General features: G+C 45.1%; 2 protein-coding genes and 1 non-coding gene across 7 annotated transcripts; 1 reads left to right on the forward strand and 2 right to left on the reverse strand.

The window, feature by feature from the left end:
• Window positions 1-21,481: 21,481 nt before the first annotated feature.
• On the reverse strand, window positions 21,482-26,603 carry Ephx3 (epoxide hydrolase 3). The gene is made up of 7 exons (XM_006991271.4): window positions 26,160-26,603; window positions 25,918-26,003; window positions 25,405-25,562; window positions 25,132-25,260; window positions 22,420-22,523; window positions 22,189-22,325; window positions 21,482-22,088 (listed from the first exon to the last, which is right to left on the reverse strand). The coding sequence occupies exons 1-7, from the start codon at window positions 26,571-26,573 to the stop codon at window positions 21,863-21,865; spliced, it is 1,254 nt and encodes a 417-aa protein (XP_006991333.4). The 5' UTR covers window positions 26,574-26,603; the 3' UTR covers window positions 21,482-21,862.
• A 6,340-nt stretch (window positions 26,604-32,943) lies between these two features.
• Brd4 (bromodomain containing 4) lies at window positions 32,944-113,515 on the reverse strand. Of its 5 annotated transcripts, none has more exons than XM_076558706.1 (19): window positions 113,320-113,515; window positions 66,369-66,687; window positions 64,029-64,166; window positions 62,628-62,763; window positions 60,377-60,669; window positions 59,663-60,025; window positions 58,689-58,817; window positions 52,398-52,607; window positions 51,515-51,714; window positions 50,797-51,092; window positions 49,635-49,745; window positions 40,470-40,522; window positions 39,947-40,340; window positions 38,787-39,377; window positions 35,660-36,034; window positions 35,416-35,546; window positions 35,083-35,288; window positions 34,748-35,000; window positions 32,944-34,478 (listed from the first exon to the last, which is right to left on the reverse strand). In XM_076558706.1, the coding sequence occupies exons 2-19, from the start codon at window positions 66,651-66,653 to the stop codon at window positions 34,410-34,412; spliced, it is 4,233 nt and encodes a 1,410-aa protein (XP_076414821.1). In that variant the 5' UTR covers window positions 66,654-66,687; window positions 113,320-113,515; the 3' UTR covers window positions 32,944-34,409. The 5 variants fall into 5 exon arrangements, with proteins under 5 accessions (XP_076414821.1, XP_042123253.2, XP_076414822.1 ...); XM_042267319.2 differs by lacking the exon at window positions 113,320-113,515 and adding an exon at window positions 112,867-112,949; XM_076558707.1 differs by lacking the exon at window positions 113,320-113,515 and adding an exon at window positions 112,664-112,844.
• LOC121825226 (U6 spliceosomal RNA) lies at window positions 94,121-94,225 on the forward strand. Its single transcript, XR_006067355.1, has one exon. It is a non-coding gene; the product is annotated as a U6 spliceosomal RNA (small nuclear RNA).
• Window positions 113,516-137,339: the final 23,824 nt, after the last annotated feature.

Below are 137,339 nucleotides of genomic sequence, written 5' to 3' on the forward strand. Positions count from 1 at the left end.
TTAAGTGAATGCTGGGATCTGATCCTCATGATGATGCAGCAAGCTCTGGTAACAGTTGAACCATCTTTCAGGACCACTTTGTTGTTGTCCTGCTTTTCCCACGTCTCCTTTTTGGGCAGAGTCTCATGCAGCTCAGACTGGCCTTGAACTTACTGTGTGACCAAAATGACCTGAAGTCCTGCTCTTTCTGTCTCTGTCTCCCCAGTGCTGGGATTACAGGTGTGTGTGTCCATGCTTAGTCTATGGGATGCTGGGGATGGGACCCAGGGTTTCCAGTGTACTAGGTGGGCACTCTACCACCTAACCACATCCCCAGCCCTCACCCAAAGTTTATATTAAAAGTTCTCTGGTTGTTCCCAGTAACATCCCTTATAGCTTCCTCGCTCATCCAGGATTGGATCCCAGATCTTTACTAAAGTAATTTCTCTGACTTTGTGTTTCGTGGTTGCTGTTTTCAGGAAGTTGAGGTCAGTGGTTTGAAAGGATGCCTCTCAGATGTGTGGCCTCCAAGACCCTCAGGACTAACTGTGCATCTTTGGTAGGACCCCTGGATTCACCTATTAGCAAGGTACCTATCCTCTGTCCCCAAAATTGGTGGCATTAAACTTTGATGGCTTACCTGGTAGTAGTTCTGCACCCCATTTTTTAAAATTATTTATTATGTACACAGAAGAGGGTACCAGATCTTATTACAGATGGTTGTGAGCCACCATGTGGGTGCTGGGAATTGAACTCAGGACCTCTGGAAGAATAGTCAGTGCTCTTAACCTCTGAGCCATCTCTCCAGCCCAGTTCTGCACCCCTTTTATTCCAGCACTCAGGAGGCAGAGGCAGGTGGACCTGTGTGAGTGTGAAGCCAACCTGGTCCACAGAGCTAGTTTGTAGGACAGCCAAGGGCTACACAGAGAAACCCTGTCTCTAAAAACCCTTCCAAACAAACAAACACACACACACACACACACACACACACACACACACACACAAAAAAAAGCCAACTTTGATGGCTTAAGCAAAGTTGGCCAAAGTTGTCTTCTTCTTATTGCAATATTTAATTTGTTTATTAATCTATTTTGCAATGCTGAGGTGGCGCCTTGAACATGCTGACCAAATGCTCTACCACTGAGCTGCATCCCCCAGGCCTTGGTGTTTTGAGATAGGGTCTTTCTATACAGCTCAGGCTATCCTTGAACTCACAGTGTAGCCAAGGCTGACCTTGAACTTTTGAATCTGCCTCCTACTACTTAGTGCTGAGATTGTAGGCCTGTGCCACCAAGCATGGTATCTTCCACAATAACAGTTATTTTATAAGGAGATACTCTGAATCTATAAATATTCTAGTGCCTATTAAACTTTTGCCCACTGAATTTTTGCATTTATTAGTGATTTCCATTGATTTTTTTGTTGTTGGTGGTGGTGGTTATGTTGATGCTTTTTGTAGTTTTGCTTTGTTTTGTTTTGTTTTGAGACAGGGTTTCTCTGTGTAGCCCTGGCTCTCCTGGAACTCTTCTATAGACCAGGCTGGCCTTGAACTCACAAAGATCTCCCTGCCTCTGCTTCCCAAGTGCTGGGATTAAAGGCATGCACCACCACACCTGATTCTTGATATTTTTTTAAAGTTGAGGTATAATTTACATTACGTAAATTTACCTATTTGCCATTTTGATGTTTACTATTCAGTGTCACTTAATATCTTCACAGTTTTGAGTGAATTTTCACCTCTCTGGCTCCGCGGCATTCCATTGTCCTGGAGAAAGGATCTTGTTCCTAATCGCAGCCCCTCCTCCTCTCCCTGCCGCCAGCTCCTGACAACTGTCCATCTGCTGTCTTTACCGCTGGCTCTGCTTGCTCTGGATACTCATTTTCTATAATTTTATCTTATTTATCAAACACAGGTCATCAGCTTTGGCTCTGAGCCACCTCTCTTGGCCCCCAGTTATCCATATAAATATAATCCTGAACTTTCTGGCCAGCTTTTCTTTTTTCTTTTCTCTTTTTGAGGGTGTGAAATGAGACAAGGTCTTGATACGTACCCCTGAGTACCCTGGAACTCACTGTGTAGGCCAGCTGACCTAGAACTCATAGAGAGCTGCTGCCTTTTGCTTCCTCCCTGCTGGGATTAAAGGCATGCATCATCACACCGCACCATGGCTTTTCTTTTTTACTTAAAATTTGGAAGTGCCGGGGGAATCTATCAAAAGACCTTATATTTGCCAGACAAGTGCCCTTCCACTGAGCTACATCCTCAACTATATTTTTTAGTGTGTGTGTGTGTGTGTGTGTGCATGCTGATTTTGTCCTGAGATGGGGAGAAGGACTTACTACATTGCCAGGCTGGACTTGAGTTGCTGCGCTTAAATGCTCCTCCAAGGCCAGGAACGCAGCTTAACCGGAGCAGCGCTCGCTTATTGTGCACAGAGCCCTCAGCTGGATCCCCAACACCACAGTTTTAAAACAAAGAAGTCCCAGTAGCACATGCCTGTAATCACAGCACATTAGAGGTGCCAGTGGGGGACCAGACATTCAAGGTCATCAGCAGCTATGGAGGAAGTCCCAGGCCAGCTTAGGCTCCCTGAGTTGCTGTCTCAAAAAAAAAAAAAACAAAAAACAAAACAAAAAAAAGTGGCCTAGTAGAATGGCTTGTCAGGTACAGGTACCTGTTTCCAGATCTGAGTACCTGAATTGGATCACTGGGAGCCACATTGGTGGAAGGGGACTGACTCCCATAAACTGTCCTCTACAGATGCACCGATGCAAATACACACCTGCGTGCCCTGTCTCAGTTAGAGTTACGGTTGCTGTGAAGGGACACCATGGTCACAGTAACTCTTGTTAAAAACATTGAATTGGGGCTTGCCTGCAGTTTCCGTCCTCAGAACCCACACAAAGGAAGGGGAGAACCTATGGCAAGCTGTCCTTGGACTCCACAGAGAGGTTTAGTCCATTACAATCATGACAGGAAGCATGGCAGCATGCAGGCAGACATGGTGCTGGAGAAGGAGCTGAGAGCTCTACATCTTGACCTGTAGGCAACAGGTGTGAACTGTGTGTCCCACACTGGGCATAGCTTGAGCATAGGAGACCTCAAAACCCATCCCTTAGTGACTCACTTCCTCCAACAAGGCCACACCTTCTAATAGTGTCACTCCCTGAGCCAAGCATTCAAACACATGAGTCTATGAGGGCCATACCTATTCCAACCACCACATACCTATATGAATACACACACACACACACAAACATCAAACGTTAAAAATATTTTTTAAGATTGAATGATCTTCCTGCTTCAGTTTCCCATGAGCACACAGCCCAGATCCCCTTAGATAAGGTTTACTTTTTGATCTATTTGCTAGGGATTCAACTCAAGGCCGCACATGAGCTAGGCAAGAGCTTTACTATACAGCTTGCTTCAGCCCCCTTTAGACGACTTTCAAAGACTGCAATAGGAGGAGGTGAGGGAGACTGAGAGAGAAGGTTAGTGAGAAAGGAAAGCATTCAGAGCTGGTGTCAGAGCTGAGCTCCAGGATGCTTCCATGCCCCCTCACGGGTGTATCCCTTGTGAGGGAGAAGAGCTACCTGCCTGGCTTATGGGTGAAGCAGAGTAACTTTGACAACAACCATGACTTCATGGATATTCCATAGAAGAGCCGAGTTTGTTGTTGTTTTGATAGTGTGTGTGTGTGTGTGTGTGTCCATGTATTCCACGGCTTGAGTGTGGAGTCGGAGGACAGCTCAGTGCCATGGGTTCTCCCCTTCCTGTGTGTGGGTTCTGAGGATGGAAATCGTGTCACCAGTTTGCCTGGCAAGTGCCTTTACCCACTGAGCCGTCCCACCAGCCCTGGTTTGCTCTTCCATTAGGTTTTTGTTCGCTAGGTTTTGGTTTTTGAGACTGGGTTTCTCTGTGTAGTCCTGGCTGTCCTGGAACTTACCTCTGTAGACCAGGCTGGCCTCGAACTCACAGACACATCTGCCTCTGCCTCCCGGAGTGCTGGGATTAAAGGTGTGCGCCACCATGCCTGTCTTGTCATTAATTTTTGTTTTGCAGATGGACCCCAGGACCTGGTGCATACCAGGCAACCAGTTGTACCAATGAGCTACACCCCCAGAACTAAGAGCTCAGCTCTGAACTGAGGTTTAAGGGACCCCAGACCATGTGGATTGGAGGGGAAGGGCAAGGAAGGCGTAAAGGTTGTACAAAGAAAGAGAATGTTGCATAAGAAGGAGGGCAGGCTGATTCTCTGCAGGGTGCTGAGTAAGCTGTCAGTCAGCTGACTCAGCTTTCCACTGTTCCCTGCCTGGGCAGGTGCAGCTCCAGTTCCTCTCTTGAGCCCAGAAGGAAATCCCAGCCCTGCCCCCCATCCTGTTGTTCATTCCTCTCTCGAAGGCCCTCCCCGATTTAAAACAATTTTTGTTACATCTCATTGGCACTAGAGAGATGGTTCAGGGGTTAAGAGCACTACTGTTCTTGTGGAGGACCTGAGTTGGGTTCTCAGAACCTGTGTTGGACTGCTCACAACTGCCTGTAACTCTAACTCCAGGGGATTCGACTCCTTTTGCCTCTAAAGACAATTGCAGTCACGTCCATAAATCTGTACACAGAAACACACAAGATCAACAGTAATAAAAAAATAAATCTTAAAATGCATTTTTTTTTTTTGAGAGGGTTTTCTCTGTTACACAGTTACACAGCCCTGGTTGTCCTGGAACTCATTCTGTAGACCAGACTGGCCTCGAACTCACAGAGATCAGCTGCCTCTGCCTCCCGAGTGCTGGGACTAAAGGCATATGCCACCAGGGCCTGGCTTGCATTTTATTTATTTTGTGTATGTGAAATGTGGTGCACATGCATTTGCCGTGTGTGTGTGTGTGTGTGTGTGTGTGTGTGTGTGTGTGTGTGTGTGTGTGAAAGAACAACCTGCAAGTCAATTCTCTCTCTACTATGTGAGTTCTGGGTGTCAAACTCAGGTCACTAGGTCTGGCACTAATCCATAACTCTTAAAAATCTTTTCAAAGTCTTTCTTCAACGAGCAGACCTGTACTTTTCTGGCCCTGACTCAGACTTTTCTCTCTGTCAGGGATGGGGGGCCCCTTTGGCTTCCTCCCCAAGCAGGACTGACAACAATTTTTTAAAAAATTTTCCCCAACATAATATTTTTATTAATTATTTGGGAATTTTGTACATTATGGTCCATATACTCATTGGAGCGTGGTCAAACTCCCAGTGGCCAGCCCCTTAAAGAAAACTCAGCGATGGCTCAGAGGTTAAGAGCACTGGCTGTTCTTCCAGAGGTCCTGAGTTCAATTCCCAGCAACCACATGGTGGCTCACAACCATCTGTAATGAGATCTGGTGCCCTCTTCTGACCTGCATGCTGTATACATAATAAATAAATAAGTAAGTAAGTAAGTAAGTAAATAAATAAATAAATCTTTTTAAAATTAATTAATTTAAAGAAAGAAAGAAATCTGAGTCCTTCCCCACACCCCTGCCAGAAGCCATCAACTCTGAAGGGCTACACTTCAGAATCTTCCTCACGACTTTTGAGGGCTCTCTTCAGTAGCTTCCTGCCTGGACTGTTTCTTTCTTTTTGGAGATGGGGAGGCTGTCACAGAAGCCCCATGTTTCACCGACACCACCGCAACGGAAACTCCCTGGCAGCAGCACAGACCGTGAACACCATGGCTGCTGGCCACATGGAACGAAGCTCACCAGGTACAGGAATGGAGAAAAGGAAGAAATGTCAGAGAGGGTCCGCCATGGGCAGAGGTGCCTATGTGGGAAATAACAAATCATTCCTGACAATCATGAAATGTGAAGCTGGAGAAAGCGCTCGCTCAGCAGTTACGAGCAATGACTGCTCTGCCAGAGGACCCAGGTTTGAATCCCAGCACCCACATGGTAGTTCACACTCATCTGTAACTTCAGTACCAGAGAATCCAAATGCCCTCTTCTGGCCTCTGTGGGCATCACATACATGGCATAGGCACACACACAGGCAAGACATTCATATGCATAAAATAAAAATAAACAAAATCTCAAAAAATTAATTTAAAAAACATTAAAAACTAAGTGTATGGTGTTGACCCCTGTAATCCTAGCACTCAGGAGGTGGAAGCAGGCAGAAAGAAGTTTAGGGTTAAAAAAAAAAAAGCAGGGTGGTGGTGGTCCATGCCTTTAGTCCCAGAACTTGGGAGGCAGAGGCAGGCCAGTCTTTGTGAGTTCAAGGCCAACCTGGTCTACAGAGTGAGATCCTGGACATCCAGAGCTACACAGAGAAACATTCTCAAAACCACTCATCCTAAAAATAAATAAGTAGATAGATAAATAAATAAATAAATAAATAAATAAATAAATAAATAAATAAATAAAAAGTTCATGGTCATCCTCAGCTACATAAGGAACTGGAAAACAGCCTGAGCTACATGAAACTGTCTCAAAAAAAAATGAGTTTTAGAGCTGGCGGTGGTGCAGATCAGTGGTAGGGTATCTGCCTAGCATGCATCCCTAGCAATTATGTGTGTGTATACAAACATATATATATACATATACGTGTGTGTGTGTGTGTGTGTGTGTGTGTGTGTGTGTGTAGAGCACCTCTGTAATTGTCATACATGATTTGTTATTTCCCACACATGCCACCCTAAGCCCATGTTGGACCCTCTCTGACATTGCTCACTCTTCTCAGTGGTTAAGAGCACTGATTGCAGCTGGGCAGTGCAGGCACCTTTAATCCCAGCACTCAGGAGGCAGAGGCAGGAGGATCTCTGTAAGTTCGAGGCCAGCCTGGGCTACAGAGTGAGTTCCAGGACAGGCACCAAAACTGCACAGAAAACCCTGTCTCAAAAACCAAAACAAACAAACAAAAAAAGAGTACTGATTGCTCTTACAGAGGACCTGGTTCAATTCCCAGAATCCACATGGCAGCTCACAACCATCTGGAACTCCAGTTCTAGAGGTTCTGACACCTTCTTCTGGCTTCTTGAAGGTGTCAGCCAGGCACAAGATGCACAGACATACATGCAGTCAAAACACCACCCATATACATAAAATAAAATAATAATTAAAAAAATGAACCCCATGGGCTGGAGAGATGGTTCAACAGTTAAGAGCACTAGCTTCTCTTCCAAAGGTCATGAGTTCAATTCACAGCAACCACATGGTAGCTCCCAACTATCTATAATAGGATCTGATGGTCTCTTCTGGCCTGCAGGTATGCATGCAGAACACTTGCACATAAAACATAAATAAATTAATTTTAAAAATCCCATCCTGGTGCCAGAAATGTAACTCAGGGGTAGAGTGCTTGTCTAGCACACACAAGGCCCTGGGTCGAACCCCTGCTACATAAAGTAGGTATGGTGGTATTGCCTGTAATCTCAGCTCAATCTCAGAAAGTGGAGGCAGGGTGATCCGGAAGTTCAAGGTCATCCTCAGCTAGGTAGCAAGTTCAGCCTGGGGTGCATGAGACATGTCTCAACCCTATCCCCACCTCCAATTGAAACAGGGCGAGAGACGGCTCAGTGGGTAAAATCACTTGCCACCAAATTTGGCAACGAGAATTGTCCCCCAGGGACCGCGTGATAAAGGAGAAAACAGACCGGTTTCTACATCATAAAGTGACTCATGCGTGCACACACAAATAAATAAATACGTTTAGTTTAAAAAGAAATCGAAGCTGGGCATGGTGGCACACGCCTTTCATCCCAGCACTTGGGAGGCAGAAGTAGATGGATCTCTGTGAGTTTGAGCACAGCCTGGTTAGTGTACATATCAAGTTCCTGGCCAGCCCAAGGCTGAAATTGAAATGAATAAATAAATGACTAGAGAGACAGCTGAGTGCGGAACAAGGCGCTCTACACCAAGCCCGCTAACCTGAGTTCAGGGACCCACGTGCTAGGAAAAAGCTGACTCCAGGAAGTGATTCTCTGACCTCCAAACTCATGCCTCTCTCCCTACATGATGAACACACATTTTATTTTATTTTTTTTCCCAAAAGATAAAAAAAGAAATTAAAAAGAAAAGAATCCCTCTCCAGGAAGCCCTTCCTCGAGCTAAGGTCTTCTCCCCACCCCTGGGCTGTCCCCATGATTCAGCCTTCTTCACAAGAGGCTGGAGGTGTCTCTATCTCCCTCTGTGGTGACAGCCTTCCCACAGGAAACGGAGGCTTTCTTGAGGTTCACATGAAAGATGAGTGTCCCAAGAGCTCCCGGCAGGGAATGAGTACAGAGGCGGGTCATAGGGCAGGGTAACCCAGGAAGCGACCAGAGGGGTTAGGATGCCTGTAAAAGTCGTCATGACGGTCCGAACCACCCTCTTCAGATCCGTTCAGGTACTCATGGGGTCCCGAGAAAGGTCTGTGGCTAGGCAGAACAAAACTAGAGCCCTGGGGTCGGCCATGTTCTCTCCTGAGCCATCGGAATGGAAACTTCCTCTCAGAATGGATGCTCTAAAGGAATCTGTTGATCCAACAGCGAAGATGACATGGGGGAGTGGAGACTAAAGGAAGACACGCCTACAAAACAGGAACTGGGTCTTCATCCGCTTCAAATCCCTGCTGCCCTTCTCCAGCTATGGTGGAAGCATTGCCCAAGGTTCCAAGGTCTCAAGGACACAGGACTGGCGCTGTGGCCGTTCCCACAGCTTTGCAGCCTTTGGCTGCTCAGACCTGTGTGGTGTGGATGGGCAAGCGCCTCCTCCCTTGACCCTGCTGGCTGCCTTGGCTAAGGGACTACATTTCTCCTCCATGAGCTCAGTCCCTGGGGACCTGGGACCTGGGACCGGGCCAAGACGCAGCTGTAGGCACGCTAACTAGGAACCTGAGAACATGCCCTTAGCTTCTCCTCCCAGGACCGCCCTCTGTGTAGAATCTGCGGCTCTGTCCTCACACTCCGGAAGGGGACCATAAGAGCCCAGTGTGATGTAGAGAGGTAAGGGCTCCCTGGATATATGTGGCGAGGCTTAAAGCTCCAGGACATGAGGGCTGGGGACCCAGCTAGACCTGCTGACACAGCCTCCCTGGATCCTCTGATGCCTGAACTACCAAATTGCCTAGAGTGGCATGGTCACTCTTCTTAGCAACTTCTACTCCCTGCCTCTCAGCCTTCTGAGCCTTTCACAGGCCGTTTCCAGGGCCAGAAACACCAGGCTCACGCCCAGGACAGCTCTTCACCCGGCGGCTCATCCCAACGCTCCTTTTCTTCATTCGTTCACTAAACTATTTGTTTACTTACTTGTCTATGTTTTCTTAGAAATTATACTTAAATTTTTTACTTTTATTTTTTTCTATTTATCACACGTTTTGCCTACATGTATGTCTGTGCAACACTTGCATGCCACGTGCCTCCAGGAGCCACAAAAGAACCAGGGATCCTGAGCCAGGCGGTGGTGGCGCACTCCTTTAATCCCAGCACTCGGGAGGCAGAGGCAGGCGGATCTTTGTGAGTTCGAGGCCACCCTGGTCTACAGAGCGAGATCCAGGAAAGGGGCAACGCTACACAGAGAAACCCTGTCAAAAAACCAAAAAAAAAAGAAAAGAAAAAAGAAAAGGACCAGGGATCCCCTGGAACTGGAGCCAGTGAGATGCCACAGGAGTGCTGGGAATTGAACCTGGGTCCTCTAGAAGAGCAGCCAGTGCTCTACTGAACCATCTCTTTGGCCTCCCTACTTACATTGTAAAGCTTTGTTTATTGATGTGTATGTGTGTGTACACGCCTGTGCAGCATGTGTGCCATGTGTTTGTGGAAGTCAAAGGACACCTTGTACAAACTGGTTCTCTCCTGACATGTAGCTCTAAGGACAGACCCAGCTACTAGGGCTGGTGGCAAGCACATCTACCTCTTGAGCAATCCTACCAGCCTTATTTATTTATTTATTTATTTATTTATTTATTTATTTATTTATTTATTTATTTATTTATTTATTTTTGAGGCAGGTTCTCAAGTATTCTAGGCTGGCCTTGAAGTTATTCACTAACTCACTGTATATATAGCCAAAGATGACCTTGCTTTCCTGATCCTCCTGCCTCTACCTCCCAAGTGTTGGGATTATAGTTATAGTTATAGCTTGGATTTGTTGAGGATCAAATCCAAGGCTTTGTATATGCTAAGCAAACACTGTATCAACTGAGCTACACAGCAAGCCCTGTTTTGTTTGTTTTTGGTTTAGTTTTTAGAGACAAGGTTTCTCTGTGTAACAACTCTGGCTGTCCTGGAACTCACTCTATAACCCAGGCTGGCCTCTGCTTACAAAGATTTGCCTGCCTCTGCCTTGGGAATGCTAGCATTAAAGATGTGTGCCACCACTGACAGGCCTGCCCTCTGTTTTTTGATACAAAGTCTTGATAGGTAACCTAAACTGAACTTGAACACTAAGTCCTCCTTCCCTCAGCCTTCCAAGTAGTAGGATAAGAAGTAACACACCCAGTCTGACAAATACCTACTTGTTGTCAGGCCCTATTGTAGATGGAGGTGGCCCAAGTCAGAGCCAGTTCTCTGATGAAAGATGATAGACAGAAGGAAAAAAACAACTAGGCATAGTGGTGGATGCAGCACTCAGGTGAGGCAGGAGGATTGTGAATTCAAGAGCAGCCTGGCCTCCAGGGTGACACCCTGTCTCAAAAACAACAACAGAAATCCTATCTCAATTTGCTTTCTATTGATGTGATAAAATACTGGAGAGATGGCTCAGAGGTTAAGAGCACCGACTGCTCTTCCAGAGGTCCTGAGTTCAATTCCCAGCAACCACATGGTGGCTCACAACCATCTGTAATGAGATCTGGCGCCCTCCTCTGTATACATAATAAATAAATCTTAAAAAAAAAAAAATACCAAAACCAAAAGCAACTTGAAAGGAAAAGGTTTATTTCATCTCACAGCGCAGTCCATCAATCAAGGAAGCCAGGGCAGGAACTCCAGGCAGGAACCCGGAGGCAGGAACTGAAGCAGAATCCATGGAGGAGTGCGGCTTACTGCCTTGCTCCTCAGGGCTTGCTCAGCCTGCTTTCTGATACAACTCAAGACCGCCTGCCCAGGGATGGCATCTCCCACAGTGGGCTGAGCCCTCCCATCCCATGTCAATCATTAACCAAGAAAATGCCTCACAGACTTGCTCATAGGTCAATCTGATGGAGGCATTTTCTCAATTGCAGTTCCCCCTTCCAAGATAAACCCTAGTTGTATAAAGTCGACAACTAACCCAGACTACCACGCAAACAAACCAACAGCTAGAAATGTGGTGCAGTGGTATAGCGTTGCCTGGCATGATGTGGCCTTGGGTTTGATCCCCAAAATATAAACATAAACAAAAAAGGAGCCTCACATGATGGTGCATACCTTTAGTCCCAGCACTTGGGAGGCAGAAGCAGGCCGATCTCTGTGAGTTCAAGGCCGTCCTGGTCTACGTAGAGTTCCAGGACAGCTAAGTGAAATCCTAACTCAAAAAAAAAAAAAAAAAAAAAAAAAAAAAAAAAAAAAAAAAAAAGGCAGAAAGAGCCTGGGAAAAATGGCTCAGCAGTTAATAGCACATGCTACTCTTGCAGAGAACCTGAGTTCACATAGCTCACATCTGCCTATAACTCCAGTTCCAGAGGACCTATCATCATCGGAGGGCACCTACATGCATGTAGTGCCCATACAGACAGGCAGGCAAAACACATGCATAACAATTTAAAATAATTAAAAATAAATAAGCCAGGTGGTGATACACATCTTTAATCCCATCACAAAGGAGGCAGAGGCAGGCAGATCTTGGTGAATTCAAAGCCAGCCTGATCTACAGAGTGAGTTCCTGGACAGCCAGGGCTACAGAGAGAACCCCTGTCTTGGGAAAAAGGAAAAGTAAATAAATAAATAAATAAATAAATAAATAAATAAATAAATAAATAAATAAATAAAATGAGACATTAAAAGCTATTGGAGCCAGACGTAGTGATGCATCCCTGAAATCCCAGCATTGGGAAAGCTCACCTGGACAGCCAAATAAGGCCCTGTTTCAAAATTACAAGGTCTGGGCATACAGCTCAGTAGTAGAAGATCTGCCTGGCATGTGTGAGGCCTTAGGTTCAATTCCTAGTGCCTAGAGGGAAAAAGAAACAACAAAGCAAAACCCTTTTGAGATGTGATGGTTAAATGTGGCCATGATGTGAAGAGGAGCCAGGAAGGGACTAGCTGAAGAGGGAGACTTACAGGAAATTTGTAATGAGCAAGTGACCTGAGGAGGCCACCGCCTGGGGAAGGCTGTCCCAGGCAGAGGGGACAGTAAGTAGGCATTCCAGGTGGAAGGAGGAGGCAGGGGCTCTGGGCAGGGGACTCAGCAGGGGAACCAGAGGGCTGAGTTCCGGGAGGTCAAGGGTCTGGGATTCTACACAAAGTGCAGTGGAAGCCACTGGAGAATTCTGTGGAGAGGCTGATCTGATGACACTGTGAACAGATCGTTCTGAAAAAATCCCATCTTCTTGTCTCTTGGGGGACCCCCATGCCCTTGCTGTCCCAGCCTTCTCCATCAGAACTCCAGATCTTCCATGGGATCCTGCATGGCTCCTCCATCAGACCTCGGGCTCTGTGAGTTCCCTGCCTTGCTCAGTGCTGAAGCCCTGCTGGTCACCATGCGGCCTGGGGCACAGGAGGTAAAATAACTGTCTTATTTAGTGGGGTATTGGAGCTAGAACCTAGGGCTGCACATATACTTGGCAAGTGCTCTGCCACTAGCTAACTGCTCCCCCCCCAGTCCTAATAAGCTGTCAGTTGAACCAATCAGAAGGTGGAACTTGAAATGTGTACACCCCCAGGACCAGCCCACTCCCTGTGGTGGTTTGAAAGAAAATGGCCCCCAAAGGGAGTGGCACTATTAGTAGGTGTGGCCTTGTGGGAGGAAGTGTGTCCCTGTGGGAGTCGGCTTTGAGGTCTCCTAAGCTCAAGCTATTGCCAGTGTCAAGACCACTTCCTGTTGCCTGCAAGATGTAGGACTCTCAGCGACTTCTTCAGCACCATGTCTGCCTGCCTGCCTCCATGTCCCGCCATGATGATAATGGACTGAACCTTTGAAACTGTAAACCAGCCCCAATTAAATGTTTTCCTTTGTAAGAGTTGCCATGGTCATGGTGTCTCTCTCAGCAATAGACACCCTAACTAAGGCACTCCCTCGTAGTCCCATGTCTGGATTCAGACACTCCAGTTGCCCTCAGCTCAGAGGAAGAAACTGTGGCTGATGGGGCTTTTGGAGGGAAGAGGTGCGATGGGAAGTGAGTGGAGAGGAGGGGACTCACATCACTTGAGCTAACCTCCTGCTGTAGCAGCTTTGGTGAGGGCAAAGATGGACTGTCACCCCTAATGCTTCCAAGCACCTGTGACCTTCCACCCTTTGTCCCTGCTTCAGAAAAGGGAGGTTGCTTCTCTGAGCAGAGGTGTATGTAGTGGCTCAGAGGTAGAGTGCTTGCCTGTGTGGCTCTTGATTCGATTCCTATCATTATAAAAAGTTTAAAAGGAGCCGGCTAGCGGTGGCACACGCCTTTAATCCCAGCACTCGGGAGGCAGAGGCAGACAGATCTCTGTGAGTTCGAGGCCAGCCTGGTCTCCAAAGTGAGTTCCAGGAAAAGGCGCAAAGCTACACAGAGAAACCCTGTCTCGAAAAACTGAAAGAAAAAAAACATTAAAAGAAACAAACAAGCTTAAAAGGTACATCTAAAATATTTATTTTATTTTTAATTATGTATGTGTGTGTGTGTATGCACGTATGAGCATGTATGTGGTTTTGCATGCATGTGTCTGCAGGTGCCCACAGAAAATAGAAGAGGGTGTCAGATTCTCTGGAGCTGGAGTTAGAAGTAGTTTGGGAGGCCCCTGATGTGGGTGCTAGGAATTGAACCCAGGTCCTCTGCAAGAGCAACACATGCTCTTAATCACTGAGCCATCCCTCCAGCCACTAGAGGATACAAGTTTTGTTTTGTTTTTTGTTGTTTGCTTGCTTTTTGAGACGGGGTTTCTCTGTGTGGCCCTGGCTGTGGACCAGGCTGGCCTCAAACTCAGAGGTATGGTATGTATGCTCGTGATCCCTAAGTTTGGGAAGTTGAGGCTGTGAGTTTGAGGCCAGGCTAAGCTACATAGAAAAATCAAGAGTACTCTGAACTAGCTACATAGAAACAAACACACAAACAAACAAATAAATAAATAAAAAGTAAAGGACTGGCAAGATGGCGGCTCAGCAGTAAAGATGCTTCCTGCACAAGCCTGACTGACTGTATGGGTTCAATGCCCAGAGCTCACATAAAGGTGGACAGAGGGAACTCATTTTACAAAGCTGTCCACTGACCTTCATATCCACATCATGGCACATTCGTGAACATACACATGCTTGCATGCACACACACACACACACACACACACACACACACACACACACACACCACATAATGAAAATAAAATGGACAGAAAAAGGCTATAGAATAAACGACTCCCTCCTCCTTAGGCACCGGGCTGAATCTCCTTTTTACAGCCCATGCTCATCTCTCAACTCCCAGACCTGCCCGTCTCCACCTATCACATCTCCTTTCTTCCCTTGTCTATCCCACCCTTTCCACAGGGTTGGACAAATGCAGGCACCGACCAAAGATGATTTTGGAAGAGAGAAAGACACTAGTTCTTGGGTTCTTTCCAATGGGGGTCACTTCAGCTGGCTGTGACCCTTAACCAAAGAGCCTGGTGTACAAAAATGCCTGTCTCTGGGCTCTGCTGGTATCTTTTCTTTCCCATGCCTAGTCAGAGGCTCCAATGTTTTCCCCCTCCTCTGCCCACCCAATAGGTGCAGGAAGGTCCCTAGGCCTCTGGCCAGCCCCTGCTTAGCCTCTCTCGGGGTATCCAGCTCTGTCCAGCTTTCCTCATTCTCAGTTTCGGTGGAAACAGCTCTCTGGGATCCACAGGAATCTGCATGCTTGGTCCTCACCCTCAACTGCTCGGCATCTTTTGTAACTAGTCTATCCCAGACTTCCTTTGACACTTTTGCCCCATTTTCGCAGCTGGGGGGCACGACACATATACTAGCTCGATTGGCTTCTTTCTCTCTCCCTAGATACTGGGGCCCTCTTTGCTCTGGGGAGATGTCCCAGCTTCAGTATTTCACCCCTTCATCCTGTCCCCCAGTGCATGCAAAGGCTATCTCTGTCCTTGATCCCGTGTTTCTAGATCCCTGTCCTAAGAATCCAGACCTCTTAGATTAGACGTGCCTCTAACCTACTTCAGTGTCTTCCCTGCACATCCGTGTCTCCCCCACCCTCTCTCTGTCTCCACCTCTGCTCTGTTTGACCCCCTCACCCACCCCCAAATAAGGTTCCACACACAGATTTATCCGGGCTCCTCCCTTGCTGGTATTTTGAAATCCTTTTACAACCCCATGTCATTTTAGCCCACTGGCCTCCAGTGTAGAGGAAATGATAAATCAGCGTGGGTAAGGGCTTCCCTGGGGTGGAGAACATTTTTTTCCCCAAGGTGCAACTCTGAGACGGCCTCTTCCAGGCAGCCTTCCTTCCCTTCCTCCTACCAGGTCACTGCCCCTGCCCGGTTCCTTACTCCACTGGGGCCTGACCACATTCTTGCTGCGTCTCTGTTCCTGTCCGGCTTTGTCTCCTCTGTCCTTTCTCTTGAGCAGGACTCACGGTGTTTTATCAGTGGCATGAGAACGAAGGAACCAACGAATGAATGAATGAATAAATGAATGAATGGGCGAGTAAGTGGGTGAATGAATGAGTGAATGAATGATGGAAAGGGGGTTGAAGGCAAGGGCTTAGAGAACCTGGTTTGGAACCCAGCCCTCCGCCCCACCCAAAGTGATGCTTATGCTAGGTCCCCAGGTCAGAAGGAAATGACTCCCTGATTGATTGGCTCAGGCTGGGAAAGCCAGCCTTGGTCAGAGGACTCTGCCCAATGGATGTGACCCCTCCTTTAGAAGACCCTTCCTCCGCTGGCTCCCACTCCCTCTCTGTAATTGCGCGGGGTGGGGGTGAGGTGGGATCGGGTGGGGGTGGGGAGACTGACTGGGATGGACTGATGGAAGGCAGAGCCTTCTAGTTACCCTGGCAACCGTCCCAGCAACTGTCCAAGGCCTCCGGTCAGCCTTTGTCTGGGGCCTCTCTAGTCACCCAGACAACCGCTACCTCGTTCTGGTCAACCATCAACGCTTCTCCCGTCACCCTGGCAACCATCAGTGGACCCACCACCTAGGTGTCAATCCTCATCCCGGCTACAGATTTTCCAGACCTCCACTCTAGGCTCTGAGAACCCCTCCTCCTGACCTGCAGGAAGGCAGGCCTTGGTTCCGCCCTATAGTGCGAGTAGGCCGGGCCCTAGGGGTCCCCGATCTGCAGTCTGAGAAAGTCCTTTCCTGCCTCCCTGCACGCATTCTTGCATGAACTGTCCAGCCGCCACAGGCAGCTCTTCAAAATGCAAGCCGTGTCTCTCCTCTGCTTAAAAAAAAAAAAAAAAAAAAAAAAAAAAAAAAAAAAAAATCTCCCCGGATCGCTTTGACAGCCAGTCTGCTTGCAGCCCTGATGGTCTGGGAGCGGTGACTAGACTCCAGGATCCCTTTGACAGCCAGTCTGCTTGCAGCCCTGATGGTCGGGAGCAGTGACTAGACTCCAGGATCCCTTTGACAGCCAGTCTGCTTGCAGCCCCTGATGGTCGGGAGCGGTGACTAGACTCCAGGATCGCTTTGACAGCCAGTCTGCTTGCAGCCCTGATGGTCGGGAGCAGTGACTAGACTCCAGGATCCCTTTGACAGTCAGTCTGCTTGCAGCCCTGATGGTCGGGAGCAGTGACTAGACTCCCGTTATCCCAATGCCCAGAGCTCACTCCCTCGACCTTCCCAGTAGCTGTGCCCCATTCCTGGGAGAAGCGCGTCCCGGCCCTCGAGGACTGTGGTTCCTCGGGAAGCTGAGTTCTGTCACTTACTGGCAGAGTCTCCCATTCCCTCCCTGTCTGTGAACTCAGAATTCTAAGATGGCCCCGACTCACATTCCGTCCCCAGAACTTAAACAATGGCGGTTGAGGAAAGCAATGGTATGATGAGTCAAAAGCGTCTCTTCAGGGTAAAGCCGGGGAGGCACACGAGGGGCTCTGGTTAGGCATTTCCAAAACAGAAAGCCTGGTTCAGGGTTCCCAAGCCCTCACGCTCCAGGTGATATTGTTTCCAGAGGGTGAGCAAGGCCAGGGCAGCGGGAGCCAGCAGGATGGCTCATCTGGACCGTGCTGCCCAGCCTGATGGCCTGACTTTGATCCCCGCCGGGACCCACATAGTAGAAGGAGAGGAGGAACTTCTGCAAGCTGACTTCTGACATACAATACAACAAGCATTGTAGCACTAGGCACACACACAATGAATAAGTAAAAACTAAATAAATGTAATAATAATTTTTAAAAAGAGGGTAGGTGAGATGATTCAGGGGGTAAAGATGCCTGTCACCAAGCCTGATGATCTGCGTTCTGATCCCAGGACCCACACAGTGGACAGAAAGACCAACTCCTTCAAGATGTCCTCTGACATCTCGTATGTGCATATCCCCCTACACACACACACACACACACACACACACACACACACACAATGTGCATGAAATAAATTAATTAAATGTGATTTTAAAAAAGAGAGAGGGAGTCAGACAGTGGTGGCACACTTTGATCCCTGCACTCAGGAGGGAGACAGACAGATCTCGGAGTTCCAGGCCAGCCCGGTCTACAGAGTGAGTTCCAGGATAGCCAGGGCTACATAGAGAAACCCCGTCTTGAAAATAAACAAAAGGGGGGGGGGAGATGAAATGGCTCAGTGGGTAAAGGTGCTCCGTGCCAAAATTGGCAACCTGAGTTCAATCCCCAAGACCCACAGAGTGGGCAGAGTGGAAAGATTAAAAAAAAAAAAAAGTAAAATAGAAAAGAACACCAAGTCAATAGAAGTGCACACCTGTAAACCCAGCACTTAGGAGGCTGCGGCAGGAGGATCACGCATTCTAGCAAGACTGCCTACAAGAAGGAGGAGGAGGAGGAAAAGGAGGAGGAGGAGGAAAGCAGAAAGGGAGGCTAGAGAGAGGCTGGGAGTTAGGAGGCGTGTAAGAGCACCTGTCCCTCCTGCAGAGAACCTAAAGCCCCAGCACCCACAGAGGCTCACGACCTTCTGTAACTCCAGGTCCCCGGCATCCGATATCCTCTTCTGCTCCATGGGCACCAGGTATGCATGCGTACAGGCAACCACTCATACACACTAAAAAAAAATAATAGGCTGCCAGGCAGGGGTGGCGCATCGTCTTTAATCCCAGCACTAGGGAGGCAGAGGCAGGGGGATCTCTGTGAGTTCAAGGCCAGCCTGATCTACAGAGTGAGTTCCAGGATAGCCAGGACTACACACAAAGAGAAACCCTGTCTCAAAAAAACAAAAACAAAAAATAACAACAATAGTAATAATGATAATAATAATAATAATAATAATAATAATAGTTGGGCATGATGGCTCATTTCTTTAATCCCAGCACTTAGGAGGCAGTGACAGGTGGATCTCTGTGAGTTTTAGGTCAGCCAGGGCTACATGGTGAGATCCTGTCTCAAAATAAATAAATAAAAATTAAAAACAACGGCAACATAATAGACAGTTAGACTCGGTAATGTATGCCTTTAGTCCTAGTCCTGGTGAACCAAGTTAGCCTGGTCTGCTCAGCAAATTCTAGGCTGTACAATGAGACTCTGTCTCAAAGTAAATAAATAATCGGTTAATTAATTAATTGTAAAAGACTAGGCAATAGAAATAATATTATGATTGTTATGACCAGTCTGGAGCTGGGCCACCGCACACTTGTTTCACAATTGTTTTATTTTCCTAAGACTGCATTTTGCTCTGTAGCCTAAGCTCATTTCACTCTCACTCTGTAGCTCAAGCTGGTCTCGAACCTGTGATCATTTTCCACAGCCTCCGCTGTACTGAGCTTACAAGCTTTCACCACCTACCATGGCCAGCTTTCACCCTCCATTTGTAACCTCATCATTTGGCGGCTGGTTCTACAGGCCTGTAGACACTCAGCAGAATTTTGGCCAAGTCAGATATGGTAGTGCATGCCTGTAACCCCAGTACCCGGGAGGCTTTGGCAAGAAGATCTCCAGTTCAACACAGGCTTCGGCTGCTACGAACAAAACAATGGTAATTTAGAGCAGAAGATTATTATAAGAGCTGGAGGCCTCACATCCCAAACGGTGGCCATTTATTCCACATGCAGTGTATGTGTGTATGCGTGTGTGCATGCACATGTGTCATTGTGTACATGTGGAGGTCAGAGGACACGTTGTGAGAGTCGGATCTCACCTTCTGTCATATGAGCCTCAAGGATTGAAGTCATCAGGTTTCAGGCTTAGTGGCAAGCGCCTTTACCTGCTGGGCCATCTTGTCTGCTCCCAGATATCTGCTCGGGGAGCTGGTCCCTTCTTGTGCTGAGTCTAGCATCCCAGGCTTCCTAACAGAGCCCAGAGCTCTTTCCCTGGGGATCTGAGACAGGCTGAGAAGAGATAATTTAAGCTGACTTGGATTCGGTCATGATGGAGAGGGGGATCATGGGATCCACCTGGGGAGGGGTGGGCACACTCACCTGTTTTCCTGTGAAGATCTGTTCTTGGTTAGGTGATTAGACACTGGCAAGGAAGCAGGTCACTCTTTGTTGTGCTTATTTGTTTGTTTATTTATTTATTTATTGGTTTTTTGAGACAGGGTCTCTCTGTGTAGCTTTGCACCTTTCCTGGAACTCGCTTTGGAGACCAGGCTGGCCTTGAACTCACAGAGATCTGCCTGCCTCTGCCTCCTGAGTGCTGGGATTAAAGGCATGTGCCACCACCGCCACCTGGCTTTGTTTATTTATTTTTGAGAAAATGAGCTGAAACTTTTATGCGTTCATTTCTTGCATTTGAGGTACTCTTCGTTGACATCCTCGGCCTGAGATCTTTGCCATAGTCCTTACCCACTGCCCAACCGCAGCCAACCACTCCACCAGGCTTCATAGTCCTTACCCACTGCCCAACCGCAGCCAACCACTCCACCAGGCTTCATAGTCCTTACCCACTACCCAACCGCAGCCAACCACTCCACCAGGCTTCATAGTCCTTACCCACTACCCAACTGCAGCCAACCACTCCGCCAGGCTTCATAGTCCTTACCCACTACCCAACCGCAGCCAACCACTTCACCAGGCTTCCCCTCTCCTACCATTCCCCTAATTTCTTGCTGTCATCAACCTTAATTAGGTTGATTTGGCGCTCAGCACAAAGTGCCTCCACCGACTTGACGTCCATAGGCTCATCACAGCTGGATGCAAGCACACAGAGACGGGCTTGGCGCTTGTCTAAGGCTTTGCCAGCTTCGTGGATGCCAAGTGATAGGCCACTGTGGATGAGGGCGGTCTTCAGCACCTCTTGAACTCAGCAATATTCCCACCTCAGCTCTTCAAGTGTTGAGATTGCAGGGGTGCACCACTGTGTCCAGCAAGCCCCCCTTTCTTTTTAAAAGTTGAAAAGTTGATTTATTTATTTTGTATGTTTGTGGTTGTGTGCACGTTCAACTGAACTCAGGCTGTCAGGCTTGGTAGCAGGTATCCTCACCTGCGGAGCCATGGGTTTGTTTGTTTGTTTGTTTGTTTTTGGTTTTTTTTATTTTTAGACAGGATTTCTCTGTGTAGCCTTGACTGTCCTGGATCTCGCTCTGTACACCAGGCTGGCCTCGCATTCACAGAGATCCGCTGCCTCTGCCTCCCCAGTGCTGGGATTAAAGGTGTGCACCACCACCCGCCAAACCATCTTTCTTAAGCTGGTTAGATCATCTTTGAAAGAGTTTGATACAACTTTCTATAGTTATGTGATTTAGCAGTTAAAACACAGCTATTGTGACAAAGGCACTGTATTTAAAAAAAATATACATGTATTTCTTGCTGGGCAGTGGTGGCACACGCCTTTAATCCCAGCACTGAGGAGGCAGAGGCAGGTCAGCCTGGTCTTCAGAGTAAGTTCTATGACAGCCAAAGCTTCACAGAGAAACCCTGTCTTGAAAAAAATTTTTATTGAATTTTTTATGTGTAGGAGTATTTTGATTGCATGTATGTATGTATGTATGTATGTGCACTATGTGCAGGCCTGTTGCTCAGGGATGCCAGAAGAGGGTGTCAGATCCCCTGGACATGGAGTTACAGATGGCTGTGAAACTCCATGAGTGCTGAGAATTGAACATGTCCTCTACAAGAGCAACAAATGCTCTTCACCACTAAGCCACCTTCCCAGCTCCAGGGGGAAATTTCATTTTAGCTAATTAACATGTTAATTGAACTATCCTTGTGGGTTAGAAATAAATTGGATGCAGCTGGTGATGGTGGCGCACGCCTTTAATCCCAGTACTCTGGAGGCAGAGCCAGGCGGATCTCTGTGAGTTTGAGGCTAGCCTGGTCTACAGAGTGAGTTCCAGGAGAGTCAGGGCTACACAGAGAAACAAAAAACAAAAAGGAAATATATTGCTCACAACATTGGGGAAGACCTAAGCTGCAGACTGGAGGTAGAGAACAAGACAGAAAGGTTAGAATTTGTAGATTATGTAGCCACTGGGGCAGGGATGCTTTGGAAAAGAGAGGTAAGACAGTCTCATCTTCTAACTCCACAAGGGAGAAGCATTCTTGGCTACCAGAGTCAAACAGCCATGCTATGTGTGGGGCAGGGCACCCACAGGTGCTTTTGTGTGCAACAGCGGGGTCATGTGCTGTGGGGGAGCTGGGAGTCCATCCTGTGTGCACACACTGCACGGACTCTCAGGTCCACAAGGACAGAAGGTGTGTGTGCACATTATGTACCTGTTGGCTGGCGAGCAGGGGCCACTAGTCCAGTAGGTCTTGCAAGAAGGCCCACATGTACTGATGCATCTCCTGAGGATGGGTCTGTGGAATCCAGTGCCCACTGCCTGGCAGGATGTGGCTTTCCAGCCGACCCGGCACAAAACGACTCCCAATGGCTCCCACAAGCCCCTGCTGTAAGGTGTGGTCTTTCTCCCCCCACAGCAGCAGCGTGGGTGTGGACAGTTCTTGGGGCTCCAGCGGGAAGTTCCTACGGCCAAGACAGACAGTTAGAAGAATGGCTACCTTCAATTTGGGGAGGGGGGGGGGGCTGGCACACTCCTGAGCTTCTCTCCTAGGTGTAGCCTTACCTGAACAGGTTTCGATAGTAGTTGATGGGCCCCGTGAGGCCTCCAGGTTGCGAGAAGTGATACAAGAAAGCTTCAAGTTCACAAGGGGTCAGACGTGGGATGCCCGTCTTGTGGTGGGTGAGCACGGCTTTCAGAATCTGGGTGTACACAGTAGAGCGCTGGTTTCAGTGGCCAGCCTGCCCAGCCCCAATCTGCCATTCCCCTCTTCCTGGACCTCAGCCCTCACTGCACCTGGAAGTCCGACAAAGACAAGAGCGTCTCTGGCAGCCAGGGAAGCTGGAACAGGAACATGTAGTTTGATCGGAATAACTGGCCAATGTGGCGGGTTGAGTATTCTAGGAAGAGGGTATAAAGGATGTGAACAGTCTGGGCTTGAGATGGCCCTGTGCTCCTATATCCCTGCACACCCAGCTCAGGCACGCGGGCCTCTAGAACACCGCTACTGCTGGCCTGTCTGTGAAGACACTGACCGCACTGTGGCTGAGCACTGCCCTGCCAAACTGTCTTTAGAGCTGCAGAACTGGCGAAGCTAGAGAGATGGCTCAGTGTTTACAAGTGCTCGCTGCTTTCCTGCGGGCCGAAGTTTGCTTCCTAGTACTCATATTGGGTGGCATACAGTGGCCTGTAACTCTAGCTCCATGGGATCTAATGCCCTCTTTTGGCCTCCATGGCAGTCATGTACACACACACACACACACAGAGAGAGAGAGAGAGAGAGACAGAGAGAGAGAGAGAGAGAGAGAGAGAGAGAGAGAGAGAGAGAGAGAGAGAGAGAGAGAGAGAGAGACATATAACAAAAATAACTCTTTTAAAAAAAAAAAAAGAATGGGCTGGGTGATGGTGGTGCCCACCTTTAATCCCAGCACTCAGGAGGCAGAGCCAGGTGTATCTTTGTGAGTTCGAGTCCAGCCTGGTCTACAGAGCAAGATCCAGGACAGCTAGGGCTCCACAGAGAAATCCTGTCTCTAAAAAACAATCAAACAAACAGGAGAATGGGGGTGCCTTCCTCTGTAGCTCCTGAGTGCCCCCAGAGATACCCTCAGGCTTCTTCTGCTTAGGCCTGGACATAGTTCCCCTGCTTCTCGCAATAAACATTTATTGAGCACCTACTGTGTACCAGGGTCCTGCAGAAAGGAGTAGAAGAAGACAGATACCAAACAGTAAAGATGCAGTGCTATTCAGGGAAGACTGGGGTGTAGTTCGGTGCCGAGTATGTGATTAGCAATCTTGAGGCTCTAGATTCTATTATCTCCCCCTCTACCCCCACACTAACTAACCAATAAATGGGGGTCAATGACAAAAGACATTAGGTGACCAGAGAGGGCATCTGATTCTATTGTGGTGCAGTTGGCCAGTTGTCTGTGTCTTCCACTGTCAAAAGAAAGACATCAGTGCTGGGGGTAGAGGCCCACGCCTTTGATCCCAGCATTCAGGAGGTGGAGGCAGATGTAGCTCCAGGAGTGGAAGGCCAGCCTGGGAGATGTAGCAAGCTCCAGGCCCAGAAAGAAAGAAAGAGACAACATTGTTTCCTTTGCCTCAGTTTCCCTTAGCTGGAACATAAAGCTAACGACACTTTCGTAAAACCCAAGAGCTTTGTAAAGTGAAGCTATGCAAGTTTACCACAGGCAACTGGCAGGCCGAGGTTCACCACCATCCTAAAAAATTTTTTTTTTTTTTTTTTTTTTTTTGGTTTTTTGAAACTGGGTATTTTTGTATAGTCTTGAAACTAGCTCTTTAGACCTGGCCTCTAACTCAGAGATCTTCGCACCTCTGCCTCCCGAGTGCTGGAATTAAAAGCATGTGAGACCACACCTTGATGAAACTTTTCAGTGTTATTATGGTACTACATGTGGGAAATTCCACAGCTGACCTCTGATGGTTCAATGTACACTCTGTGTGTGTGTGTATGTGTGTGTGTGTGTGTGTGTGTGTGTGTGTGTGTGTGTGTGTGTGTTATGGTATGTCATGTTTGTTACAAATAGGATCTTGTTGTATAGCCCAGGCTGGCCTCTAACTCATGACCCTCCTGACTCAATTTCCCAAGTACTGATTTTTCTTTTAGACTTATTTTTGTTCTGTTTTGAATCAGTTTTGTTTTTTTTTTGTTTTTTGTTTGTTTGCTTGTTTTTTTGTTTTTTGTTTTGAGACAGGATCTCACTGTGCAGCTCTGGCTGTCCTGGAACTAACTATGTAGAGCAGGTTATCCTCAAATTCACAGAAATCTGTCCCTGCCTCCTGAGTTTTGGCATTAAAGGTGCACACCGCTATGACTGGCTTCTTTTTAGAGTTATTATTTTTATTTATGTGTATGGGTATTTTGTCTACATGTATGTATGTGTACCATATATGTGCCTGGTATCCACAGAGGCCAGATGAGGACATTAGATCCCTTGGAGCTGGAGTTCCAGGTGACCGTGAGCCACCATGTGGGCGCTAGGAATCAAAGAGTTCTTCGACTAGCAAGTGCTCACCACTGAGCCGTCCATCGCTCCAGCCCCGGCCCGCCCCAAGTGCTGAGATTAATAGGGTGTGCTAGTAAAGCCAATTCCACAGTTTCCTTCATACACAAAATTACTACAATTACTGTATTAATTACTCTCAGTCTACGTGTACAAAGTGTATAAGAAGATTAAATTAATTAAATTAATTTCATACTTAGATTTAGGCTCTAGCCTAAATCTAACAAGAACCTACACCCCCCCAACCCCCCCACCCCCGCCCCTCTCACTCCTCTCTCTCTCAATGTTGGAGATTACATCCAGGCCCTCTAATACACTAAACAAATGTTCAACCACCTGGCTGTACCCCAGCCCGAGTCCAAAGCATTTTGTTATACCCGGGGTTATTCCTGAGTACACTCTCACTGATTTCTGTCCCTGACACAGTGACAGGTCACAGACGTACACCCTGGCACTTAGGCACATCCCAGCACTCCCCACGCACCTTGGAACACCGACATAGGAGGTCCGCTGACCACGACCATCCGCTCCACTAGGGACGGGAAGTAGATGGAGAAATTCCAGGCAAGGACAGCCCCCCAGTCATGGCTCACAAGGATGGACTTGGAGTACCCTGGGGGGAAGAGGGGGCAGACGCGATGGTGTAAGATGTAGTAGGGGTGAGGTAGAAGTGTGGGAGTGGGTCCCAAAAGGAGCAACGATAAGATGAGTGTACAGGATGGGAGAGGCCTCTCCTGCGATGGTCACTGACTCATACCCAGGCCCAGAATGACATCCTTGATATCAGCCAACAGCAGGTCAACGGTATAACAGTCCACATCCTTTGGAGCATCTGAGGGGCCATAACCACGCAGGTCCACAGCTACCACGTGGAAACGGCTCTGGAACTCCCGCAGCTGGTAGCGCCAGGAGAACCTGCCCGGTGAGGGAGTTGGGAGTTGAGTCAGCCGTCTGCAGGATGTACCTCCTATACCCAGCAACTACCTTAGGCCACCCCGCCTTTCTGCTCTGGACTTCTTAGAAAGGAAGTGGGGGAATCCCAGGCAGAGAGGCCCAAGGCCACCTCACCTTCAATAACCCCCTTGTCCGGTCTCTTCAGAGGGATAACCCGCCCTCTGGGGCGGTATCTCTGCCCCTTTGCCCACCTTCTGGGTTTTTTATGCTCTGTACCCCCAGGACTACTCAACCCTGTTAGTTCCCATTTTCTCATGGTCAGAGCTCTACTTTTCCCCAGTCCAGTGAGCACCAGGACCCAGGGACCCAGACTTACCAGTTCTCTGGGAAGCCATGCAGAAATAGCATGAGGGGCCCGTTGCCGCGACCAGCAGAGACATAGTGCAGACGTAGGCCCGAACTCTGAGGGAAAGCCCAATCTAAGTAAGAGCTGAGGTAGCTAAGGGAGCTTCCTTCCTAGCCATATGGGCCCAGATCCATTTGGACTCCATATCTCAACCCCCTTTCTTCATTCTCCGTCCACCCCACCCATGAAACCTGCCTCCCAGGGGCACTCACCCTGAGGGTCAGAAAGCAGTGCTCGCCCAGCGTGGGGTCTCTCAGGCAGTCTGGCGCTGACAACCGCTGGCGGCCGCAGCAGCCCCGGCGGGGGCGGCACAGCACCGTGGTGAGCGCGATGCAGCTGTAGACAAAGGCGGCCACCAAGGCAGCCAGATACACCAGGCTCATCACCAAGGCGCGCAGCAGCTTCAGCGAGAGGCGGGAGGGCGCCAGCAGCGCCGTCACCACCAACTCCTCCGGCATATCCTCGCGCTCTGGGACCACCACGGAGCCGGGGTCCGAGGACTGAACCGGCGGCGCCGGCTCCGGGAGCCCACCGCCTTTGTTTTGGGATCCCACTGTGCTGGCGGGCGCTGCGGAACCCTCTGAGGACACAGGTGAACGGCTCGGGCAGAGACTGCCACCGCACATGACTCACTCCAAAGTGGCAGGTAAACGACCTGGGCTGGGTGAGACACTTAAAGAGGAGGGGGTGGAGCCCGAGAGGATCTGGTTTCTGTGGCTGGGGAGGAACTTTGGGGGAAAGAGGGACTGCAGGCAGCGCCCTAGGTCATCTTGGATGGCGTTTAAGACAGGGACAGGGGATTACAATGATTCCTGTAGCAAGCAGGCGGCGGTGTTCAGGACCTAGAGATGGCTCGGCAGCTAAGGGGCACTTGGCGCCACGCCTGGCCTCTTGAGTTTGATCCCAGGGAACCACAGTGGTAGGAGAGAACTGACTCTCACACGTTGTCCTCTGACCACACTCACGCTGCAGCACGTGCAACCCTCCGAGCTTTAATCTCAGCAGAAGCAGGGAGATCTCTGAGTACAAGGCCAGCTGATTTATCTAGCAAGTTCTAGACCAGTCAGGGCTACATACAAAAAAAATAAATAAAATAAACAGCAACTGGCAAGGCTCTAAGGAAGGCGAGTTGAAGCCTGGATTACTCTTAGGAGAGGGAAGCGCTCTGTGAGATCGGTGGAGCTTTGAGTGAAGGGGCCTGGCATATGCAGGGTGGGTGGACCCAATTTAGCCCAGATGCTGTGCAAGGGTGAGGGGCGCGCTTTATGAAGGTGGAAGGGGAATTAGGGGGAACCCGTACTTAGATGAGAAAGACAAAGGCTGGGCTTGTTGGCTTGGGTAAAGGCTAGACGCGAGACTGGAGTTTGTTCTGAAGCTGTAGAGAGGCCGGAAACTGACACGAGAGTGGAGCAAACCCAGAAGCGGAAGGCCACACTGCGCTATATAGACAGCTGGGAGTAGAAGGCAGATGTGGGCAGTTCACCGTGTACTTCCCAAGCTAGAGGGCGTGACATTCCCCTTGACCTCGACCTTCTCCTGGTCCTGATGGGACCCATCACCGTTTTTACCTCGTTCCAACCCCGCCGTGTCCTCTCCTCTCGTTGGTTTAGAAAGTCTGTCCATCTACCCCTACACGACTGTGATTGGACAGCAGTGGCCATGGATTTCTAAACGACAGGTGGGGCCTAGGTGCTAAGTAGGCCGCATTGAGGTCCAGGTTCTGTAGGTGGCAGCTAACCCTAGGCAAATCCTGCCTCCCGGAGAACAGGCCCGACTTGGAAGCTGGAGCTAGCCTGGGCAGACTGGGTCACTGCGGCTCTGGTTGAAAGAGGAAACAGGGCAGCGCCCGGTATGATGGGGCATTGCATTGCGTCGAGTCGTGTCTCAGCCAGAAGCTAGCTCCTTTTGCAACCTTTCCCAAGATCCTTTACTATTTTAGGGACACCCATTATTTAACCCTTGTAGCAACCCTGGTACATGTAGGTAGCATCATCATATCCTCACATTACAGATCATGAACCTGAAATTCCGGGATGAGGTCATTTTGCCTGAAGTTCTATCATCTGCCTTAGCAGCAATCCAGGACAACATGAAGGCAGAGGCCTGTGTTTCACCCAACACTGAGGCCACTGGCAAGCTTTCAAATTCCTTCTGGCAGTTATCTCGAGAAACATCAGGTATTTAGAGAGAAGCACTTCTGTAGCTGCTTCTATCATTGCGGTAGTATCGACTGAGTCTAGAGCTTTGCACATGCAGGGTAAGCACTTCAGCAGGGTGCTTCACTCTTAGCCTTAAAAAAATTGATTACTAGCCAGGCGGTGGTGGCGCACGCCTTTAATCCCAGCACTCGGGAGGCAGAGGCAGGCGGATCTTTGTGAGTTCGAGACCAGCCTGGGCTACCAAGTGAGTTCCAGGAAAGGTGCAAAGCTACACAGAGAAACCCTGTCTCAAAAAACCAAAAAAAAAAAAAAAAAAAAAAAAAAAAAAAAAAAAAAAAATTGATTACTGAGTATTACTCAGCTGCTAAAATATGTTTTGCAAGCATGAAATTTGAAGGCAAATGAATGGAACTAGGAAAAAAAATCATCCTGAGGTAACCTATCCCTAGAAAGATAAATATGGTATGAATTCACTTAAATGTGGGAATCAGCCACTGAATAAATGATAACCAACCTACAGTCGATAGACCCAGAGAGGTTAGGTATAGAGGAAGGAACATGGATCTCCCTGGGAGGGATTTTAGAATAGATTTTTTTTTTTTTTTTTTTTTTTTTGGTTTTTGGAGACAGGGTTTCTTTGTGTAGCTTTGCGCCTTTCCTGGAGCTCACTTGGTAGCCCAGGCTGGCCTCGAACTCACAGAGATCCGCCTGCCTCTGCCTCCCGAGTGCTGGGATTAAAGGCGTGCGCCACCAACGCCCGGCTTAGAATAGATTTTATGTGGGGACATGTCGGGATTGGAACAGGAGGATCAGGTAGGGAGGAGAAATAGGATTGAGAGAGGGAATAGGGGAGAGACAGCTGGAATAGAGAGGCATTTGAAGGATGGTATGGAAACCCAGTGCAGTGGAAACATCTTAAAATATGTGAGGGTGATCCTAATGAGGTCTTCTAATAATAGGGGAGACAGAGTCCCAACTGACCATCTCTTGTCACCAAACAAAGCTTCCAGTACTAGGACTGGGTTGCAAGCTGTTGGCCAATGGGGTCCCATGGGAATCCCCAAACAACCCAGGCTGTTGCTAAACAATGGGTTGCTCTCTGCAAACTGGCTCACTACCCACACAACTCACTGAACATGGAGAAGTGCAGCTGGTGCCCACACGGAGCCTTCACCCCTATGTTCTGGTGTCTTTGGTTCGGAAAGGTACTCTTCAGGCTACCAACAGAGAAACGTAAACACCAACCTAGATACAAAACTTTTGACCTACAATTTGTCCTGTCTGCAAGATATGCTAGGGCAAATGGTGGCACAGACCTTGTGGTCTGGTTTGACTTAAGCCCACCCCATGAGACTGAACCCACACCCAACACTGCTTGGGTAACAAAGAACCAGAGGCTAGATAGACCTAGGGTAAAAGCAAATACTATTGGTCAAAAAAGAAAGAAAAAAAAAGTATCAATGGATTGACTCTAATTGATCTTCTGTTCTACTCATAGATCAGAAGATTTGTCTTAATTTGTCATCATCAGAGATGCTTCCTCCTGCAGCTCATGGGAGCAGAGTGTAAGAGCCAGAGAGAATGGAAGGCACCAGGAGAACAATGCCCTCTGAATCAACTGAGTAAGGCTCATATGAATTCAGAGACAGAAGCAGCAAGCACAGACCAATCCTCTAGGTACATAGCTTTCAGCTCAGTATTTTATTGGGACTTCTGATCGTGTGAACAAGTGGACTTTTTTTGTTTGTTTTTTGAGCCTGAGTAGCCTTGGCTGTCCCAGGACTTCCTTTGTAGACCCGGTTGGCCTTGAACTAATAGACTCACCTGCCTCTGCCTCTCAAGTGCTGGGATTAAAGGCATGTGCCACCACTGCCCAGCTGGGTCTCCGATTCTTGTGCACACTCCTGGGGCTCTTTTCCTTCTGTTGATTTGCTTTGTCCAGACTCAATCTTTTAGAAGCCTGTTCTTCTCTAATGAGACAGAAATGAAGTGGATCCAGGAGAGGGCAGGTAGGATGAAACTGGTAGTAGTAGAGGGAGGGAAAACTATATATTAAAAAATAATATTTTCAGCCAGGCGGTGGTGGCGCACGCCTTTAATCCCAGCACTCGGGAGGCAGAGACAGGCGGATCTCTGTGAGTTCGAGGCCAGCCTGGGCTACCAAGTGAGTTCCAGGAAAGGCGCAAAGCTACACAGAGAAACCCTGTCTCGAAAAAAACCAAAAAAATAAAAAATGAATAATATTTTCAATAAGGGGGGGGGAAACAATTATTACTATTTATTTGGTTTTTTTTTTTTTTTTTTTTTTTTTTTTTTTTTGGTTTTTCGAGACAGGGTTTCTCTGCGTAGCTTTGCGCCTTTCCTGGAGCTCACTTGGTAGCTCAGGCTGGCCTCGAACTCACAGAGATCCGCCTGGCTCTGCCTCCCGAGTGCTGGGATTAAAGGCGTGCGCCACCACCGCCCGGCTGGTTTTTGTTTTTATGCTGACTCTTGCAGCCATCTAGCTTAGGTTGGCCTGCGACTGGCCTCCCCTTCCGGCTTGATGGGATTACAGACATAGGCCATCTGTACCCAAATTTTTGAGACAAGATCTTATAAACTGCTTAGGATCCTCTTGTGTTTCAGCCTTCTGAGAAGCCCCTGATGCCTGACTGAGTGGCTAGCTCTGAGACAGGGCTCTGTGTACACTACAGCTGGTTTCAAACCCTCTATGTAGCAAATGACCAGAAACTTCTGATCCATCTGCTTCGCTCCCGAGTATAATTACAGGAATACATCACCACGTCTGGTTTGTGTGATGCTGCAATTAAATCCAGAACCTCGTGCACGCTAGGCAAGCATGCTACCAGCTGGGCCTTTCTAAGTGGCTAGTTAAACATTTACCATCTTGGAGTATTGCCTCTCAAGTTACCACTTATTGCACATGGCTCCCTCACTTCTCTACACTCTACTCATCTCTTGCCCCACTTGCCACTGTTATATGCCTTTTTATTATCAAACAGGATACTAAACAGTGTATTTATTCTGCACAAGGACGATAATTAAACCCTTGGCGAATGGCCATTGTTCAACCTCAGTAAAAAATCCACTTGAGTAGAATGACACTGTCTTTATTGTTCTGACTTTACCATCTCTTTTCTTTCTTTTTTTTTTCTTTTTCAAGACAGGGTTTCTCTGTGTAGCTTTGCGCCTTTCCTGGAACTCACTTGGTAGCCCAGGCTGGCCTCGAACTCACAGAGATCCGCCTGGCTCTGCCTCCTGAGTGCTGGGATTAAAGGCGTGAACCACCACCGCCCGGCTTACCATCTCTTTTCTTAAAGAGATTAACCTGTACTATTTTGGAAATGGGAAGGGGCGCTGGCCACCTACTCACATTTTTCCTGCCTCCACCCCTCCTGAGTGTTGAGATTGTAAGTGTGAACCACCACCACACCAGGCTAACTTTGGTTTCTTTAATATTCCATAAAATTAATAATCTAACATGGTGTTCCCAGGATTTCTACCGAGCCTCCAACGTGGCTCTTTGGCCAATAGGCATCTAAGAACTCCCCTTTATTGAACTCCACTATACAATTTTGTCTCTACACCCCAACTAACCTCCATTTCCCAACTCTACACTCAGAAAGACATCAGTAATCACAGGAGGGTAACTTTATATTCAGTACAAATGTTTATTTTTGCAATGAGAACTGCACAAAAAAAAAAAAAAAACCCTTTAGTATATAAGTGAAAAGTCTACGAATTCCCTTCTACAAATGTCTAAAGTATTTTAATACAAGTCTCAGATTCACTGACATAATTATTGGCCAAGCGACCCGTGCATACAGTACAGTGGGGGCTTGTACACACCTCTTATTCTTGTATAGGACTAAGATGTCTAGTACTGTGGGAAGGACTTGAAAATGGTCAGAAATTAAATAGATCCCAGTTCTAATTACAACCCAGTTAGAGGAACACCCATCAGAAGGTGTGGAGGCCATTTAAAACTTGAGCAAGGTGGTACAGATGAAATCATTTCCCCAGCTCAAAAGTGGGGCCCAGCATGGGGAAATAATCTGAACAAGAGTGGTAGAAAAAACCTCAGAGGACCAAAATGCCATCATTTCCACATAGTAGTATATGAAATGCCTGGAGGGGGACAGGACCTTAAGAACAGGGAGGTGAACACTGGCTGGGTACCCTAGAAAGGTTTGGCCTTTCTGGTTGAGGGGTAGGAGATACAGGTTAACAGTGCTAGAAATATTTCAGTCTTGTCTCTGAATACATATAATTATTTATCTTACATCTTAGGGACGACTGTTCTTGGGTGCCACCCATGCCTTGTAGCTGTGGCATGTGTGAACAGGTGGGCAGGAAAGCCATCTGGGGGCTTTTCTCAGCAGAAATGTGTTTATATGTGGGAATACAAAGACCCTATTTGGAGGGAATGTACACTTACCTAAGAGTATCTGGTTAACCCTGAGCTTAAATCAAATTAGGAGTTAGGTAGAGGCAAGCATGGTGGGAAAAGTGGCCCAGAGCCTTGTGTGAAGAGACCAGGATGGAGGAGGGCCATCGTTAAGAGTGTGGTCTGGATATTGGCCAAGGTTTCACTGAGGCCCATTACCACCCAGTCCAGGTATTTACAGAGTTTCTGGCTCCCTGTTACAGCTTCAACTTGGGGGGAACTCTGAGCCCAAGGAGCTCCTGCCCAGGAAAGTCAGAACCCACCAGTGGAGAGGGGCTCAGTGGCCACTATTGGTAAATCTTATGCAAAGGTACCTAGGGACCTGGGCCTAGCCTAAGCAAACTAGAAAACCTAGTTGGTTCACAAAGAAATGTCAGGGAGACATCAGCATTAAAAAAGAGAGATGTGTTTATTCCATGATCAGTACAGACCAAATGCATATTCACCATATGAAAGTCAAGCCAGTCAGTGACTCCAGAGTTTGGCCAACACCGAGGCACCAGCACTGTGGTGTAGAGTGGGTTCTCATGGCACGTGTAACCTCACCAGGGGCTCCAATTAAAAAAAAAAAAAAAAAAAAAAAAAGGGAAGGAAGGTGCAGCCCACTGGTCTAAACCAGGTGCTGGATGGGGAGCTTCTGCCTTAGTCTGCAGCCCCCCAGTGCCTGGGGCCCACCTCATCCCCAGGCTCTCCCTTTCTTGGTAAAAACAAACAGATTTGACATTAAAAACACAGAAGCCAACAAATACGAGGAGAGGGAAAAAATTGCAGCTTTCTGGTTTTATAATTAAAAATAAGACTAATAAAGTTTGAAACTGAATACAAGCAGGATTTTTTTTGTGTGTTTTGTGTGGGGGTTTTTTGTGGATTTTTTTTAACACCAGTTTGGTGGAGTCACCAACAAACTTCAAACAAAGATATGCCAACTATATTCACTATACAGTACAGCCACGGTCACACACTACCCACAGCGCGGTGGGAGCCGCCACTCAATGAGGAGACAATCACACCATTTCGGAGATAAGCAGTGCCACTGTGTCTGAAGGAGAAGAGAGTTAAAAATAAAATAGAATTCAACAAAAAATATATATATATATAGGAAAAGAAAACAAAACAAAATCAGAAACACAGGTGGGAAGGAACTGACTTTGGTTGGTGGCCTTACTCCCCAGTGAGGCCTGTCCATACATATGAACAGTTACCTCCATCCGAATTGCCATGGACATACGCACACTGCCATGGCACTATTCCCTTTTGCACAAGCGAACACTTATAGAGAGCGGCTCTCAATTAAAGGCTTGTGGGGGGAGGGGAGAGGGTCTGTTCAAGGCAAAGTCAGTGCCAGCAAGGGGGTGGGCCAGTGCCTTGCCATTCCAGTCCACACAGGCTTGCCCTGGTCTCCTGGGAGTGGGCAGCGATGGCTGGGGTGTGAAGGACTCCCAATGGGTAGGACGTCACAAACGTCATGTTCTCAGGGACAGAAAACCAGTCAGTCACGGTGGCGGCAGCAACAATGTCCTGTGTATACTGTGTAGACATTTGGCGCAGAGAAGGGCCTCTGCCCCGCACGCGGGGACGCAGGCCTTGGGTCCAGCCGGCACTTGACTCACATTGAGGCGTGCTCTGAACTGACATCCTCTGAGGGGGTGGCATGTGGTAGGACGTCTGTCCGACTGGCTGTAAGGCAGATGGGCTCTGTGATCCTCAGCTGCCCGTCAGGCCTGCCCCGGGCATAGCATGCAGGAGAGCCAGGCCCAGAGACACCCCTGGCCACTGCTACTGCCTCCACTGCCGCCCCTAACACTATGGAGAGTCAGTATTTTTGCCAGAAAAAGGCAGAAGTCACCTAGGTGCTCTCAAAAAAGATTTTCTTCAAATATTGACAAAAGATCACTCTGGAAATTCATGTCAATCGTAGCTGCCATCTGGAGGGAGAAGGAAGCAGAAGTGAGTTTGGAGTGCACTGACCCACCTGTTTCCCACACTGTCTGGGCAGCACAGCTCCCAGGTGCTGCTCCTCATACCCCCCCCTGGACCCTTTTGTTCAAACCCAGGTGTGAGTGAACGCACCAGACCAGCTTGGTATAGTGCAAGAGGCCTGGGCTACTGCCCATCCTTCCCTCCGTCCTAGGACCTCTATCCCAGGATCTTCAAGGGACTCCTGCCCAAAGTCCCACCAGGTACCCCTACTCACTGCCTCCCTGCGCCTCCGCTCCTGCTCTCGTTTCCGGGCCAATTCCCTCTGCTGGTCCAGCATAGACTGGGGCTGAGAGCTCTGGGCTTGGGGGGCGGTGGCAGCGGCCACAGCAGCTGCCTGCTGCTGCTGTTGCTGCTGCTGCTGCTGCTGTTCCTGCCTCTGCTGCTGCTGCTGCTGCTGCTCCTGGCGCCGTCGTGCCTCCTCATGGGCTCGACGTGCCTGTTCCAGCGCATCCTCATCCTCTCGGCTCCTGGGCAGAGCGGGGCCCCAGGTCAGCCTGGAGCCCAGTATGGCCCTGGGAGCCCCAGTGCCCTGCATGGACCCCAGCCCACCTCATACGCTCCTGCCTCAGCCGCTCCTTCTCCTTCTCTGCATGCTCAGCCTGGGCCTTCAGGGCTTTTTCCCGCTCTTCCTTCTCCCGAGCGGCTCGACGGAAATGCTCGAAGCTATCACTTGAGGACTTGGCTGTGGAGGATGGGGTGGTCGGGTGCTTCTGTACCAGACTGGCCCAGGAGCCCATGTTCTTGATTTTCAGGTCCTATAGGGGCAGAAATCAGGTGCCAGGTAAGGACCTGCTACACAGGATATGGCAGGGAGCTTATGCCCACCAAAACCATCTCAATGAGATGAATGCCTCAGAGTCCTTGGTCACCTACTGTCCTTACCTTTTTGGGTGCCACTGGCGTTTTTGGCTCCTGTTTCTGTTTGTCTTTGTCAGGGGCCCCCGATGGGGGTGCATTCTGCTCGGGGGGCCGGATCACAGGCCTCCCTACATCTACAGGTTTCATCTCAGGCCCTAGAATTGACAAATGATATGTGGGTCTGGGCCACCTGAAAGGCGTGGCTCATGGTCATCATCAGCATGGGCCTGGGGCCCAAGTCCCAGATGCAGGCAAGGAGGACACTCACGCTGGGGCAGGTGGACTGGGGCCTTGATGCTCTCTGGGTGCTTAGGGGGCTCTGGTCGCAGTGAGGTGCTGAAAGGCTCGCTGCGGATGATTGGTGAGTGGATCTTCTCCTCCTTTACTACCACCAGGGGCTGGGGCTGGACAACGGAGGGTGGACGCAGCTCCTGGGACAGCATAGGTACGGCAGCCGGTGAGGCAGGTGGGCATCCCTGGCCTCGGCCCAGGACAGGACCTGGGGGCTGTGGCTCAGCCCTGCCCTTTACCTGCTTCTTAGGCTGGACATTTTGCTGGGGTGGAGACTGATGAGTCAGGCTCTGGAACTGTGGCATCTGAGGGGAATGTATCATAAGCGGAGAGGGGGCTTCACGAAGGTGACCTAGGAAATAAGATAAGAACTGGTATATAGGCCACTAGCCCTGAGCCACTTGGGCCTTGAGGAAACAGTAATCAAAGAAAGGTCAGGCTACTCATAGACTACCTTAGAGCCCAAACAAGCCTGGAGACTCACACTATCTATTATACCTGACAAGGACATGACTGCCCTATCCTGAGGGACTGAGGACCCTCTAGCCCCAAAATGTGGACCCTATTTAGTCATGCCCCTGAGCTGGATGCCAAAAAGCTTTTCTAGTCCTGAGGTGCTAAGTCCCAAAGTTTGATTCTTCTGCACCTTAGTATTACCCAGGAAGCTTTGTTAAACACACATTTCCAGCACATTAGATCTCATGTAAGGTCTGCATTCCAGAGCATTTTAAACGCCCCCCCCTCCCCGCCCCCCAGGCTCTATAAAGTTAACCTGGGTTATACGAGGGAGATCAATAAATTCTGAAGACTCAACCTGATAATGTACTTTGCCCCCCTGTAGTCTGGGTGGCTACAGAGTTAATGAAGCCCAGGCCCTGGGGTGAAGGTGGTCTGTCCCAATGCTGTTTCCTAGCTAAGTCTGTTCATCCTACAGAATGTAGAACTTGGGAATGACCTCTACCTGAGCAAAGCAAGTACAACAGGGTCCAGAGCTCACGGTCAGTCTACTACCCGCATCTATCTAAGCCACAGGTATAAGGAAGCCAAGTGGCTACCTAAGCACCTGGCACAGGTTACAGGAGTGCCAGGGAGCTCTATGCTAGCAAAGGAAATACAGAACACTTAGTTCTGACACTCAGTTGTACCAACTGAGCTCAAGTACAGTTAGTCAGAGCCTCTGGTCTACGGAACTGGAGAAAGTAAAATCATATCCATTCCCACATAGCTTGCTCTCTACTTAAATACCAGCTAGAATGGGACCTTGCCACCTGTTATAGCTCAGCTAGCTAGAGCCCAGACTAGTCCTCCAGGTTCTACCTCTAAGTCATTGTATACTAGCACAGGAACCCTTAGGTCATTTGATAACATCCCCTCCCCTCCAGTCTAAGGTGTCTATTTTGGTAGACCTAAAACAGACCATAAAATTACGTATGTGGCAGACTCTTGGCGCCATTGTTGGGCCAGTACCAAAATCCAATAGGGTGAGTTTCTGATACTTTTTGACTTGTCTTCCATTCCAGCTTGTCAGAACTCCTTAAAAGCTAGCACCCTGGCTCCACTTGTCTGTAGTTCACAGGTATGTGTCTGTGACTGCCTGTCATCTGTGGCAGTGTCACCAAGAACAACTGGTAAGGCTGGCATGGACAACAAAAGACTCTCTAGTCTATGGTTTTTCTGGTGGCTTTGCAGAGCTGGCTTAGCAGTTCAGGGATGGTGCTGGGAAACTGGCTGGGTATCCCAACTGAGTGTCTCTAACAACCTGTTTGTTTTTGTTTGTTTGTTTTGTTTTTTTTAAGGTTTTGTTTTGGTTTTTTGTTTTTTGTTTTTCAAGACAGGGTTTCTCTGTGTAGCTTTGGCACCTTTCCTGGAACTCACTCTGTAGTCCAGCCTGGTATCAAACTCGCAGAGATCCGCCTGCCTCTGCCTCCTGAGTGCTGGGATCAAAGGTGTGGGCCACCACCTCCTGGTGACAGAGCTGTCAGCTAGGTTCCAACCCATATGGTTCCATATGGCCTTAGGTTACGGGAGCCTGGGTTCGGGCTCGAAGAGAAAGTAGAGGTCTTAGGCTGCTGGCCGCGGCTGCCCAGAGCTGGCTCTGCTGCCACCTGTTTACCACCTTCCTTGCACAGGCTGATAACAGCACAGCTGCATGGGTGGCCATGTCCAACTCTAGCTTTTCCCAGAGAACCAACAGCTGCTCTCAGTTCAGGGCATGCAACAATTCACTTGTCACCTGGCAGCTTGTGTTGAGTCTACTTTGCTATTCAATTTTAGTAGTTCCACCCTAAGGCAGACTGCATTGTGAATGTACAGTGCTAAGCCTAGGCATCCCACTCTAGCCCTCAAATGTTACTGTAAAGATGCTACTGTAAGCTGTGACTGGAACATTTTCTAGCCAGAGATTGCCAGAGAATTTCGGTTACAAACATTTGAAAGTCAAGTATGGAAGAATGGGAAGCCTAGCAGTGGTAACACACGCCTTTAATCCCAGCACTCAGGAGGCAGAGCAGGTGGATCTCTGTGAGTTCCAGGCCAGCCTGGTCTACAGAACAAGTTCCAGGGCAGCCAGGGCTCCAGAGAAACCCTGTCTCAAAAACACAAACAAACAACAAAGGTGAAAGAGTATGCCCTAAACAACACTGTTGGGAATGGGAAGTCTGCACTAGGCTGGAGACAGGCAGGGTTTCTGAGTGGATTCTGCTTCTGAGTCCCAGTCATATATCCACTAACACGGTCCATGCAATGCCACCTGGGTCTTTAGGGCTCAGTACAGAGCCTGATTCTCAACTTGTTCACCAAATTAGCTCCTGCTTACCACAGTCAACACCAAAAACCTACTTCTAACCCTGAATGTGTAGATCCTGGCTTCCACCTAGCAGGATTAAGGTCGAGGGAGGTCTTAGTCTGGGCTATCTCTACTTGTGAGCATGACAGTCTGATAAACACAAAGCAGGGGCAGCGATACTCCCAACTACACAATGCCGACAGGGTTTGCCTCTGAACTCACTGAAGCCTGACACTTAACTAATACTGCATTGTCAGACAGAGTAAGTCACCAGGCCCAGCTCCAGACTCCCTTGAGTACAAGAACTGGAACCACTTACCAGCTGAGTAGGGGTCCGACTTGTGGTGTCGGGGGGAAGGGTGATGCTGGATGACTTGCTGGGGCTTGGCAGGCTGTGGTGGGGGTGGCTGCTGGCCTGGGGGTGGGTGAGTAGGCTGCTGGCCTGGAGGTGGTGGGGGCTGCTGAATATGAGCAGGAAAGGGCATGGATGGCAAGTGAACTGGCCGTGGTGGGGGCTGGTGTTGTTGTTGGGGTGGTGGTTGGGGCTGAGGAGGTGGGGGTGGTGGAGGTTGCTGCTGGAGCTGCTGCTGCTGAACAGAAGGGTGGGGTGGAGGTGGCAAAGGGGGTGGGGGCTGAGACTGCACCTTCACGGAAGGGAGTAGTGGTGTGGGGGGCTGCACCTTCTGCAGCTGCTGTAGGTATAACTGCATCTGCATGGAGGTGAGGGGTGGGGCAGGTGGCTCTTCATCCTCCAGCAGCACTTGTGGGGGCTGAGCCATGGGTGGTTGTGGGAGTAGCGGGGGCTGGGCCAGGGCAGGGGACACAGCTGGGGGTCGGGAAGGTTTTGGAGGCAGAGCAGCAGCTCGGTTGCTAGGCCGAGATGGTTGCTGGGGCAGCGCATTGTGCAAAGCTGGAATGACAAAAATATGGAGGTGAGACCTTAGTTACCTACTAAGATTCTGACTGTTTGCTCTGCTCTTTCCTGACCTTGTTTACACTGCAGTGATCTCTTTCTGCTCCTCCCGCACTCTCCACAATAAAGACGGCATCCAGCAAAACCTACTGGAGTAAGTTCCTTATAGTCATCCTGCCCTATATTCTGTGTCCCTGACCCTTCCTCTCGTTTCCTACACAGACCTTCAGGCCTCACTGTAGGTCTTTGACAACTACTCACAGACTTACCAGCCTGCCAATTTGTTGAACAAATCTCTCCACCCTCATTGATGTTGTCCAAGTTCCATGGGATTAACTATGAATGTCTCCTCCATACCCTAAACCAAGAGCTGCAGACAAGTCCAATCTTTTCTGATGACATAATGCCTGGCCCCCAAAGAGTTAAAACTACAATCTTCTGACATGCCAGTCATGTCCCAGACAAGCAACGAACTTAATTACTAAAGCTAATAAGGTGCCTAGAGTACCTGGTCATGATGTGGTAGATATAACCAAGGTGGCAAAAGGGAGAGAGCCATGGCTCACCTGGAGGAGAAACCACAGCGTGCTGGTTGAGATGGGGTGGAGTGCTGTGCTCAGGCGGCTGGGGCAGATGAGGTGGCAGCTCCGGCTGCGGCAGGTGCAAGATGGGCTGGGTGAAGTGGCCAATAGGGTCAAATACACTGCCTGGTAGCTGTGGTTCCAGGACGGGTACCTGGGCAGTGATGAAGGGTGGGGGCGAGGACTTGATTGCTGGGGCAGTCTGCTGTGGCATGGAAGGCGGCGGTGGGGGGGGTGGGGGCGGCTGCTGCTGCTGCTGCTGCTGCTGCTGCTGCTGCTGTGGAGGCGGGGGTGGAGGCGGCTGCTGGGGAGGCGGGGGTGGCTGCTGGGGCACAGGAGCTGGGGCTGTCTGCATCTGTGGATGGTGATGGTGATGATGCTGCAGGCACACAGAAAGACACACAGGCTAAAGTCAGACTGGAGAAACCAGCCAGGGTCAGATCCACAGCACCCTCTCAGCTGAGAAGCCGGCTACCACCTAGGAAGGAGACAACCCTGAAGTACATACCTTTTTTTGGTCCCTCCCAGGGTGTCCCTTCTTTTTTGACTTGGGAGCCATCTCTGCAGAGAAAAGACAAGGTAGTGAGACTCTGAGGAAGTGATCATGGATTGGCCTTGAATGCAGAAGAGGACAAGAACATGGCATTCAGGACAAGGGTTGAATTACACTGAAAAAGCAACTGAATTGGGCCATCAACAGGGAAGAAAAAGACATGTGGAATGTCATCTATCCATCTGCCTGTAGCTGTCCAAGAACTGTGCCGGAAAAATGTCTCAGTAAGTTTCAGACCACAGGGACCAGGAATAGTCAAGGCCCTGGCTATGTCAGAATCTGAGCTATGGAGACCTTACCTTATACTTCCCTATTTCATGAGTCACACCTTGGACAACAGTGTCAGGCACACTCTGGATTATAACCTGCTATGTTCTGGGTAACTCAGGATGTTTGCAATGACCCCATGTATTGGACAGTTGAGAACACTCCAAAAACTGAGGACAACCATTCAAGGCCACACAGCTGAAACAATTTAGAGACTCTTGCAGAATGGTTTACTGAAGTCCCTGCCTTAGAGTAGGTCGGGTTGGGACTGAGAAAGATCAATGACATTGGCACAGGGCATGACCTGACCAGAACCACGGGGTGCACAAGGAAAGTGCTGTCCAGTGAGAACCCAGAAAGGGTCACCTTTTTTTGGGAATAAGGAAGCAGGATAGCCTCCCCAGAATGACCAAGAATAAACAGAATAGGTGCTCACTGCCAAAAAGATGGCTTTGACCTCCTTTCTCTTCCTTGGGTGATGTCTCTTCTCTGGAACAGTCAATGTGCTACATAATGAAAGCAGCATGTGCCTTGGCTCCTCAAGAAGCCGAAGCCTGGTGCTCCAGGTGCGCAGATGTGCCTGCCTGTCTCTGTGAGGCAGATGAAAAACCTAGGTGCAAACCTGTCTCCACCTTAGACTTTATAATAAGGAACTTTTACCAGATGAATACTCCAGGAGAGGGACAACGCCTTGGCCAGTGCTCCTGGGCTGACAAACAATACAATTGTCAATTACCAGGTTGGAGGCTGGGCCCCTAGTACAGAGACTTTCAGAGTCCTGTCACCGAGAGTCATTTGTGTCTTTGCTATGGCTTCCCCCAAGCACCTTGTCAGAACACCAGTTCTTGGTGCTAGTGTCAAGGCCACCTCTCTCTCTGCTCATAGCTGTGGCAAGCTTACTATGCACTGCACAGCCCCTGTGGTGCAGTGTGCTACCAGCAGGATTAAGATGGGATCTTGTGCCCTGCAAGAGTTTGCCACTCCATGCAGGATTGACAAGACACAGACCCCAGCAGCCACAAACATGTCCTCACACAAATGGCAAATGGCAGCAAGTGAGGACACCTAATACATGGAGACCCAAGGCTGAGCCCCAAATTTGGATGCTAGGAAGCAGGGCTCCCACAACTCCTTGGGTCAGCAAAAGAAACTTGGTAAGAAACCCTTACAGAGAACACATTCAAAAGGGGGTTGCTGGGAAGATTTGTGGAATCAGGGCATTTGGCTGTTTTGCATGTAGAAGCAGAACCAGCTGGACACCTCACACCAGAAGGATTTGTATGGCAGGGGACACACAAGGGCTAGACAGCCAACAATTCAGTAGTGGGAGAGAGAGAGGCTGGGACGGCCAGTGGACAGGCTCCTCTGTTAGCACTTCCAGGGTAAGAAGGTGGAGTGGGCAGGGGGAGGAGAGACAGGGACTTGGGGAAGACTGCTCAAAACAAATACTGATTATACTCTTGAGGGGATCTCAGCATAAAGATGGGAGATAAAGCTGAACCACTGTGTCAAGTATGACCTGGGAAAGCCTTGGGGACATTACCCAGATGCAGAACTGAATGTGAGATGTCTAGGGAGGAGAGGGGATGCCTGTTGTCTAGTAACACTGAACAAAGCAATGTTTTCCCACTTATATAAGGGACAATGGCTCCAACCCCTTTCCACCTGCCTCAAGTTATGAGCAGAGGTCCACAAGACCAGGCTTAGGTTCTAGGAAGTATCTCAGCTGCACTGGAAAGGTCACAGGAGGGTTCTGGAACTCATCTTCAGAGTGGAAGTGGAAGCACAAGGCAGCCCCTGGGTCTAGGCGAGACTAGTGGAAATGACATGTTGTGAGGCTGCCCTGTGCAGCTCCTGTGGCCCAAGCCTCGTGTTGGGTTACCAGTAAGAAGACAAGACAGTAAATGCACAGCTTAATGACACACCAGCCCCAGACACCCCCACACAAAACTCTCTAGAAAGGGTTACATGGAGATGGCCTCAAATACTGTGTGATCTTTATTCCATAACAATCTTAAAACTCCAACACAAATTTCATCTTTACATAGGATGGTATAGTACAAAGTAAAATGTTTTTGTAAAATCTGATTAAAACACTGATTTCTTCCACCCCAGCCCAGCCCCACTTGAATAAAGGAGACAGAGGTTTAAGGGCAGGGCAGGGCAATGTGGGGCAGAGAAGAGCCTTCACTGTCCTGGATGGCTCCCCAACAGGACCCCACAGCCAGCTGGTATGCTAAGGCCCTCCAATGGTACCTCCCACTGCCCAGGAATAATAGAGAACTACCAAAAAGGAAGAATAGATGAGACACTGTCCTTTCTGGCTGTGTTCTCAGGGCACCAAGTACAATTGATAGTTTAAGTCTAAAGATCTTTTCAAGTTCAACAGAGTTCCTGACACACAGAAGGCCCACACAGCCAGGGATTCTGGACAGTAAAGTACTCTATAGGACAAGCTGTCCCTGTGTGTATGCACATATGTAGAGAGGGTGTGGGGAGGGGCAGGGGCAACACATAGCCAAGATATTGTGGGAATGTAGGCCACCATTTGGTCCAAGACAGCAAAATCTTCCCAGAAAGATAATGCCAACAGCTTCCCAACTGTCCTGTGGGAATCTCTGGGCAAGAAGCCTCCCCTCCCCCCATCCCAGCCAAGCCAAGTTCATTGGGAACACGTCAGACACGGGCCAAAGGGCAGCTCAAAATAGTCTGTTTGGCAAAAGGAGCTAACTTGAAGCTGGACACAGAGGACTTGAAATGGCCTAGGAACTCAGCAGCATCACTGAGGGGCCATTGGATGTTCTAGGATGTTCTGAGGCCCAGAGGCCATTATCAGGTAGGGCAGCAAGCAACCCAAGGATTCTGGAATCTGGGAAGGGGCATAGCACCACCTCAGCCTGCTTTAAGCCCTAGAAGAAGGCAGGCTCCAATATTGTCAGGAGACAGGCAGTCCTCTCAGAAGTCATAAAAGCACATTTTAAAAGAGAAAAGGACAGAAAGAGCCTACTAAAATGCAAATGCAATTCCTTTGAGGTCTTTTAATATTAGGCAGTTTTCTGGTGAGGTGGCAGATTTATGAGCAAAAAATGGTCAGGGCCAACACTTGTTTTTAGGGAGAAAACAAAACAAATAAACAAACCCCAAACCAGCCTCCTTTGGTTTGTCTCTGGAAAGGTTTGCATGGTGTGGCCCACTCTTGCCTGCTCTAACCCCAATAATGTCATTATAGGAAGCTGAAGCTGAAGATGGTCATGATGGCAATGGAACTTGGAGAGGCACTGTAGGCAGCTCACAAGTAGCCATGATATCCTTCTTGCCCACTTCCCAGATCCTGACTGGGCTCGGGAGTGGGGCCTGATGGTCTTGCATGCCCTTACCAGCAGCCTTAAGGTGTTTTTCTTAGGTGACTTGGGGAGAAAAGACCAAAGACACCAGACCACTTGAACTTTTAGTACTCTATGGGAACAATGGAGACTGAAGGAAAATTCAGGAGGCTATGGGTAAGCTAAAGCTGATCAGTCTCCACCTGATCAAGCCAACCAGGGTGGCCCTATATAGCCTTTGGGAGACCAGGTCAAAATATTCATCCTCAGGGTGAATTAGATCTTTCCTGGGCTAAATAAAGTCACTGCTAGGTCTGGAGTCTCAGAAAAAAGAGGGAGGGACGAAGAGAGGAAACACACTGTGACCAGGCTTCGCACATAGAGCAGCACCACATGTATGCATAGAAGGGGATTATTATCATCCTCAAGGAGATGCCACCCACCCAGAGGACCCCAGATGACCAGGGAGGCTGGGCAGAACAGCCAGGCAGTCTTTGTACAGAGAGGCCCAGGCAGCAGGCCAGGTAGGCAGCCTTCCTGAAGGTGAGACTAGGTGTGTGCTGCTGAACATGACTAATCCACCCCGGGGGCGGGTGGGACAGGCCCAGGGCTCTGAGCAATTCCATAACTTGATGGAGTCCTGTCCCTTTCACAGAAGAAAATGGACTTAAGCTATAGCTTGCTGGGAAGGAATCTGGAACTGAAGACCGTTTTATTAAGAGTCCGTGTCCAATGATTAGGCAGGACCTACGTAGAGGGAGAAAGAAACCAGTGTGAGAGAATGGTGTGGAATGTACCGTTCAAGTTACAGAAGAATTGCAGACTGAGCCAGCTTCTGTGCCCTAGTGACTGAAAGGGCACAAGAGAACCTTGTTGGAAACCAAGAGCCCCATCCCTGCGTGGCCTGCTTCAGCAGGGATGGATAAATCTACACACAGAAAGGCCACAGTATGTGTAGAAGTCTCTAAAATTGCCCGAAGCCTGTCTGCACTTCTAAACAGAACAACTGTTTCAGTTAATGAGTTCCATATGTGCCCTGCCTGAGTATACTGGTATTTTCTTTACTCTAAAGTCCCATAAGGATGTGAGAGGTGCCCCTGAATTGTCTCTCACCAGTCAGGTGTTTCAAAGTCACCAGGCGTCAGCTAACCAACCCTTCCTCACAGTGTGCTCAGGGAAGAAAAGGTCCCAAGAGAGGAGGCAGTACTGCATTATAACAGTTCCACTGAGGAAGGCAAAGAGCGGAGTCATCTCTGTTATCCCCACATTCCCAAAACAAAGGCAGAAACTATAACAAGAGGAACTGGTGACAATTGAGAGCGCAGGCAGAGGCCGAAGAGAAAAGGCTCTGTCCTTTCCGTCCTTTTTCAGGACATCCAATATGGCTTCTGGTCCAGAGAGGGGCCTGGACTGGTTCCCACATGCAGCAGAGTGGCGCCTCTGCTGGAATTATGGATCTAACAATCCCCAGTCCCAGAACATGCCTGGGAAAAACCCGCCCACTCAGCCTCTTACTGTAGGCCACATTCCACAAGGCTGGCCCTCACCCTCAGGGAAGCCCCAACCCCTCCAAACTATAACTCCTGGGCTTCTGGATGTGCCACCTGGCTCTGCACATTTCCCACTCTGGAGGGGCCTTACCCCTTTCTGAAGCAAACATTCTGGCAGCAGGACCACCATATATCCCTGAGACAGGAATGGAAGGAGTCCCTCAAAGATCTTGGGGCCAGAGAGCTGAGGCTGGCTTCCTGATCAGAGCCTCAAGGGTGTCTCATGGCCTCTGTCTGCACTTCCCAGCTCCAGCCTTTCCAAAACACCATGCATTCCTCTTTACCCTGGAGCTATTAAGGAACACCCACATGTTTCAATCCTGGGAAAAGGAAATAAGACTAAAATAGCTGGACTGTGCTCTTCCATGAACAGGCCAGAGTCTCAGCCTTTTCACTGTACCTATCCAAACCCATTCCAGTCCAGGCAACTAAGATGCATGCTAGGGATGGTTCCAGAGAGGTATACATAAGGTATATAGCCAGCCACCCATGCCCACAAAGACCTATGGAGGACATGTGAGAAAAAACAGATATTAGCATATGATGAGAGAACGGAAAGAGTCTTAGGACATCCCTTACCCCATATGAAGCTGATCTGATCCTATGCTGGTGACCTCATGGCCACAGCTGGGAGAGTAATGGGAAAGGGAGTGCCACAGTGTCTTGTTCCGGCTTGCCCAGCCCAGGTCTGATGACTTCCTAGAAGTTGGAGGGAGGTAGTATCTGGACCTTATTCTGCTTGTTCTAACACTGAACCCCTGAGCAGTTCCAGACTCAAGCTAGAATCAAAGCTCAATGAGAAAAAAACAAAAAACAAAACAACAAAAAAACAACCCTACAACAAATAGCTGGGTTCAAGGAAGTGTCAAGATGGCCACTGGTGATGCTGCAGAAAATAAAGGCATACATAGTGAATGGAATCCATCTAGCAAAGCATCCCACCCACTCATCTGCAGTGTGGTCTAACTCTGTGCACCCTTCCAGCCCCTAGTGAATGCTTCTCTTCAGTTTCTTTAGGTGATTCATATTGCTGGGCCATGCCAGTAAAATTGACCCTTAGTGTTAAGTGACAAAAATAGGTCCTTTGAGAAACTGTAGCTTCATTTCAAATAGAAACATAAGAATCAAGGAAGACCAAAGGAAAACACCTTCAGTGTCTACCCCACCTCTGCCCCACTCTCCTGCCAAGGTAGAAAGAATTACCAGTAACTTGTTATAGAGGTTGGGGCTGCTGCGCTTCCTGGACCCATGAGATCAACTGCCCAACCGCACACTCCACATCCCACAAACTGCAGTGTCTGTGTGGCATGAGGAGACAAAAGCTTCACTGGTACGACATTTACTGGTATATACACATGTCCATTCATGTCTAGTGTGTCCTTCTGTGTGTTTTTGTGTCCTATCTGGGGATCTATCTGCAAGAAAAACTCAGCAGAATCTTCCTAAGCAGTGGCATCAATAACCTCACAACATAGCACTCTGTAAACAGCAGGAAATAAAAACCTACTGCTCCACTGGCAATGAAGACAAAAGGGAGCCAGCAAAACAAAAATGGGAAGGGCATCATCTGGAAAGAGGGAGAGGCTTAGCCCAGGCAGCTAAGCAAACGGTCAGGGCTAGAGAGCCAAGGTCTAGAAGTCTGCTGATTAGCAGTTCCACATTAAATCTCACCCTTCTTCCCGCCAGGACAGCTGTTCCCAGGACTCTCAGATTACTTGTTGCACAAGCTTTTTACTTGAGAGAGGAGGGAGGTTAGAAAAAAATTTCTTCGCTCTGTAACAGTAGCAGAAAGCTCCTGGAAATGTCATCATCAAAGACGGGAGCACAGCACACTCAGGTGGGAGCACAGAAGAACTACTGCCTGAAGAAGAAGAGGGCTATGGAGGCAGTGGCTCAAAGTGTGTGTGTGTGTGTGTGTGTGTGTGTGTGTGTGTGTGTGTGTGTGTGTGTGTGTGTGTGTGTGTTCCCTCAGATCCCAAAGGTAAGCCAAGTTGTTTAGCATCATGTCAGGGTCAGTCTCTGGCATTGTCTTTTGATCACTTTGATTCTTAGAAAAAAAAAGGTAGCAAAATCTTAGGAGGAAAGATCTAGAAAACACAGGAGGCACAAAAAACCCAGAGGAAAGGCAAATCTGAAGCTTGGCTGGCAATGAAAGTGAAAAGTCAGTGGCCACCAAGAATGCTAATGGAGCCCCAAGAATACATCCATTCACCCCATTCACCCTGCTGAAGGTGGTGGCCCCAGTTCAAAGGGAAGTGGCTCACAGCCAGCCCTTTCCAGGAGGCTAGGATGCAGCTCCCCCTGCTGGTTCATGGGAAAGCAAGACAAATGTTTAGGTTAGAATGCAAGGGGAAAGAATTAATGATAGGAGAGGCTAAGGTCAGCCACTTTGCACATGGCAACTTCTGCAGTCTGTATGGAACAAATGCAGAACACAAAATTATATTTCCTTTGTAATTACACTGCTCATAAAAAAAAAACAAAAAACAAAAAACAAGGTAGTACAGAGAACTGTCCTGGAAAGGCGCCAGTCTAGTCCATGGCCCACAAAAAATGCCTCTTCCTCATAACTCCCTGCTGTGGGATGGTCTGTATGTCAAATTGCTCTGATTGGTCAATAAATAAAACACTGATTGGCCAGTGGCCAGGTAGGAAGTATAGGGGGGACTAACAGGAGAATTGAGAGAATTCTGGGAAGTGGAAGGCTGAGGAGGAGACACTGCCAGCCATTGCCATGACAAGCAGCATGTGAAGATGCCGGTGAGCCACATGGCAAGGTATAGATTTATAGAAATGGATTAACTTAAGATGTAAGAACTAGATAGCAAGAAGCCTGAGCCATTAGGCCAAACAGTTTAAATTTAAATAATATAAGCATGTGTTTATTTTATAAGTGGGCTGTCGGAAAAAATTCTCCAGCTACACTCCCAGTTTCTTTGCGCAGAGGTAGACTTGTGTATACAACTTGAAGCAACAAAGTTAATCCTAGCTGCTGTAAGGGAGCCTTGACCTTCCTTGACACAATCAGGTTATTATTCCACAAGTGAGAGATCCATAGACTACTAACAGGAGCCTTTTTGTCCACAGACCCATTTCCCACTATAGACCTCACATATCCCAGCCCATTTAGAAGAGTACACTTAAGACCCTAGGGCTGGCTCCAAGATGGACTGTAACTTATCTGCTCAGCTGATTGTGCCTGACCTGCCTAGTAGTAACCCCACTCACATGAGCCATGTTTCAGGCAACCCAGGTACACCATGCCTTCCTTCTCTATTTTTCCCTTGAGGCCTATGTAAGCATCTGCTCCTCTGGGAACAATGAAGAAAGTGCACCTCTGGGAAAACAACTGTTTCCCATCATTACCACCTGCTCTCACTTCCAGCTCTGCAGCTGCTGCTGAGTAAGAACACAGGAACTGAACACTATTATATAGGCCCACAGAGCACAAGAAGGGACCAGGAGAAGAGCAGGATATACCTGTTCTAGGATGCACATAGAACAGAGCTGGGAACAGCCAACACAAAACAGCAGTGAGCACACTGTGTAGAAGAAAATGGCAATTCCCAGAGTTTAGCCCAGGGCTCAAAGTTGACTGATCATGCAGGCTGCCAGATGCAGGTGGCTTGGCTCTATTCTGCTATAATATGGCCAAAATTGCTTCAATGCCAACTGTGATGCCAGAATATTGGAAGGGGAGGGGCAACATTCCACATCAAGGTTGATTGGGACCCCAACACCTACAGTCCTCAAGGTCTGCCCTCTACCCTCATGGAAAGAATAGATAGAGTGCTGCTACACAAGGTGTCTTGCCACCCTGCAGGGAGAAAGTTAACATGGTGAATGGGTAGAAAGTAGGGCCCAGGCAGTTCTCAGTGACCACCAATTCTGGGTTCTTGAATAGCCTGGACAAAGGACTGAGCTACTACCAGAGATGAGTAGGGTAGTTTGACAAGATGCTTAAATAGGAGCCAACTAACCTGTTTCGGAGTCTTCACTGTCAGAGGAGCTGGATTCGCTGGTGCTCTCTGACTCAGAGGATGAAAAGCCCTTCATCTTGGAAGAACCAGCAATCACATCAACTTTTTCAGCTGTAACCCAAATAACAGACCTGTATCAGAAAGGTCACCAACCAACCTAGGCAGCTGCTGCTAGCCACAGTATACTCCCAAAAGCCCAGAGGAAGGACCAGTGGGAAGCATGTACCCATAGGCTTACAGACTGCTCCTGTCAGCTACTATCAATCCAGACCCTAAGTAGTCACACTGTTCTCACTGGTAGCCTACTACACATTAGCTGAAACTTGTCATGTGCTGCAAATTTAATGCCTCATCAATCTCTTATAATAACCTCTGAATGGTTTCTCATGGATTCAGGAGACCAGCAGAGCAGTAATTTCTTCATATGATATACTGGCTAGCCTTGGGTAAAGAGGTATTCTTTCTTCATACAGGGTATTATGTCTAGAGCACAGCAAAACATGCAAAGAGTTCAAGGGTCCTGCCAACCTTCCTATTTAGATTTAATAGTGAAACCCAAATAACGTCACTGAACAGCAGACCCAGAGCAAAGTTCTAAGGACTGAGAAGTTAGTATGGCTAAGAAAGCAGTGTATAAAAATACTTTTGACATATATCCTAAGCTAAAACCCTCTTGTACTAAAGGGGAAAGCTGCAAGCCAATGTGAAGCATATATAAAATGGAAGAGATGTCTGGAAGGCTGGTGGCAGGGATGGGGTAAGTAGCAAAAGTGGGGCTCAGTACTGAACTAATATCAGTACACATATCCCTGGGACATCCAGGCACCCCTTTCCTCCTGGCCTCACCTCAAGAGAGGTGGGAGATCACCTTTGGGAAAGATTGTATGGCTAGCAACCAGAGTTGAAAACAGCTGCTGTTTAGAGTAAGGCTCAAAAGACGGGTTCAGGAAGGCTTCAGCAAACCACCAAAGACACCCAGAAAGGAACTGACAACCCCGAGTCCAGTGCAGTGTCATACTTGGGATGTCTATAGCAAAAGTAAGGAATTCATTACTGTGGGGTTGGGTGAGTGGGGTTTCAAGTGTGGAGTGCTAAGTTGGAAGAGGGCTAACCAAAGGTTTCCTTCCACAGGAAGGACCTCCAAAAGAGTTATCAAGTATACCTTGAGGTTTCCTTTTCTTCCGCAAACAAGAGGTAACATAGCGTTCCAACTCTCGAAGTGTAGATGGTTTCAGAGTCTCAAAGTCAATCTCAATCTCATCAGGGTTGGAGTTCTTGAGTGATGGCTCCCTCGACTGGATAATGTGTACTACACGGCCCAGCTTCTCACCAGGAAGTTTGTTGATGTCTAGACTTAGCTGCCTCTTCTCCTCATAGGACATGGGCTTACACTTGTCTTCTTCCTCTGATTCATATGTAGGAGGGGGCTTGTTCTTCATGGGTGCTGGTTCCTTCTTGCTATGAAGGGATGACGCAGACAGTTAAGAATAGGTCTCCTGAGGAAGCTGTGCACACATCCCTCTGAATGTATGTGGTTGAAGTGTGCATGTGTGTGTGTGCGTGCGCGTGCGCGAATGGGTGGTGGCTGCCTGCCCACACCTAACTGGAAATAGGATTTAAAGCTACTAGCAATCAGAAAGACCAGCAGCTGAAACTCTGATGTGGCTGCGGGATGGCCACCTGCACCCTCTCTCCTCAAACACAGTGAGCTACCAAAGCTCATTCAGGGAAAAGAGCAGAGGGAGAAGGAACAGGCTAAGTGTTTATGACAGGACACCAACCCAGACTGGAGGCTGCAGCAACAGAATGAATGGTCTTCCCCCTACCATGGGTTTCTCGAATCACCACTACCAAAGATGGAAAAACTGGGAAGCACAGACCTCACATTGCTGTTGCTACTGTTATTTTTCTTTGTCTTTTTCGGAGGAAGTTCCTTGGCTTTGCTTTTCTTATTTTCCTCTACTTCCTCTTTCTTTTTGTGCTTTTCCTTTTTCTTTTCCTTCTTGTCCTTCTCCTTTTTCTTTGGTTTGTTCTGCTGGGGCTGTGAGAGGGCTGCAAGCTGCTCATGTACTGCTTTGAGCTATGGAACAAACAGGCAAAACACAAAACCACAATCAGGCCAAGTCTAAAACCCCCTTCCCACATTTGGGAGGCAGAGAAAGACAGAACTCTGTGAGTTCCATCCAGGCCAGCCAGAGCTGCATAGTGGGAACCTGTCACAAAAGCAAACTAACCACCCACAACTGGGACTAAGAAGTTCTTCTAACCACCTCACCTCTGGAGGACACCTCTGTGTCACATGAACAGTTAATACTGGAGTATCAGGCTGTGATAGGTATGGGAGAAGCAGAGAATGGGCTGGCTTCCAGCCATGGACCTGTCAAATTAATGAGATCTCTAAAGTGCCCACCTACTACTGGGTCTCCAAGGATTGCTACAATCTCCACAACAGGAGCTGCACATGCTGACAGATACTAAATCACCTGGCTACCTTAGTCCCAGAGAAGGTTTCTAAAGGGCTTGATGACCAACTCAAATGTTAACACTGCTGTAGGATCCTGAAGCCTATGTGCCCAGAAAATGTCCATGCCTCACTCCTACTCAAAACACACAGCATATACTTCTACAGGATTAACATTCCATTAATTAAGTAAAGAAAATTTGCCACAAGGGGATCTTTGGAGAGGTAGAATCAAGAACATTTCTTGGAAACCTCTGAGAGACTATCCTGGCCTTTGGGCACAGAACCACAGGTTCCCTCACCTGCTCCTGGAGCTCAGCCAGCCGCTGGGCTCGCTCTTCCTCGGAGTCGTCAGTGGAACTGTCACTGTCAGAGGAACTATCGCTGCTGCTGTCACTAGATGAGGGTGGGGCCACCACCTTTGTAGGGGGTGGCACTGCAGGGGAGGACACCATAACTACTGGCTCTTCAGGCTCATCAGGCATCTTGGCAAAGCGCATTTCAAACACATCCTGGGGAGGAAAAGCCATGCCTATGAGAATGCTCAGTTTTTGGAGCTTCTTAAACCAATTCAACAGGAAGTAAAAGATCTATAAGATAGCCCCACCCATGTGAGTGCTTGCGTGCGTACCCATACACATGATTCTACACAACCAAGTCCTGATCTGGCCAGGTATTTAGCTGGAGGACACAGTGACCCAGGTGGAAGACTAGTTTTCTGAGAAAGTCAGTTTGAGGGTGCTCAGAAAGCAGCAGGCCACAACCAAGACCACCCAGAAAACATGCCTGTAAGTCTCCTACCAGGTCTGTAGCTCTCTGACAGGAGGGGTTTGCTGGCTTTCCAAAGAGAGAAAACCGTACTGGCAAAGGCTCTGAGTTGAGCATTTGTGGCAGAAACCTATGTGTCTGCCTCCCTACAACTCAGGGTGCTCTATCAACACTTAACTGAGCAGAGGAAAGTCCTTAGTTCAGATATCTCTAACAATGTTGTGTAGTGGTAGGGGATATATTTATGACAGCAGTAGTAGCACAAGCCTTTTAATCCTAGCACTTGGGAGGCAGAGGCAGGCAGATCTCTGAATTTGAGTCCAGTTTGGTCTACAGAGTGAGTTCTAAAACAGCCAGGGGTACACAAAAACTTTGTCTTGAAAAGCCAATCCCCTCTCCCCCCACAAAAGGCAGCCAGAGCCATGGCCTAGGGGCAAGCAGAACAGAGCAATATAATGAGAAGCACTAGGACTTTTTAAGGGAAATGACCAATTCTCTTTCCCAGAACACAGGGAAGGCAAAAGAGGAAGCTGTTTCAGGCCCTATATCCATGTCCACCCTTCCTGGCTAGCTTTTAATACTTTTTACCAGAAATTTTCATTCTTTTCAAAACTAGCTATTATGGACATGAGTGGGATGGACAGCACTCTGAGGCTCCTTCCATTCTCTAAGTGCTCTGCCTTGGGCAAGTAATACAAGACAGGAAATTGGTCAAGGTGAGAAAGTATCATCAAGCAAAGATAGAGCTACTGGCTTCCAAAATGTGTTCAGCTATATGACCCATCCTTTTCTTTTTGTGGGAACCAGGAATCCTGCTCTACCAAAGGCAGAGGCATTAGGAAAACCCAGGGCTGTGGCAAGACAAACTTGCTGAGGGCTTCCTACCTTAAAGGAACCAAGAGACCAGTGGGAAGCAGGACCATCAGTGAACACAAAGCTGTACTAAGGGGAAATAGCAATGGAGCAGAAAGAACTAGCAGAGACTGGAAAAGGTGTGTAGAACCTCAAGAGAACACCTGGGTCAAGGAGAGGAGAACACAGATGGCTGTTATGGGACGGTGACAGGAAGAGAGTAGATATCAGCAACAGCAGCAGTAGCGCTCGGGGAAATGTAACAATCAGATCTCTTATTGGGGTGACAGCATCTCAAGGTATGTTCAGCTACAACCTTCCCTAAAACTCTATGGCTAGGGTGGAGGATATGACATTCTCTGATCATCACAGCCCAATGTTTGTAGAGCAAGTATATTATAGCAAGTCAGAATATTAAGCAGCCTCACCTAGCCCAGGCTGTACATGATACATAAAGAAAACACAAAAGGAGGCAGGTGGATCTCTGAGTTCGTGGTCAGTTTGGTCTATAGAGCAAGTTCTGGGACAGCCAGGGTTACAAAGAAAAACCATCTCAAACAAACAAAAAGAAAGCATAGGGGGGCTGGAGAGATGGCTCAGCAGTTAAGAGCACTGACTGCTCTTCCAGAGGTCCTGAGTTCAATTCCCAGCAACCACATGGTGGCTCACAACCATCTATAACGAGATCTGGTGCCCTCTTCTGGCCTGCAGTCATATATGCTGTATACACAATAAATAAATAAATCTTTAAAAAAAAAAAAAAAAGAAAGAAAGCATAAAAGTCCTTCCAGTACAAATTCAGATGCTAGGTTGTCTGTCCAAACTATCTCAGATGAACCAGTCCAGAAGCCAGAGTGGTAGCTAGAAACCCACGGAAGATGCAAGGTACAGAAACTGAAAGCTTGGGATGAACATTCACTAATAACAAAAATGCCTGTTTCTGGGACCTAATGTACTCACCAGTTTCATTCTCCCTATGTAAACAATTATACACCACTCCATATTTGTGACTATCTTGACAGATTAAAGCCCAGTAGACACACAAGCTACAGTTACTACACATTTTCTCAATGACTTTGAACAGAGCAGGGAATAAAACGAAGGATACCCAGCAGCCCTGAAACCACTCCAAGACTAGAGTAGCTTGGTATTACTAAGACCATGCTTGCCAGGCTATGGGACACAAGTTTCCTAAACACCCAAAATTTTGTACAGTAGAAGGGGAAAATGAAGTGGCTCCTTTTCTATATAACTTTTCCAAGTAAATTCCACTCCTGCAGCACAGCCTAATTAAGAAATCTAAGTTGGTCTCAATATAGCTTATTAAAAATTGTTTTTGTGTTTATGTGCCTGTGTGAGTATATGCCTATGGGGAGGGAGTGGGTGTGCACATCTGTATGCACACTCGGATACCAGAAGAGGACATCAGCAGTCTTCCTTTTATCATTCACCTATTTCCTTGAGAAGGAGTCTCTCTCAGAACCTGGGGCTCATGTTTTCTTAGTTAGGCAAGAAGCTAGCAAGGACTAGTTATCTTGGTGTCTTTATTCCCCTCAGAATTGGGGTTCTAAGCATGTGCAGGATGCCTCGTTTATTATGTGGATTCTGAGATCCAATTCTAGTCCTTCCTCATGAGGCACAGAAAGCACTTAGTCACTTCTCCAGTCCCTCAGTATCTCTTAAAAGAAGTGAGCAGGGGAAAACTTTGTGTCCCCTTTCTAACTACTTATAGCCTTCTGATATGGGAACACTGAGAGAAAAAGAATACAAAGCATGTCGGGCGGTAGTGGCGCACGCCTTTAATCCCAGCACTCGGGAGGCAGAATCACAGAATCTCTGTGAGTTCAAGGCCAGCCTGGTCTACAAAGCAAGATCCAGGACAGGCACCAAAACACCACAGAGAAACCTTGTCTTGAAAAACATAAAAAAAAAAAAAAAAAAAAAAAAGAACACAAAGCACAAAGATTCTACAAACACAACTTCCTTCCAGACAGGAAACTTCTGAATGCTACTTTCAGAAACACTGGCACAGAACCTCCCACACTGCCTCAAGTAGACCCTCTTTGAGAGTAGGCATCTCATCTAAGTTGAGCTTGTTATCAAGTCAATGCCTAAAAGAACTCATCTCTAGAGGGGCATGTGGCAGATAGCTTGATGGTCATACCATGAGTGAAAATGGCACGCTTGGACAGCTTCACCCACTAAGAGGAGAATGGCAGGTGCTACACACACACACACACACACACACACACACACACACACACACACACACACACACACACACAACCCCCACATACCCTTAAACAAGACACCAAAATGTAAAACAAAACAAAAAACCCTCTTCAGAAAAGTAGAGATTGTCAAGAGTAAGCAGCAGCAAGGTATCACGAGGATAGAAAAAAATCCAATGGGGTGAAGTTGGGGGGGTGGGGGTGGGGGAATCAAAAAAAGGAAAGTGGGACAATATAATGGTTTCTTTTTCTTCCCTCTTTAATAAAGAAAGTAGTTCAAGATAGCATTTTTCAGGTAACTGATTTGATTTTTGCAATTTCAAATGGCAAGGATATTAAATGTGGATCCTGTGGGCAAATACTACCCAGGCTTCTCAAGAAACTGTGAGGGAGAGAGAGAAGGAAGGGACTTAAGGTCCAAGTCTGAAAGCACGCTGCCACTTGGTGGACCTATCAAAGAACTACAGCATTCAGACTACTTGGGTCTGAGTGGCTGCAGACCAGGCAGGACACAAAAAAACTTCAGCTACAAAATGCTATGGAATAATGCTTTTGTACACTGGTTTAATAAAATGCTGATTGGCTAGTAGTTAGGCAGGAAGTATAGGCGGTATAAGCAGGTAAGGAGAATTCTGGGAGAAGGAAGGATGAGTCAGGAGATGCCAGCCTGCTGTCCAGGGAGCAGCATGTAATGGCACACAGGCAAAAAGCCACAGAACACGTGGCAACATTAACAAAAAATGGGCTGAGTTTTAAGTGTAAGAGCTAGTCAGTGGTAGCCTGAGCTAATGGTCCAACAGTTTTAATTAATATAAGACTCTGTGTGTTCACTTGGGTCTGAGAGGCTACAGATCAGGCGGGACACAAAAAAACTTCAGCTACACTGCAGTCAGCAGGATAGGGTGGCACATATCTTTAATCCCAGCACTCAAGAAGGACAAGGTAGGGCTACCCAGAGATACACAGTAAGATTATCTCTAATAAATAAAGCATTTTTAAAAGAATTGTAGTACAACTAAAAAAGCCTGAATTCCATAAGGGATTAATAACAAACTGGAGAGGGAACACTAGACCCCGGTGCAAGTCAGAAGACAATAACTTCCTAGGCGCTGGCAAGATGGCTCAATAGTTAGGAGCACTGGATGTTCCTAAGGTGACTGACAGCTCACAACTCCATTCTAGTGGTTCTGCTAACCTTTTCTGGCCTGCACAGGGACCAGGCAGAGACATAAAGTCAAAACACCCATACACATAAATGTAAAACAAGTCAAACCAAAACAAACAAACAAAAAAATCCTTCTAGCCTGAGCATGCATTTGAATCTGAGAGCCAGGTCAACACTAAACAATCCTATCAAGCTACTCTTGAATCTGACAAGTTCTCTGAACCGAAGGCAACCAACCCATCATCAGAGGCCAAATGACAGAAGTGTCTTAACTCTGGTGAAAGGAAAACATGCTATCATGTGGCATATAAGTGAAGCCAACCAAAGTAGGGAGGCAGGGAATCACTGGGGATTGAGTGGCCTCTGTGTGACCAAGACCAATGGATCACCAAGTTTTGCAAATCCTCATCTCTGTCCTGAGACTACTATGTAAGGAAGCCTTGGAATCCACAATCAACGTATTTGGGCCTCTTAACAGCACGTTGCTCAGCCTATAGACTACCAAACTGAGAGCAATAGCAACCCATGCACAAAGGAAGAAATGGCTGGGAATTACAATCTTATGTTTCCTTAAAGGTAGGTCTGGGGGCTGGAGAGATGACTAGGTGGTTAGAGCACTTGCACCTTACAGGTCTCAAGTTCAGTTCCCAGCACCCACGTCAGGCTGTTCACAACTCCCTTTAACTCCAAATCCAAGGCATCTGGTGTCCTCTTCTGGCCTCTGTGGGTACCCATAAACATACCATACACAGACACATAAATAAAAATCATAAGGTATTAAATATTACCTTTATTCTCCAATTTTAACCACCACTAACCCACTTAAAGCCTTCTCCAGGTTGCTGAGGAAAGAGAGAGAGAGAGAAGAAGGAAAAGCCAGCTGTGGTAGTCCCAGCACAGGAGAGGCTGATACAAGAGGATTATTACTGAAAAGTGGAGAAACAGTTCACACACTCATGCTGTTCCATTCGTGTACTCTGCAGGATTCTAAAGGACAGAGCCTGGGGATTACATCCACTAGGATCCATGATCACACAGACCAACACATCAACAGCCACTTCCCAACTCAAAGGCAAATGAAGGCTTCCAAAGCTGGTGGGAAAATATACCACTACTCTGGCTCACATATGAATACAACCGTGGCATGCTGTCTACAGCTGGTGGAGTGCTCCTGCCTACTTAAGACAGGTAAACCTCTTCTATTTTGAAGAGACTGGACAGGCTTTTTCAACAAGAGCAACAGAATATAGGTGAAGGAGAAGGGAGAGAAGACTTTCAGTGGAACACAAAACCAGATACCCTATTTTGGTTTTAACAACTCTGACTTTAAATGTGTGTATCCATTAAAATGTTACATATGCTGTTCGGAGGAGTCTGGTCTATATTGAGTTCTAGGACAGCCAGGCCTACATAAGAGAGACCCTGTCTCCAAAAAACAACAACAACAAACAAAAATCAACAAAGGAAACAATAAAGAAACCTCTTCCCATGTCCCACAGCATTATTATGAGTGAAGTAACAGAATTACAACTTCCTAGGCCCATATAAGGTATGGCCTACCCTTCTTAGAGGCTCACCTGGAGTTTTCGAGCCATGGCTACCACTTCATGGTCAGGGGGGTTGTACTTGTAGCAGTTGGAGAACATCAATCGGACATCAGCACCAAAATCCTGGGCATCTCTGTATTCACGGGACTCTAGTTTAGACTAGAAATACAAGACAGGTCCTAGTTAGTCAGGTAGGTGTGTGTGTGTGTGTGTGTGTGAGAGAGAGAGAGAGAGAGAGAGAGAGAGAGAGAGAGAGAGAGAGAGAGAGAGAGAGAGAGAGAGAGCGCGCGCGAGCGAGAGAGCGCGCAAGCGCAGTGATGTTTGTGAAACAAAATGATCTCTTAGTGGCTCTCAGTTTGATCCAGGCTAGGGGACACAGAAGACAATAAATAGGTCATCAATCCAGTTCTCAAGACTGCCAAGCCTCGGGGCTGGGAATTGACCTGTTAGCACCAAGCTTACCTACTAAGGTCACTAAGGTCTAAAGGGAAACTGAAAACACAGAACCCCAGAAGAGATTGTGCCAGAGCTGATGAGAAGATTAACAAAAAAAAAAAAAGAAGCCTGGATCCAGTTCTGATTTTGCATGTACTTGTATTGAGGGTACAGAATAGAAATTGGTTCATTGTCTCCTGCTTGAGCAATGTTATTCTACTTCCAGGAGAAAAATCACAGCTGTTAAAAAAGAAAAGAAAAAGTGGACAGTGCTGTGTCTCCTATAGAAGACAGTAAAGCCTTCCCCATCCCACTGCACCCGGAGCACCCAAAGTCTCCTCAGTCTATCTGCCAGATGCAAGGTGCACAAGGGCACTGAGAGTCTCAGAGTCTCATCTTACATCTCCTTACACAAAGAATAGAGGCAGAACCATTACCTAAATCAAACACCCAAGTAACCAAGGTTAGTGTGTGTTTCAACAATGCCCTGCAGTTTGGCACCCAGATTTAATGGGTTGGTCTAGGAGAAATCTTGTCTCTGCCCACAATCCCAGGGGCCTGTGGCTAACCTTGATTGTGCTCATGTCCATAGGATGTTTAATGATGTCACAGTAGTCATGCAGACCCAGTGCTTCCACATCCACAGGCTTGTAGAAGGGCCAGGCATAGGCAGCGTGTTTCTTGGCGAACATCTCCTTGAGGATGCCACTGCAGCACTTTAGCTGCTCAGAGATCTTGCTGCTCTTCTCTGGTGCTGGGTGCTGCTGTGAGTCCGGCACATCCTTCTTTGGGGGCTTCACAGGTCTGCTACTCTCCCGTCGAGGACCCAGCTTGGCGGTCTTAGGCTCTGGGGCCAGTGAGGGCGGCTCATGAATGGGGTCGATGGTGGTGGGGGTGGTGGTATCTGCTTTCCTCTTCACCCCTTTCTTTGTCTGCCATGAGCACAGGCACAAAAGGCTCAGTCAGAGGCTCAGGCCGGTAACAGCTGCTCTTCAGGAGCATCTCAGAAACCCAGCCCTGACTAGGATCTCAAAACAGGCCCAAAACAGAGACCCTGTCATACCACCGTTTACCACAGCTGGGATAGAACCAGCCAGCAACAGAAAAGCACAAAACTGAATATTTGCTCCCTTAGAGGCCAGAGAAGCTACTGAAGAGGTTTCCTGTTTAATACCAGGGCCTTGACCACAGAGGCCATAGAAGGAACAACCGAAAAAGAAGATACCCCTCTCCTCCAAGCCCGTCCCTGGTGGCAGCAGTCCACCAATACCCAGGATGCTTACCTTCACAGGCTGTGGGGTGGCTGCAATGATGGAAGGGTGACTCTGAACAGGCTGTGGAGCTGGAACAGGTGGGGGCGGTGGCTGGGGGGGTACTGGTTGAGGCGTCTGAAGTGGCTGGGGGGGCACCACTGTCACGATAGGAGGCTGGACAATGAGGTCTGGGGTGACAGCAGGAAAGGGGTGAGTTGTGGCCTGCACAGATGGAGGAGGGTTCGGCTGAGGTGTCTGGGTCTGCGGAGGAGTTGATGCTTGAGTTGTGTTTGGTACCGTGGATACACCAGGTTTTGCTGTCCCTACCAATCATGAAAAGAATAGGAGGTTAAAATGGTATGCTGGCATACATTGGCTGACCCTTACAAAACACCCATAGAGATTTGTGTGGTACATCTGCTTTAGTGAGAAGACCATCCTGAACATTTCCAGACACCACTGTATGCCAAACATAACCTTGTGTCCCCAGGGTTGGGAAGGCAGCAGCACATCAGAAACCTCATTTCCTGAGGTGTCCTGGAGGCAACTCCTCACTCAGACACAGACTTTCATAAGAAGGGAACCCCAGGCTGAAAAAGTAGAAAACTTATATGCTGCGTGTTAGCACCAGGGCTGCACATGGAAATCAGAAAAATGTTCCTTGAGAATCCAAACAGAGCTTTCTTCATTCCCAGAAGTGTTCCCTTCAGAGTGCTTTTGGCAGAATCCAGCAGCAGCCATCCTTGCAAGGCTTCTGAAAACTAGCATGAGCTCAACTCTCAGAGCCACTGGGGACTAGTACACAGTTGCTGCCTCTTGTGACTACCCAGGTTGTTTCCCTGCAGTTGTACCACACATAAGTCCCAACACAAAATACACACAGCACACCAAATCAGTATTACAAAGGATGACAACCTCAGCTCAAATATGAGCTGACAGGACCAGGAACCATACTGCCATATCCTTTGCACATACAGTGGATGCCATGCAAAGGGAACAGACCCAACACCCTATAAAAGCAAGTCTTCAAAGCCTGTAATCACAGCAGTGAGGAGGGCAAGGTACAAGGATTGAGGGTTTGGGGCAGCCTGGGATATATAAATACAGATCCTGTCTTAGAAGAAAGGGAAGAAGTGGAGAAAGGGACAGGAAAGAAAAAAAAAAAAAGTACTCTGCAGCCATAGGCTGTCTTAGAGCAGTGTCCAGTACCACATGAAGAGCAATGGAGAAGTTATATTGAGTTTTCCAATTTTCTTTATCTAGTCACCAAGCCTGGACCTCATCCAGGACTTGTAGAGAAGACATTTCCATGCTTGCCCTATCAATAATCCTAACTGTTGGTCCTGGAAAGTGAGGAGTAGATTGTGACTGCATGGATAAGGGATGTGACTTAATATGCCAAAGGAGTGACCTGGTTTTGAGTAGTAGTGCACATTTGTAACACCAATACTCAAGAGGCATGAAGACTTGAACCTGAGTTAACACAGAGACCTAAAAGGATGGGGAGGGCAAGAGGGAGAAAAGAGGTGGGGAGCATCCATGTGAGTGACTAGTTTTCTTTGGTTATTTCAAGAGCTAAAATGGATTTAGTGGTCCCCTGTGTCTTTGCAAGGTGGGAGGCCAGGCTAAATAAAAGCATCTCACATCCAGGAGCTACCTGAAGACTGTCAACTTTTGCATCTCAGAGCCATAAACAACATAAACATAGAGGCAGAATGTGCAGATAGAAACAAGGAACAAGTTATTGGCTTCAGATGACCGAGCATCAGAGGTGAACATGACTAGCACAGTTCATTAAAGCAATTCAGTTTTAGGATTGAGACACTAGTTACGATAGCTTCTGGTCAGATTAATTTCCTTATTCTAAAATGGAAAAGCAGGGCTAGAAATGAAATTCAATAGTTAAGTGCTTGTCTAACAATGTGGGTAGTGCTGATTTGAGTCTTAGAGCCACAAAATAAATAATAAAATTAAGATAGAAAAGCAAAAAAAAAAAAAAAAAGAAAATCTACATACAGCACTAAAAAGTCTTTTTACCTAAATCCATGAACCACCGACTGCCCAATTACTTCTGCCAAGGTGGGATTTCAGATCTGTAGAAGCCCTGGGAGCCTGGGAGCATAGGCAATACTAAACCTAATCCCATGCTGTACAAACAACAGCACTGTAATATTTGCTGTCACCACTTAATGTCCCTATAATCGCTGGTACTCTTCTAAACTTGGAAAACAAAGATAAGGGAGAAACACAGCTGATTTATTTGCTATTTCAAATACTCTACCTGTTTCTTTCCTCCCTCGTCCTCTTCCTTTTGTCTGGACTATCATGATCTCAGTTTCTTCTGTGGGCAGTTCATTGATTTTTTGCAAGAAGAGCTTCTCCAGAGCTTCTGCCATTAAGACGATGTCATCTCCAGGCTGGATGAGGAAACAGGTGGGGTAGAGCTGGAAGGCCCACTCTTCCCATCTTTGTGGACAGGACACCAAGGCCACCCCCATGCCCCAATACTTGGAGCATTGTATCCAGGCTCCTTCCATGATCTGGACTCCAAGGGGCCACAATGGTTATGCTACTAGGTATCCCTAACAAAACCTGTCCACTTGTACCTCCCTTTCAGTTTTAAGCTCCAAGAAACCATCCTTGTGCCTTATGTACCTACCAACTCGGTCAATCTCTAACTGGAGGCCCTCCTTTACTTTTGGAGTTTCTTCAAATACAACTCAAATGAACTCACCAGAAACACTCAAATTATGCAGCATTTCTTGTGATGAATATTTTAGAGCTCCAACAGTGCTCCCCAATATACCCCAGAGGTAGTTCAGTGGGGTCTGGATGAAGCCCTTATCATAATGCCTTATTGATTCCCCACTCTATCACCATGTCCAGAACATGCTGTCCCCATTCAGCTCTAAACTGAGGGCCTAGTCTGTACATTTTGCTTTCACCTAAGTGGTGAGAACTACGGCTTTACAAAACACAGTAAACTTCAAGAAACTCACCTACCCATCTCTTCTGGGCAATTTTACCCACTACACGAGCAGAGGTCAAAAGCTGAGTTCTGTATAGTGTCTCCCTCCAGAGTCGTTCTATTTGAAAGGGTTGGTTTTAATCACATCTGTGGTCTGAACTGTAAACAAATGATCTGGCTTCATGGCACAGCCGAGCCGAAAGGTTTGGCTACGGGGTTAGGAAGTGACCCTTGGGTCTGTATGTATGGCCATGTCCACAGTTCCAGGAGACTGTGACCCACAGAACAGTGGAGTCTGCAACTAGCCCCACTGTACCCTCTCACATCAAGGTTTGTGCCTGAGCACACCTCTGCAAGACTCTAGTTGCACAGGTTCTTTCACCTAACAATTTACACAATCCCGATGGACCATCTGGTGTCATCTGTCCTCATATGTTCTCTACCAGACATGCTCAAGAACTAAAATACAATTCCCAGAGAGTACTAGAGGCAGGTGCTACAGGTGAACAAGGACAGTACCCTCCTCCCCACGAGAGAAACACCCAGCCCTAGGCAAAATTACAGGTCCCATCACCCTACCTCTGCAAGTTTCTTACTACCATACTTACAGCCCAGCTGCTCCCAGCAACCCTGCCCCTAGGCTCCTGACAAGAACCCCATTTTTACTTCCTCTTCTTCCCAAGTAGGACTGGACCCCTGCCCCCCACATCTCACCTTGTTGTAGATATAACAATTTGTAAACATAGTGTTGAAGTCCTGGATACATTCCTGAGCATTCCAGTAATAGTTGTTTTCCAAGCGCTTCTTTATTGTTCCCATATCCATGGGTGTTTTAATGATCTTATAGTAATCCTGAGGAGCAGAGAGATCAAAGAAGGCCAGAGTCACCTGAGAAGTCATGCTGGACTAGCTGCCTGTGCTTCAGCCCCTCTCTCCAGTCAATCAAATATTTCCTCAATGGTGTCAGTAAGGAATTGAAGGCAAAGGTGGGCAAAAGGACAAATTCCTAAACACTAGATGGCAAATGTACAAGCTAACAGGCTGTCTTCATAGGAAAAACAAATGCAAATACTTTCTTTAAAAAAAATTAAAAGAAAAAAAAGTAATTTTGTATACACAATATATTTGATCATATTTGCCCTCACCCCCCTAACCCCCTCACCCAGGCCTCCTCCTCGTCCTTTTTAAATATTCCTCTAAGTCAAATCAGTGCTGCCTGTGTGCACGTGGGTAGGACAGTCAGGAACATCAACAACTTCCCAATGGACACACCCCAAAGAAAACTGACTCCTTCCCAGAAACCATCAACTGTCATTAGCTCCTCAGGCAGAGGAGGGGCTTTATAAGCTCCCCTTTTCTTTTAGGAGGGTGTTAAAATAGCCTTTCATTCTAAATGAATATCAGGGAAATCACCATCTTTTAAAAAGTCGTTCTTGGGGATTGAGGGACAAAGGACAGCATCAAAGTGGGCAATAAGGTTTTGAGTTGTGCTGACACCCATAAAGAAAGAAAAAGCCACTATTACCCATGTAAGAGGAGGGACACAGAGGTGCCTTGCTCTGGTAAGGGCTGCATGTGCACACCCAAACCAAAAGGCAACTCAAAATCTGACCTTCAAACCTGTATCATGCTGTCGCCTCCCTTCCAAAGAAAACTAATGACAAAAAAAATATTAACCCCTGTGGAAATCTAGACAGATTTTGTTCTGTGACCTTCATTGCAGACTGCAGCAAGTCACTCAAGGGCAATAAGACAACAGTAAAGGGCAAACAGAAGAGCAGTGGGATGAAAGAAAATTTGGAGAAAAGGACTGAGAGCTAAGGCAGTGGCTTTAAGATAGGACAAGAGGTCAAAATGCATGTGAAGGCATGAGGCCCCAGAAAATACACCTTAAGGTGGCTCTTTAATAGCTCCAGAAGAGTATGAGCTCTTAGGACACCAGCTGGTCAGCTCCCAGGTCTACTTAGAGTTAGGGTTTTGAGATGCAGCCTTTCTCTGAAGACATCAAATCAGCGGGATTCTAGAACTTAGGAGGTAAGGGTAGGAGGATATGGAGTTCAAAGGCCAGCCTAGATAGAACAGGTAACAAGTTCAAGGCCACTCTGGGACACACATGTCCCTTTATTTGTAAAAAGGCTACTAAAGGTGACATCCAAATTAGCAAAGTGGTAGGATTCACACCATCCAAGAAAGGGAAATAAATTCTGGCACACCTTCAGGTGTTTCAGCCTCTACACTTGACAAATTTTTAACAGTCAAGCCTCACCTACTAGATATACTTACTGGTCAGAATATCCCTGTAACCTCTAATCTCACCTAAAGGCCCCTAGCAATCCCCTGCCTCAGTCTTTGCCTCTGCCCCTCTTGTTTCCCCTTATGATAAATTGACCTTCTATTCTAGCCTGGACATACTTTTTCCTCAAAGCCAAGTTTCTTCAAATAGCGGTTTCATATCCTAACTATTTCATTCAGACAGTCACATCTGTACCACATCTTTCTAAGGCTTAATGATCTTCTATTGGCCAGCAGGATGGTAGTGTTCTCTGATATAAAAATCTGGGGACTGCTGTTTGCTGGTGACACTTTGGACTCCTCGATAAGGCCTCTTTTCTCCTCTTCTCATGAAAGTTTAGAAATCTGCATTCCACCTCCAGCAGTTCCTTCTATGTCGATGTGATGATTTGAATGAGAATAGTTCCCATAGGCTCATATAATGGAATGCTTGGTCCCTAACTGGCAGATTGCTTAGGAAGTGACCTTGTTGGAGAAGGTGTGTAACTGGGGGTGGTGAACTTTGAGGTTTCAACAGCATACACCAGACCTGGAGTGTCTGTCTTTGTTGTCCCGTGTGTTATGTCTAAGCCAGTTAGCGTCCCCCTTTTCTTTTCCTATTTGATTTTCAGGATGGCTGCAAGCATATACTGAAAGGCCACTGTGGATACTGGTGTTCAGAGTCCTTACCATGACTCCAAACCCACTTCCACCCTTCTGCAGAATCTGCCTTCACTGGGAGACTGGGGGTGGTGGTAGTACAGGCCCTGCCCAGCTACTCACAGGGAGGTTCAGCTTGACGGCATCCACAGGCTGCTGGAAAGGCCACGCAAACTGGTGTTTCCATAGTGTCTTGAGCACCACTCTGAGCAGATATTGCAGTTGATTGGTCTGCCTCTTGGGCTTATTAGGGTTGGAAGTCTCTGGGGGTGGAGGATTGGTGCTGGCTGCATTTGCTGGCTGGGGTTGGGCCTGGGCCTGCGTTGTAGACATTTGGGAGGTTTCTAGTCCATCCCCCATTACTGGCAGATTTCTCAATCTTGTCCCAGGGCCGCTCTCCGTAGACATGCTAATGATCCCATCACATTCTTCACCAGGCACTCTACACAGAAAGAAAAAAAGTCCCATCAGAGACCAAGACAGCACATGGACCACACTAGAAATGACAAATGACCCTGGCTACAGACTCCAAAGATTGTGCTCCATTGGCACTAACTGATCAGAATGGCTGGGAGAGCTACTCCATGACCCAACTAAAAGGGCTCTAGTGCCTGTCTCTTCTAAGACTGGTCATCTAGGTGGGCTTGGTGATAAGGGCCTGTAATCCTAGTTACTGGTGGCTGAGGAAGGTGCTTTGCCAGGTTTAAGATCTATCTGGACAACTCAGTCAGATTCTTCGTCAAAAAAAAAAAAAAAAAAAAGGAGACTCGGTGGATATAGCTAGCATACACAATCCCAGCACCACAAAAATACTTGCCATCTAGCATAGGAGATAGGTATAACCTATCAACAACTAGGAGATGTTGTGGATATTACTCTGTATAAATAAAATGTTGATGGCCAGTAGCTAGGCAGGAAGCATAGGTGGGACAAACAAAAGAGAATTGTGGGAAGTGGAAGGCTAAGGCAAGGAGACGCTGCCAGCCGCCACCATGACAAGCAACATGTAAAGATACAGGTAAACCACAAGCCATGTGGCAACTTATAGATTAATAAAAATAGGTTAATTTAAGACAGAAGAACTAGACAGCAAGAAGTCTGCCACAGCCATACAGTTTGTAAGCAATATAAGTCTCTGTGTGTTTACTCGGTTGGGTCTAAGTGGCGGCAGGACTGGTGGGTGAGAGAAATTTGTCCTGACCGTGGGCCAGGCATGACCAGGAAAACTCCAGCTACAAGCAGAGCACTCAGGAAGAGCTGATCAGGAACAGGTGAAACAGGTGAAGAAGGTATAACAACGCTGTTTCATAAACCTGCATGACCCTGTCCTCACTTGAAGACCTTTGGAGGATGCTGGTTGTATGACAGGGACAGGATAAGATATGTAAGCCCTTATTTATAACTTATGAAGCACAAAGTCAAATCAAGACTTCTATTTGGACCAGGGCTACAAAGGGGAAAGAACAGCAAGATAAGGCCTATTCACCTGGTTTTGGACAGGTTTTGACAGTTACTAAGAACATTTTCTGGGTAACTCAAATAATGCATGTTACTGAGAAAAGAAATCTCATAAAAGGTTACTGCTCGTTTCTTAAAAAGTTCATAGCTGTCTATCTAACTATCCCAATGAAATAAACTAAGGCTTATAAATAAATGAACCACAGCTCAAAGACTAGCAAGTTCCTCCTCTGATCCCCAGTCCACAGAGAATATTTTTAGGAAGTGGGAAGAGGGAGGGTGCTTCGTGGACATAAAACCTTGTCCTGGTATCTCTGGCACAGCATCAGAGATGGTGAAAGGGTACCAACAGCTGAAACTAAATGTGTAGCTGCCTCATAGAAGTCTGATGGGGCTGATAATAAAGACCAGCCAAGCAGCCTATGAAAAGCACCCCAAAAGTGAGTGATGGGTTCAGGACCAAAATGTGGTAATTCCCTTGAACAACTTCATTGGAGGCCAAGCATCATGGACTACAGTGGTTTCTTTCCTTTAAAATATTTTAGAAGAGGGAGGGAGGGAGGGAGGGAGGGACAGAGAGACTCCAATGAAACTAAAGAACAGACCTCCAGTTTGCCACAATCAAGTTTCTCCTAGAAAGCTTAGGATATGCCTATAATCCCAAAATTGGAGAGGCTGAGGCAAGATCATGAGTTCTAAGCCAACCTGAAACACACAACTGTCTCAAATAAATAAGCAAGCAAACAAAAACATACATGAACAAGCACACACACCCTCCCTCTCCTGATGATGTGTATTGAGCAAGTGCGCAAGAGCAGAGGGACAGGTTAACAGTCCAGGACTCTCATCCTCACCCACCACAACACTATTAATAATACCATTCCTGTATACAACTGTTGGAAATGAAAAGCTCTGGGAATTTCAAGAACCCACTCCTACTGCAGCGAGCCCTGCCCCCAAATAAAAACAAAACAAACATGATGAAAGGATGAACCTCTTATCCACCTGTGGGGAAGGGAAATGACTCCCCTATAGCACAGATGTGACCTATTCAGCCTCCCTTGGTAAATTCCCCCTTTAATGTCATCCTCACTGGGTCTTAATCATCATGCTCCACAACTTGACCTGTCACCTTCACATCTTTCACTTGCTATCTCTGCTAAAAGCACACACAGTGAGACAGGTCCCAACCTCCTAGCCAGCATCTGGTGCTTCCTTGATCTTCACCTGCTACTTCCCATGAGTGCACTGTCCGAAAGTCACTCTTTCCATTACAAAGATTGTTACTGTAGGGCTTCTGGCTCGGTCTCACGGCTCTAGGAAAGCAGCACTCATGTGGGCAGTGTGGTAACTATCCGACTGAGTCACTTACTCAGCCAGTGAGTCTCACTGGAGCTCCATGGCAGCCTGGGGTATTTAGCAATTGACATGACATTCCCTTTGAGTTGACAAAGTAACACTTCAGGCAATACCATGAAGAAGGGAAAAAAAAGTCTGGGCTGCTACTCCTGCCGTGGACTGGGAGAGAAGATACTGTACTGATGGCAAGGCATACCACGTGTTCCTACGGTGAGGTCTGCAGAGACGGGTCTTATCAGCACAGTGACAACAGAGGAACTGATCTAGACAAGAGACACAGCAGCATCTGTGAGGGTCAAACAGGAGGGTAGCTGAGCATCTGATAGTTAAGTCAACTGTTTTCAAGCCAACTTTTCCATCTAAGGGGTCAAAAAAAAAGTTGCTGTCGAGGAATAGTGAGAGAACTTCACTTATTATTTTCAATCCTAAATGCTTGCCCTGATTCTGAATCTGTTCCAGAAGAAATCCTATAATAACTTGTTTTGAGTTTAGAGACTTAATAAGGAAAAAGATGAAGCAGGGGTGGACAGTGGGGTGCTAATGCCAAGGTGCCCTAGGACTGGGGCACCTTGTTAAAGTGAGAGGGGCACTGTAAGCACTATTAACACAAAGCTCTAGTATATTCCTTTCAATGGGGCTGTTATTTCCAAAGCTTTCTATTATTGTAATAAGCAAGAATCACAGAAAAAAAAAATCCATATAGAAGGAGGAAGTGGTGTCCACACTGATTCTGAGAGGTTGTATTTACTGCATAACGCTTAAGAGAGACAGGCTGTGGTAAATTTTTTATGTTAATAAATAAAGTTTGCCTGGAGATCAGAGGAAATTGCAAGCTGTTTTAAGTAAACACAAAAGTCAGGCAATGGTAACACATGCCATTAATCTGATCACTTAGCAGGCAGCATGCCTGTGTGTTCAAGGCCATACTAGGGAACACAGCCAAGCAGGGTGACACACGCCTTTAATCCTAGTACCAACCATAGAGACCTGGAGGTCGGTACAGACAGGCAGTGACAAGGAAATGAGGTAGCTGGGCTAAGAGTCAGTAAGAGGGCAGAACAGCAAGACAATAAAAGCCTGGGTAGAAAGGAAGTTTTATTTATGTATATGAATGCTCTTTCTGCATGTACACCTTTATGTCAGAAGAGAGCATCAGATCTAACTATAAATGGATGGTGCACAATAATAATGCGGGTGCTGGGAATTGAACTCGAACTCAAGATCTTTAGAAGAGCAGCCAGAGCTCTTAACCACTGAGCCATCTCTCCAGATCCCGGCTCCATGTTTTTTATTTAATAAGATCGCTTAGAAATTCGGCTACAACAGACTGTCATTTGTAAGTAACTATATACACAAATAAAGAATTCTCCTTCCAAAAAATTTCATTTGTTTCAACAGCAACACAGCTGTTGGAGCATTAGCAGTTTCAGTTGTTTGTACCTACATAATAAACAAAACTGAGTGTTTCCTTTGACCTAGGTGCATGTAAAAAGGCAGAGAGTACCCTTACCTATTTTACACACACAGGTATGTTTGTGCTGGGTATGTCCATGTGTTTGAATGAGTGTAGGCCCTTGGCTGACTTTGAGAATTATCATTTTAATTGTTCTTCCATCTTAATTCATTGAGACAAGATCTTTCAATCAAGCATAGAGCTCACTGATAATGCTGGTCTTGCTAGCCAACTTGTCCCTGTAGCCACTGTGCCCATTTTGCATTTATGTGGGTTTCTGGGTATCTGAACTCTGGTCCTCATGCTTGGGTAGCAAGTACTTAACCTCTGAGCCAACCTTGAGATTTTTAAGGATGCTGTGAAAAGTTTGGAAACCTCTAGATTAATGAATATGGATAATATATATTAATATATATCCATTAACACAAACTGTATGTATGTAGGCATGTGTATATATAATTCCCAAAGTTTAGCAACTTCTGATTAAGTATGTCTTCTTCTCCTCAAGGACACCTCAAAAAAAAAAGGGGGGGGGTATTTATTATGTGCATGCAGTGTTGTGCCTGCAGGCCAGAAGAGGGCACCAGATCTCATGATAGATGATTGTGAGCCACCATGTGGTTGCTGAGAATTGAACTCAGGACCTCAGGAAGAGCAGCCAGTGCTCTTAACCACTGAGCCATCTCTCCAGCCCCCTCAAGGACATTCTTTGATACCATCTCCCCTCTTACCATTGTGATAAGACTATTTAAGAACAGCTGATAGCTCAGAGGTGGTGGTACATGCCTTTAATCTCAGCAATCAGGAGGAAGAGGCAGGGGAACCTCTGAGTTCTAGGACAGCCAGGGCTACACAGTGAAACCCTGTGAAGAAGAAAAGGGAAAGGGAAAAGGAAAGGAAGAAAAAAAAAAAGAAAGAACAGCTGATGCAGAATGTGTGTATGCCCATTGCCAAGACGTTTAGTAAACTGAGTGGGTGCGGCCAGCCACATTTTGTTTCTCTGGTTCCAGGCTCCCAGTCCACTGAAACCCCAGTAAGTCCTTAATTCTGTCCTATCCTGTCAGACTCACCTTCTTCCTGAAGGTACAACACATAGGTAGCAAAATGCCAGGGAGATAAGGAACAGTTATGAGTGCTAGTAAACTGAAAGCAGTCACTCTATCTGTAGATTACAGACTTGAGCTATACTAGTCTAATCCTCAGAAACCTTACAAGTCAAACATTGGCATCATCATCTTCAATGTAATTCCCATGACAACACAGCAAATGGAGGTCACGTGGAGGTGTGTACTTAGCGTGCTTTGATTTAGTTACCACAACAAGCATAGGAGCAAAAACCATGAGCTTCTGCCTTGGCTGACAGCACTTTATACCTCAGAAGACCTGCCCTCACTACAGAGGTATCCAAATATCACATGGTTCACGAGCTGGGGCTCAAGCCATATTTCTAGTAGTACTATTATTTCCAAATATTTTCAACCCCAATAAATAAATCAGAACTGAGACACCTTGCAGTAATTGGCCATCTGTTTACAAAGAGAGTTAAACATCATTATAGGCAAAATGTGAAGCACAATTCCCTGCTGAAGCTTGGGGTACAAGAAGAGGCCTGAAAGGGTATGGCTTAAACTTATTTCCTACTGGCCAATGAGGTTGGCCCCAGGCCCATAGGAAAAATACATTCAAATTCACACATATCCTTAAAACGTGGGAGAGCAGAGTACACAGTACTTGCATAAAGCATGTGGGACAATGATAGAGTCTACCACAGACCAAAACAGAGGTATGGGGCACTGATGCTGGCAAAAACAAATTTCAAAAAAATCAAACAAGGACGTTGCAGATAAATGGATGGAACTACAAAAGATCATAAAGTGAGGTAACCCAGATCCAGAAAGACAAATGTTTCGTCTTCTCTATCATTGGGAGCTCTTAGCCCAAATCTTCAGATGTACTCACATATCCTGGAGTAACTGCAAAAATCAGAAAAGTAAGAAAGGAACCACTGCCAGGGTAAGGGGGGGACGGGGGACAATAGAGAAGTGAATAGCAGGGTATAAGTGATCTGTGTGTAGGGGGTACTTAGGGAGAGAGGACAAAGAAAAATATAGAAGGAGCGTAAAATAACAGTAAGAATGAAAAAGTCATTCATTTATTCACTAAAAAACCTAACATTTACTACGTTTATGTATAAATACAAACATATGATATTTTCTCATTTGGGATCCCTCCTAGAGCCAAAGACAACCTAACAAAAGCTCCAACACTAGGCATGAGAAGCCCTCTTTTGAGTTATTTATTTGTTGGGGTAGTTTAAGAGACTCCCCAACATGCATGCTATTGCTATGCCTAGGCTGTTCTGGAGAGATGGAAGAAAGCCCCTATTGCTGAAGACATCATACACTTCAGACACAGGGCACACAGAGTGCCCTGAACTGGAACTGACCTGAATGCCGCCTCACTGAGAACTAGCTTTTCATGGTACCAGAAGGCACTGTGCGAGCTTCCACAGGGGAAGCAACCAACCAACAGCCCTACCTAGGTCTGACTCCTACAAAATACAACGATGATCAGCAGGCACAGCACAAATACCTGGTGGTAGCCAACAGCTCTCTAATTGCACTGAAGACCTGTTCAAGGGGAGGGAAATTATTCTTGGTACTAGAAACCTAGCCAACTACCGAGGGCTAGTGAAGTCATACATCTGAGAGAAGAACCTACATCCACCACTTTAACTAAACCCGCATAATCCCTAACTACATTCTAAATATTTGTCCTTATTCCCACCGGTGACTACGGTCCTTGCTTCTCATGAAGGAAACTTCTCTTTGCAACAGAGACCATTACAGAAAACCACAACCAATCAAAATGCAGACTATGGAGACCAGTTCCAATGAATACATCCAAAAACACTACTGTACTTTCTTAAACCACATGAAACACTGATGAAGAGGTGACAGAAAGATTGTAAGAGCTAGAGGATCAGGGAGCTTGATGTGAGACTGTCTCCTAGTAATGTCATAAACTATACCCATGTCTCACCATCAAAACAGCCTAAACAAGAGATGAACAAGGACAACAACATACATGCTAAGGTGGATGGGGGGAGGGGTCACAAAGCCTCAACCCCACACAAAGAACTATAAGCACTATGGAATGCTGATAGTGGGAGAAACAGGGAAAGTACACCAAATGGTCAGCCTTGAAAACATTAAAGTAACTTTACATATACTGAGCAGGTTTTATTTATATTTAAAAATACATATTTTAAAAGGCCATGAATTTGAAAGAGAGCAAGGAGGAGCTTATAGGAGGAACTAGAGAGAGAATGATGTAATCACATTACAATCTCAAAAAGAAAAAAATTAAACACACACATATTCTCATTACTAGTCAAGTTGCAGCACATCCTACCCTGTCCTAGGAATATCTTTGCTGAAATACTGGTTATCCAACAGTGAATGAGAAGGCCCACTCCTCTCCTGGTCCTAGAGCAGTGGCTACTTCACATTCATGATGACAGCACTGTTTAATTGTGCAATCTGTGTCAGTGGGGAAGTACAAACAGGATTACTTTTCCATCTGACTAGCTCTTGCAGCTGGTGAGAACAGCGCTTATATCATGAGCCAGACTGCACTGCCTGGAGCCAGGCCAGTGGCTATGTGCCGAGGCAGCTCTTAGAAGCCTTAATCCTTTTTTTGCTCAGTTTGTACATACCCCACCCCTCCTGTCTTGGACTTGCCAGGTTGGGGCCCATTACCTCAGACGCTACAGTATTGTATACCCTGAATCTTCTCTTGAACCAGAAGGTGAAGATAAGCCAGCATTTTTGCTAAGGGAATGCAAGATACACTCAAGTTCTGTCTCCCCCATTGGAAGGGACATGGGCCAACAAAGATCTTTCTTACAGCCAGGAAGACCAGAGGCCAGGCCAGGGCTGGCTACAACCACACCAATAGAATTCTAGTGCCTTTCCTTTACAAGAAAGCAATAGGCAGGGAGGACAGCTACACTGGGAGTATAAGAGAGCTGAATTTTTTCCTCTTCTCTGTAAAGGTTGCCAACAAGCTGGATAGACAAACAGTTTGTGTACCGTTTTTAAAAAAAAAAAAAAAAAAGGGAGGAGGAAGCAGCAGCAGCTATACTGTCACATACAGGTTCCATCATGGTGCTGAAAGCTTAATCTGGACAGAAAAATTCATGAATTTAAAATGTTTCTATAAGGAATATGCGGTGAAAATCAAACCAAGCACTGCTATGAACACAAGATTGCTGGGCTACCTCTACTCCTGTAAAGGAGCACAGAGTAAATACTGTCAGCTGATGGGCATAGGTCTTTCAAAATAATCCTTTCTTCTGTTACCACAATATGAAAGAAACCACAGACTGGCAAAAATTAAGTCCGGCCACAGAAGAATAAGCTCCAACTGGCCTGAGGGCTAGTTTGTAAACCCTGTTCCACAGAATTCTAGACTTTCTGAAGAAAAGGGGATCGAGAAATGTTACATAATAAAATAGTTTTTTAAAATAGTAAAAACTCAGATGATGTTAGGTTCAGATGTACACATAAACACATGCATGGACTACAGGGGGAAAGGTGGCTGCAGTGGCAGGTCTATGAATGACTATGCTTATTTACACTAAAAAGCCACCCACCCACAACCCACCATATATATAAACAGTCTAGTTTCTTTGTCATCCACTGCCTTTCACAAACACCCACTGGACTCCATAAAGTGTCTGCCTGTCAACACTACTACCATGAGTTCTTTGTTATGACGATAACTGGGGGTGGGGAGGGGAGACAGGGTCTCACTATGTAGCCCAGGCTGTCCTGGAACTCAGAGATCCACCTGCCTCTGCCTCCTGAATGCTAGGATTAAAAAAATGTGTCACTATGCCTGGTGTGAAGCTGATTTTAAAAACATGTTACATGAGCTGATTTCTAGACACTTAAAAAAAAAGATTTATTTTATGTGTATGTCTGCATCTAGGTATATGTATCATCTGTGTGCTGGTGCCTTTAAAGGCCCAAAGAGGGCATCAGATCCTATGGAACTAGAGTTATAAATGTTTGTGAGCCACAACGTGGGTGCTGGGAACTAACTGATCCTTTGGAAGAACATCAAGTTATCTTAACTGCCAAGCCCCTCTTTTCTAGTGCCTGATTTCTAGGCACTTTTAAGTGGCTCCAGGAAAGGTAACTTCTCTTCTCTTCTTGCCTCACGAACTCCAACTATACAGGATGGAGTAAGTAACACAGGAATTAACACAAAATTAATGTCAAGCTTATATATATAAGCTTGTAAGTCTCAACTTACAAAGCAGGAATAACCCAAGACCAGAAGATCACAGGCAGCGATAGCTAACAGTGTCTAAAAGAAGATCACAGGCAGCGGTGGCGCTCACTTTTAGTTCAGCACTCGGGAGGCAGAAGTAGGCAGATCTACAAAGCGAATTCTTGGACAGCCAAAGCTGTTACACTAGAAATCCTGTCTTGAAAATCCAAAGTGATATTCACAACCAATACAAACTCAGACGGTACAGGAAAAAAAAATCCATTCTACACATTCATAGATGCCTTTGACAGTCAGTGAGGCTCCTAGGTCAAGGGGTTTTGGCTTCCACATACCACTTACTTAAATAAGCCACTCAGTCAGTCATCTTCATGTACTACCAGGGAGTTCTCAGCCACTGTTCCATTTTTTTACTGTGCAGAAAATCTAACCAAGTCAGTTTGAGGGGGATGCTTGCACTTAAACTGACACCTTCTCAGTAACTTCCAGTATGACTAGGAGCTGAATGGAAATAAACCCTACACCATTTTAAATGAGAACAGTTAAAAGCAGCCCCTCCCTCAAAAAGAAAAAAACCCTGAACAAGAGCTATGACCTTGCAAGAAATAATGTTCCTATTTGTAACCCACAGAAATCAAGTATCCCAACCCAGAAACTAGTAAGAGGGAGGATGGAAGTGGTACAGGAAAAAAGCAAGTAACATAAGGTACGTCTCATTTCCTCTTGGGGCTTTCCCAATCACCCTTGTCTCTGTGAAAGGGCAATGATAATCAACCCCTCCCTGGTGTATCTAGGTATCCAGAGGAACCTCAGGAGCACCCAGGTTGGCAGAACCCATAATGAAGACTCCTTTGCAGACTGCTTTGTCTTCTGGGTCTAATTACTAACAAAGAGTTAGGCTGGGAACATAGCTCAGTTGGTAGAGTCACATAATCTGGGCATGGTAGCCCATGCCTGTCTATACCTATAACCCCAGGACAGGGTGGGTAGAGTCAACAGGAAATCAGAAGTTCAAGGCTGTTCTTGGCTTCAGAAAGTGTGAGGCCTATCTGGGGATAAATGAGCTCCAACTCCAAAACCCCAAATAAAATAAAATTAAAAAAAAAAAAAGAGGAAAAAAGTCATTCACGGATAGGAACTTTTAGCCTTTCAAAGCAAACCAAAAACTATCACATCTATCACACTCCGGATGAAAACGTACTCCATAGACATCCCTGTTGCTTCTGTATTAAGAACTAAAAAGAACTAATATTCATGTAATAATTTAAGATTTATTTATTTATTATATAGACAGTGTTCTGCTTGCATGTATGCCTGAGCACCAGAAGATGGAACCAGATCTCATTACAGATGGTTGGGAGCTACCATGTGGTTGCTGGAAATTAACTCATGGCCTCTGGAAGAGCCATCTCTCCAGGCCCCATGTAATAAATTTAAAACACATTAAAACACACAAGGGTGCTGGGCACTGGTGGCGTATTCCTTTTATCATAGCACTTGAGAGGCAGAGGCAGGCAGATCTCAGTGAGTCTGAGGCCAATATGATCTACAAAGTGAGTTCCAGGAAAGCCAGGACTGTTACAAAGAGAAACCACATCTTAAAAAAAACAAAAAACAAAAAACAAAACAAACAACCAAAAATCCAGGGACATATGCATACTCCAGAGGAGGAAAAAAATAGAAAAATAGTCTGTCTTTGCTTCATTTTATTTTCCATTTCCCATCTTCCTGGCTGGTAAAACATTTTCTAGTCTAGGGGAAAGAAGAAGGAAAAAAAAAAGGGAAGAGGAGGAGAAGTTGCTGTTGAAGTTGAAGTAAAGAGATCTTAAATACCCAGGTTTGAGTAGGGGCACACCAGAAGTACCCTACTTTGTTAGAATGAAGCCCACCTTGGTATGGAAACATATATGGAGAGAAGAAATCCACACACTATAGCCTTCCTCGCTCTCCAGCTCTCTGCATGTCTCACTTAGGAGTGGAGGCACTCTTGTCACAATAACCTGTCCCCTCTACCATAAGGTAAGTAAGAGATGTGGCTTAACGCTTGGTGGAGCCAACACCAAGACACAAGGCAGAGACTGAGCAGGCACTGGGGTACTCACAGCCTGAGATCTCATTAGGACAAATGTAATACCAGGCAAGAATTCACCAAGACAAAGGCTAAGAGACTCCAGCATCATAGAGAAAGGAAATTAAGAGATGGAAATCCCATCAATGACACTGTATCTATGTGTACCCACAGAAATAGTAACTCATATGGCACATTAACATAAAAAGAGGTAAAGTCAATAGTTTGCTTGCTGAACCTCTTATGTCCAAAACATTTCAATATGTGATCACTATTTATAAAAACAACATAAATTATTGACTAGGTCTAGAGGCAAACTTCAAGTTTTTAGGCCAGCCTGGTCTTCAGAAAGAAACAACAAGAGGCAAGGTTGGAGGAAGTGAAATAGCTCAATGGGTCAAGGGGTTTACTGTACAAGCCTGACAACCTAAGTTTGATCCCCATAACCCACAGGAGGAAAACCAAACTCCCAAAAGTTATCTCTGACTTTCACATAATTATCTGCATTCTTTCACAAACCCCAAAAATAATTTTAAAAAATTTAATATTCCATGCCTAATCTTGGCATTCCACACTGGAGGAAAATTTTTCACTCAAAAATATCTGGTCAGGAATGAGCATGTAGATCAATTGGTAGTAGTTGTTTAGATGCATGATGCCTTCAAGTTCAAGTCCCAGCACCGCACACATTGAACATTAGCAGTGCATGTCTGTTAATTCAGAATGCTTACTTAAAAGAAAACTATGTAGTAAGTGTAAATGGGAGAGGACATTTTTGAAAACAACACAGGAGGATCTCGATATGGGGGGGGGGGGGAGAGAATCATTGTTGATTTTCCTGTTACAAAACTCCTTCTAGCCAGGTGGTAGTGGGGCACGCCTTTAATCCCAGCTCTCAGGAGGCAGAGGCAGGTGGATCTCTGTGAGTTCGAGATCAGCCTGGTCTACAGAGCTAGTTCTAGGACAGCCAAGGCTACACAGAGAAAGAAATCCTGTCTTGAGAAACCAAAAACAACCAACTGCTTACTAGAGTTCAGGTGGTGGTGGTAGCACATGCCTTTAATCCCCAGCACTAGGGAGACACAAGCAGGTGTCTACAGAGCAAGTTCCTGAACAGCCAGGGTGACACAGAGAAAGAAACCTTGTCTTTGAAAAACAAACAAACGAACAAGATAGATAAAGTAAATAAGCAAACAAACAAACAAACAAATAAATAAATAAGGCTGCTGTGGTGTTAAAAAGACAAGGCCCAAATCATGGCCTCACTTTGTAGCCCTGGCTGGCCTCAAACTCAGAAGTCCTCAGCACTAGGATTAAAGGTGAGCCACCAAGCCAGCCTTCCTTACCCTTTATGGAAGTTCTTGATAAAGGGTACCCCAATCTGGCCTCTAAATCATGATCCTCCTGCCTGAGCCTCCCCAGTGCACTAGTCATCATGCACAGGCATAGTCATTATGCTAACCCACCTACTAATCCCTGGCAGTGGTGGTGCATGCCTTTAATCAAAGCACTCCGGAGGCAGTCAGGTGGATGGATCTCTCTGAGTTCAAGGCCAGCCTGGTCTACAGAGCAAGACCCAGGACAGGCACCAAAAACCCTGTCTTGAAAAACCAAATAAATAAATAAACAAATAAACAAACAAATAAATGAATGAATAAACAAATAAATACTAAAACCTTTATGTACATTTACATTACTATATAACCACCACCCACACCACATCTCTGTAACTTTTTCCATCCTGCATCCATTAAACACAAATTCCCTGCTTCCCTGATTTCAGTCCCTGGCAACTAACTACCTTTCTATCTCTAGAAGCCTCCCTTGAGTGGAACTTCATGCTGTGGGATATCCTGTATGTTGTGAATATATGTTGCTATGATTTGTTGATAAATAAAACATTGATTGGTCAGTAGCCAGGCAGGAAGCATAAGCGGAACTAGCAGAGAGGACTGGGAGAACAGGAAGGTGGAGTAGAGAAGATGCTGCCAGCCACCATGATGAGGAGCAGGGTGTAAAGTACCGGTAAGCCACAAGCCACGTGACAAAAGTATAGATTAATAGAAATGGGTTAATTTAAGATAGAAGAACTACATAACAAGAAGCCTGCTACGGCCATACAGTTTGTAAGCAATATAAGGCTCTGTGTTTACTCGGTTGAGTCTGAGAGGCTGCGGGTGGCTGCGGGTGAGAGAGATTTGTCCTGACCGTGGGCCAGGCAGGACTGGAGAAAACTTCAGCTACAGCTTCATGGATTATTTCATTTACAGGATCTGCATTACAGGGTGTCAGAAGTCACTTCCCAGCCTTAAGGTTGACTGTACACATAAACCACACTTTACCGCACATTCATCAGTTTCTTTCTTTTTTTAATGTGTGTCTTGTGTACACGTATGTATGTGCACCACATGTGTGCCTGGTGCCAGAAGAGGTCAGAAGGAGGAACTGGATTCCATGGAATTGGAGTCACAGATGATTGTGAGTCACTGCATGGGTGCTGGGAACCAAACCAGAGTCCTCTGTTAGAACAGCCAGTGCTCTTAACCACTGGGTCATTTCCTCCTCCCCTTCCCACCTTTTTTTTTTTTTTTACAATTTGTGTGGTTATTGTAAATCATGCTGCTATATAGGTAGAGGTGTACAAATATCCATTTACACCCCTGATTATAAGAGAATGTCCTGTTTGTCTGCTGAGACAAGGTAGCTTAGGCTGGCCTTGAACTCATGATCCTCCTGATCTGACTTCTAAGTACCTAGATTACAAGCATGCACCACCACACCCAACAAGAATGCCCTCATTATTTCATTTCAGCATGCATACAGGTGTTCATGTGTGTGTGATATGTGCTTGTAGGCCTGAAACTGATACTAGGTATCTTCCTTGATTTAACTCTACTAAGAGAGGATCTCTCTATTGAACTCAGAACTTGGTGATCACCTAGTCTAACTAGCCAGCTTCTCCTGGTGGTCCTACCCCTCCTTCCTCAGTGCTAAGATGGCAGCCATACCTCCACGCCTTTTACAAAGGTTTCTCATGTTTGCACAGCAAGTGCTTTATCCACTGAGCCATCTCCCTAGCCTCATGCCCTCATTCTTAAAAAAATGTTTGTGAAATTACAGAAGAAGTAAAATATCACATCTGAAGCTTCCCTTGGGGGGGGAGGGTGTGAATTAAAAGAGGCCTGGTGACACATGGGAGTAGTCTGAACTACTCTAAAGGATGAGGTAAGAGAAAGATCTCTAAAGCCAGGAATTAAGGCCAGCCTGGGCAACATAGTGAGACCTCCAAAGGAGAACAAAGACAAGAAAGTAAATATATCACAATTTTAACTGATGATGAGTCTTTCTAAAGGATTTGAAGGCTCCCAAAAAGCACTTTGGTGTGTACATGTAATTTTACTACCCTACAGGCTGAAGTATGAAGTTCCTGGATTTGAAGCCAGCCATGGCTACATGTGAGACCCTCTCAGAAAAAAGAAAACTTTTAAAAGTCCCTAACTTAAAATCCAGCATTAGGTGCTAGAACAGAAAGCTAGTATAAAATAACCACACTGAAAGTAGCCATGGCTTCTGGTCTAAGACTGAGCCTGCATTTGATTTCCTATGTCTAACGAGATTCTTCTCAAAAGTGAGAGGAACTGAGGGGACTAAAAAGAGAAGACCATGCTCCCACAGGGATGGCAATCTGTCTACTAGCTTGTCATCTTACTTAGGGGTCCACATCACACAAACCCAAGAGGCAGAGGCAAGGGAATCTCTGAGTTCAAGGCCAGCCTGCTCTACATGGGCCAGTCGGGCTATAAGGTGATAACGAAATAGCTAATTTTTAAAAACTCGTAGTGTGTAAGCTCAATTCTCTTAAAAAAAAAAAAAATCAGCACTGGCTTACAACAGAATTTTAGATGTGCCTTCACTAATCCTGTTATCATGCTAGACACAAAAATAGAATCTGCTCCCTTGGAGTTCACTAGTTGCCATAGAAATGGCATCAAAATGCATTAGCCTTTCAGGTGAAGAAACGTACTATGGGTGCTGAAGAAGAAAAGCCTTATTAAATCCAGTACAAACGTACACCCTTCTAATAATAAATGGGTGCAGCAGAACCCAGAACACCTCCCCCAAAAGAATGCTCCTGGAAGAATCTAGGCAAATCTGACTCACGTGGGTTCCCTTCCCCTCTAGGGCACCATATTCTGTACCACCAGGCTTTAGTTCTGTCCTAGAGTCTAAATTACCAGAACCCACACATCTCCTTCCCTCTCCAATACAATACTTTTCATGTTTCTATTGTTTCTTTTTTGTTCTAAGACATATTTATAAAACTATACCCCCCCAACACTCCCACACACAAGTTCCCTCCTAGAGTTGGCTCACTGTCTATTATTGCCTACTGTTTGTTAGATGTATCTACTAAAGACTTGATTTCAAGCCAAAGACCAATCTTGAGGCTTTAAAAAGTATTCTTGTGGTAGTGCACACTTTTAATTCCAGCACTTGAGAAGCAGAGGCAGGGGAGGGGGTGTTCTTGGTATTGGGGTATAAACAGATGGCAGAGTACTTGTACCTTACAAAGCACCACGTTCCATTCCCAGTACCACCAAAAGAGGGGAAGAAATCTTCAGTTACAGAGGGAGAGGATATATATCTGACTACTCCAGTAGGACCTAGATGGAAAAATAGCACCATGGCACAATGAACACCATAAAAGCCCCAATCACTGAGTAAGGGTGCAAGCCGCTCATTGCGATCTGTCCGCTGTTTACAGCTACCTAATCACTAACAAACATAAAGATCGCTTCTGACTTTGACTGCCTCCTCCACACAAAAAAAGTTGTTTGAAAGGTAAAGAATGGGCTGCATATTAACTCTTGGTTAAGGCTGGTCAAGGAGCAACAGCAGGCCTGGAGATGACTTCAGTCACCTCATCTGTCTTTTGAACTGTTTATTACTAGATTAGGTTGAAAACTGGATTTCTCACTCAGCCACTCAACAAAATAACTTATTACATACTTTGTTGCACTACAAAACTTTTAAGATAGATACAAAAACATTTGTGCTCATGGCCTCACAAAGACAGGCCATCAGAAATCAAGTAGATGCTAAGAAAAGAGGATGAGGAGGGAGCAAAGGAATAAGAGAGCCTGGTCTTTCCTCCATATAATACAATAAATGGAAGAATGACATAATCAATCTAACTTTCTCCACTGGAATATCCCATTTACGTACAGATTTATCTAAAGCTAGCTTCCCAGATTAACTACCTATTTTGACTATGAAGTCTTTTTTTTTTTTTTTTTTTTTGAGACAGGGTTTCTCTGTGTAGCTTTGCGCCTTTCCTGGAGCTCACTTGGTAGCCCAGGCGTTTAAGTGTATGATCTGATCTACCTGAATCCCACCCTCTCAAGCAGGTTACAATGACAGACCCCAGAGGCTTATACTGTTACATATATGTAATCCCTTCTGGGGATAGGGGTGTCCCCCAAATAAACACTGCAATCCTAAGCACTGCTGAATGATAGCTACTCAACTAACCAGACAGAATTTTCATCTCACCAGTATGTTCTATCTTTAATTAGGAAGGAAAGAAAAAGAAAGAAGCCACTATGAATAAACTGATCTCACCCAGTTTACTCTCATTTTTTAACCCCTAAACTGAATCCTTTTTTTACTTTGAAAACTATGAACCCAACAGTGGAACTTTTATTTCTGCCAATAACAAAAGGAAAAAATTAACTCATTCTCAACCTCAAGGGATTGGAAGTTACAGGTGTAGAATAAAATATGAGGAGGGGCACCCTAATTAAGGGAAAAAGGACTCTTCATATCTTCTGGGGAAAGCTGGAAATTCTCTAGGAATTCACTTTCCTCCATCTCAACAGAGGCCATGGCATTCATCAACTGATACTTGGAGTAGGTGTATCAGTTAACATGAAGACAAAATTATTAGGAAGTTAAATTGCCTGGCAGTCATTCTGACAGCCATTTTATTTAACTTTTTTTCTGACAGCCATTTTAAACCCAACCAGTTTCAGTTAGAGCCTACTGAAGAGGAATTTCTAAACTACAGACACCCTGTCCCACAAAGATTAAGGAAGGTTTAGGTCAGTAGTTCTCAACTTTTCTAATGCTGAAACCCTTTAAGTTTTCTTCACGCTGTGGTGACCCCCCCCACCATAAAATTATTTCGTTACTACTTCATAACTGTAATTTTACTACTGTTATGAATTGTAATGTAAATATCTGATATGTAGGATATCTGATATGCAACTCCCGTGAAAGAGTTATTCGACAACTCTCAATGGGTTGAGACCCACAGGTTGAGAACTGTTGGGTGAGGCAAGAAGACAAGAGTTCAAGGAAAGGCTTAATCACATAGGCTAGTGGTTCTCAACCTTCCTAATGCTTCAACCCTTTAATACAGTTCCTTACGTTGTGATGACCCCCAACTATAAAATTATTTTGTTGCTACTTGGTAACTGTAATTTTGCTGTCATGAAACGTAACATAAATATCTGATATGACCCCTGTGAAAGGGTCGTTTGACACCCAGCACTCAGCCCCCAATCCCAACAAAGCAGAGCAGGGTAGGGTAAGAATTCAGCTAGAATCACCTAGGCAGTACTCAAGGAAACACCTAGAAACAAAATCAAGAGTTTCATTTCATAACCATCTGGGGCTGCAGACTCAGGTGTCTTATCTATACCCTGAAAGGCCTCTTTACTGCTGGAAATGATGACTAGTAATAAACTAGTCAATAAACTAGTATACTACAGAGAAAATGGCTTGACTAAGGAAGGCACTATGGGCAAATAAAACATTTTCTGGAGTTTAGAAAGCACAAATATCCCCAAAACTGAATTGTTTCTGGTGTGGTATCACACAATTTTGGACTTAAAAGGACTCCATGAAGACAACTCTCTGTTCAGAGCTAGGTAGATATAATGACATGTACCCCTCCGAGGAGCCTTAAAGAGTGCATCTGGCCAAGACCATCTTGCTGCATGGACACCTGGGAAGCTGTGATCAACCAATGCCAACAATTCAAGGAGGCTGCTGGCAGCACTGTGACCAAAAAAAACCCAAGCTGTTTACTTTACAGTGATGCAAGCCCGCAGTCTCTAATACTTGGGAGCTTACCCTTCCCTCCTGCTTCTAGGGAAGTTTAAGACTAGCTTGGGCCCTGTCTCAAACAAAAAAGCAAACAACAAATACCTTTACCTCAAAACAAAGTTAGCTTAATCCTTAGGTACCCATGGAAGAACAAGAACTAAAAAGCAGGCCTAAAACACAGAGCTTAACTTATTTCACCGGGGTGGATAGTTTAAGAATTCCAGATCATTTGCACCTCACAACAATTGCCCCAAAACTAGAGGCCATAGGAAGGTGGTACTTGGTAAAAACACTACAATGTCCAGAAACAGTAAGCATGCTTACCTCAGTTCTCAGGACACCAGTTTATAAATAAACACAGCCAAATGATAGGGGAGAGGAGCAGTCAAAGGTATCAGTAAGCAACAATTCAATACCAGCTTTGCTGTTTCACAAAAAGAAAATTCAGGGCTGGGCGGTGGTGGCCTTTAATCCCAGCACTCGTGAGGCAGAGGCAGGCGGATCTCTGTGAGTTCGAGGCCAGCCTGGTCTCCAAAGCGAGTTCCAGGAAAGGCGCAAAGCTACACAGAGAAACCCTGTCTCGAAAAACCAAAAAAAAAAAAAAAAGAAAAAGAAAATTCAGGCAAAATTTAACTGTCACAGAAGAGTACAAAAGCCTATAATCCTTGATAAGTATAGTCACTGACCAATTCAGAACACCAATTTTTAAATATATGGTTTGGGGAAGAGTGCCATGCACTTTCATTAAAGCACTCAGGAGACAGAGGCAAGCAGATCTCTATGGCCAGGCTAGGCTAGGCTACACAGTGAGAGCATATGACTCAGTAGTGCTAAGGACATTTACATTGCTATCATTCCTATCCTTCCTCAAAATTTATCCATCATCCAACAAAGTCTGCACACTAAACAGTAACTCCTCACTCCTTCTGTCCTGGAAAATTACTGTTCTATTTTTTTGTCTATATGACTGCACAAATATCTTCTTTGTATATTTAGAAATGTATGTATATGTAGAACAGCATCATTATTTGTCTACTTGTATCTGGCTGTTTCCACTTGGTATGTGTTCAGGATCCACTCATCTCATATAACATGTGCCAATCTCCTTCAAGTCTGAATAATAATACTGTGCTGTATGGGTATAAATACATTTTGCATATTTCTTCACCTTTCCTAAACATGGACAGTTACGGTTGTTTCTGCTGTTTAATTCTGTTAATAGGCCCTCGCTATGAAGCCCAAGCTAGCCTAAAACTTTTGAACCTCCATGAATACTGTAAATAGTACTATTGAGGTGGCAATGATACAAGAGGCAAAAATCAATAAAGTGTCCATTCATGACCAATAGAAACAGGTTCAACACTGAAGGTGGTAACAATTCAATTTCTCAGATTTCATCAGTTTAAGTACAGTCAAAGCAGTCAAGTAGGCCATAACAAACCAAACTACCATTCATTATCTCTATCTTCAAACTAACAATGATGCTTAACAAGAGAAATGTGGTAGCAAGTATTAAAGACAAGCAAGTCCAACATGTATCTTGCCTCACAAGACTGTGGGTTTGGACTTACGACTCAATTCCTGACCCAAGGTAAGACTAGAAAGCAGTAGTGTGCATACCTACACAGCCAGCAGCATCTAGAATACCTTTACAGTTTTTGATGCTTGGGTTCCTCTCCAGATATTTCAATAAAATAAAGGGGTCCCTAGCAAGTACCAAGTGTTGTATTCCCCCACCTTTTTTTGTTTGTTTTTCAAGACAGGGTTTCTCTGTGTAAAAGCCCTGTCTGTCTGAGAACTAGCTTTGTACACCAGGCTGGTCTCAAACTCACAGAGACCCACCTGCCTTGGCCTGTGCCACCACCACAAGCGTATTTTCAAAAAACCTTTCCTGATGACTCTAACCTTCAAGCCATGATTCTGAACTACTGCACAATCAAGAACAATGAAGAAATAAGAGAGCGATACCAGACGCACCAGAAATCTGTGAGTTTTCACAATTTAACTTGGCAACAATTTCCTTATAACTCAAAGCTAAACATTTCTGTATTCAGCAAAACAGAGTGGATATGTCTAAGTGTAATGTTCTCTTTCCCCACATATCTGAAGCTGTAACTGATCAAGGCCTGACTATACAGTTCAATGAGGAAAGATCAAGTCTCTAGACTGGAGAACCCCAATGCAATTCAGTGGATAAACTCTGGCATGCAGGTTTTCTTAGAGCCACTGTTTTGTCCAGTCCAAAAGCAAACATGGGAATGAGAAGAGAGGAGGGCTTTTTCACTACCAGTTTTGAACAAAACTGGAACACGGCTGTCTTGTTGGCTGGAAGATGAGAATAGAAAAGGGGACAGGATGATAGGACTGGCCTGGAAATCTAGTGATAATCACCCCCACTCTTTTTCCTACTGTTTTTGTAGAAGCCTTCTCAATATACCAGAAACAATTAACAACCTAGAGCAGGCTTGTGTTTCCACAGGGCAGACTGAGCCCATTTTTGAGACTCCTCTGCCAGGTTCCCAGGGAAGAATGCAGCAAATGACGGCTGGATGCCAGGACTAATCCAAAATGAACAAAATCACTGATCCCCTCAGAGCCCAGGGCTCTAGGGCCTGGCTGATATCCAAGCTCCATGGTAGACTTAGCCACTGGCTGACTGTGGGACCCTAGTCCCTGAGTAGTGAAGTGGTATGGCAGTCAAGAAGAGAAAGAGGCGGGCAAGGAGGCTCCATGCCAGAAAGGCCATTCAGTAAGTAACAAACCAGCATGTCTAACTCCACAAACACTCAACATCATACTTTCACCTCGGCTGTTTGTTTTCCTACTCTGCTACCAATTCGAAGTTCCAAGAAAGGGGGCAACAATCCAAAGAATTAAGCATACAGTTAAAGCTGAACTTTGGTAGCACCTGTCAACCTCAGACAACATTTCACTGTCCAGGGAGGTTAGTGTAAGTCTAGGGTCTGTAGACCATATGCCTAACAACTCAGTGCATCCAGCATGTGGTAGGATCAGGGACACTAAGTTTCCCTATCTCTCTTGCTGAGCCATTCCACCTAAGATTTCTTTGAATTCACTAGCTTACCCCATCTTTTATAACCCTGCATCTGCCCTCCTTGTGATCTTCCTCAATGTTCTGAAAGTGGACAGACTGTTGTATCACATTCACAAGATTCTTAAAACTGAGGAACTACACAGGTTTTTGCCCTTTATGATCTGGAACAAGCAAGGGTGTCCTATAAATTGTGTTGAAGTCTTAACTAATCTAATAACAAAAGGAAACAAGAGACATAAATGGGAGGGAATAACTAAAAAATTTTCTTTGCAGATGCGAATCGAGAAAGAGCTATCAATCTGTCAATCCTGTCCGTGTCCTTAGAGGATACCAAAAAAAAAAAAAAAAAAAAAAATCAAAAACAGTTCTAGAACTAAAAGCAAACTAAAAGCACAAGGTTAACATGTGAAAATAACTCTTTCTTAGAGACTGACAACAAACTAAAATCTTCAACTACAAGCACTCAACTCTGTCTTCCACACTGTGCTACTGTGACTGTCTCTGTAACCCTTCTCCTAGCTGATATGAAGTGACAATATCAAGTGGGGGCCTGGCAGGTTGGAAGCCCCCAACTGTTTGGAAACTTAAATTAATCACAAAAGGTCAGGCCCCACATATGCACATGTAGGAACAGAATGTCTAGATAAGACAAGCCAAAGACAGTTTATCATAGCTGATTCAAGTGGAGCCCTGAAAACCAATGCAGGTATGTGGAAGCACCTAAAGCAGTCTTCTTGACCTCCCAACAGTTTCTAACGCACCCTCCACCTGACTATGAGTTTAATGGGGCATAAAAAGAAACAACCCATTTTTTTTCTAGCTCTGAGAAGCTAATGACAACTGCTCCATTCTAAGATCCACCTGTTTCTCTGGCTGTCTAAGTGAATAACCATTGTTGCATCTGTGCACTCTTGACAGCGGCTGGCCCCACAGATGAAATGTTCCTAAATTAGCAAGACCTTTGTACAGACAGTGACCTTTTGTGGTCCTGAGAAGTTATTTTGGCACAAGAAGAGAATTCTCTATCACCCGCCTTTATATTTTTCTTTTTTAAAATTTATTCTGTATGTATGAGTTTTTTGCTTGCATGCATGTCTGATGCCTATGGGGTCAGAAGAGGGCATTAGACCCCCTGGATTGGAGCTACTGACAGTTGTGAGGTCATATGAGTACTCAGAACTGAATCCAGGTCCTCTGCAAGAACAGCAAGTACTCTTAATCATTTAGCCACCTCCCCAAGCCCATTAACCTTATATAAGAATTAAACAAGCCAGGTAGGTGGTGGAACACGCCTTTAATCCCAGCACTCAGGAGGCAGAGGCAGGTGGTCTGGTCTACAGAGTCAGTTCCAAGATAGCTAGGGGTACTCAGAGAATTAAACAAGATAGTATGTAAAACTAGCCATTGTAGTTATGTAAAACCATATCAGAAGTTTTTTTCTTAAGTCTTTCCCCTTTCCAATACATAAATTTGTAATTCTCTAACTATGAAAGTTAATAGTCCTCCACTTAACATTTTTACCATTTTGACAAGAGAACAATACCATGATAGTGTCTGGTTTGGTCTCTTTATCACACCTTCAAATGTCAAGAAGGGAATGTGAAGAGATGGTTGAGTGGGGGAATTACTCTTGCTGACAAGCACAGAACTGAATTTCATCTTTTTTCAGATGGGTGCAGGAAAGAAGATACGTAACTCTAACAACTTGTTAACTAAACCATTGTCATAATATACATAGTATTGCTAGGAAATCAGATCCACGGGAAGAATGACAATCACTCATCGATTGTAAAATAACGCCAACAGTTAACTGAAGCCAGGAGAGAAAAAAAAGAGCTTGGGGGTGGGCATATATGTTAGCTGTGATCTCAGCACTAGGGATATGGAGGCAGAAGTTAAGGAGTTTGAGGCTATACTAGCTACATAAGGCCCTGTCCAAAAAGCAAACAAACAAGAAAATACAACATTAAGAGTCCCCATGTAGCACAGATTCATTTCCTGGGATGGGCTCAAGATGGCTTAGAGGTTAAGAACACTGGCTGCTCTTTCAGAAGACCTGGGTTCCCAGTACCCACATGTCAGTTCAAATCTGTAACTCCTGTTCAAGGAGATCCAGCAACCTCTTACCTCTGCAGACACCATACATACACATATATACATGGAGTACAGAGACATATATACATGGAGGTAAAATACTCATAAAAGAAAAATAGGTCTTTATTTAAAAAAAAAAATTTCCTAGAATCCCAGCACTTGGGTAATTGCTGGTACATCCTGATGTTTCTTTGTCTATACCCTTTAAAGTACTACAGTTAACAGCCTACTTCTGACACAAAGTCCTTCCTCAGTTACAGTAACACCACAGTACTGCAGAAATGAACATCTGAGGCACACAAACACACTTGATGTGGTGACTGCTAGTGTCAGACATCCACACTTCACAGAAATTAGGTAAGGCTCTCCCATTCCAGGCAGGAGAGAGGCCCTTCTGGTCAAGTGCTATTTGTGGTCAATCATTTGTCTTAAGATAGAAGGCCCTATCTACCATTCTATTAGTAAGATTATCACTATACAATAAATGGATACAGCCCCTTCTTTACATTTTAAAAAGAATTCTTGGGGCTAGAGGCTCAGAGGTTAAGAGCACTGGCTGCTCTTCCAGGTCCTCAGTTCAATTCCCAGCAACCACATGGTGGCTCACAATCATCTATAATGAGATCTGGTGCCCTCTTCTGGCATACAGACAGAACACTGTATGTGTAATAAATAATAAAGAATTCTCTAATTTAGACTAATGCAACTTTCATGTTTATGAGTGTGTGCCTGGTGCCCATGGAGATCAGAAGATGTCGGGTCCCTTGGAACAGTAGTTGCAGCTGGTTATGAACTACCTTGTGGGTGCTGGGAACCAAACCTGGGTCCTATGCAAGAGCAGCAAGCATTCTTAACCACTGACCCATCTCTTCAAGCCTCCCCCCCAAGTTCTGCCACTTCTATAGATTCTTTTCTTTTTTAACTTTATTTTAGGTGTATGAGTGTTTGAATTGCTATGTCTGTGCATTACTTTCAGAGAATCAAGTTCAGTTCCCAGTACCAACATCAGATAACTTAGAACTGCCTTTAACTACATGGCCAACTTCACAGCCAGGGAATCTGACACCTTCTGGCCTCCAAGGGCACTGCACTCAGATACACTCATACCCATACAGAGATAGATAATTTTTAAAAAATCTTTAAAAAAAAAAAAAAAGAAAGAAAGAAAAACTAAAAATATTACTAAAAACATTGCTGCTCTGGAGAAAGCTTGTAAAATGGTACCTCTAGATCTGATGAATGAGTTTTAAAACCCATGTTTTGGAGCTGGAGGGATGGCAGCTCTTCCAGAGACCCTGTATTTGATTCTCAGCATCCACAAGGTGCTTCACAAATGTCTATAACTATAGTCCCAAGGTATCTGAACCCTCTTATAACCTCCTAGGGTACTGCATACTCATGGTGTAGATATACATGCAAGCAAAACACCCCTATACATAAATAATTGTGGGGGGTAGGGGAGAGGCTGAGACAGGGTTTCTTTGTATAACAACTCTGGCTGTCCTGGAACTCCCTCTGCAGACAAGGATAGCCTTGAACTCAGAGATCTGCCTGCCTCTGCCTCCAGAGTGCTGGGATTAAAAGGCATGCGTAAAAGAATGTGGGAATCACCCTGATGGCTTGGGGACTCCTCAGCAACCCCAGCCTCATTTTGACCCCAGACCATCCTAAGGAGAAATGAGAGAGAATTAAAAAGCAGAATTCTAAACCATGACCTCTAAACCATTCTGGGGGGAAGTTCTTCCTTGCATACTGCCCCCATGCTTCCTGCCATAGCCATTTTCTGTACTGAGTCAGTAATCAAGAGTGAGCTGTGGGCCCCTGTATGACCCTGAATAAATCTATTTATGTTTCTTTAAAAAAAAAAAAAAAAGTGGGAATCAGTGGTGGCGCACGCCTTTAATCCCAGCACTCAGGAGGCAGAGCCAGGCGGATGGATCTCTGTGAGTTTGAGGCCAGCCTGGTCTACAGAGCAAGATCCAGGAACAGCACCAAAAACTACAGAGAAACCCTGTCTCAAAAAACCAAAAAAAAAAAAAAAAAAAAAAAAAAAAAAAAAAAAAAGAGAGAGAGAGAGAGAGAGAGAAAGAATGAAAGAAAGGAAGGAAGGAAGGAAGGAAGGAAAGAAGGAAGGAAGGAAGGAAGGAAGGAAGGAAGGAAGGAAGGGAAGAAAAAGGGGAAAAAATGTGGGAATTCTGAGAGTGGCAGCACACACCTTAAATCAGTACTCAAGAGTTCAAAGCCAGCATGGTTTATATAAGTCCCAGAACAGCCAAGGCTACATAACAGAGACACTGTCTCAAAAAGAAGAAAAAAGTTGAGGTTGGAGAAATGGTTCAGTATTTAAGAGCACTGGCTGTTCTTCCCAAAGATCTGAGTTCAATTCCCAGCATCCATGTCACAGCTCACATTGTTAACTCCAGTTCTAGAGGATCCACATACCTTCTTCTGGTTTCCACAGGCATCAGCCAGGCATACAGTACACACACAGATATGAAGAAAAAACCCTCATACACAGAAAATTTTTTTAAAAAATTAATCTTTTAGAAACAAATGTGGGGGGGGGGTGTAGCTCAGTGAACAGAAAACTTGCCTGGCAAACAAACACAAAATCCTACTCCCCACACACAGGCGCAGGTGAAATAGGTAAATTTGAGGCCAGCCTAGGATACCAGATATCCTGTCTCAAAATCAAAGCAAACACACACCCAAATATGGGAGAGTAGTTATTACCTGCAGACAAGAAGACACACACATAGGGGCTGGAGAGATGGTTCAATGTCGAGAGCACTTGCTCTTACAGAGGACCTGGGCTCCATTACCATCACCGACATGGTGGCTCACAACAGGCTGTGATGACAATTCCAGAGGATCCAATGCCTCCTTCAGAGCTGTGAGGGCACCAGCCATGCGCTGAATATTTTTAAAAATTCAGGAACCATTTTCAAGCTCACAACTTACAAAGAGTACCTATGCGAAGTGATCAACATGTGTTTAATCACAGAGACTGAGAGAACATCATCAATAACAACAAACCTCCACCCGGGCGGTGGTGGCGCACATCTTTAATCCCAGCACTCAGGAGGCAGAAGCAAGAAGATCTCTCTGAGTTCAAAGCCAGCCTGGTCTACAGAGTGAGATCCAGGACAGGCACCAAAACTACACAGAAAAACTTTGTCTCGAAAACAACAACAACAAAAACCAAACCTCCAAATTAGACTTATTTACTCTTCTCAGGCTAGAAACTTCTCTAAAACAAAAGCAAGTGGAACACAACTTGTTGAAAATCTTAATTACAAAATATGTTTCTGATAGAAGTCTCTATATAAAGTAATGGTGCCGGTGACTTTAGTACCTGTGCTTAACATTTATAAAAGCAAAGCAACAGAGGCAGGAGGATGCCTATGGATTAAGGTCATCTTGGTCTACAAAGGGAACTCTGGGCCAGCCAAGGTCAGAGTAAGAGCCCCCCTCCCATTTAAAAAAAAAAAAGACAAAAGAAAAGGCAAATCTGTAGTGGTATTTGCCTCGCCCATGATCTTGAGCTATACGGCCCAAAGGAGGTGCTGCTTCCTGCTGTTGTACATGACCTCTTATATGGGGTTGGAGAAGGGTTACATGCCCTTCTTCCTGCTCCTGCCTAAAGGTGGATTCACTCCCAGTCAGATCAGAGGATGATTTCTGCTGTCTACTCCATTCTGTATTTGTGAGTGTATTTCCTCAATTTATATCTTAGTAAACTGTTACCCATTTAATAGACTCACGAGGATTGATCATAATACAAAGCAGTAATAAAGACGATGTGCATGTGTGTTAGGTGTTTTGTCTGCATGCTTCTATACTATTTATTTCTTGTACCCTCAGAGGCCAGAAGAGGGTGTCAGATCCCTTGGAACTGGATAGTTGTGGCTGGCCATGTGGGTCCTCCAGAAAATCATCTTTCCAGCTCCAATCCCACAATCTTGAAAGAATAATAAAATGTTTGCTTCAACAGCACATATACTAAAACTGGAACGATACAGAGTAGATTATCATGGCCCTTGTGCAAGGATGACATGCAAATCTATAAAGTGTTCCATATTTTTTAAATGGAAAAAAGAGGAAGGAGAGGGGGGTGGGGGGTGGGCAGGGTCAGGTAGGGCAGACCAGTGATCCCAGCACTGGAAACTTGAGGTCATGCCTCTGCTACTTAGGACCAAAAATGTTAGAAAAGAAAAACTATAGGCTGTATGATCCCTGCATTCATACTCATTGTAGAAAAGGAAGCATTCCTAGTTCAGAAGAGAAAACCAATACACAGCAATTCAAAGTGCCTAATACATAGTTAACCTTTTGGGTAACTCGACTTTGTTGATTAAGAGCAAAGCTGCTACAGAATATTTTTTCATATTAATACTTTCTGAAAGATCTTAGCCCAATTTTAAAGTGCTGATTAAATCTTTAGCAAAGATACTTGTATCTTCAGGGATAGGGAGATGATAAAAAATCCTAGGCATAAAAGTGCTGAAGAGTCAAAATTAGAAAGTGACCCCCTACAGAACATCTTTATGTTCAGAGGAAAAAGCAGCACTAAAAAGGACAAATCCTTCTGTGGGACCCTGTGATTAAAACATACAACTATCATTACAATAGAATTTAAAAAGCTAGTGAAAAGGCCATCTATATATAACACCTATTTTTGTACTTACAAGGCTAGCCATAGTAGTGCTTAGAATCAAAATTGTACCCACACCTTAGTTGTAACCTTTTGAACTGTAGTGTGAACAGATAGTTGTTTTCCCATCATTATATTATAGGCCAGTCTCACTTACCTACTCCCAAACTATTATCTGCCTGAATGTTTCCAGTTTTCAAAATATGGTCATTAAAGTGAAGAAAGGGATCAATAAGTATCTGATGGCTAATTATTACACTTCCTGTTACAACAGCCGTCATTGTGAAAGACACAGGACCAAGACCTGATCAACATACAGCAAGGCCAGGCAGTGGCATGTGTCCCACTACTCAGAAGGCTGAAGTAGATCAATTTAAGGCCAACCTTGGCAACATAACAGAACTCTGTCCCATAAACGAAATCTATCAAAAACTCCCAGCACAACTGAGACCCCATTAGTAAGCCATGCACAGATTCAATGACCTTTGAATGCTGTCCTTCTGGCAGCTGACTCCTTAGACTACAGTTTAAAAGAAATGTCCACTGATCCTTCACAGTCACTACCTACCTTCCTCCAGAAGAACACTCAACGCTGCTCTCACTACCTACAACTTTAAACCTACCATGCAATTACAATCCATTCTATCCCGTCACAAATCATTCAGAAAAGATATGTTGTGGCACAAATGCTAAAAGCCACCAGATCCCCTGCCATCTGTTTGTTTGCCCACAGGAACACACATTGTGTTTGGGCACACATGGTACCAACAGTCTCTATACAAGCATTTCTGCCCCCAGAAGGCTCAGCTCAGCTCAATGCCTTTGGGCTTCCTACCACCATTATAAGTGGGAACTAGGGCCTTGGGCACAGTGTTGTGACCAAGCAGGAATACCGGAAACAGAATTGTGTGTGTGTGTGTGTGTGTGTGTGTGTGTGTGTGTGTGTGTGTGTGTGTGTGTGCGCGCGCGCGCGCGCGCGCGCGCGCACGAGAGAGAGAGAGAGAGAGAGAGAGAGAGGGAGGGAGGGAGGGAGGGAGGGAGGGAGGGAGGGAGGTCTTTCTTTAGGAGCAACCCACCCTTTTTTTTTTCTTCTTGGAGACAGGATCTCTCTCTGACCTAAAGCTTGTCAAGAGAGGATCCACCTGCCACCACCTCCCAATACTGAACTTAGAAGTAAATGTCACCTCATCTTTTGGTTTTTCAAGACAGGGTTTCTCTGTGCAGTTTTGGTGCCTGTCCTAGATCTCGCTCTGTAGATCAGGCTGGCCACGAATTCACAGAGATCCACCTGTCTCTGCCTGTGGAGTGCTGGGATTAAAGGCGTGGGCCACCCCCACCCCCGGGTTCTCAGGTCTCCATGACTGCAAAACAAGACTTCCATGACTTGTCTCCCTAGCTTCCCAGAAGACAATCTTGTGCCTTCCTTCACTTCTAGAATGTATAGCTATGCTATAAACTAAGACTAAGCATATGTACCTGCAAGCCAATAGTACCCCCACTAGGGGATTTGCTGAGCCTAGCTGCCACAAGTGGAACTGGTAAGCGACGCATTGTAGTAGCAATTTTCCTAGTTAGGTGCCAACTTTCCCTGAATATCCACATGCCTAAAGAATGAACCTTGCCAGGTAGTGGTACGCTTTAATGGGAGAGGGGGCAGAGGCAGGCAAATCTCTGAGTTTGAGGCCAGCCTGGCCTACAGAGTGAGTTCCAGGACAACAGGGCTACACAGAGAAACTCTTATTTAGAAACACCCTCCCACAAAAAAAAAAAATAATAATAATAACCTGTACCCAGACCAAGAAGTAATTACTACACCAAAGCATAGGGCTCACAATTATATTCCAACCTCATGAGGATCATGAATACAAAAAGAGTATAGGACCTTGGGTTTAGAACCAGATACGTTCATTAGCTAGAATTAAAAAGTCAATCTGGAATCTGCATACCTCAAACTGGCACAAACTGGAAAGGCAAAACTTACAACTTTTAAAAGAAGTATTCTTATCAAATTTATGTGGGTGGGGAATGCATATGCTCCATACCTGTGGAGGTCAGGACAATTTTTGGCAATCATTTCTCTCATACTACATGGGTCCCAAGGATCAAATACAAGTCATCAGGCTTGATGGTAAAAGCACCTTTATAGCTAGCCCTTTATAACTTTATCAACATAGAGTGTAGCTAGTGTCAGAGCAGTGTTCTTGCCAAGCAAAGGAGTTTAATTCACATACATTAAAAATAAGATCCTCTGATCTTTATTAAAAGATACTCTAAAACGTGCAGAGAGGACACCAAACTCTACAGACAAAGATGTAGTGCTCAGATACTACCAAGATCTTTATGATTAAAATCATAGCCGGGCGGTGGTGGCGCACGCTTTTAATCCCAGCACTCCGGAGGCAGAGGCAGGTGGATCTCTGTGAGTTCGAGGCCAGCCTGGTCTCCAAAGCAAGTTCCAGCAAAGGCGCAACTGCGCCTGTCTCGAAAAAAAAAAAAAAACAAAAACAACAACAAAAAAATCACAATGACATTTTACAGCCATCAAAATTGGCAAAAAAAATTAAGTCCATTAACCTATTAATAGTGAAAATGTGAATGAACGTTTTATAACTTGGCAAGATAGGGCTGGAGAGATGGCTCAGAGGTTAAGAGCACAGAGTGCTCTGCCAGAGGTCCTGAGTTCAATTCCCAGCACCCACATGGTGGCTCACAACCATCTATAATGAGATCTGGCACCCTCTTCTGTATATGTAACAAATAAGCAAATCTTAAAAAAAAAAAAAAAAACTTGGCAAGGTAAACTGCTAACAATTGTTTTTGAAAACACATGGTCGGGGGCTGGAAAGATGGCTCAGCAGTGCTCTTCCAAAGGGTTTAATTCCCAGCACTTACATGGCAGTTCACAACTGTTTCTAACTCCAATTCCAGGAGATCTGATGCCCTTGTACAGACATGCACGCAGGCAAAACACCAATACATATGAAATAAAAAGAAAATCCTTGGTCAATTTACAACAACATCCTTGCTGAGCCAGATATTCCACTCCTTACCATTTGCTGAGAAACTTACACATATCTTACACGTAAAATGCTCAACACTGGCCGGGTGGTGGTGGCACACGTCTTTAATCCCAGCACTCGGGAGGCAGAGCCAGGCGGATCTCTGTGAGTTCGAGGACAGCCTGGTCTCCAAAGCGAATTCCAGGAAAGGCGCAAAGCTACACAGAGAAACCGTCTCAAACAAACAAACAAACAAACAAACAAAAAAGCTCAACACTGCTCTCTTAATGTGCCCATTTAACCAGTTGCCTTCTATTTTGGGAGTTCGGATGGGAACCCAGGACTTCAAAGCAAGCCAGACAGACCCTTTTCTACTAAGCTGTAGATGTAACCAATCGTATTATTAAAATAAGAAACACAGAGCCAAGGTAAAAGAGAAAAGCCGAGAGGTCAGAGCTCAGAGATAAAATCTTACCTCCTGCAGTGCTCCTAGCTTCCCCGAGAGAGGGAGGTACTTCCTGTGTCCCTGTTTAAATATTCTTTCTGTTCTGCCTTCTCATTGGTTGTAAACCCAACCACATGACTGCCTCATCACTGCCTGTAAGTACCGCCCTCCAGGTCTTAAAGGCGTATGTCTCCAATACTGGCTGTATCCCTGAACACACAGAAATCTACCTAGCTCTTCTAACCACCACGCTCTTACTATGGCTCTAATAGCTCTGACCCCAGGGCAACTTTATTTATTAACATAAAATTAAAATAACATTTCAGTACAAATAAAATATCACCACACTAAGCCATTACCCGCCCTTGATCCCTGACCTTAGGCTAGCCTCAAATTTGAGATCCTCTTGGGATTACAAGTGTGCCATCTCATCTAATGCCAGTTGCTGATTTTCTTATGGCTGTTGTGAAAGATACCTGACTCAACTATTTCCTTGTCCCTTGGGCACATTGATCTCAGCTGCCTAACAGCATCTCCCAACTACAAGGTACTGTTAATATGTAGGCAGAGTATGTAGAACCGTAGTAGGCTTCTATAGCAAAGCTGGAGTTCTAGCCTGTGCTCAGAAAGCAGGGAGGTGGTAACCTGTGGCGATACACATCTTTGATCCCAGCACTGAAGAAAAAGAAGGTGCATCTCTGTGAGTTTAAGGTTGGCCTGCTCTAATGAGTTCTAGCCAGTAGGACTATAAAGTGAGACTCCATCTCAAAAAAAAAAAAAGGAAAATTAAGTGAGATGGCTCAGTGGTTAAAAGCATTGGCTGCTCTTCCAGAAGACTCAGGTTCAATTCCCAGCACCCACTTGGTGGTTTACAACCACCTGTAATTCCAGTTTCAGAGGATCAAACCCACTCTTCTGGCCTCTGAAGGCACCAGCAGCCATGCAGGTGATGCACAGACATACATGCAGACAAGACACCCACACAAATAAAACAAAATAAATAGATTTTTAAAAATTTAAAAGAAAAGTGTCATAAGCACATGGTGGGATATTTTTTAGTCAATGAGATATTATTAAGCTATTATGTGAACACACCTGGTAAACATTATCTCCGCTGTAAGCTAGTCACAAAACCAAACAACAACAACAAAAACCACTGATACCATTTAGATAACAATATGGTATAATTCATAGGAACAGTAAGTAGAAGTGTAACTGTCATGATGTGGTAGGTAATAGGACAACCTTAATAGTTAACAAATTTAAAGTCAATTTATCTTTACAATGTAAAGGAGCCATCAAGATGACTCAACAGGTAAAGGCACTTGCAGAGTTCAGTCCCAGGAATCCACATGGTAGAAGAGAAAAGCTATCCCCTTCTTACTGCACCCTGGCTTCTGGGTCTGCCTTAACTGTGCTGCCTTAACTTCCTCAGGCCATACTCGCCATTCTTGCTGGGATCCAGTTTGGGCTTCACAGTGGACCTGGTCAAATCACTTATTCACTAACTCACTCATTTCTCCAGTCTTTTCTCATTTTCTGTGTATTGTTTTGTTTGTGAGACAGGGAAGATCTTGTGTGTATCCTTGGCTGGAATTACAGACCATTTGTGAGTAGCTGAGTAGTGGGAATGGAAAGCAAGTCCTCTGGAAGGGCAACACATGCTCTTAACCAGTGAGCCACCTCTCCAATCCCATGCACCCACTTCACAAAACAAACAAAACTTAAAACTCTTACTTCTCTTACAGAACAGAAAAAGAAAACTGTTTGAGTTAATAAAAGCTATGCCTTTATACTAAGAGTGAAATTAAACTAAGAAATGGGAATTAAAAGCTAACAATAGTAAATGAATGCAGGAAAATAGCCATTAGTGTCTATAGAGAAATTTCAAACCTTAGAGGTTAGGGAGGAATGAAAGACTTTAATAGACACTGCACTGTTCTTAGCAGTAATGAGCTCTTTTCCATCCTGACTCAATTCTGCCCCAATTACAAAAGTATGAATTATTTAAGTTTATGGTGTTGTATTTCCTATTTCTTCCATCAGGCAGTGATGTGGGAAGGGAAAGTAGAGTGAAATGTTTTTCCCCCTCCTCTTCCTCTTCCTTTTTAGACATGGGTTTTCTATGTAGCCCTGACTGGCTGGCTTGGAACGAACAAAGATCTGCCTACCTCTGCCTTTCAAGTGCTGAGAATTAAAGGTCCCAAATACAGTCTGGTATAATGTGTCCTCATACCTGATGTGCAGAAGAATGGTACTTTCCCATAAATTGTCTTCTTCAGTCTGCAAGTTCAAGTACATGGCTGAACAACTAACTGTCCCATAACTTAGGAGACACTAAGCCACATAAGAAATGTGAAAAGCAGAAGCTAGGGTAGAATAGGGGGGGGGGGGGCTTTCTTCATCCTTCCCATTAAAGAGCACAAGTAATAAGGTGAGAGAGGCTAAAGGCACCCCAGGAGTATGGCAGCACTACTGATACAGAGGTAACCTGGGGACTCTAGAAAACCCTCTATGGATGTTTACAAGGACAGACATTAATGAATATCTCCAGATTGATTTGGGGTCAAAAGTCTGTGACTCTCTACAAAAGCAGAGTGTATATGAAAGTCTCCAAAACTAAATGTCTTAAACACCATAGAATTTATCACTACAAAAGTTAAACAGTAAATTCAGTTTATGTAAGTATGCATTTTTTAAAGAGATCTTTGAATTCTAGAAGGCTCTCTAACCTTGCCTAGAGCTAACAACTGATGCTCCAGCAAAAAAAGTATGACTGGTCTAATTTTTGACCACTGACTTCCACTGGGAAGCATGGCCTACAGCCCCAGTGCACAGTGTTCATGAATTTGTGCCTGAGGCGGGGGCATATGGGAGGGGGCGCATGCTATGCTTAAAGGCCTCCATCCAGAGCCAATGTTGGTGATAAAAGGTGATGCAAAGGAAAGTTCTGCCTCCTGTTTGCTTGTCCTCCTTCAGTCAACTTCCACAACTGTTTTCAACAGCAAGAACCATAAGAAAATGATTATCCTAGTGAAGCTAATTTTGATTATGGAAATCTGAGCAGGCCCCTTGTAATACTAGAAGAAGGCTAAGCAGCAGATTTTACAAAAGGCTGGTTATAAAAAAAGTTTAGCAAAAATGAATCTACAACAGTTGCTTCTCTAAACTTGGAAGACAGATCTAAAACAACTTCCAGCACAGTGTCATTCATGTAAGCCCGCTGAAGCTTAACCTACCTGGCTTCTAAACCAAGACTTCCTTGCAATTCCTTTATGGTGTAAACCTTTCATCCTTATGTTTCCTGAGTGTTACTTATTCTAGCAGCAGCAGCCTGAATCCTCCTGCCCACCCAATAACTCCTCCTCTAGAGCTGAGTCCCCAGAGCAGTATTTCTGCAAAGAGCATTGCCAGTACCTCTGTACCTGACATAAAGTAAGGTATAAACTATGTCTTTTACTTCTGTTACTAACAGATTTTCCTCTGATTAAAAAAAAAAATCCATTTTCATCTTCATTTTAAGCCTTTTTGTTTTTCTGGTGGGGGAGGTTGGGGCTGGGGAGACAATGCCTTGTTATTTAGCTTAAGTATTATGGGATTACATGCACACCACAGTGCCTAGCTTTACTTTTACTCTTTTTATGAACAACTCATTCCACACTGATTTCAACCACTTCTGGCTTGGGACCTATGAAGGAAAATAACCTTCCCTTTGTTCAGCCACCCAAAATTTATTCCTCATGTTATTAGTACACTCTCCTTGCAATTGTTGTTCAACAACTATCAAGGCACTGATAAGAGCTGTTACTTGGGATGGTTGGAGTACAGAAACCAGATAAAGATGCCTAAGGTAAGGTAGTTCAAGGATGGACAAAGATTCAACCCAGGGTTCTCTACTGTAAGTAAACATTTCTTGACCTTGAGGCCAGAATATAGAAAATGTAAAATAGGCTCTGAGGTCATTATTTGAGCCTTTGGCATCACAACTAAACAGCATCTTTTTGTCTCAGTCTCCCTAGTACTGGAAATATAGGTATGTACTACCACAGCCAGCTAACGATTAACAAATTTCCTTTTGTATGTAAATAATCTGGCCATACTGAAGTCTGTTTTTATGGTACTGGGACCTGAAACTTGGGTCTCACCCATGTCAGATCAGTGTTCTACCACTGAACTGTATGGCCAGCCCAAGTTTGAGAATTTGTTACTTATACCCCAAAGACACCTAACATTTCCTTAAGAAAGTTACCTTAACAAAAGATGTGGGTTGGAGAAATGGCTCAGCAGTTAAGAGACTAGGGCTTGATTCTCAGTACCCACACGGTGGCTCACAACTGTCTGCAACTCTAGTTTCGCAGATACAATGTCCTCTTCTGAGTTCCAAAGACTACCAGATGTACATGGTGCACATACTTACTCAGGAACACACACACATACAATATAAATAAATATTAAAAAGTCATGAGGAGCAGGCTGGAGAGAGAGCTCAGTGGTTAAGAGCACTAGCTCTTCCTCCAGAGAACTCAGTTCAATTCTCAGCACCCACATGGCAGCTCACAACTGTTTATAATTTCAGTTCCAGGGGATCTGACACCTTCACACCAATACACATAAAAGCTAAGTAAATTATTTCTAAAAATCACATGAGGAAAGTACCTGAAAATAGAAGACAAGTACCTTACCATACAAACCAGCACAGCATGCATAGAATACACAAATGACCATCTCTAAATACTTCTTGCTTCCAAAAACTGACAGAACATTCAATACCTACTTCCTCAACCTTCACCATACCCAAACTTCTACGGAGCACTAAGTACAAAGAATAGAACAGAAACCAAAGATCTAAGCATTTTACCTTCTACTAGAAAGCATATTCAGGATTACTCCTGGGTAAATGAAGAAAACAAAAACCACTAAGCAGCAAAAAAAAAAAAAAAGTAATCAAAAATTAAAAAAACCTGGACAGTGGTGACACATGCCTTTAACCCCAGCACCCAGGAGGAGGGGCAGGTGGATCTGAGTTTGAGACTAGTCTGGTTGACAGAACAGTTACAGAACAGAGTTCCAGGGCAGCCAGTGCTATACAGAGAAACTGTCTCAAAAAAAAAAAAAAATTAAATAAAAATAAAACACTCATAATTACCATCAAGTTATTATATAAACCATTCTTAACTTCTCTGCTATCACCCAGATTAAGAACACACTTAAACCAGGCAGTGGTGGCTCATGCCTTTAATCCCAGCACTAAGAGGCAGAGGCAGGCGGATCTTTGTGAGTTCAAGACCAGCCTGGTCTACAGAGTGAGTTCCAGGAAAATGCAAAGCTAGTCAGAGAAACCCTGTTTCGAAAAACCAAAAACACTTAGGCGATGTAGTTCAAACCTTTAATTCTCAGCACTTGAGAGGCAGAGGTAGGCAGATCTCTGTGAGTTCCACGCCAGCCAGTCAGGGCGACATAGAAAACCCCTGTCTAAAAAGGAGAAGGAAGAGGAGGAGGAAAAAAACATTTCAATACATAAAATCAGGCAAAGGTTTTATGAAGTAGCCTTGAAATGCATGATATCCTGTGTCATATCTTAACCCACTATGAGCTACTGTTTGGAAAAACACTACTGGGTGAGGTGATGTAACACCTGTAATCCCTACACTCAGAAGGCTATTGACGAAGGATTGCTGAGTTAGATGCCAACCTAGGGTACAGAGATCACACCTGAAACAAAAAAACAGCAACAATATTTCCCTCAAACTCCAGACTGGAACCTAAACCTTTTACACCATTTTATACACAAGAAACTGAGTCCTGGAAAATCACAGTAGCCCAAGGGCAGCTGCCAAGTATGACCAATGCCCACCCACATTGGCAGGTTCTATACTACATGTGGTTCTCATTTTAACCCTACAATAATGGTCAGTCCCCTAAAACAGATGCTTCCTCAGAGTGAATGCCAGCTATTTCAGAGGTAAAGCCTTCAAATTTAAGTCCCCTTTAGTCTTCTTCCTGGTTTTTTTTTTTTTTTTTAAACAACCTCAAAGGCCAAACGATCAAACATGTAATCATGTGTGCCTTATTACCTGAGGTAGGACAACTGGGGATATTAACTACACTCAAGGACACAGGAATTACTAATTGGTATTTCTGGAAATTGCATAATACCAAGTCCAACCTCTCCCCAGGCACTGTCTCCACAATGTGCCCAAGTCTCTTGATGTAACAGCAGCTAGAAACAAATAAGCAATTTCGGCCTTGAATGGAAACCAAGAAAAGTAGAGTGGCCACTGCAAAGAAAGTAGAAAAGACCTGGACAAATATTCTCAGTCCTTTCAACAAAACAAATGCTACTAGTTTCCACTTTTCCTACCCAATGAATAACAGCACAGCATAATAGTACAGTAAGATGCGCCCTCACTCCAACTCAGCCACACACACAGTGCCACCATTGTCCACAAAGCTTAGAATACTGATCCCATTTTACAAAGTTCAGAACTATGGCCCTGAGTGTGAACTCTGACAGTGAGCCCCACAGCTATCTTTCCGGTATACAATGCTACTCAAGACCACTGTCTGTTGCAGCAAAGTTCTAGAGCCGCCAACACTGGAAAGTCTAACATGATTTTCTTTAGGGGGGGAAGGAGGGGGGCAGCCAGGCATACACCATTAATCCCAGCATTCAGAAGATGCCAAATTTACTCTATTTCTCCTTCTTGGTTTAGTTTTGTTTTGGAGAAAGGGTATCATGCAGCCTTGGTTAGGCTTCAGAGCAGGATGGCCTTGAACTCAAGAGATCTGTCTGCCTTTGCCACCTCAGTGTTGGGATTAAAGGTATGCACCACTACACCCAGCAATCTCTCTTATTTTGGAGTTAATGTTTAAATTACCTGACCTATTTGTAAAAGAAATTCAGCCGGGCAGTGGTGGTGCATGCCTTTGATGCCAGCACTTTTTAAACCCAGCAATCGGGAGGCAGAGGCAAGCAGACCAGCCTGGTCTAGAGTGAGATTCAGGACAGCTAGGGATATAGAGAAACCCTGTCTCAAAACAAAACAAAACAAGTAAAAGAAATACACCTTTGAGTTTCACACAAACTAACAAAATGGTATTCCCTCAGGAACTAGTTCTTGCTGTCAAGACCCAAAATCCAATAGCAAGACCTCAGCCTAACATTCAGGAACTACACCTGTTCAGCTATCCAACTGCCAGCTTCAACCTACCAATCACTTGCTGAAAATCAGAATACTTCCATCAAACCTGGACATCAATACAATTCAAAGGGGAGCCAAGGGAAGCAGTGAAGGTATGGAGAGATGTGTCTGTGTTCCACCACCATCTTCTGGCTCCTTCATAAAGTCACATCATCAGGCCTGCTCCTGCTGGATCATTTCCCCAAACTGCAACCAACATCTCAAGGCAGGGACATTTCAACTAATCCCATTATCTCTTTATCAGGTAATTCTCCCCTTTATATCATCTCCTACATTAATCACTGAAATTTGCCTAGAGGAAGACACAGCACCCTTGGAAGGCACCTGATAGATCGGGTGACTTGCCTAGAAAACCAAGCCCTGCTTATCAGGGCCAGGGTTAAGTTATTCCTACCTGTGGATATACTCTGTGCCTAGTACCTTCTTCCCACCTTTCTTTATCCTACATAATGCAAGCAGATTGTAAATACCTTAAGAGAACACTGGATTGGTAACAAGATTAAAATGAGTGTCATGCAAGACACTCATTTTAATGCAAAATAGGCAAGGAAAGACAGGTTTCTGAAGGGCAGGGACAAATGACTGAAGCCATGCTACAGTCTTAGGAGAACAACAAAACTGAGTTGTGACTGGAAGCCCAGAGGTACTCAAGATTCCTAGTCACCTTCCTTAAAACAATGAGATAATAGGGGCTCTGACAGCAGGGCAGGAGACTGGATTTCGGGAAGTGGGGGAGGTCCTACTCTAGGCAAGAGAGGGGAGAAAGGTCAAAGATCAAGTGCCAGGAACATTTCTTTTCTCAGAAGCCCTGAGAATACATCTAAGAAAAGACATTTTGTATTCCACAGCTGTTATTTATGGAGAGAAAATGTTAAAGACCTCACTTATATAAACAAGACACTGCTAAATTCTGACAAAAGAAATGGAATGCATGTAATCAAAAAATTTCAAAAATACACATTTTGGTATAGTGAACTTGTTCCTAGAGATAAAAGAGAAAATCTGAAAACCACATCCAAAAATAGAAATTATGGTAGAAATGAACGATAGTTTAAGTACTTTTAGATATGTTTACCCATGTAGTAATTTGGTAAAACAAAAGAAATTAACCAGGCTTTGCTGGTGAACATCTGTAATCCCCAATAAGTGAAAGGCAAAAGCAGGCTGACGAATTTCAAGACCAGCCAAGGTTACAGAGGGCACTTGTCTCAAAAAACAGAACCCCAACCAGGGCAAGTGAGACTGCACATCAAAGAGCTTTTGATGTGCAAGCTTGACAAGAGATTGTCATAATCTACATAAAGGAGAATGGAGAATCAAGTCTAAGAAGTTGTCCTGACTCCACACTTGCACCAACACTCACTCACACACTCTGTCACAATAATAAATATAAACCCCACAGAGTTGGGGAGATAGATCAGTGGTAGAGTACCTGCCTAGCTAGTGCAATTTCCAGGATTCCTAGCTAGTATAATTTCCAGGACCAAATCCTCAAGAGGGTCCAACCCAATTTTATTGCAAAAGTATATATAGGGGAAGAAAACAAAATGATAGGATTAAAAGATAGCTTTCAATTTCAAAAAAAAAAAAAACATTTTAAACTTAACTTTCAAATTCTTTAAATGATCACACAGCACAATTGTTCGGATAAAATAAAAACTGTGATGTGGTAATACACACCTTTAATCCCAGCATTTAAGAGGCAGAGGCAAGTAGCTCTCTGTTAAGAGGCCAGCTAGTTCTACATAGTGAGACACTGTCCTAAATTAAAGGGACAAGAACGGGGTAAATCAAGACTGCAGCAGACATAGCCCAGTAGTAAGCACTTGCCTAGCTTGTGGGAGGCCCTGAGTTCCATCCCTTGGGTGTGTGGGAGTTAGGGAGAGGTATATGTCTACTCTGTTCTAAACCTGACATTGAACACTCAATTTATTCAGAATAAGACATTCTGTGATTTATCCTGGGAAATGTGGACAGCTGTATTAAGACTGGCGGGCTGTTGAGAGTGGGGGGGAAAGTGTCTTTTAAAAATAAAAATAAGGGGCTAAAGAGATGGCTCAGCAGTTAAGAGCACTTTCTGGTTTTACAGAGGACCTCGAATTTGGTTCCCAGCATCCATACAGCCAGAGGATCCTACAACCTCTTCTGGCTCCAATAGCACCAAGCCTGCAGGCAACACACACATATATGCAGGTTAAACATGCAAACACATAAAATAAGCCTTTAAAACAAAGAGAAGCATGCCAAAGTAGTGGCACACGCCTTTAATCCCAGTGCTTGGGAGGCGGAGGCAGGTAGATCTCAGAGTTCAAGGGCAGCCTGGTCTTCAAGGGCAACCTGGTCTTCAGAGTTCCAGGACATCCAGGAATCTCAAAAAAAAAAAAAAAAAGAAAGAAAGAAAGAAAGAAAAGAAAACTCAAAAGAGAGAAGTATAAGGCCTTTGAGATGGCTCAACAAGTAAAGATATTTGCAGCAAAAAGCCTGAAGACCTTAATTCAAGAGAGAACCAATTCCTACAAAAGTTAATGGCCACTACTTGATGGCAGACACTCACACACCCAAAAGAAACACAAATTTTAGGGGTGGGCATGTTGGCCTTTAATCCCAGCATGCAGAAACAGGTGGATGTCTGTGACTTGAAGCCAGCCTGGTCTAAACAATTAATTTTAGGACAGTCAGAATTACCTTGTCTCCAAAAAAAAAAAAAATTCTGGCTACCTGTTCTAGACTTTCTCCTATATACTTGTATCAAACTGTTGTGTGTGCGCTTCTATTCTTGGGCTGCCATATCTCTATTCACTCTAATGTATTTTGCTAGGCCTTTTCTTTTGACCCTATGGCAAGCACTAGAAAGGCAATGCAGTTAGTTATTCAGCTGGCTAAGGCGCTGGCCTAACATGCAAGCCCAGTGTATGATCCCTACATAAATGGAGAATGGTGACCCACACCTGTAATTCCAACACTCAAGTGGAGACAAGACGACCCTAAATTCAAGGTCATCCTTGGTTATATGAGATCCAGTCTCAAACTAACCCCTCCACTGAAAGGGGAAACAAAAAAAAACAACACCAACAGTCTCTGTCCATCTTCAAAATGTTAACTATAATTACCATCCGATTTATCAAATTACTCCTATATATCTGGCCCATAAAAATCAATGCATGTCCACATAAATACTTACACATAACCTTTTTTTCTTATAAACAGGGCCTTACAATGTAGCCCAGGGGCTCACCAACTCTCTATTCTCCTGCCTCTGACTCCCCAGAGCCACCACTCCTGAAATTGTATAGCAGTGTTTATAAGCAGCACTATTCCCTGTGAAAACTACTCAAGCCCACCATTTTATCCATTAAAACTGAGTAAATAAAATGTGACACACCTATCATTCTATCATGAAAGAGAATGAAGCACTGATTCATGCTGAATGAACCATCTAAAAGCACACTTAATGAAAGAAGTCAAACACTAAAGGTTAAAGTATCTGGAAGAGGCAAATGTACACAGAGTAGGTTACAGTTCCAGGGATTACAGGAGGAGGGAAAGTAACTGCTACCAGAATCATGGGTTCTTTGTGAGGACATGGAAATGTCCTACCATTGATTACAGTGATGGATGCACAATTCTGTAACCATGCTAACATTCAGTAAATTTTGTTGTTTGAATTGTGTATCTCAAAGCTGTTCTTAAAAATGTAAAAAACAGCAAACAAAAAAGTTTGATAAAATTTCACAACAGTGTCAACCACAGATTACACAAAATTGATACTCAAACATTTGGAATATCAAAACAAAGTCATTGTAGAAAATATTTTTTTCTCTTGTATATACTAAGAGCTGAGGAATGAATTATAGATACTGATATTTATACATGAATCAATGATAAAAACATTATGTTCAACTTTTTTTTAAAAAGTAAACAATATTTTACTGACAACATGAAAGTTAAGAAATGCTACCCATATACTTTATTACCCAGTTCCTCTCCCTTTTAAAATAATTTCTGCATGTCAGGTTGAACCACAGGTCAAACCCACTCATCTACATTGCAAGCTGCTAAGTAGGAAACTCAGAACGCACATTGCACTTAAGCAACTGTATACCACATTGCTCAGACTCCGTAAGTTTACCACAATTACTGGGGACTTCAATGTTACCTTAGTTAAAACTCACACTCCTTCTAAGTCACAGTATTTTTTCAAATGAACTTACATTTAGTATTATGTATAGCAAATTCCTATCCAATTTAAGATGTTCTTTTAGGCACTAACAATACAATGGAGAATAAGAAAAGCAAAGCCAAACAAACCCCTTTCCTGTGGAACTTAATTCTGATGAAAGAAAAAAAAGTAACTTAAAGGAAAATCTGTTACATGTGCATGCCACATGTATTAAATTAAATAGCAGCAGCAAGTATTTTCTCAGAATTCTCACTTTGCAAATGTCCAGTATTTTCTTACTAGAACAATAAATAAAAACCACAAAGAGTTATCAGATACTATTAACAGGGTTTTTTGTTTGCTTGATTGGTTTTTTAAATTCAGGGTCTCTCTGAGTAGGCCTGGCTATCCAGCAACTCTCTCTCTGTAGACTAGGATGGCCTCAAACTCAAGAGATCCACCTAGCTCTGCCTCTGGAATGCTAGGATTAAAAAGCCTGCCACAACTCCCAGTTCCATTAGCAATTTTCAATGACAAGTATTCTTTCTTGATCACAGAATCAGCATGTGGCCCAGAGTACCCTAGAACTGGGGATTCTCCTGTCTCTCTTCTGTTGAGTGCCGAGATTACAAGGCTATGACACCATCTTCTTTCGTCAATCCCACAAAATTAATCAAACTTAGACATCACAATTTTAATTTTTACTTTGGGTGTGTATGTGCAGTGCATACAGGGGCCCCAGGAAGCCATAGACAGGGTCAGTTCCCCAAGAGTTGAAGTTATAGAACATTGTAAACCGGGTACACAAGAGCAGCTGAGCCATCTCTGCAGACTCTAGACATCAAAATACTTTATATCCACACAGATGATGACAGTGGGTTGTCAGAAGCAAAGTGCCCCAAATGGCTTTTCATTAAAACAATTCCAAAGGCCGGAAGTGGTGGTGGCCCACGCCTTTAATCCCAGCACTCAGGAAGTAGAGCCAGGCGGATCTCTGTGTGTTCAAGGCCAGCCTGGTCTACAGAGTGAGTTCTAGGAAAGGTGAAACCCTGTCTGGGGGGGGGAGGGGGAGGGGGGGGAGGGGAGGACACAATTCCAAGCAGGATGTTGTGGCTCATAGCCCTTGGGAAGCTGAGACAGGAGGACTGTCAAGTTTGACAACAGCCTGGACTACAGAATGAAACCTTGTCTCAAAAAACAATTAACATTCAGGGACTGGAGAGATAGCTCATCTGTAATTGCTGTTCTTGCTAGGGACCCAGGTTCTGGTCCCAGCACCCTCATGGCTGCTCACAACCATCTGTAACTCCAATTCTGGGGGATCTCAGGCCCTCTGCTGGCCTCCAAGGGAAGAATGCATGTGATGCACAAAAATTAATTAAAATAACCTTTAATCTACAGAATTTCTAATTCTCAACTCATTCAACAGCCTGAATTGTGTAACTTGAAAATATTACAATTATTCCCTATTTCCAGCAGTGAAAGTACAATTTAGTACAAAGATCACAAAAACTGGCTCAAGAAGATTATCTCTTGGAAACAAAGTCTAAATTCCTTTAAACAATAATTTAGTGCAAATTTTACTAAGTAATCTAAGGTTCTCCAGCAACTCTTAGCTATTTTTCCCCTTGCAGCCCTCCAAACTAGCTACACAGACTTTCAGAACACCCAAACTATCCCAGCTACTTCTGCATCCTAGCTTTCATCAGTAGGCAAAAATCCCTTATCGTTGGCAATTTGCATGAGCAGAATGCTAGCAAGATAATAGGGGGAGGGGGTTATTTCCAGTTAAAACCAACTAACCATTTTAGCTTGAGTCCTTAAATACTCCATTGTCTACCAAATATATGGTAGACAACAGGGCAGAAATATATTTTAGGTTAGGTGCTTTCCTTCTTGATTTGATCAACTCCAAGTTATTTGACAGTTTTATCTTCTCCAACCTACCTGGCTGAAGCTTTTGGGTAGGAAGGAGTTGGTTATCTATAAATGCCCTCGGGGGAAGATCATCCTCATCCAAATTAAAATGAAAAGAATGTTTTTTGAAATTATTGGAAAGGCCATAAAACAGTGTCAGCCGGCGGCTCACGCCCTTAATCCCAGCACTTGGGGAGGCAAAGGCAGGCGGATCTCTGAGTTCCAGACAAGAGCAGTTCTAGGATAGCCAAGGCAGTCACACAGAGAAATCTTGACTCGAAAAACCAAACAAATATTTATTGTAAAGGCCATAAAACACAGTGCCATCCAAAGCCTTCTTGGAATTGAAAACACATTGGCAAATCCTTTTAATTTTTGTACATGAGTTTCTTTACAATTTCCAAGGTCTACCAATTTCCAAGGACTATTTATGAAAGTTGACATCTCCATTCATAAAAATTTTCCAACCATTCATTATAGCACTAAAGAGCACATGAGCTTAGAAGTACACTGCGTATTGGATTTTCGTAACCAGGGCCTATTAATGCCCCTTCGATGGTAAGCAAAGACATTTCAATTCTCAAGAGGCCTGCCGCAAGAGAGATCACTGGCATCCAACATACATACAGACACACAGAGATAATTTCACCAGGTTGCAAAAGGCATAAACAAGTAAACAAGCAGGCCAAAACACTTTTTAAAAAATTCTTGTCTTGAGTAAAAGGGAGGTCAGCCACTTAGCAGAAGCACATGACTCATCCACCGGACAAGTATTCACACTGTCCACTACACTAACCTGGGATTTCCCATCCCCAACCAAGGCCCGGCCTTGGGGGCATCTCCTTGAAGTTGTGCTATTTCCGTGGGTTGTTTTTTTTTTTGGGGGGGGGGTCATCTCATTTTGCTGAATCACAACTCCCCCACATCCCCACCCTAAACCGACACACATCCGCAAATAAAAAAGACCATTGCAAGGAACGCTAGCGAGCAAAGACCTGGCAAAACAAAGCACCCAAAGAGGGGGCTTCCAGGCTGGGAGTGGGTGGGTCGAGAGACTCCTGGTCTTTCGTCACCCCTCCTGTCTCCTGGGTCCCGCCTGGGGCAAGAGTGCGGTGGCAACCCTCTCCCTCTGGACAGGATCTTCTACTTCTTTCTAGGCAGAGCTCCAGGGACAGCCAGAAAGGTGAGGCTATGGAAGCGGGAACTATCTATCCCAGCACCGGCAGGAGGACCCAGGTGACGGAAGGAGAGCGCGCCGGGGCACAGCGCGCAGGAGCAGCCAGTACCGATGGGGAACCGCAGCCAAGGGGACCAGAGTACCCGCGGCCAGCATCCCGGGCCCGGACTTACCCGGGCCGGGCGCGCACCGCGGATCCCGCGGTAGCCGCTTCCTCCTCCTCCTCCTCCTCCTCCTCACTTGACAAAATGGCGGCGGCAGGAAGTGCCGGGCGCTTGGCCCGCCCCCCGCCCGCCCCCGGCCGCCCGTCCCGCCGCCCAGAGCGCCCGCGTCCCCGGTCCCCGCTGCCACCCGCGCCGAGGGGGACAGCGGCGGCCACAACCGCTCCACTGCGAAGCCCGCGAGCCCGCCCGGCCGCCGCCGCACCAACGGCGCGGGCGGCCCCGGCAGACCCCAAAAGCAGCAAGCGGGGCTCCGGGCCCACGAAACTCCGGCCTCCCCGCCCCCGCGCCGCGCCGATGGCGTAGGTGGTGGCGCACCGGCTCCATTACGCAATGCAGGTTACGCGGGCCGCGCCGTGGGGCCCGGCAGCCCGCCTCGCGGCCGCGAAGGACACCGCTCCTCACCTGAGACGCTAGGCCGCACGCCTCCTCCCGCTGTCCGGGCCACCTGCGCCGCGCCGGGGCCCGGCCGCCGCGCCCGCTGCGCCGCTGCGCACACAGGCCCCGCTCGCCCGCGGACACCGCCGGGCAGCCGCCGCCGCAGCCGCCGCAGCCGCCGCCACTGCTTCGGTTCCTCGGCTGCGGGAGCAGAACAAACAGCCCTGCCGCCGCCGCCAGCGCACTGACGTCACCACGCACGCTGCGCGCGCGGCCCCGCGTCGCCGCCGCGCCCGGCGTGCGCGTCCCGCCCGTCCTCCCAGTTGCAGAGAGAGCTTCGCAGCAGCAGTAGCAGCGGGCGGCGAGTTGAGAGACGAGGGCTGGTGGCTGCTGACTGTCCGAGCTGGGGGATCTTAGAAGACAAGTCAAGGGACTCCACCGACCGAGGGAGGAGGCTGTGCACCACGCAAACTGAGGGCCTAACCTAAGATCAATCAAAGAGGACCCCACAAACAGAAGGCTTCAGGGCAACCAGAAAACTAAGAGACTTTTCGGGAGAAGTCGACACGAAGACCCAGGGAAGGAACCTTGTAGATGACTGAGGAACATCACACGAAAAGGAGACGAGAAAAAAAAAATTTTTTTTTTTCGAGACAGTGTAGTTTTGTTGCCTGCCCAGGATCTTGCTATGTAGACCAGGCTGGCCTCGAACTCACAGAGATCCGCCTGCCTCTGCCTCCGGAGTGCTGGGATTAAAGGCGTGCGCCACCACCGCCCGGCTGAGAAAAAAATTTTTAAGGCTAAAACAGACCTCCAAGTCGGGGTAGCGCACGCCTTTAATCCCAGCACTCGGGAGGCAGAGGCAGGCGGATCTCTGAGTTCGAGGCCAGCCTGGGCTACCAAGTGAGCTCCAAGAAAGGCGCAAAGCTACACAGAGAAACCCTGTCTCGAAAAACCAAAAAGAAAAAGAAAAAAAGAGAGACAGACCTCCAAATATTTAACAGTGCTCAGATGACAAACTCAAGAAGAGGCAGATGGTGAAGAGGAGGGACATTAAGGCCAGAGTATTGTGGTTAGGCATGCTGGGGGGTAGACGCTCACAAGTGTAAGTCCAGTTCCGGTGGATCTGATGCCCTCTTCTGGTCTCTGGGCTGCAGGCATACATGTGGTACACTTAATATACATGCAAGCAAATATTCATACACATAAAATTCTATCTATATATAATATATACAGAGAGAGAGGTTCTGAAATAAGAGAATAAGCCATCAGGGAATCTTTTATCAGAGAAGTGTCTTAAGAATTCTTACACTTCAGCTGGATGGTGGTGGTGCACGCCTTTAATCCCAGCACTTGGGAGGCAGAGCCAGGTGGATCTCTGTGAGTTCGAGGCCAGCCTGGGCTACCAAGTGAGTTCCAGGAAAGGAGCAAAGCTACACAGAGAAACCCTGTCTCAAAAAAAAAAAAAAAAAATCTAGAGATTAATATTTCTTGTATCTCAGAACATAAGCCCATATTTGCCTTTAATAGGAATACTAATGTTTTTTTGTTTTTGAGACAGGGTTTCTACACGTAGCCTTGGCTATCCTGGAACTTTCTGTGTAGACCAGTCTGGCCTTAAACTCACAGAGATCTGCCTGCCTCTGCCTCTCCAGTTCTGGAATAAAAGAGAGTTGTACCACAGGGAGAACTTGGTGTGTTATGGTTAAAGAAACCAAATTATATCAAATTTAAGCGATACTGCCCCCACTCACAGTGCTCTTGGGTTACTAATTTAATTTATTAGTGTTACAGGCAATAAATGCTTTTGAAGTTAATTTGGAGCTGCCAGTTTGAAAGTCATAATAAAGTCTGGCTTTTTTTTTTTTTTTAATTCCTAGGGTAGCCAGGCAGGTGGATCTCTGAGTTCAAGGCCAACCTGGTCTGCAGAGTGAGTTCCAGGACAGCCAGGGCTACTCAAAGAAACCTTGTTTCCAAAAATAAATAAATTCCTAGGGTAAAGCAGAATGCCATTGAGAAATAAAAAAATGGCAATTTATACCCAGGAAGTGTTGGCCAACGCCTTTAATCCTAGCATTTAAGAGCTGGATGGGCCCGCGTGGTGGCGCACGCCTTTAATCCCAGCACTTGGAGACAGAGGCAGGCGGATCTCTGTGAGTTTGAGACCCTCCTGTTCTACAGAGCAAGTTCCAAGACAGCCAGGGCTACACAGAGAAACTCTGTCTCTGAAAAAGGCAACTTATAAAGTAAAGGAATGTAGCAAGTCCTAGATGAAATTGGATGCAGAAGTTTAGTTTCATTAGTCACACTTCATCTTAGACAAAAGCATGTAACTCCATAGTCTAGAGACCCAGCTGAATGGCTTTTGCCCTTTTCTAGAAATTCAGTCCAGCCTGCAGAGACTACAGTTGCTATTGAGGTAGTCTCTCTAAGCTCATTTGGGAAACAATGCCCCATTCTTTTTGCTCTCTGTAATGCTATGGAACAAGTCCTTTTAAGTTGTGAGCCACCATGTGGTTGCTGGGAATTGAACTGAGCCATCTCTCCAGCCCATATACTGTTTTTTTTTTAATTGTTTTTTTTTTTTTTTTTCAAGATTGGGTTTCTCTGTGTAATTTTTGGTGCCTGTCCTGGATCTCGCTCTGTAGACCAGGCTGGCCTGGAACTCACAGAGATCCGCCTGGCTCTGCCTCCCAAGTGCTGGGATTAATGGTGTGTGACACCACTGCTGGCAAGAAAGAAAATATTAAGGAATGAAACATGAACTACATCTAGCCCAGACTAGTCTTAAATGGCTTTAAACTTGAACTACAGGTAAGGATGACCTTGAGCTTTTTTTTTTTTTTTTTTTTTTTTTTTTTTTTTATTTTTGGTGGGGTGTGGGAGGTTGGGTTTTGGTTCTTTGAAACAGAGTTTCTCTATGTATCCTTGGCTGTCCTTGAACTTGTTCTGTAGATCAGGCTGGCCTCAAACTTAGAGTTCTGCTTTTCTCTGCCTCTCAAGTGCTGGGATTAAACCTTGAATTTCTTATCCTCCTGCCTCCACCTCACCAGTTCTGGGATTACAAGTGTGCGCCAACATATCTAGTCATGTGAAGTGTTGGAGATCAAATGGAGGGCTTCCGTACAGTAGGCAAGCATTCTGTGAACCACGCCCCACACAAACATTTTTAGTGACTGATTTTAAATATGTTATTCATCTTTAGAAAATGTAATAAACCCATTTAAATTGAACAATACAAAAGAGTATAAAGGAAAGATAAGTGTCTCTTGTGTCTCGTTCCCTGTTCCCTTACTTTTTAAAAATTATTTTAGTTTTTTTGTTTTTGTTTTTGTTTTTGTTTTTTCGAGACAGGGTTTCTCTATGTAGCTTTGCACCTTTCCTGGAACTCGCTTTGGAGACCAGGCTGGCCTCGAACTCACAGAGATCCACCTGGCTCTGCCTCCCAAGTGCTGGGATTAAAGGCGTGCGCCACCACCGCCCGGCATTAGTTTGTTTTTAATTATTTTGTTTTATGTGTATGGGTATTTTGCCTGCATATTATGTGTGTACACCACATACATGCTGTGCCCAGTGGCCAGAGAGTGTGTTGGATCCCCCAAGACTAGAGTTATAGATGTTTGTGAGCTGCCATAGGTGCTGGGAAGTGAACCCAGGTTCCCTATAAGAGCAGCCAGTGCTCTTAGCCATTGAGCATTAGATTTCCAACCCCCAATGTTTCTGCACTGATGTTTACTTTTAGTCCTGTGCTGTATCTAAGGCCACTAATCCCATATGTCAATCAAGTGCTTAAAATGAAGCTGCCCTGAATTAAGAATTGTTGTAAATGTAAAGTGCATGCTTGATTTAAAAAATTTCAGAGCCGGGTGCTGGGAAGATGGTTCAGAGGTTAAGAGCACTGACTGCTCTTCCAGAGGACCTGGGTTCAACTCCCAGCACCCACATGGCAGTTCACAACTACCTGTAACACCAATTTCAGGGGACCGGAAACTTCCTAGGGCAAAACACTAATGTACATAAAAAAATTTTTTTAATTTTTTTAAATGTTAAAAAAAAAGCTGGGCAATGGTGGCACACGCCTTTAATCCCAGTGCTTGGGAGGCAGAGGCAGGTGGATGTCTGACTTGAACAGAGTAAGTTCCAGGACAGCCAGGGCTACACAGAGAAACCCTGTCTTGACAAACAAAAAAACAAAACAAAACAAAAACAAAAGACAACAACAACAACAAAATGCAGGCGGTGGTGGCCCACGCCTTTTTAATCCCAGCACTCTAGAGGCACAGCCAGGAGGATTTCTGTGAGTTTGAGGCCAGCCTGGTCTACAGAACAAGATCCAGGACAGGCACCAAAACTACACAGAGAAATCCTGTCTCAAAAAAAATTAAATAAATAAAAATAAATGAAAAATAGCCGGGTGGTGGTAGTACACCCTTCTTTAATCCCAGCACTGGGGAGGCAGAGCCTGTCGGATCTCTGTGAGTTTGAGGCCAGCCTGAGCTACAGAGTGAGTTCCAGGACAGGCGCAACACAGAGAAACCCTGTCTCTAAAATCCAATCAATCAATCAATCAATCAATAAATGAAAAATAAAATAAAAAATTTCAGATTGGGGCAGGAGAGATGGCTCAGTAGCTAACAGCATTTGCTTTTGCAGATGACCTGGGGTCAGTTCCTAGCACCCACATTGTGGTTCATAACCATCTGTAACTCTAGTTCCAGAGAATCCAATACATTCTGACTTCCATGAACACCAGTCACACATGTAGTACACCTACATACAAGCAAAACTCTCATAAATCTTTATGATTTTTTAATGAACTTAAAATTAATGTCTTAATTTCAGGTATAAAAATATAACATGCATCATTCACTTATTGATTACATGTTGAAATAATCTTTATATATAATGGGTTATACAAAATACAATATTTAAGGGGCTGTGAGTTTGCTCAATTGGTAAAAGTACTTTCCACTGAGCTTGATCTGATCTTTGACAATATGAGACATGAACAATGTGCACTAGTCTCAGATAGGGAACCAAAGACAAGCCAAAGTAAGGCTACTACCAAAGTCCAACTTGGTAAACCAATGACTTTTATCAGGGTTACTTACAGGAGTATGGGTAAAAGGTTATTCACAGGAGCAGAAATGACTCAGACAGCTGCCTCACCAAATCCCCGCCCCCAACCCCAGCATGGGTGATAGCTCACAGACAGTTGGAAAAATGGAGCTTGTATATGACTTATAGGCAGACTGATAGGTCGGAGAGTGTAGTAGAATCAGGTAGTCTGGTCTAAAAGTGTCTTACAACTATTCCTCACTGCTTAATATGAGCTTGAGAAGGGAGGAGTCTAGTGCATCTGGTCAGTTTCAGGAACTTCCTAAAACGTTTGAGTTGTCAACTTCCTCAGTCTTATTGTGCCACCCTTTAGAACACTCTGAATTTTGCTTTGTTTTGTTTTGTCTACATAGCCCAAGCTGCCCTGGAACTCACTATGTAGACCAGGCTGCCCTCCAACTCAGAGATCTGCTTTCCTTTGCTTCCTGAGTGCTAGGATTAAAGACATTAAGGACCACCATTACTTGAGATACTTCCCTGAAGGATAGAATGTATCTAGTCCTAGGGAAATTGTAATAGAACACCTGATTTAAAATCTAGGCACTTGGTGAAAAGAGCAAAGAACTCCTGCAAGCTGTCCAATAATCTCTGTATTCACATGCGCATACTTAATAAATGTAAAAAAAAAGAAAGAATTGTACTTTGTTTAATGTGGCTACTAGAAAATAGAAATTTATGTATATTGCTTACATTGCTCACATTATATTTCTTTTTCCAAGGATCTCACACATTACTGCTAAATTTAGCTCCAGCCTCTTTCCTTATATTTCCACTGAAGAACGCTGGTCCAGGTGTGTGTGTGTGTGTGTGTGTGTGTGTTGCATGTGTGTATGTACCTGTGTGGACACACACAGGTGTGCTAGCCTGTGAGAGCAAAGGGAAGGTGAAGGTAATGGTTAATGTATCTTCAGTTACTCTCCACCTTAAATCAAGCCCTTTACCCACTAAGTCACCTGTTTTTCAAGACAGGGTTTCTCTGTGTAGCCCTGGCTGTCCTGGAACTTGCTCTGTGGACCAGGCTGGCCTTGAACTCAGAGATCTCTCTGCCTCTGCCTCCCACATGCTGTGATTAAAGTGTGTACCACTGCCACTACCACCAAGCTAGGCCTAGGTTTTTTATTTGTATTTGTGTGTTGTGTGCATATGAGTGCAGGTACTCAAAGAAGCTAAGAGGGGCATTGGATCCCCTGGAGCTGGAGATAACAGGTGATTGTGAGATGGGTACTGGGACCTAAGCACCATAGGTGGGTGTTGGGAACTGAACCAGGATGCTTGAACCATCCCTCCAGTGCCCCCTAATATAGTATCTTCAGTTTTCTTTTGAGGCAGTGTCTTTTTATGTAGCCCTGGCTGTCCTGGAACTCACTATGTAGACCAGGCTGACCTCAAACTCAGAGACCCACTTGCCTCTGCCTCCCGAGTGCTGGGATTAAAGGTATGCGCCACCACTGTCCTGCTCCAGCCTGGGCTTTGTGCTCATAGGCATGAGATGCTGGGGATGGAACCCAATGCTTTGTGGATGCTAGAGGAGCACTCTACCAATCACGTTCTTTTCACACTTTCAAGTATTTTCTCGCTATTGGACTGGAGTGGGAGGAATGTTTTTTGTTGTTGTTGTTTTGCTGAGTCAGGGTTACTTTTAGCCCAGGTTGGCCTCCAAAACCCTCTGTAACTGAGGCTGACCTGAAACTCCTGGTCTTCCTGCCTCGATTGCCCAAGTGCTAGGGTTACAGGTTTATGCCACCATACCTGGTTTTCAGTTTAACTGGGACTGGGTGTGGTGGTGTACACCTTCAGTTCCAGTACTCTGGAGGCAGAGATAGGGGGATCTCTGTGAGTTTGAGGCCAGCCTGGTCTACAGAGTGATTTCCAGGACAACTAGGGCTGTGTAGAGGGAGAGGGACCCTGTCTCAACTCTCGCTCCCCTAAAAAAAAAAATTAAAAAAAATAAAAAAATAAAAAAAAACACTCATACACATCTTTTTTTCTTTTTCTTTTTTTTTAATTATCAGGCTATGGGTATAGCACAGCAATAGACAACTTGCTTAGCATATCCCAGGCCATATGTTTGAGCCCCATCATCAACAAAGAGAGAGAGAATATACATGTAATATTTAATAATGATTTCTACAAGAAGGATACCTACCTATAGCTTGGTCACTTGGAGAAAACTTAAGTCTGATTCTATCTATGCCAGTTTGCAATTAGAACATGACCACAATGTTTCCACACTAGAATGTTCACACTCACACTTTAGAACCCAGATCTCCTAATTCCTTAAAAAGGGACAGAGCACAGGGGGTGACATGAATTACTTTCGTTTAGCTTTGCTGTGACCAAAAAGAAAAAGAAGAAGACCAACCCCCTCCCTGGAAAGAACAGTTTATTTTGGCTCACAGTTTGTGTCATGGACTTTTCCTGGGGAGATGTAAATAAACACCTCACCCCAGATAGGGCACCAGTGACAGAACAAAGTAATGATCCCAAAGTCCAGTTTAGCAAACCCCAAAGACACTGCTCACTCAAGACTCTTACCCCAGGAGACTAAACAGCTAGCTTTCCAAATTCCATGCACTCTATCAAGTCCCAAGACCACGTGAAGCTGTGGAGAATTACAGCTGGTGGTGTGTAGAAAGGAGTTGGGGGGCATGATGGTGTAATATGTGCTGGTATAATAACCTTCTCTCCATCCGTAAATAAAAATCTTAAGAGCCCTGGCAGAGGTCTTTGAGTTCAATTACCCATATGGCAACTTATAACCACCTATAACTGTAGTCCCATGGGATCCTATGCCTTCTTCTGGTGTGTATACATGCAGACAAAATACACATATACATAAAATACATGACTAAATAAATAAATAAATATCTTTTTCCCCTTTTATTGAAAATAGATTCAGGCTGGGCGGTGGTGGCACACACCTTTAATCCCAGCACTGGGAGGCAGAGGCAGGCAGATCCTTGTGAGTTCAAGGCCAGCCTAGTCTACAGAGGGAGATCCAGGAAAGGCACAAAGCTTCACAGAAAAACCCTGTCTCCAAAAACCAAAAAAAGCAGGGTGGTGGTGGCACACACCTTTAATCCCAGCACTGGGAGGCAGAGGCAGGCAGATCTTTGTGAGTTCAAGGTCAGCCTGGGCTACCAAGTGAGTTCCAGGAAAGGCGCAAAGCTACACAGAGAAACCCTGTCTTGAAAAACCAAAAAAAAAAAAAAAAGAAGAAGAAGAAGAAAGGAAAAGAAAAAGAAAAGAAAATAGATTCAGGTTGTGCAGTGGTGAATTCAGGGCCTGACCTGAATCTACTCACACATCTTTAATCCCAGCTCTGGCAGTCCTGGAACTAGTTTTGCAGACCATGCTGGCCTCGAACTCACAAAGATTTGCCTGCTTTGCCGGGTGGTGATGGCACATGCTTTTAATCCCAGCACTCGGGAGGCAGAGCTAGGCAGATCTCTGTGAGTTTGAGGCCACCCTGGTCTACAGAGTGAGATCCAGGACAGGCACCAAAACTACACAGAGAAACCCTGTCTCAAAAAAAAACCAAAAAGAGGGGCTGGAGAGATGGCTCAGAGGATAAGAGCACTGACTGCTCTTCCAGAGGTCCTGAGTTCAATTCCCAGCAACCACATGGTGGCTCACAACCATCTGTAATGAGATCTGGTGCCCTCTTCTAGTGTGTAGGCATACATGCTGTATACATAATAAATAATTAAATCTTTAAAAAGAAAAAAAAATGATTCTCCTGCTTCTGCCTCCCAAGTGCTGGGATTAAAGGCATTTATAACCACCACCTGTCCCCAGAAAGTACTCTTAACCACTGAACCTTGATCCAGCCCTCAGTCCTTCCCTACTTCCTTTTTCTATGAAGGAACTTCAGTTTTCCTGATCTTGAGAATCGCTTGCAAGTAGTCACAGCTGCTCTGATGAAAACAGAAAACCTGTTATCATAGGCCAGCGTTCTCAACAGTTTTGGCTGATCACATCACATCACAAGACAGAAAAATCAAGCTGAATGCTGGTGTTCATCCCACGTTTTTCTTACTCAACGCCTGACCCGAGTCTATGGGAATGGTGCTACTAACCTTAAGGCATGTCTTCCCCTCCTCAACCAGACCTTTCTGGAAGCATCCACGCAAACATATCCAGAGGTATGTTTCCACAGTGACGCTAAAACCAGTTGTATTAGTCAGGGTTCTCTAGAGCCACAGAACTTACAGAATATATTATATAATGTTTTATATGAATAATATATATATATAAAGGGAATTTATTGAAATGACTTACAGGCTGCAGTCCAACTAATCCAACAGTGGCTGTGAATGGAAAATCCAAGAATCTAGTACTTGCTCAGTCCCACAAAGCTGGGTGTCTCAGCTGGTCTTCTGTATATGCTGGAATCCTGAAGCAGGCTCCAAAGCCAATGAAGGAAAGGATGTGCTGATAAGGTGAAGGCCAGGAGGTAAAGGATGAACACACCTCATTCCTTCTTCCCTTTCCCTTAAATAGGCTTCCAGAAGAAGGTGTGGCCCAGATTAAAGGTGTGCCTTCTAACCTCAAGATCTGGATTAAAAGCTGTATCATCCTGCCTCGAGATGTGAATCGAAATTGTATGTCTTCCTACTTCAAGATCCAGATCACAAGAGTGCCCTCCATTTCTGGATTGTAGTTTATTTCAGATAAAATTCAGTATACAACCAAGAACAGCCATCACACCAGTCAAGCCCAGTGAGGATTCGACCTACAGTAGGCAATAAGATCTCTAAAATAAGAATTTCCTTCTATTCACGCCACTGAATTGTGAACTTAAAAATGGTTACAATTGCAAATATAACTGTATACTATGAATTATTTGTCAATAAAGATTTTATAAAACATGAAAAAAAAAAAAAAAAGGCCATGCATGGGCAGAGGAGGCTCTGCATCCAAAACAAAACAAAACAAAACCAGATTAAAAAAAAAAATCTCTAAAATACTGCCACCCTTGTAACCAGCTTTAGCATAATGGCAGCCATACATAACACCTAGACAATAAGTGTGGCTGTGTTCTAATGAAGGTATACGAATAGGTAAATTGGGATGCCAGGACCAGGCATTGTGGCACATATCTTTGATCCCACACTTAGTAGGCACAGGTAGGCAGATGTTGGTGAGTTTAGGTCCAGCCTGGTCCATGTAGCAAGTTCCAGGCCAGTCAGGGCTACAAAGTGAGACCTCAAAAAATAAAAATTAACGGGACATAGTGGCACACACCCTTATTCCCAGCACTTGGGAGGCAGAGGCATGAAGATCATTGTGAGTTCGAAGCCAGCCTGGCCTATATCATGAACTCCAGGATAGTCAGGACTACAGAGAGAAAACTTGTCTCAACACCACCTGCACAATAATAATAATATTAATAATAGTAATAAATAGAACATCATAAATACAGGAGTCAGGAAGTATTTTTAGTCTTTTTGTTTTGTTTTGTTTTTTCACAAAGGTGCTGTGGGGTAAGGTCAGCTTGGGATAGATGACATTTTAACATTTTAAAAGAGAAAAAAATTACCTGAGAGTTAAAAGTACTGTCTTATACTGTGGTGTATGAAGTAAATATATTGATTTAAAATGAAAATGTTTGGGTCTGGAGAGATGGATCAGCAGTTAAGAGCACTGGCTGCTCTTCCAGAGAACCCTGGTTCAATTCCCAGTACCCACATGGCAGCTCACAAACTGTCTATAACTCCAATTCCAGGGGACTCAATACCCTCATAGAGAAATGCATGCACACAGAACACCAATGTACATAAAATAAAAATTAAAAAATAAATAAATATGGAGATTGAGAGCCCAGTATGGCCAACTTTGGCAAGCATTAATGTAAGCCTAGGAACTGTAGCCATGAGATTGGATTCTCCAGAAGAGCTGCCAGCTAAAGTCGTGCTGCGATCAAGAAAAATGGGCCTTGGCGGTTCATGTTACTAGAGTTGTATCCATACCAGTGGATGTCCACACAATCCAGAAGAGAATTTGACATTGCTGCTGCCGCTCTTGCTGTTATAGCAATGGCACACACCGATGCTACTGTTTCTGGGATTACCATTTCATAATTGCTTACTACAGCTAGCACAGTGGAGACCCTGGCAACAAAAGTAGCTACCACAGTTAGTCAATCTTTCATTCTATTGGGCATGATAAATTTAATTCAGTAGTTATATACAGCTCGATTGGCTTTGAAAATTATAAATGTATAAACTCAAGCTCCAGTTGCTTTTGGGATACTATCTTTTTTTTTTTTTTCCCGAGATAGGGTTTCTCTGTGTAGCTTTGCGCCTTTCCTGGGACTCACTTGGTAGCCCAGGCTGGCCTCGAACTCACAGAGATCTGCCTGCCTCTGCCTCCTAGTGCTGGGATTAAAGGCGTGTGCCACCACCGCCCAGTGGGATACTATCTTACAAGGACTCCAACTTACAGTATGGCTTGATAAGGAAGGGAATGGCTCAGTTGCCTTTAGCCTACTGGCTATGGGTGAGATAGGACCTCTGTTGGTCTTTTCTGTATCGAACACACAGATTGCAAGCCCAGTGCCACTTTGAGATCTTTGGCAGCAATTAACCATGCAGCTCACACACGATTGAGCCAGTATGATAATGAGTATTCAGAGACGGGTAATACCTGGGGGGAACTCACCAACCTAAGACAGAGCACCTGTGTGGCCTGGGCAGGCGTCTCCATGACGGGTAAGGTGACCTGCTGACATCCCATGCAACCCAAGTCAGAAGCTCATTTTTTAATAAAAGAGTGACCCGTAGGGCCCTAGCCCCCGTTTTGGGTAACTGTTGCTTTGCTTGCTGACCTTGACCTTGATATCCTCCCTATGCTAATTCCCTGCCAGGTTCCACCCTCCTGAATGCTTAAGGGAAGTTCTTTGTCTGTGTATGGTGAAAAATGGGTGTTAACAGCTTAGATGCAAGATTGTAAAACATCAGTAGCGAATTTCTGCCCTCCAGGGTCTTCCATTGTGCTGTAAGCCTGTATTTAAGACCTCCTACGCCCTTCAAGAAATGACATTTGACATTTAAAATTAAAATATATATATATATATATATATATATATATATATTTGAATGAATACTGCGAATGTAATCTATGAATACCACAAATGTGATTAATATCATGAGTGTAAGTAATGAATATCATGAGTGTAATTTAAAAAATAAATAAAAAAAGAAATTAAAAAAAGAAAAAATAAATAAATAAAAATATTTTAAGTAGGACTGGAGAGATGGCTCCGCAGTTAAGAACACTGGCTGCATCTTACAAGGACTCCAATTTGCAGTAAGGCTTGTTAAGGAAGGCAATTGCTCAGTTCCCTTTAACTGACTGGCTATGGGTGGGTTAGGACTTCTGTTGGTCTTTTCTGTGTCGAACACACAGATTGCAAGCCCAGTGCCACTTTGAGATCTTTGGCAGCAGTTAACTCTGCAGATGTCTCATGCAACCTAAGTCAGAAGCTCATTTATTAGTAAAAGGGGGACCTGTAGGCCCACCCCCACCCCCCACCCCCCCACCCCCCACCCCCCACCCCCACCCCGTTTTGGGTAACTGTTACCTTGCTTGCTGACCTTGACCTTGATATCCTCCCTATGCTAATTCCCTGCTGGGTTCACCCTCCTGAATGCTTAAGGGAAGTTCCTTGTCTGTGTATCCTGCATAATGGGTGTTAACTGCTTAGATGCAAGATTGTAAAACATCTGTAGCAAACTTCTGCCCTCCAGAGTTCTCCCATTGTGCTGTAAGCCTGTATTTAAGACCTCCTCCCTCCCTCAATAAACGGCATTCGGCATTATAAATAAATAAATAAATAAATAAATAAATAAATAAATAAATAAATAAATAAATAAATAAATAGAATACTGGCTGCTCTTCCAGAGGACCTGGGTTCAATTCCCAGCACCCACATGGCAGCTCACAACTGTCTGTAACTCCAATTCCAGAGGATCTGACACCTTCACACCAATGTACAAAAAATAATTTTTTTCAAAAAAGTATTTTAAGTATTTTTGGTCCCCAGCAAGCATGCCAGGTCACTTACTTGGATCTCCTATTCCAGGGTTTCTGAGGATTTTGGCCTCCATAGGCACCAGCACACTTGTGACATCATTTACATGCACATACATAAATATCTTTTTAAAAAGTTTTACCTGGTCTCAATGGCACACACCTTTAATTTCAGCACTCAGGAGGCAGAAGCAGATATATCTCTATGAACTGGAAGCCAGCCAAGCCTGTATAGTGAGTTCCAGGACAGTCAAGACTACATACTAAGAACCTTTCTCAAAAAAAGAAAGAAAAAGTTTCCCTCTGGATTCCAGTCTCAGCATCCCTAAATAAAGTAAAATGAAGAAAGTGGTTTTCAAGTTTGAAAACTAAAATGAATCACTTTGGAAGAAGCCTGAAGGTCAACGGAGGAAGGGCCACAGGACATTATCATACACTGCTATTTATTTGTTAAAAAGGTTAGCTTTATCCTGATAATATTTGATAAGTTTTAAATCTCCAGTTGCTGGCTTCCTCGGCTGCCAATGTAATCAGCCAATCAAGCCAAATTAATAAATCCAGGTCTAATGAACAGAGCAAAGCAATCCTGGGTGAGCCTTGGAAAAGCAGGGGAAGAGTCACATGGCAAATATGGCTACCAGGCCTTAAGTAACCTGTAGGCATGGTCTTGAGCAGCCCCAAGGGGGGGCTGGATTTTGGTGGGCTTCCTGGCTAGGGGAGGGAGGTGTCTGGAGAGAGGTGGGGCTTCCACCAGAACAATATTGAGGTTCTGTGACCCTGGAATTCCAATCCATTGCACAGCTGCATTCTTAAGGTTTGAGGAAGGGTCACACTAGTGATGGTCATGAAAAGCTACCCTGGAATCAGCCCAGATGTTCCCAATGGTGACTTAAATGGTGGTGTGGCATGGACCTAATGGTGACCACTGCTGTTTGACAAAATTCTAGCATTTCCATATTGAAGGCTACACTTCTCCAGCACCTCCCCCCCCTCCCCGTTTTTTGCTGTGTAACTAGCTGTCCTGGAACTAGCTCCGTAGTCCAGGCTGAACTTGAACTCACAGAGATTCACCTGCCTCTGCCTCCCAAGTACTAGGATTAGAGGCATGTGTCACCACCACCACCAGCCTTTTACTTTCATGTTTAATGATTCTCAATATTGAGAAATTTTGTGTGGGCTTTGGTAAAAGAATAAAAATGTGTACAATGGTAGCCTCTCTAAACAAAATAATTCTTTGAAAAACATCACCACAGAACAAGGAATTCCATTGTGCCCTCCTAGTTACACCAAGAACAGGAAAGTTAGAGATTTACACCTAATCCCAAGGATGAAAAGCCTACAATTCATCTCCAGAGACTGAGGCCATAAGGACAAGAGTTCAGTTAATAAATGCAGAGCAATCAGAATGATATGGTATAATGAAAAGAGTAGGACATCAGGACCTTCCCTTTTGGGAGTGTTATGAAGGGAACAAGTCCAAATAGTAAGGCTAAGAAACTGTAATATAGTGTCTGCTCCCCAGAAGTCCTTTTCCCAAGGTCAGGTATTTGGATAGGGGTCTCCATTCTTGAGGAAAATTTCTGCTTGATAAAGCAGGCATTGTTCTAGCAAGAGGAACTCGTGACCCTTCCATTAACATGTGACTTGTACCTATTGTCAAGATCAAGGCTGGCTTCCCCAACTCCTGATCTCAAGCCACACCCAGCTCACGTGCCCCTCCAGTTTAATCCTATGTGCAATTATACAGTAAAAGGTGTAATCTTTTGTCAACTAAAGGCTGCTGGCAGCCAACCTGATTCACCCTCAGATGGTGTCCCTCTCATCCTTCCCCTCCCCCACTCCACACATCCTCCCTGGGATCTGAACGCCCCCTGCCAAAGTATTGTAATTGATCACAACCACATAAACAGCATGAGCAGTTCTTATAAAGAGGAAGCCAAAAAAGAGAGAAGGCATATGTGGTTATTTTATTTTTGTGTAGATGTCTAAAATAGAAAAAAACAGATGTGTGGGGTGTCTTTTGTTTTGTTTGTTTGTTTATTTTTATGGTTTGGTTTTCTGAGACAGGCTTTCTCTGTACAGCTCTGGCTGTCCTAGAACTCACTTTGTAGACCAGACTGGCCTGGAACTCATAGAGATCCGCCTGCCTCTGCTTCCCAAGGGCTGGGATTAAAGGTGTGTGCCCACACTGCCTGGGTGTGTGTGTGTGTGTTTTAGAGAAGTAAAACTATAAAAGTATGCAGGCAGTACTGGGAATCCTGGTGCATAACAGCAATCCCAGAATTTTGCAGTCAGAGGCAGGATTTAGGAGTTCAAAGGTAGCCTTCACTACATAGTGAATTTGAGGCCACCCTAGTGTTAATATTCTGACCCACCCCTTGGCACCACCCTGTGTCCTGATGTAAAAGTCTCTTTTTAAGGAGAAACTCCACCCCTTCCTCTCTCTCTCCTTTCACTTTTCCTCCCATGAGGTGTGCACCCCCCCACCCCCCCCACCCCCCGTCTCCATCTTTGCATCTCTCTGCCTCTGTATCCCTCTATTATAATAAACTCTCCACGTGGATGCAGCGTCTGGGTTGTATATTACTGGCCCCTGCTGCCATCGCCATGTCTGCATGGAGTGGGTTGCCCAACAACCTGCTGCTGCATCTGCTCAGCATGCTAGCATGTTTCCCTGCATGTGCAGGAAACCCTTGGGGTTCCCGTGTAATAAATCATAACATTGGCACCCAGCATTGCCAGGCAATCCCACTGCTTTCTCCTGCCCGACAACAGTCTGAGGAGCTTTGGGGACCCGGTACCACCCACCCTCTTTCCGGCTGAAGGACTGTGGGAAACTCTTCACACTCTAGGATTGGTAAAATTCTTCCCTCCCTTCTGGCCATTTTCCCACAACGAAGGATTTGCCTTCTTTCATTCAGCAGTCATAGCCCTTTAGGCCCTAGCCCCGTGCCTACGTGACAGTGTATGGAGATGGCTTGCGCTCAGTCCCCACCAACTCTCTGGGATGCTGAAGGTCGATCTTATTTCACTTGCTCCTAACACGTCAAGTGCTGTGAATATGAGCACGTGCCACCACATTGGCTTATGCTGAGTTGTTGACTTAAAGAAAAGGAAAAGAAACTAAACATTGGTGTACCTCAGAATCACACCATCACACCTTTTCTGATCATCTTGGTCATCTGCGGTAATTACTTAGTGTTTTTATTGTTTTCTTTTTAAATCTTTTTCTTTCCTTCCTCCCTTCCTATAATTGATTGATTGATTGATTTTGAGACTACAGTTCTCACTATGTATCCCTGTCTAGCCTAAAACTTGCTGTGTACTAAGCTGGCCTGGAACTCACAGGGATCCACCTGTCTCTGCCTTCTGAGTGCTGGGATTAAAGGTGTGTTCCACCATGGCTGTTTTTTGTTTTTTGTTTTTTGTTTTTGTTTTTGTTTTTTTAAGGATTCACTTTAATTTTATGTGTGTGTATGAGTGTATGTGCATGTTTGTGTGTGAGTGCCCAGTGAGACCAGAAGACTTGAAATCAGTTGGCTGGAGTTACAGGCTTTTGTGAGCTATTTGATGTGGGTGCTGGGAGCCCAACTCTGGTCTTCATGATAGAGCAGCCAGTGTTCTTAATTACTGAGATATCCTTCCAGCCCCTGCCCAGGGTGGGGTGGGTGGGGTGGAGTGGGGTGAGGGGGGCTTTCTGTCAAGACTCTTTTTTTAAAAATTTATTTATAATGGGTGGTTGCACACCTTTAATCTCAGCACTGGGAGGCAGAGCCAGGCGGATCTCTGTTAGTTCGAGGCTAGCCTGGTCTACAGAGCAAGATCTAGGACAGGCACCAAAACTACGCAGAGAAACCCTGTCTCAAAAAACAAAAAAACAAACAAAAAATTTTTTATGTATGAGTGCTATATCTGCATGTGCACTTGCATACCAGAAGAGGGCATCAGGTCCCATTATAGATAGTTGTGAGCCACCATGTGGTTATTGGGACTTGAACTCAAGACCTCTGGAAGAGCAGTCAGTACTCTCAACCCCTGAGCCATCTCTCCAGCCCCTCAATCAGGACTCTCGAGTAACTAAGATTACAGACCTGTAGGTCCGCAGCCCCAGCAAGGTGTTACTGATTTTATTCTTTTATTTTATGTGTTATGAGTGTTTTGCCTGAATGTATGTTTGCTCATCACATGTGTGCAGTGCCCACAAAGGCCAGATGAGAGTGTCAGACCCTCTGGAATTGCAGATGTTTGTGAGCTGTTGTGTGGATATTGGGGATTGAACTTTGTAAGATCATCTCTTTACTTTGTAGGGATCCTTTCTCTACACTTGTTCCTTAGGCCTGTTTTCTGTGTCATACTTCAACCTTTTAGTTTGTTGGAACAAGGTCTCCCTACATTGCCCAGGTTAGCTTTGAACATCGTATTCTTCTAGGCATGTACTACCATGCCCACCACATTTCTTTTATTGTTTAAAATTTTAAAAATTAAAAAAAAAAAAGAAAAAGAAAGCAGGCTGAGCAAGCCATGGGGAGCAAGCCAGCAAGCAGCACCCTTCCATTGCCTCTGCATCAGCTCCTGCCTCCAGGTTTCTGCCCTGTGTGAGTTCCTTCCCTGACTTCCCTCAATGATGGACTGTTATTGGAAGTATAATCCAAAATAAACGTATACCCCCATCCCCCTGCATCTCCAAAAAAAAAAAAAGAAAGGACAGAAAAGGATGGAGGGAGAAGAATAAAGAAAGACTTCTGGGGCTGGAGAGATGGCTCAGTGGTTAAGAGCACTGATTGCTCTTCCAGAGGACCCAGGTTCAATTCCCAGCACCATCATGGTAGCTCATAACTGTCTGTAACTCCGGGGTCTGATACCCTCATGCAAGATATACATGCAGGTAAAACACTGATGCAAATAATATGAAAATGAATTATTTGGGGCTGGAGAGATGGCTCAGAGGTTAAGAGCACCGACTGCTCTTCCAGAGGTCCTGAGTTCAATTCCCAGCAACCATATGGTGGCTCACAACCTTCTGTAATGAAATCTGGCGCCCTCTTCTGTATACATAATAAATAAATAAATCTTAAAAAAAAAAAAGACTTCTGAGTCCATGAGAAATTTAAATAAATGAATAAATGAATAAATAAATAAATGAATAAAAGAAAAAAATTACATTTTGTACTGGGCGGTGGTGGCACACGCCTTTAATCCTTTAATTTCTTGGGAGACAGAAGCAAGCAGATCTCTGTGAATTGGAGGGCAGCCTGGTCTACAAAGTGAGCTCCAGGACAGCCATGGCGGTTACACAGAGAAACTAAAAAAAGAAAGGAAAAAGAAAAAATTACATTTTGTTTATGTGTTGCAGGGTGAGGGACACACATGCTGAGGCACATGTGTGGCAGTCAAAAGGACAGCTTTAGGAGTCAGTTCTCTCCTTCTACCACAGGTGTCCTAGGGATGGAGCCGAGGCCACCAGGCGTGGGTGGCAAATGTCTTCACTCCTTGAACCACCTCACCAACTCAAAGGTATACCAAGATAAGCATGACAAGCTGCAATCCAGTGCTTTGGGACTTTGATTCAGGGCCCAGAAAACAAAACAAAACACACGAATAATAAGAATGGGGTCACAGAGCAAGAGAAACACACAAGGCTAAGAGTGAAACGGACAAGCTTGTGAATAGCAGTCAAGCACACAGACACATACAGAATTTAAATTTGTTTTGTTGAGATAGGGTCTCACTAGGTAACTCTGACTGGCTTGGAACTCATAGACAAGACTGTCCTTAGACTCAGAATTGTCTAACTTGCCTTCCAAGTGCTAGAATTAAAGGTATGAGAAGCATACCAGGCTGATTTAAAAAAAAATTTTTTTTTCAAGTCAGGGTTGAAAAAAACTGTATATCTTTGGAGCCTTTCCTGGAACTCACTTTGTAGACTGTCTGAGTTTTTTAATTAATTAATTAAATTCTTTTCTATTATCAGCTGCCTGGCTGATTTTTAAAAATTTAAAAGTCATCTACAACCATTAGGGGCAGTGGTGGCACACACCTTTAATGCCAGAACTGAGAGGCAGAGGCAAGAGGATTTCTGAGTTCAAGGCCAGCCTGGTCTACAGAGTGAGCTCCAGGACAGCCGGGACTATCCAGAGAAACCCTGTCCAAAAAAATAAAAAATAAAATAAAAGAAAAGAAAAAAATTTTTTTCTATAACCTTGATCAAAACTTTGGTTGCAGCCTTGAATTAAAGCTAAGGACCTAGTTAAGCCGAACCCAGATTTTTCACCCACAGAAAGAGTGGAATATTGTGTGTTAAGCCCTCGACTTTTTGCCTATGCTCTGTAGACCAGGCTAGCCTCGAACTCACAGAGATCCGCCTGGCTCTACCTCCCAAATGCTGGGATTAAAGGCGTGAGCTGCCACCACCTCCCGGCTCTTTACCTATGCTTTTAATTACAGCATTCAGGATGCAGAGACAGGTGGATCTCTGAGTTCGAGGTCAGCCTCGTCTACAGAGTGAGTTCCAGGACAGCCAGGGAAAGACACTAAGAAAGAAAAAAGGAGAAAGAAAGAGAGAGAGGGGGAGGGAGGGAGGAAGAGAAGAAAGAAAGACAGAGAGAGAGACAGAAAGAAAAAGGAAGGAAGGAAAGAAGAAAGGAGGAAAGAAAAGCACAGTTTGTCAAACAGCAATGGAAAACTAATAGTATTTGTGTGTCATAGCTCATGTATTAGGGTTCTCTAAAGGAACAGAAATGATAGCATCCAAGTGGAAGCGGAAGTCAAGAAAGGTGGCGCCACTACTCTAGAGAGTGGAGTAGGGTGAGAATCACTTGAACATGACAGAACAGTTCAAGACCTATATGTGCCGGAACCCCTTCCCCAACACACACACACACACACACACACACACGGTTTCTCTGTGTAGCCCTGGCTGTCCTGGAACTTGCTCGGCAGACCAGGCTGGCCTTGAACTCGGAGATCTATCTACCTCTGCCTCCCAAGTGCTGGGATTAAAGGTGATTGCATGACCACCCCCTGATTGTACCAGTACTCTTTTGTTTTTAATTAATTAATTTTTTTTATTTTATGAGCATTGGTGTTTTGTCTGAATATATGTCTGTGTGAGGGTGTTGAATCCTCTGGAACTGGAGTTACAGACAGGTGGGTGCTGGGAACTGAAAAATAGTCTCTGTTCATCCTCTGGAAGAGTAGTCTGTGCTCTTAACTGTTGAACCCTCTCCAGCCCCTGTACCAATACTCTTAATAGCTGAGCCTATAACGTCATATATCCATGATTCTCTTCATATGAGATAAACAAGACTGATGATCCAAAGGTAGCAAATTATTGGTTATCAGAGGCTGAGGGCAAGGCACAATGGGAAATGTCTGGGTATGTTCAAATTTATTTTGTTGATTTGGGCTTATTTTGTTTAGGTTTGTTTTAATAAAAAAAAGAAAAGAAAGAAAGAACAAGAAAAAAAAAAAAAGACATGTGGTGGCACATTCCTTTAATCTCAGCCTTCAGGAGGCAGGAGCAGGCAGATTCCAGCGTTCAAGGCCAGCCTGATCTACAAAGGAAGTTCCTGGAAAGCCAAGGCTACACAGAGAAACCCAATCTTTAAAAAAAAAAAAAATGTGTATATGTGTGTGTGGGTTGTGGACATTGCAGGTTCCCATGGCGGCTACGAGACAGTTTCAGATCCTGCCACCTGACATGGATGCTGAACTTGGGCCCTCTACATCTCTCTGGACATGTTTTTTTTTTTTTTTTTTTTTGAGACAGGTTCTTGTAACCAACCGTCTTATTAAATAAGAAACACAGAAACAATGCAAAAGAGAAAGCCGAGAGGTCAGAGCTCAGAGCTAAAATCTCACCCTTTCGCCTGCGGTGTCCCAGCTTCCCGAATGAGCGCTCTATTCCTGTCTGTTCGTCTATTTATAGTATTTTGTTCTGCCTTCTCATTGGTTGTAAACCCAAACACGTGACTGCCTCGTCACTGTCTGAATGTACAGCCCCCTAGGTCTTAAAGGCATATGTCTCCAATGCTGGCTATATCCCTGAACACACAGATATCTATGGGATTAAAGGCGTGCGCCACCACCGCCACACTCTTGCTATGGCTCTAATAGCTCTGACCCCCGGACAACTTTATTTATTAACATACAATCAAAATCACATTTCAGTACAATTAGATTACCACCACAGGTTCTTACTCTGTAACCAAAAGTAGCCTCAAACTCATGGAAATCTGCTTGCCTCAGCCCCCTGAGAGCTGGAACTACCACACCAGGCTTGGATTTGTTGTTTTTTGAGACAGGTTCTTAGTATGTAGCCCTATTTGGAATTGGCTATGTAGACCAACTGGACTGGCCTTGAATTTACAGGTCTGCCTGAATCTGCTTGATGAGTGCTGGGACTAACAGCGTGCATAATCATGTCTGGCATCAGGCTTTGGATAGGGTTTCCCTCTGTAATTCAGGCTGAAATCCTTCTGGGTCAGCTTGAGAATTCAAGGGTGGGCCACTACACCTAAGTGGGAATCGTTGTTAATGAGAATGAAGGCTTTAAGGATGAGAATGTCTTGGAACTGGATAAAGCCGATGCATGTGCAACACTGTGATCATGCCCAACGCCACTGCCCAGTTTAAAACAGTTAATAGGCCAAAAAGTGGTAATGTGAGGTTTTAACTCAACGTGCAGGGAGCAAGGACCTGTATAAATCCACTCTGTCCCCCAGCTGCAGTCCCAAATCCGTGAGCCACTCTTTCAATGGTGCCAAATGGCTTAATAAGAAACTGATTTGGTGGATTTTCTCTCTCTCTCTCTCTCTTTTTTTTTTTTTTTTTTGAGACAGTGTTTCTCTGTGTAGTTTTGGTGTCCTGGATCTCACTCTGTAGACCAGGCTGGCCTCGAACTCACAGAGATCTGCCTGGCTCTGCCTCCCTAGTGTTGGGATTAAAGGGGTGCGCCACCACTGCCCAGCTGAGAGTGAATTTTCTTTACTGTATGTACTCAATGTGGTATGGAATTTTTTCCCAAGTGCTGGTATTAGGCATGCCCAAACTTGGCTAACAAGCAGTGTTGTGAAAGGAAGTTAATGTAAGTCTGAGTGCTGAAAAGGACAATCAGACTGCAACCCACAGATCTAGGGAGGCTACCTAGCAGGGAGGACCCTAGGATGACTGTGGCTTATAATAAATTTCGGTTTTGCCCAATCACTGGGCATGCTGTAGTGAAACATTTCACTGTTAGGATAAGAATTTGTACCTTATCAAGCTGATAAAAGGATATACTGGCTATACTTTCAGGAGGGGAGGCTAAAATCTTTTTAGATTATGGATTAGCCTATAGAAAAATATCTGCTGTAAATCAAACAGTGAAGGGGAAGATGAATAGGAATCTCACTTACACAACTTAAGTAAAACATAGCCCTCTGAACAGATGAAGATAGGTTTCTTCTGTATCCCGGAATCTAATCAATAATTCAGCTATTATTTGGCTTAAAAGGGCTCATTGGGAAATGTTATCATTTTTACTATTTTCTACAGAGAAAATATTTTCCAGTTTCAAATAACACTGGACTTTTGAATTATAACTTTTATTGGGGGCTGGAGAGAGAGCTCAGAGGTTAAGAGCACTGACTGCTCTTCCAGAGGTCCTGAGTTCAATTCCCAACAACCATATGGTGGCTCACAACCATCTGTAATGAGATCTGGTGCCCTCTTCTGGCCTGCAGTCATATATGCTGTACACATAATAAATATCTTGGAAAAAAAAAAAGATTTATTTATTTATTATGTGTACAGCTACAGTGTTCTGTCTGCATGTATGTCTGCAGGCCAGAAGAGGGCATTAGGTCTCATTACAGATGGTTGTGAGCCACCATGTGGTTGCTGGGAATTGAACTCAGGACCTCTGGAAGAGCATCCAGTGCCCTTAACCTCTGAGCCATATCTCCAGCCCCTATAACCTGTTTTTATGTTCAAGTTATCTGTGTATTATTTCATCTGCAGTTGTACATAAAATGTTTTTACATTAAAAAAGGACAAATACTATAGAATTGTATTACAAGAAATATATAGAATATACAAATTCGTAGAGACAGAAAGATTAGACGTTATCTCAAGCTGGAGAAGAAAGGAATATATGGAGCAATGATTTCCTAAGTACAGCGTTTCTGTTTTATGTGATGGAAAAGCCCCACAAACGGACAGTAGTATCAGGACATAATATCATGAATGTAATTAATGAATACCATATAGTTATTGAATGAACACTGCGAATGTAATCAATGAATACCACAAATGTAATTAATATCATGAGTGTAATTAATGAATACCATAATTAATATCTTGAATGTAATTCATGCCACTGAATTGTGAACTTAAAAATGGTTACAACTGCAAATATTATGTTCATTAAAAAAATAAGGTAGAATGTAATCACCATACATTATATGTGTGTATGAAACTGAAGACAGCGATGTTGTAAAATATAGAAAGTGGTGATGGTGTCCTGGGCTTATGAGGATGCTGGACTAAAGTCTATCAAATTGTGCAAACAGGCAAATTGTATACTATGTGAATTACTTGTCAATAAAGATTTTATAAAATGTAAAAAAAAAAAAAAAAAAAAAAAAAGCTCAGTAGTAGAGTGCTTGCCTAGCAAGCGCAAGGCCCTGGGTTCGGTCTTCAGCTGGGGGGAGAGGGGGAGAAGTCTGAGTGGCTGAAAAACCAATTACCCTTGTAGGTGAAGTGCTGAACAATCTGTCTGTCTGTCTCTCTTCCTACTTACCTACCTACCCACCTGTCTATTTTTCAAACAGGGTTTCTCTGTATTAACAGCTCTGGCTGTCTTACTCACTCTGTAGACCAGACTGAACTTGAACTCACAGAGAACCGCCTGCCTC

Source organism: Peromyscus maniculatus, chromosome 22 (assembly GCF_049852395.1).
Source record: "Peromyscus maniculatus bairdii isolate BWxNUB_F1_BW_parent chromosome 22, HU_Pman_BW_mat_3.1, whole genome shotgun sequence".
NCBI classification, from domain to species: Eukaryota; Metazoa; Chordata; class Mammalia; order Rodentia; family Cricetidae; genus Peromyscus; species Peromyscus maniculatus.

Bases quoted from the DNA above. Each gene is read 5' to 3' on its own strand.
- Ephx3 (XM_006991271.4), bottom strand. From the start codon at position 26,573: ATGTGCGGTGGCAGTCTCTGCCCGAGCCGTTCACCTGTGTCCTCAGAG. The intron at 26,004-26,159 runs GTGAGTGCCCCT...GCTTTCCCTCAG, and splicing joins ACTGCTTTCTGACCCTCAGG to AGTTCGGGCCTACGTCTGCA. The intron at 22,089-22,188 runs GTAAGGCTACAC...TCTTGGCCGTAG, and splicing joins TACTATCGAAACCTGTTCAG to GAACTTCCCGCTGGAGCCCC.
- Brd4 (XM_076558706.1), bottom strand. From the start codon at position 66,653: ATGTCTACGGAGAGCGGCCCTGGGACAAGATTGAGAAATCTGCCAGTA. The intron at 64,167-66,368 runs GTGAGTAGCTGG...TCTGCTCCTCAG, and splicing joins CCGTCAAGCTGAACCTCCCT to GATTACTATAAGATCATTAA. The intron at 49,746-50,796 runs GTATACTTGATA...TTTGGGTTACAG, and splicing joins GAAGAAAAGGAAACCTCAAG to CTGAAAAAGTTGATGTGATT.